Genomic DNA, 143,755 nt, shown 5'->3' on the forward strand with positions numbered 1-143,755 from the left:
TAAGCCACTTCTATCAGTAGTTTTGTCACAGTGGCGAGAAGGTAATACAAAGAGACTCCTCTAATCTGCTGCCACCAGCCTGCCTGACATGTCTGCTCCGGAGACTGGTAAACATATCTGCTGATTTAAGACTTTGTCCTGTTCGGATAGCCCCTTCTACGGTGACTCAGAGTGACTTCCATGTGTATTCCTGGGCCATCATCCCTCATATTTGGCTTAGAATAAACTGTCTTCTTATTTTTCTGAAGTAGGATCTTCATTAGAGTGCTGGGGATTGAACATGGGGCTTTGCGCATGCTTAGGCAAACACTGTACCCCCGAGCTACACCCCAGTCAGTACCTGAGTTCTTAATTTAGGTCAACAGTAGTCACAACCTTCAGTGCTCTGATGAACTGCTTTACCTGCTGTTAGAGGGGGGCCATATGAAGAGCAGCTGTGAATAGCAGTTAAACCGTCAGGAAAGGGGGGCAGCCATGCTCATGCTCATCCTGCACACCTGCATGGCAGCTTTGATTAGTCACACAGAGAGGATGACAAAAAGGGCAGCTGGTCCCTTGTTCTTCGGGGATCTGAAGGAAGAAGGAACATGTCCCGTGGATTGCAGGGTCACTGTGGTACTGAAGTGCCATGTTTCCAGAGCTGACTAGACTGAGCTCTGAAGGTGGTCTAGGACAATGAAGGTCACACTCGTCCATCCCCTAGGTCGGAATTCTTCAGGCTATTGTGTGCTGTAGGAGAACAGGATCAACGTAGGTCTTCCAGAGAACTACTGACACCTGAGAGACAGACATGAAGTATCTCTGTTCACTCATTGTTCAGTCACGAACCAATCAGATAATGTTCACTCTGCAAGTACTAAGAGCCAAACAGAGTCTGGATACAAGGCCTAGGTGAGACCTTCAGTGTTTTAACAGTCTGGATAGATTAGAGACATACAGCCATGTGTGAAAAGCAAGAGAAAGCCCTCTGGGCTGGCAAACCTGAGGCAGGGGAAGCCAGCCAGAGCTCCTGGAAAAGGTGCCATCAAGGCTGACCCCTGCAAGCTAGTAAGTGTGAAACCTGGTGAGGGGTGAGCAGCCAGAGAGCTGAGCTCTCCGGACAGAGGAAGCAGATAGATGAAGACTGACAAGAGAGTGAGGACTTGGTGGCCTAGTTCTCCCCACTGACTGAATGCCAGTATCAGCCCATGTCACAGAAAGTTTTGTGAACTTTGTCTAGACACGGGGACTTAGGGGCAAGGTGGAACCATTGAAGGGCTTCCAGAGCAGGAACAGCAAAGCCAGACTTTGGACTTAGCCACTGTGGCTGGGATGTGGAAGGTTGTTAGGAGGTAGACCCATTAGAGGTTTCCAAGAAAGAAATGACATTGCTTTGCCAAACCCAAAACCCAGGGGGAAAACCTTTAGGCGTTGTTTGAAACCAAGACTTCCTTTAGCACTTTCCGTGGATCATGGTACAACCTAGAAGTTCCACTCTGGCCAGGATTCTAAAGCACAAGAGCTCAGCAGGGTCTGGTACCACACACTTCTAATCCCAGCATTTGGGAGGCTGAGACAGGAAGATTGGGAGTTCAAGCCTAGTCTGAGATACATGGGAAGATCCTGACTTAAAAATCAGAACAGTAATGGAAAAACTAAACTAAAAACAGACAGTTCATAACCCGAGGACGTGCTACAAGAGACCAGACATTCTATCAGGTGTTGAAGAGTCAAGAAGTTGTCTTTGGGGAAGATCCTGGGAGCTTAGCAGCATGTCCAGTCTGGCAGGAAGTGCGGGTGAGTCCAGGCTAAGACCATCAGCCAGAGCCGGAAGTGAAGGAAGTCAGAGACACAGACCCAAGACACAGTGATTTCATGGCTCTCATCTCTACTGCTTTGTCAGTTCTTGTGATTTTGTAATAACTTTAGATTTGTCATTTTAAACCCCCCTGCATCTGTTTTCCGTGGAGATTAGCAATATGACCTTTTAAAATGGAAAGGACGGTTGTTTGTTTTGGTGAGGTTGATATGAGGGAAGTTGGGGGTGACATCTACGTCTTGCTTGGTATGAGGAAGTTTATGAAGGAGTGGTCAGACAGAGGTGATTCATCTGGAGAAAATAAAATAAATCAATATGTTCACTGCTTCTTCCTTTTTTTTAGGCAGACTCCGTGTAGCTGGCCTGGAACTCACTACATAGACCAGGCTGGCTTGGGACTCACAGAGATCCACCATATTCTCCCAGTGCTAGGGTTGAAGTGATGAATTGCCACATCTTTTAGACTTTCAAACTTCACGACTTCTTTTAGACTACTCCTTTCAAAAGGTATCATGTAATATTTGTCCCCTCAAGCATAGGCTAGGTCGAGCAGTGCGTCTCTCGTGATCTTCTAGAATATGGTGAGACTGGCAGCGTGCAAGCCCCAAGGAGAGGCTGAGTTACATTCCTCTCACACTCCCCTCAGATGATTTGCTCAGGGAAGCCGGCTGCTCAGCTAGCTCGGAGGAGACAGACACAGGGAGTAACCCACTTCCCACAAGCATGGGAGAAGGTGTATCTCCCAGTTAAGCCTTCAGGGGCCACCAGGTCCTGGCTTTCAGGTTTTCTAATTGACGCCCTGGGGATTTGTCTAAAATTATGACATAGGGAACTTGTCTTAAGTTTGTCAGCCATAGGGTGATTAGTTCCATAATAAAAGAGAACTAATCCAGAGATGGAGTTGTATCTGTCTTAAGATTAAGTTAACTAGAAGTAGAATTGAGGTGAGGACCTTTTATTCCTTAATAGAGGACCTTCACACATAAGAGCTTCAGCCACTTATTCACCCATCCACCCATCTATCCATCTACCCATCAATTGACACACCCATCCATCCATCCATCCATGCATTCATCCATCCATCCATCCATCTGTCTGCCCATCCATCTGTCTGTCCATCCATCCATCCATCCATCCATCCATCCATCCATCCTGCCCATCCGTCTGTCCATCCATCCATCCATCCATCCATCCATCCATCCATCCATCCATCCATCCATCCATCCATCCATCCATCAACACGTTCTATATAAGTTCTGTGAGAGCAAGAACTGTGCTGTCTTCCTCTTCCCCCTCCTCCTCCATTCTTGTCTTCTCAGTTTTTTTGAGTCAAGGCTTTGCCCGCAGCTGAGGCTGGCTCCTAACTGCCTGCTGAGTGTCAGGATCACAGACACATCTCTCCATACCCGATCTGACTTTTTTGTTTTTATGTCTCCAACACCAAACACACAAACAGCTCCCGATATGTAACTGTTAAATAGATCATTAATTAAGTTTTCCTTTCTGGAAGTTCTCAGAATCAGGGCATTAGACCAGGACATCAGCAACTCAAAGGCTGCTATAGTAGAGATAGACTCCACAGAGGACAAGTTATTCAGGGTGGTGGAGTCAGAAACGATCTCTTGTCTGAGGTGAGGGTGTTTTAAAACTTAAGGCAGGATCTTACTATGCAATCCACGCTGAGTTCAAACTCATAAAGATCCTTTTCTCTCAGCCTCCCAGGTGCCACCACACCTCACTTTGAGCATTTGAAGGGTAGACAGTTGTGTAGGAAGTCCAGGCAGGGAACTCACCATGGGCACATATGTCATATATGGAGTCTGGCTCAGTTCTGGGTGTCTGAAACCCTAACTTAGAATCTTCCCTGTGGAGGGGGTAGGACTACTGAGAAAGACACACAGTGCTGTGTCTGGCCTCAGGAGCAGTCGGCACAACCCTGTCAGCTCCAGGTCTTCCTTATGGGGATGCAGTCTGTCATTAGTGGAGTGGGTCTCACTCCATCTGCCAGCCATTTTTCTCCAGCTTGTCTTTTTTCTCACTGTCTTGCTTTGCTCACCCTTCGGTCATTTTCTTTGGTCTGGATAACACAGGTTACTCCTTACTACTCAGCAGAAGAATCAGCTCTTTTATGATCTGTGCCTCTGATCAGCCTTCCTGCTGGCCCACTTTACCCTGGTCCCATCTTTCCTTTTCATCCTGCCATGTTTGATGCCTCCTATGGATAAACTCATTCTCTTGGTCTTTCTCAGTTCATGTTTCCCAGAGAGAGAACCTGATCCCTCAGTTCTCTCAGAGAACTGAGCTTGACTAATTGTAAGTGGTTAGCCAGCAACTGTTACGGGCCACAGAGGTCCTTGTGCCCACGGATAAGCACCAAAGGAACCTGGAATGTTAAACACACAGACTTGTTTCTTCAAAGGAAGGGATACATAATTTGTTATCCATCCAGACGGCAGGGAATGGATGTGGTTAATACCCTGGAGACACTTCTTCTATCAGTACAGCCAAGACCACTCTATATCCTTCCCTAAACCTTTATCGTGAGTTTGTCAATCTATAGAACCTATCTTTATGGAAGACGTCAACATGTATATTACAAAGAGTTTTGATGTTCACACTGTATTGTGCACACAGAATAGAGTTAAGTATCATCAGAATAGTTTCCACTAAATTATGTTGTGTTTAAATATACCTAAAATAAACTACTCGGGGACATATTCTCAAACTTTGAACCAACACCAGCTACTCAGTTGTGTTGAACTGAGGTACCTTCTTGCTTTGCTCTTGTAGCTACCCTGCTAACTGTGGTGGTTGCAGAGACCCCCACAAGCAATGAAAAAGTTTGGGAGTTCTAGGAACTGCTTGATCCAAGCAATTGTGGCACAGGGAGGTAGACGGGGGTATGAGTTCCTCATGGAACTGCCTCTTCAATGCAGCTCAAAGGCAGGGCAAAGTCCCTGAGGGTCGGGGAGACATATGTCATATATGGAGTCTGGCTGAGTTCTGGGTGTCTGAAACCCTAACTTAGAATCTTCCTAACTTAGTTCACTTTGTGCAGCTCTGGCAGAGTACTATAGACAAGGTGATTTGGAAACAGTAGACGCCTATTCGGATCTCGGATCAAGGCTTAGGGGCTGCATTTGATAAAGACCTTTATGTTGTGCCATAACATAGCAGAAAGAAACAAATGTGTGTGTGTGTGTGTGTGTGTGTGTGTGTGTGTGTGTGTGTGTGTGTGAGAGAGAGAGAGAGAGAGAGAGAGAGAGAGAGAGAGAGAGAGAGAGAGAGGGAACTCTATGTGTTAGTGGATTCACTCCTGGGATAACTAACTCGCTCCTGTGACAATGGCATTAGTCCATTCATGTGCCATCAAGAGCTAATCACCGCATAACAATATGGCACTGTTGTATATTAGAGATTAGCTTTTTGCATACAAACTTTGGGGGAAATGTTCAAATTGTATCAGACAAATGGCAGCTCAAAGTTTTGGGGTTTTGTAGCAGGCAGCTTTGGGTGACCACATCACATCTTGTCTACCTCTGATGCCAGCTGCGGCCATGTTAGAAGGTTCTGATGACGCTCAGGGTCAGCAACCCTGGAGGTCCCACGAGAAACACACCCTGCCTGCTGCCTTTTCGTATCTCAGGGATGCTCGTTTTGGGGAGAGGAGGTCGATCAATACACTCCAGGGTAAGCCAGCTCATTCAGGGAGAGACGGAAGCTGGTAGATAAGTGTTCAGCAACCTGCCTTTTAGGTGGGAAGTTTGAGAAGTGACTCACAAGTTTCTCACGGACTCAGTCCCTCCACCATCTCCGCTTCATGGCCGAGGCTCTCTTGGTCTCTTCTTGCCGCCCGCTCCTCCATTCTGGATAACCTCATGAACAGTGTGGCCTTAGAGACCCAATCTTAGCCTGTTCGCAGGGAAAGCCAGCTGAGGTTTATCCTGGAGGCAATGAGGAGGACTCGCAGTCTGTTCCCTTTCTCTGATAGTCTCCCACGATATGCTCTTCTGAGCAGAGAGGACAGAGCATAGCAGGTCACAGTCCTCCAACTTAAGGAGCTTACTGCCTCCCCCTCTCTGGTAAGCGTTCCTGGTGTTTGTATTTCTGTTATCTCCTTTGGCCCTCTCAGCAACCTTTGCAGAGAACCAGTGCAAACATCATTATCCTCATCTTACAGGAAAAGCAAGAGCAGACAGAGGCGGTCAACCCGGTCTGCAAGGTCACGCAGTTAGCCAGTGGCCTTCTAAGCAATTAAAATGTTTAGCCAAGTATATGAATTATCTTAGTTACTCTGAGAAAGTAATGTTAAAAGCAACACATTTGCAATAATTTAATTATCCGCTTGCCTTCATTATTTTTTTTTTCTTTGCGTTCTCTGTTTCTCCTTAACTTCCCAAATATTGTACTGGCTTTTAATCAGTGCTATATAATTTCTTCTGAGAAACTAGGTCAATGTACAACGTGTTAACACAGCTTTTCTTTTGCAGTTTAAACAAAATTTTAGTAAAAATTTCATCTCCCAAGGAGGAAAGGAAAAAAAAAAACTGTGAGTGTTATTGGGTAATTTGAAGCAGAATGCTGTGATTAAATGTGCATTTTAGATGACCAGGACGGTGGAGGGCTGTGTGGAGCGAGCCTGGAAGGGCAGGGATCCGCCTTCTCTCTGTAGGTGGTTCTAACCCTTTCCTTGGCTTTAAATAACATCTTTCTGGTGGTGACTCACACATTTCCATCTCTAAGCCCGACTTCTCTGCTGAACTCCTGACTGGCATATTCAGCCTGTAATTGACATCTACAGAACGTCTCCCGGACTTCACATTTTCCACCACTGCTCCCCCTGCCTCAAACATTTTCCCCAGTTTCCCCCTCTTAGTGAGTGGCACACCACAGCAAGCTGTTCACACCATGACATAAACTCTTAAGCTGTCCTTGCTGCCTTCTCTCTCACCACGTTTCCATCCCTTTACCAAGTCTGAGAGCTTGTGTCTCAAATCTGCCTCCAACCCACAATCCTGGCCACCTCACCAGCGAAGCCACTACCAGCTCTTGTCTGGGCTTCAGTTGTCACCTCCTCTCTTCCTCCTTTTCCCCTCGATTCCTGTTGTGTGGAGGGAAATTTTTCTTCCGTTGTCTTGAGTATTGTTATTAAAGGTTATTAAAGTATCTGGTCTTTTGTCTCAGTTTAGACGCTAAAGTATTTAGGAAGAATAATCCACACTACACCAGTGTTTTAAGAGCAAGAGAACCTGTCCTTGTCCTCAGGTAGCCTACTTAGCCTCTCTGCCTCTCTGATAAAACCTTGACTAAAAGCAACTTGGGGGAAGGAAAGGGTTTATTTGGTTTACAGGTAACAGTCCACCATGGAGGGAAGCCAGGGCAGAAGCCCAAGGCAGGAACCTGGAGACAGGAACTAAAGCAGAGACTACAGAGGAACACTGCTTGCTGGTTTGTTCTCTGTGGCTTGCTTGGCTTGCTTTCTTATGGGATCTGAGACCACTTGCCTAGGGGTGACACCCCCTATAGTGGGCTGGGCCCTCCCAGACTAATCACAAACCAAGAAAATCCCCCCAGGAATTTGCCTACATCCCAATCTAATGAAGGCACCTCCTTAACTTGGTTCTTCTTCTTCTTCTTCTTCTTGTTCTTGTTCTTCTTCTTCTTCTTCTTCTTCTTCTTCTTCTTCTTCTTCTTTTTAAAGATTTATTCATTTATTATATATAAGTACACTGTAGCTGTCTTCAGATACACCAGAAGAGGGCACCGGATCTCCTTACAGATGGTTGTGAGCCACCATGTAGTTGCTGGGAATTGAACTCATGACCTCTGGAAGAGCAGTTGGGTGCTTGTAACCGCTGAGCCATCTCTCCAGCCCTGGTTCCTTCTTCTTAAGTGACTCTAGTTTGTGTCAAGTTGTCAAAAACTAACCAGTCAAGAACTAACCATTCCTCAGATGAATGGCTGGGCCACTCAGGAAATTTGTATTTGGTAAATTTTGATTGGGTCCTAGAATCTATGCTGGCGGTGGTGGTGAAGATAGTGGTGGTAGTGGAGGTGTTGTTGTTGGTGGTGGTGGTGGAGGTAATGGTGGTGTGTGTGTGTGTGTGCGTGTGTTGGCTGTGTGTGTGTGTGTGTGGGTGTGTGTGTGTGTGTGTGTGTGGGTGTGTGTGTGTGTGTGTGTGTGTGTGGGTGTGTGGGTGTGTGTGTGGGTGTGTGTGTGTGTGTGTGTGTGTGTGTGTGTGTGTGTGTGTGTGTGTGTGTGTGTGTGTGTGTGTGTGTGTGTGGGTGTGTGTGGGTGTGTGTGTGTGGGTGTGTGTGTGTGTGTGTGTGTGTATGGGTGTGTGTGTGTGGGGTGTGTGTGTGTGTGTGTGTGTGGGTGTGTGTGGTGTGTGGGGTGTGGTGTGTGTGTGTGGGTGGTGTGTGTGGGGGGGTGTGTGTGTGTGTAGGTGTGTTTAGTGAGAGAGGACAACTTAAGAGTCAGTTCTTTCTACCTGTGGGATGGAACTCACGTCACTAGGCCTGACAGCGCGCATCTTCACCTGTTGGGCCATCTCTCAGACTCTAAAACATCCCCCTTAAGCTCATGTATTTGAACACTTGGTCACTAGGTGGTGGTGCTGTTTTGGGAGGCAGGGGAATCTTCTGGAAGTGAGGCCTGGCAGGCAGACATAGGCTTCAGGGGTGAGGCTAAAGGGTCTCTGCTTTCCCACTGCTTGCTAAATGTAACTAGCTGCTCTGTTGATGCCACAGCCACAAGCCACTATGCTGCTGTGTCTTCTTTGGCATGATAGACTGTCACCCCTGAAGAGTGAGTCAGAATAATCCCTCTTCCCTGGAGTTGCTTCTGTTTGCTATTCCGTCTTAAGGAGAAAGATAACGAACAGTCACCACCATAGGATGGGTCAGACCAATAGGTCTTTCCTTGATGGTGCTGTCTACTTGACTAGATCGGTAAAATGGGCAACCCAGAAGCCAGCAGAGATTGAGGGAGGTGACATGGAAAGTGGGGGAGAGAGGACCAGGCTGGCAGTTGAGCTCACACATTGTCCAGTTTAACCTGGAAGTCAGAAAAAGAGGTGTCTAATGCGAGCTTAGCAAGAGTGAGAACCTTTGAGAAACTTGGAATTGAGGCTGACAGAGAAATAAATGAATAAAACCACTTTTTGGTTGGGGCCGGTGGTATGGCTCAGTTGGTAGCGTGCTTGCCCAGCATGCAGGGAGCTTTGGGCATGCTCCCCGGTGCTGTGTCAACCAGATGTGCACAACTGTAATCGCACAACTTTAGAGGTGGAGACAGACAGACAGACCAGGAGTTCCTGGTCATTCTTGTCTACATAGCAAGTTTCCAGAGTCAAAACCCGTTTGGGACTCGTAAGACCTTGTTTCAAAAACAAACAAAACAACAACAAAACCCTTCAGTGTTTGTGCTTACCTGTGGGAATAATAGGGGATTTTCCATTATGCAATATTCACAAATTTGGAAGCACCCAAAATCTTATCAAAGACGGATAAAAATGCGATGGTAAATCAAGGTATAATGTAGGCACTATGGCTGCTTAGGGAGAACGGGTGAGCCTGAAAAGGATTAGTCCAGCCTAGTCTGGATGAAAGGTCTCAAGTTCAGGCTTCACAGAAACACTGAGGCAGATTGTGCTTTGGAGTAAGAGACATATTAGAAGAGTTTTAACTCCACAGACAGACAGACAGACAGACAGACAGACAGCGTGATGGAAGCTATGAGGAGAGATCAGGTCCCTGTGACAGGGTCCCTTTGCAGAGGAAGGGGAAAGATTCCTTAGCTGCATTGTTAATAAGGAGCCACAGCACGTGCTAAGCTCTGTCTGAGTCAGTTATGAGGGTGGGCAGGTGAAAAACTAGAAAAGTAAGTTACTTTAGTCCTGAAAACCAAATTTCTGCAGTTTCAGAAATTGTTCCAGTTCAACTGAAAATGGAGGAGCCTCACAAAAATGGTGTGGCCCTGGCTAACACCGAATAGAGGCGCCATTCCTTTGTGGTTTCTGCACACAGCAGAAGGCCTCACATTCCTCTGCACCCATGTACCCCACTTGCTCCCTGCTCTCTTTGCAGACTCCTCCCACTCCTTGCTCCTTCCTCACTCCTGTATCACATACAGTCGGCACAGGGGGTACACGAGCCAGCGGCAGCCACTTGTCATTATTATCAAGGGCACTGGGCTGTATGTAACTGTCTGTGCCACACTTGCATACGACCAACAGCACAGCAGGTGAGTTTATGCCACAGATGCACCAATAATGAGTTGAACTTTGCCACCATAGTGAAAGGTCAGACAGTCAGTCAGTCAGTCAGACAGACTGACAGAAAATAGCATGGCAGGGGTTCTGAAGGTGAGCTCTGGTCCTAGCACCAGAGAAAGATAACGTGTTAGGTACTCTCAAGACAGGAATTGGGGTGTAGGGGTAGCCTGTGTGCCAAAAGTAGGGTCTCTTCTAACAGCTAAGGGGTGTGTGTGTGCATATTTCACAACAGGACCTGGGCCAGGTTTTCTAATTCCCAGACAGGAGGCAGGGAAGAGGGTAGAGAGCAGAGTATGTGGCCACCAATATTCCTCTTGATGCAATCTCACTTTTCCAGGTGAGGAATACAGAAAGATTCACAGACATTGCCCTCAGTAGGTGCCTGTCTTGTGTCTGAGAGGGAAGGGCCGCAGCAAGTGTGGCCTGGGTACTAGTCTGACCTGGAGTCTAACACTCAGTGTGTATTAGTCAGGGTTTTCTAGAGGAAACAAACGGATGGAATAAATGCACTTTAAAAGAGGAGTATTGATATTGACTGGAGACATATTGAAAGAGGAGTTATTGACTGGCTTACATGATGTGGTCTGCATAGTTTAGTACTGGTTGTTTTCACCCAAACCTGGTAGCTGCTTAGCCAATAAGGCTGATGCTTCAGTAGTCCCAACCTGGTGCTGAAGGCCTGGAGGAGTCACTGGTCTTCAGTCCATGTTGGAATCCCAAAGTGGATACTGTTGTGAGCAAAGGAGGGTAGGAACGCAGCAGCAGCAGCAGCAGCAGCAGACTTAATAAACCAGCAGCAAGATACAAAGGCAAGCAGGCAAAAGCATTGCTTTCCCCCGGGCCTCCTGCTGTCCTTGCTGCCACACTTAGAATGGGTCTTCCTGCTTCAGGTATTGTGACCAAGAAATGTCTGTGCCCTGCAGCCTGTCTTTTAGTTGCCTCCAGATCCAATCGAGTTGACAACTGAGATCAGTGATCACTCTAGGCAATGAGAATGAGAATTCGTCAGCTCCATTATAACCCAGTGGGTGCATCATCATGTATATATTCCTCATTGACTACAGCATCGTCATTAGCTGACTAATGAGGTGTCTGCAAGAAGGAGAGTCAGGGCAGATCTTCATGATCAGGGATTGGTGAGTCCTCCTTTGAGAACAGAGGCCTTGGATTTCTCATCGTGACCCACCGAAGAACAACACAAGCCTTGAAACCTTTCAATCACCCCAAAATTTCAGAGGTGGAAAATTTTTTCATGCTACTTGAATTATCACCATCCAATTGTAAAGAGGGAGATATATACGTTTGTGGGGCAGGCAGATCCTTATTTGAAACATAGTGGTTTCAAACTCTAGTCATTAACAAATTATCGGCCCAAAAGATCATGATGCAAAACAACTATAACAAATTAAACTGAAAATTATAAAGGTAAATAAACACAAAGCCAAATTCATAGAGATTTATAGTGAATGCAAATTTTAATTGAAGGCCAATGCCATTAACCTACCGAAGCTCACAGCTGATTCAAAAAACACTGTCTGAAGCACTGACAATAATACGCCATTACCCCAAACTGTAGGAGTTCCAGCTATCTGTGAGCCTGCACACAGGGAGGGAGTCCCTCCTCGCCAGCTGTGGCACTTAGCAGAACACCAAATTAGAGTTCTTAGGGGACTCTTACAATAATCATTTTCCTTTCAGTATTCTAACTTAGTAACCCTAGTGATGATTTAGCCAGTTACATGAAAATAGTTTTTGTTGCATCTAAAGTGCATGGCACAGATGCAAAGTTCATTGCATACAAAACGCTCACATGCACACTTGCATTTAGGGAGGTGGGAGACAGCAGGGAGCTGTGATCCCCACTGTGGGAATCTTTGCTCTGGAAAAGGCTCGCGAATGTGTGTTAGAATCGAATAGCTCATCTTTCTTGCCTCTAATTTTCAGATGTTCGGATGGCTTTGAGCCACATGTCCACTCTGAGAATCTATTGGGCTAAAGGGGGCCTCTGTTTGTCGGATGGCTCTGTGGGTGGGGAGGGCGATTCCTGGAAACAGGATTGTATCCACTGAAATAACAGCACAAGCTGTATCAAGGTCATAAACAAATGCCTTGGAAATCTACAGAGAATTGGGATCTAGTTTTTCTCTAGCCTTGGGGTAGCTGGCGGCAAAATCTAGATTCAGTTCACAACAAGACAACAAGCTAGGCAACACCTGTAGGATACAGTCAACCTTGCTGTGTAGAAATGTTTGCTCTCCCAGCCTTCTGAGCTTGCCCCTCACTCATGCCGACCTGTCCACTTCTCCTGAATCATGAGCCAGAGCCCTGGGTTTCCCGAGTCTCTGGCCTCCATCTTGGGTCACTAGTCCTGGTCATCACATGCATTTCTGAAGTTGGCAGCTAGAGGGACTTGTGATCTGGTCTCGCTCAGCTTGGCAGGGCCCCTACAGTATCCCCTGACTGACTTCAGGCTGGCTGACTGGGTGGGAGGTGGGGGTGAATTTTCATCTGGTTCCTGTGTCCTGCCTATTCTGTGGTCTTCTCCTTTGCTGCAGCTCAAGGAAGGATCTGGGACTGAGAGGAGTATAAGAAAACCGAGTAGACCCTCCTGCTGGGCAGGCTGTGCCGTTCTCCTCTCCAAGCTTTGCCACATGAAGACTCAACAGCCGTAGGGCTTTCCATATTCTGGTTATTTCAGAAGCTTAGTCCTATAGTATGTGGGATGCTGTGTGTGTGTGTGTGTGTGTGTGTGTGTGTGTGTGTGTGTGTGTGTTATGTCATTTGATGTCTGGTACATGCCTGTGTATATGTGGTATATGTAGCATGTGGTATGTACGTAGTATGTATATCATGCTGATATGTGTGCAGGGCATGCACATGTGCAGTTTATGACATGTTTGTTTGGTATAGTATGTACATGAGTGGTGTATGGTATGTATGTGGCATGTGTGATATATGGTATCTGAGATATATGGTGCATGTGCTATGTGTATTTGGTGTATGTATGTTAGGTTGTGGTATATGGGCTGCATTTACTATATTATATATGGTATGTGTTATTTATGTGTATTATTGTGTGTATGGTATACCGTGTGGTATATGCTTTCTGTGTGTGATGTGTATGATGGGTGTTTTCCTGCCTCTCTCTGTCTCACTTCATTTTTCTACAGCCCCTCAGGACCAGAAGGAAAGATTACCCTCACATCTCCTTAGTGTTGTTATATTTCTTGCTGCTGTGACTGACAGAAGTCACTTAAGGAAGAGAGAGAGCTTCTTCTGGTTCGAGTCTCAAGGTCATGGTGAGGAAATCCCAGCAGTGGTCACACTGCCCTGGAGACTGATGTCTGCTTGTGCTCAGTTCACCTTTCCCACCTCAGGGACGGGCGCCACACTCCCAGCTCCCGGGCCTCCCTACATCTAACCTAATCAATATTCCAGCTCTTGTCAACATGGAGCTCAATTGTCATAGCATCTACTGTAGACTTAGCTTTCTCACTGTAGAGTACTTGGAGAGCCACTGCTTGAGACATTAAGGGGCCGGGGAAAGGAATTCTGGAAAGGGTGGTCTGTGTTTACGGAATGTTTATTATGTTCTTAACGCTTTTCTAAATGTCACAGCGCTGGCATCTAAAGAAAGTAAGCAAGTGTCTGTTGATCACACACTTTATACGGGGTAGCTGTTTTTTGTTTTTTAAACAACCCTCTGGGCTAGGTACTCCTGTTTCTCCCATCTCATAGATGAGGAGACTGAGTCTTAGAGAAAGAAACCCGGTAACTTGCCTAAAGTCACTCACCGGCAGGTAACAGACCACCGACTGGACCGGATTCCGTGCCTCTCACTCTGTTCTTTTAGACAATCTCAATTCTCTGTCTCTCAGGGTAATAGACTGGATTCAAAGATTAGTGCCTTGCAGAGAAACCTCATTTTAAATGTCAATAGCAGAATATTAACTTCTTATTTCTTTTTGAATCATTCTGTAACAATTTAATCTTTCCCCAGACAGATGGATACTTGGAACCAAGCATGGAAGAAAGGTCAGATCCACTGGAAGCAAGAGAGAAAACCACGTTAATCTTTTTTCCAAATATTGCTCTTGTTATAATAATAATAACAATAAAAACAAAAGAATTGCACAGAAACATAAAAATTGGAGCGTGACAGGGGAAAACACATATGATGCCTCACTAAATACTGTCCCTTTTTCTTTCTGTTTTATAGTGTTTGAACTCAGGCCTTTACACGTGCTAGATAAACGCTCTACCGCTGGGCCACACAGCAGCGTCCACTTTTGAAAAGGGAGCCAAGTCACTTGCCATTGAACTGTCCCCAGCTTCTGGTAAGAGGCCCCAAACTACTCTGCACAGAGAGGGGTTAAGATGCTGAGAGGCCTCTAGAACCGCTGTTGGGGGAGGGGGGGTCTCTGCTCACTGAAGAACTTTTCTGGCTTCATGCAATCACTCAAGCTTCTTATTCTGGGTAGGTGGACCTACCTAACAGTTATATTTTCTGTGGTATCTAAACAGACCAGCATCCTCTGGCTAATAGGAGCCATCTCCAAGGGATTACCAAGTCGAAATCTCAAGGGGTCTTCAAGTAAGAAACAGGTCTCACTTGGTTCTGAACTGTTATATGCTGAATTGACAGAGCTGGGAGGAGTGGCGAATGGAGACGCTCTCCCGTGGGACACGTCTGGGAGGCCTGAATCTGGCTTTCCTGGTCAGAAGAAGTTTGGAGAAAGACTTTGCTGAGGATCTGATTGATGAGTGGGAATTATAAATCACAAGCCAGAGCCAGAGAGGGTGAATATGGAAAAATCCATAAGACAGAGTTGCTTCCTGGGTACTTGTTTGCGTGATGTGAGAAACGGTGGATCCTGGAACTGTAGCCAGAAGAAACACAAAAGGCACTCGTTAACCCCCACCCTTCCTTGGCCAGGGTTTGCCCTCCCATAGTTAACCTTCCTGGTTCTAGGTTTCCCCTGGTAAGGGTGGGGAGTCTTAGATGCAAAGCAGTGCAGAGGTGATGGTGATCAGAGGTGTGTGTGTGTGTGTGTGTGTGTGTGTGTGTGTCTGTGTGTGTGTGTGTGTCTGTGTGTGTGTGTGTGTGTGTGTGTGTGTGTGTGTGTGTGTGTGTGTGTGTGTGTGTGTCTGTGTGTGTGTGTGTGTGTGTGTGTGTGTGTGTGTGTGTGTGTGTGTGTGTGTGTGTGTCTGTGTGTGTGTGTGTGTGTGTGTGTGTGTGTGTGTGTGTGTGTGTGTGTAAAGACAGTCTGGACCAAGAAAGGAGTGTCTATTGCTGAGGGCAGGGTAAGGCCAAGAGGGTCTGAAGACACAGAAGAGGTGGGTATAGGCACTGGCTAGTTTTATGTGAACTTGACACGAGCTAGAAAAGGAAACCCGATTGAAAAAATACCTCCATAGAAACTGGATGTAAGTCATTTTATCAATTAGTAATCAATGAGGGAGGACCCAGCTTACTGTGGGTGGTGCCATCCCTAGGCTGGTGGCTCTGGGCTCTGTAAGAAAGCAGGCTGAGCAAGCCATGGGGCACAAGCCAGTAAGCAGCCTCCTTCATGAACTCTGCATCAGCTCCTGCCCCCAGGTTGCTGCCCTGCCTGAGTTCCTGTGCTGACCTCCTTTGATAACGACCAGTGATATGAGACTGTGATCCAAACAAGCCCTTTCCTCCCCAGCGTGCGTTGACCATGGTGTTCACCACAGCAATGGTGATGCTAACTAAGACAGTACATAATGCCTGCTTTCTTCATACCGTAAGACAACAGCAGCCCTCAGGCCACTGACTTCCTCTTTGGAAACAGAGGTCTGCTGAGATAGGGCAGCAAACTTGGTCCTTGGTCTCCAGATGCCTCTTGGTTCCCATATTCGGCATAGAAAACAATTTTCAGGTGTGAAGGAAGAGGAAGAATGAGTGAGACTGCTGACTGGTAGGAGGGGCTTCCCAGGGGAGCTGTGGTTTGAGAGTCAGTGACGAAGGTTTGGGTGGAATTGAGATGTGGGGAGCCTTCAGGACACCAGGAAAACTAGGTTTGAATTAAGAATAAAAGGAGGTGTCTGGGGATTGAGTGGCAGGGTTAGCAACTGGTTTGTGAAAATCTTGAATAGGTGTGATACAAAGGCTGATGAGACAGTGGGCTCTGACCCCAGCTCTGCACCTGGTGACAGGACAGTGGGCTCTGACCCCAGCTCTGCACCTGGTGACAGGGCAGTGGGCTCTGACCCCAGCTCTGCACCTGGTGACAGGACAGTGGGCTCTCACCCCAGCTCTGCACCTGGCGACAGGACAGTGGGCTCTGACCCCAGCTCTGCACCTGGTGACAGGACAGTGGGCTCTGACCTCAGCTCTGCAACTGGACCAAGCTATGTGACCTTGGACTGGTCATCAGGCAGCAAAACATAATGGAAGAAACAGGGCTTTTAGAGGCAGAGATGTTCACTCCCACCAGGATGAATAAAAGCAAAGAGTCTTAGCACATGGAATCTGTGCTTGGCTATGGGACCAGCCATGACAGTGGACACAATCTTCTTTCTTTGCAGAGCAAGCATATACGTCCTTCCTGATGTAGCAGGTGGCTGTTTGGTCCTAAGACTTTTGGTGAATTGCCAGGGATTTTATAGACAGTAGAACTTTTCGGGAGAGCTACACTAAGTAACAACTGGCTCCAGAGAGATGAGTCTGCACTTAGCTGAGGTCCATGGCCTGGGTTCAATTCTACTTGGAGAATAACATTAATTTTTTTTATTTTTAAGTTATGTGTATATGTCTATGTCTGGGTATGGTTTGTACACATGAGAATAGATGACGACTGCAGAGGCCAGAACAGGACATTGAATCACCTGGGACTGGAGTCACAGGCAACCGTGAAACACCTGATGTGAGTGCTATGACTCCAACAAGGGTCCTCTGTAAGAGCGCTTAACCACCAACTGCCTCTCCAGTCCTCCTAGGTGGCCACTGTGGTGGATGCTAATTGACTACCAAGTGCTCTGTTTCCATAGTTAGAAGTACTGTGGGAAACAAACTAGCCAGACACCAACTCCAAGTTCTCTCCAGCTAGGTACAAAAGACTTGATCTGGCTAAAAACATAAAAGAAGGCCTGGGGGCTGTGTCATTTCTCAGCTGGAGATGAATCTCAGCTGTGCCTTCCTCTCCAGCAACTTTGGAAACCACATGATACCTATGAGGACACTGTGGTGACATAGAAGGAACCTGGACCCTGAGCCACTGCTGGAAGAGAACAGCTCAGGAACGTTATTTTAAATCTTTCACGTACAAGAAATACAGTTTTGTGTCAACCCTATCAAACTGTGTGGTGCTGTCACAACAATGTATCTAAGAACCTTGGATGGACCTCAAAGCACAAGTTCTGATATTGGAAGGTCATCCCTGGGAATCGAGTGACAGGTCCATTGATCAATCTTTATGGGACGCTAGACCTTCATTTTAGCTTTCCTGATACAATGTTGCGGCGGCAGAGTCTTGTGAGGTTCCCGTGCTAAACAAGTTGTGCTAAGTACTTTGCTGTGTAACTTCAGAACAGAGCTTGCTTTCGGTTTCTATTGAGAGTTTAACGTCTGCTCAGGGTAGGGATTTGTTCCTGCTGGGGAAGTGTGGGCCCCAGACCATGGTTGTCCTGCCCATTGTAGATGATGGACAACTCTTTGGACACTTTAAATCGGTGAAAGAGCCTAAGTTTAAAAACTGAAATGAGGGACTGGAGAGATGGCTCATCAGATGAGAATGCTTACTGTTCTTCCCAAAACCCAGAGCTTGGGTTCCAGCGTCTCCAGTGGCCAACAACTGCCTGTAACACCAGCTCCAGGATGCCCTCAACTCTGTGGATACACATACATACATACATACACACACACCAAGAACCCAGAAAAGATCTGTGACCATTTCCTTTTTTAAAAATGGTTGCCTAGCCTTGATATTTCACATCTATCTTTTCAGTATTTCGTGAAGGAACCACTAACATCCCATTACACCAGGAAGCAAATGCATTAAGGAGAATATAATTTCACACAGTAATAAACTCCATGAAGAAATGGGAACAAGGTGATGTGATGGAGGGCAGCCTGGGGGAAGAAGAGCAAATTTATAACATGTCAGCGAAGTCATCTATCTCCCATCCCGCACCTGGGCAGGGAGCTGTTTCCACAGGAACAGAGAGGATGAAGCATTCTGGGGAGTTGGAAAGGGAAGAACAGAATTCTGGGTAAAAACAGCTTAGGATGAACTGGACTGAATCAGCGCTAAGAGGCTGTTGAGAGGTGGCCTTGCAGTGATCAATCAATCAGGTGGGGCTGGGGGTGTGGCTAGACTTTGGTCTGTTATCCTATTTGCAAGGCGAGTCTCTTGTGGGAATGAAGCCCAGACTTACCAGATATGATTTATATATTATTTCTTTCCTCTTTTATATATCAGACAGGTAATGTCCTGACATTTTAACACAGTTTGGGAGAAGCCTATCCCTCACAGTGACATGAGAACTCAATCATCACATTTATGAATCACAAAAAGTATCTCAGTTTATATTTCAAAGGGAACAATGACATGAAAGCATGGGAAGAGAGATGTCACAGAATAAAGGATGCCGAGGGACAGAACCGAGCACGACGGCCCATCTCATTACATCCTTATAAAACCTCTTTAGAACAAACTCAGGAAATCCGAATAGAGGTCAGTATTCAGTATTATTATTTATTTTGTTAGGTGCAACGATACCACAAGTTTTAGGTTAAAACCTGTAGAAGCTGGAGATACAAAATGCAGGAATTTTTATGTGATGTATTATGATGTCTGAGATTTTCTTTGGCGTATTCCACAAAACAAACAAACAACAAACAAACAAACACAAGTAATTGGGGTTTCAGATTCTCCCTAATAGTTGAGGCTCTTTTTCTTTTTTCAGTTTTATTTCTTTTTAAATATATGGGTGTGGATGTGGTTGGGGGTGTGGGGGTGTGGGGGTGTGCCCATGGGGGCAGAGCCCACAAAGTCAAGAATAAAGTGTGAGATCCCTTGGATCTGGATTTACAGGCAGTTGTGAGCTGCCAGAAGTTGGTGCTGAGAACTGAACTCATGTCCTCCGCAAGAACAGAACAAGCTCTTAATTGAACCACCTTTCCAGAGCCCTTCCCGCTAAACACAGCCGAGAATACCTTACGATAAGACTCCGCTGTGTGGGGATAATGAACTGCAGCATCTGATATGATAAGGAAAGCAAACCTCAAACCCTGTTTCACCTATGGCCTGCTCTCAGTACAGACCCTCGTGCAGGGCTCTCCTTTCACTGGCCAGCAGCGATCACTCCTGGGGTGCGGCTAACGGGAAGTCCTCTAAGTTAGTTCAGTTCCAATGCTATCAGCTTGGCCATAGCAGCAGATCTCACAGCCTACAGGGCTCGTGCCTCAGGAGTGTCTCTAGCTGAGATGCCAGGTGCAAGCCTGTCCTTTGGGTTTAGTAGAGATGTCTTTGGATACGTGGAACTGAAACATGGATGCCAATGTGGGAAGGTGATTGGACACCATAGGACCTCATGCTAACAAACAATAGGGATGGGATGTGTGTCCAGAACCTCTCAGCTTCTCTATGCAACGTTCCTTCCTCCAGGGCTTAGGACAGGGCCCCTTCTGAAATAAACATGCACAGCTGCTACAGAATTCCTATATGGCCAGTTCTGAGGCAGAAAGGCCTATGATCCTCTTTGGTGAAGGGAAATTCTAACTTTAATGGCTTGCCTTGCATAGGAAAAGGAGTGGGTTAGAGGGAAAAGGAATGCTCTCTGGGTCACTTGCAGGGTTCCAAACTACTTTCTGTGCTGTAAAAGAAAGACCTCCTCCCACCCCCGCTTTTATTGCCCTGAAATCTCTTCAGCCAGTAAGGATGAGATGCCAATTATTATGCTTCAACAAAACCACATGGTCAGTGTGCTAGTCCTTCAGGAACATAACATGGGTTATTACAGGAGCTGCGAGGCAGGATCTGTGGTAGGAAAACAAAATGTATATATCATACTATTGCAAGGGGACGAGAGAGTAGGCTGGCTAACCGGCCTTTGCAGTGATCTCCAGAGGAGAGGAAATGGTGGAGAGTGGCAGGAGTGAGCAGGAGACAGCATGGAGACAGGTGACAGTGACAGTCAGAGCTGAGAGAGCTTGCAGCTCCGTGTGAGGAATGTGGTAACAGTCCTGGAGAGGCCGATGGGAAAGTGGCTTTGAGCACAACGCTGAGAGACACAGCCTTAAGGAAGCGTTAATTCAGCTCTCAGCATTGGACCCAGCAGAGGAACTTCAGCCTGCTGGCTATCTACCTATGGGCAAACCTGTCTGTTGGTAAACCGTTTGTCTTGGTGTTGCCTTTCTTCTCCTATCTGGACAACTGCTAATACAAACGGAGGGCTTGCCTCTGTCACCACGCACTGTCACCACGCACCTGCCAGGGCTTGCGTTTCCTGGACATAACCTAATTTAATGAATGTCTTTTCCCTGAGGCTGTCTACCCCTGCATGTGAAGCATTTTTGTTACTGACTGCTCTGATTTCCTAGCACTATAATAGTAATAAAAACAACAATAGCAGGGGGGGTGTCTTATTGATTAGGTGGGGAGGCTCTGAGAGGCGCTGATGGAATACAGATGGTGGGAATCGTGCTGTGAGACCAACGAACCTCACCCTTCTCGGGCAGCTGCTGTTTAATCCATTCTGCATTTATTCTGTCAGCCACCCTGACCCTCGATTTCCTCCCTCTGCTTGGCCTACCTTGTCATGCTGTTCTCAAGAAAATCAGGTCACCCTGTACCTAACTTTTCCCTGGCCAATGATTTTTGAGCTACTTACTGAGCCCGCTGTGTTGTACCTAATCCCCACTCAGCCCTAGCCACGCTGCCATTAGGAACATTATAAATCACCACTTAAGGACTATAATACCTACAGTAATGGTAGGAACAAAGTTACCCCTTTGCTTGTGTCCAAGTGGCAGTTGTAAGGTCCTGGAATAGGCTCTCTTCCTAACATCTTCAACATTTTCTGAGTTAGGGTCTCAGATTTCACCCCTCACAGCAATCTTTCTCTAGAGCACAGTGCTTCTTGTCCTTTCTCTGCTACCAGAGATGGGGACCTGCTTACCAACTATGGCGTTCCCCCCAAAAGAACCAAGCACAGCCACTTGCTAACAGATAAGACACTTAATAGATTTAAAGCACATTTAAGTAAATAAGAGTGTTGTTTCTTCCTTACTTTTTTCTTAACATTGTGTCAGGGCTGAAATACTTTGGGGATGACCCAAAAACATACTATTTGAATCTTTCACAGAAAAAAAGAAGGCCCCACACAGACAGGAGCAGTCACCGTATGATGAAGAAGTACCTATATGGGTAGGTTATACATATGTGTGTGTGCACATAAATGCTTTCTTTTACAATATTAATGGCGTATGTGTCAAGTATAACAATAAAGGGGTTCTTAGTATTACTATGTATTTATTATCTTCCTCTCATTTTTTGGGGGGGGAGAAGACAAGGTTTGATGTTGCCCAGAATGGTCTCGAACTTGGTATGATGATCTTGAATTCTTGATTCTTCTTGCCTCTTCTTCCCATGTGCTGAAGATAGGTCAGGGAGGAACTCCTGGTCAGGTGTGGGCATGGTGTATCTAAAGAGGTAGTGGTATTCTGGGAGCTGAAAAACTCTTCAGAAAGGGTCTTTCTAAGAGTGAAGCCAAACAAGAAGGCTAGAAAAGTAGGCAGAAGTCACATCATAGAGGGGCTGGAACACCACTGGAGTGCTATAGGAAGGTTTTAAGCAGGAGTTCGCATAATCGGGTTTGTCTGGATGCCGTATAGGAAATGCATGGAAGGAGAAAGACGAGCGAAGGGAGATCAGTTAAAAGGCTGCTAGGATAAACTAGTCAAGAGTATAATTGCCTGATCCAAGATAGTGCTGGAGGGTTGCACAGAATGAGATGGACTCAGGAGATATTTGGGAGGCAAAAATCAATAAGACTTGATGTTTATTTAGATATAAGGCATGGAGTAAAAGAAATAGCAAAGGGCAAAGCACTCATTATATTTGGATAATCACAGGGTTGATGGTGCCACCTACTGAAATCAGTCATGGTCAGAGAAGGAGGGCTGGGATGTGGAGAGATGATCATTTCAAATTGGAATATAAAAGGTTTGCTTGACATTAGATTCCATGAGATGAAATAAATATATACATGTGCCCAGAAAGATACTGAGGCACTCTGCTATTTATATTTTGTGGTGAATTCTTAGATGCTCATAATTACAGAAACAGGACAGAATTACAGACTACACGGTTCTCACATGAGTGCCAGTGCTGACTAGACATGGGACAACTGTCAGAAACAACAGCACCCAGTATGCTGGCTAACCGGCAGTTTATGCGGTCGGGTTCTAATAAGTGGATGTCAACCAGAGTCTGTCTTTGGTGAGTTTCAGCCAAGCAAGCTTCCCAGGACGTCCAGCCACATCTGGACCACGGTATGAGGCTGTCTTTTAGGTGGCTGCATTAGCTTTCAGGTACCACAGGTAGACAGGTAAATTGCTGAGAAAGCAGCAAGATGCCACCCCTACTGTCCTCCTAAAAGACTTGAAAAGAAGAAGATTGGAAACCAAATCACTACCCCGAGTCTCTGAAAGAGACATAGACAGGCTGGGCCAGGGAAAGGAGATGCCTGGCTTTGTTCTGCCTTTCAGTATCTGATTCCTTAAACATCAACACACACACACACACACACACACACACACACACACACACACACACACACACACACCTGGACTTAACTAAAACCCAGGAGGCTGGCTATACTTCTGTGGACTTTTTCTTAATTAAATGATTTTAAGTGGGAAGACCCACCTTTAATCCAGATCATTTGCGGTGGGAAGATCCACCCTAAATCTGGGTCACATGTTCTGTTGGCAGCCTGTATAAAGGACATAGAAGAAAGAAGCTCTTGCTCTTTGCCTGCTTGCCCTCACCCTTGCTGGCAAGTTCATTTCTTCATTGGCATTAGATCCTACTTCTTCAGGATTTGGCATATACTGAAGACCAGCTGAGACATCCAGCTTTAGGGAGTGAGCTACTAGATTCATATATATATATATATGTGTGTGTGTGTGTGTGTGTGTGTGTGTGTATTTCAAAGGTTATTCCCCTTCCTGGTTTCCTGTCCATAAGCTCTCATTCCTTCCCCTCCCCCTCCCCCATACAGGTATTTCCCCTATACATCCCCCTTATTGCCCTCCCCCATATTCCCCTGCACTGGGGGTCCAAACTTGGCAGGACCAAGGGCTTCCCCTTCCACTGGTGCCCCCACAAGGCTATTCTTTGCTACATATGCAGTTGGAGCCCTGGGTCAGTCTTTCGGTAGTGGTTTGTCCCTGGAAGCTCTGGTTGGTTGGCATTGTTGTTTTTATGGGGTTGCAAGCTCCTTCAACTCTTTCAATCCTACCTCTAATTCCCACCAAGGAGGTCCTGTTCTCAGTTTGGTGGTTTGCTGCTAGCATTGACCTCTGTATTTGACATGCTCTGGATGTGTCTCTCAGGAGAAATCTATATCCAGTCCCTTTCCGCATGCATTTTTTAGCTTCATCAATCTTATCTAGTTTTGGTGGCTGTATATATATGGACCACATGTGGGGCAGGCTCTGAATGGCTATTCCTTGAATCGCTGCTCTAAACTTTGCTTCCATATCCCCTCCTATGAATATTTTTCCCCCTTTTAAGAAGGAGTGGGAGCATCTGCATTTTGGTCATCCTTCTTCTTGAGCTTCCTGTGGTCTGTGGATTGCATCCTGGGTAATTCGAGCTTTGGGGCTAATATCCACTTATCAATGAATGCATATCATGTGTGTTTTCCTGTGATTGAGTAACCTCACTCAGGATGATATTTTCTAGTTCATTCCATTTGCCTATGAATTTCATGAAGTCATTGTTTTGATAGCTGAGTAATATTCCATTGTGTAAATGTACCACACTTTTTGAATCCATTCCTCTGTTGAAGGGCATCTGGTTCTTTCCAGATTCTGGCTATTATAAATAAGGCTGCTATGAACATAGTGGAGCATGTGTCTTTATTATATGTTGGAGCATCTTTTGGGTATATGCCCAAGAGAGGTATAGCTGGGTCCTCAGATAGTACAATGTCCAATTTTCTGAGGAACCTCCAGACTGATTTTCAGAGTGGTTGTACCAGTTTGCTATTCCACCAACAATGGAGGAGTGTTCCTCTTTCTCCACATCCTCGCCAGCATATGCTGTCACCTGAGTTTTTTATCTTAGCCATTCTGACTGGTGTGAGGTTTCTCAGGATTGTTTTGATTTGCATTTCCCTGATGACTAAGGATGTTAAACATTTCTTTAGGTGCTTCTCAGCCATTCGATATTCCTCAGCTGTGAATTCTTTGTTTAGTTCTGTACCCCATTTTTTAATAAGGTTATTTGGCTCTCTGGAGTCTAACTTCTTGAGTTCTTTGTATATTTTGGATATTAGCCCTCTATCAGATGTAGGATTGGTAAAGATCTTTTCCCAATCTGTTGGTTGCCATTTTGTCCTAATGACAGTGTCTTTTGCTTTACAAAGCTTTGCAGTTTTGTAAGGTCCCATTTGTCAATTCTTGATCTTAGAGCATAAGCTATTGGTGTTTTGTAAGGAAATTTTCCCCAGTGCCCATATGTTTGAGACTCTTCCCTACTTTTTCTTCTATTAGTTTGAGTGTATCTGGTTTGATGTGGAGGTCCTTGATCTACTTGGACTTAGCTTTGTACATGGTGATAAAAATGGATTGATTTGCATTCTTCTACATGCTGACCTCCAGTTGAACCAGCACCATTTGTTGAAAATGCTATCTTTCTTCCATTGGATGGTTTTAGCTCCTTTGTCAAAGATCAAGTGTCTATAGGTGTGTGGGTTCATTTCTAGGTCTTCAATTCTGTTTCACTGATTTACCTGTCTGTCTCTGTACCAATACCATACAGTTTTTATGAGCTACTGGATTCTTGATTCTTTGGATTTCCATTAGTAGATAGGCATTGTTGGACTAACTAGACCATAGCCTAGAGCCACTCTACAAATCATATATATATATATATATCACTCTAATAAATTCCACATATATTTATTATATATGCATCCATTCTATCAGTTATGCTACTTAAAGAACCCTATTACAAATCCATAGTTGTTTTTTTACTTTAGATCTTTTGAATATATGACCAGAGTTCTCATTAGAACAGAAATTGGTACCAGAAGTGGGGCTTCAAGTGAAAAAAACCCTTAAAATCTAAAGCTAACCTATGGTATCACTGGAATTATATATAATAAAAGCATACTACATGACAGGAAGTTTGCAGACTGTAATTTTTGGTGATGACACAAATAATACACACACACACACAAACACAAATTATATATATATATATATATATATATATATATATATATATATATATGCCCTGGAAACACAGGTCATTTGCATAGGGAATCCAATGGGAAGCTGGTGACTGATTTAACAGAGAATGCAGAAGACTATTTGTTCCTTATGACTTTAGCTAAATGCTACAGAAGAGAAGCAGGGTTCTATCTGGAAGGCCTGTCTATCAGAAAATAAGAAGGGCATGGTGATTATATAATTTTGGTGCAAAGAGCTCATTCTGTCTGGAGCTGAAGCTATCTGATTACTGAGAACCACGTTCAGAAACTAATGGTCCTTGCTAAACTGTGGTCTAGTCCTAATTTTCTGTCTCATTGAGTTTCTAGTGCCAATACTAAATCCCTGATTGACAGAGATAGATATTTGGGCCATTGGGAAAGGACTGTTGGGGAGGAGAAATTATTGGAACTCGGTACTCTCAAAGGCTCCTCTCAGGTACTTCTTATTCTGCTTTTCCATAAAACAATTAGGCCCCTTTCCACTAAGTAGCTAAGGTTATACTGTGGATGAGAGGCAGATTGGAAGGGACATACCCTGTGTCTGTCAGCTACATCTCATATATAATGTGGCATCACCATTTGAGAGAAGGAAAGTCAGGTTGAGGAAGCTAATCCCACATTCTAAACAGCAGGAAATTTATGGGCAAGGAACTCAAAATTTATTTTGACTCTTAAGAGCAGACAGTATCCCAAGGACGCTGTCCTTGCGGAGCCAGCCAAGGCTCTTTGCAGCGGTAGTATTTAATGTATACTGGAGTCGAAACACTATGCTGCTGCTGTTTGTTCCTGAAGAGCTCTTCCTTTCTCCTTTGTTTTTTTCCTACACAGATGCAGACAACTTTTAAATTCTGCCTCCCTGCTTTTGCAACTTTGCTGGATGCTGGGGGTACAGCCAAGGTTAAACTTAACATTTGCCTCACAAACTGAAGACAAAAAGTTGCAGAATCTCATAGAATAAAAGAGGAATGGACCTAATTTGAATATTGTGACGACTTCTTGACACCCACCGCCTCTAGACGGAGAGAAGACTATACCTTCAAGTTGCCCTCTGTGGGGAGAAGGGGTGTGGCTTGAAGTTATAAATGTGATCCAGCTAGACAAAAGCATCCCTGAACGTAGTTACAGAGAAAAGGTTCTATGTGCCAGGCAAGCGAGTAGCAGGGCAAAGCTAGCAGGCTTGTAGTGTTTGCCCTGTCCAGGGGTGTTGGGAAGGCTAACTCTGGGTAGCACATAAGCATCTCACTCTGCAATGCCATAGCTACGGGATTTGGGATGGAGGCCTTCTGCTGGTGAGCCAGACCTGTGAATGAGGAGTCTCATCTGAACACTCTGAAAATCCGAGTTCAGAGGTGTGGAGCCTGGAACGGGCTCTGGAGATGGGTTCTAAAGCCTGGTGAGTGAGTGAGAAAGTTGAGGAAGGTGGTGGGGTATGGGATGAGAACAAAGCAAATCCTTGGAGCTGAAGACTCCTGAGAGGAAGAGACAGGGCTTCTGCCTTGTGCCTGGCCAGTTGTTGGGGTATCCAGGTCTTCTGAGGTCCTTGAAGTTCATTGGCTTTCTGCTTTCTTATGCTCCAGTGTAAGTATAAGCACAAACTGCAAGTTCAAGAAGAAGATCTAGGTGAACATACATTTTTCAGACCCTTCCCCATTTTATCTAAGCCCCTGAGAGTGTGTGAAATCACATAATAAAAATGTAGACAAAAGGAACGCTTTCTTATCTTGGTCATTATAAAGGCCGTGCATTACGAAGCACAGGCAGGAACCTGAGCACGTGGCTTTGGTATCCCGATGAGCCTTCTAAGCTGCTCTGTGAGGGAGCTGCTGCTGCTGCTGCTGCTGCTGCTGCTGCTGCTCTGATTTTACAAATGAGCAAAGTGATGGGGAAGCACGAAGTTACTTTGCCTGGGTCACACAGCCTACAGGAGTAACTGTGAAAGCCTGGGGACGAGTCCATCATTCAGTTCCTTAGCAACCGAAAGGACTCAAAATTCACAGGGCAGTGCTTTACGCCCTGGGCCAGAATCTGTGGGAGCAGTTCCTCTCTTAAAGTGAGCACTGCTTTGCAGTTAGTCACCAGGACTGGTATCACGACATTTGCAGAGATGTTGGAGGAGAGGAAGTGACTGGAGGGATGTCTACCCCCAGAGTTTCTCATTTCCCTGAGCAGCGGGGTCCTCTTCTCCCCCTTCTATCCCTCATCACTAGCCTCACTGCTCTCTAGAATCTCTGGAGAAAGCCCACTAATTGGAATTGGGCGGTGGGTAAGGATGTTAGTTAGTAAATAGGATTTTGCGGGAAAGTTTTTACATAGTCAAATCTTTGGGAAACACTGAACTGAGCCAAAGGAGATGTCTGTCCTTAATGCATTGATACGCATCTCCTAGACGAGGGCATGCCAAGAATGTCCCAAATGTACTTGACCATGAACAGCTTTCCAACGGGGCAGCATTTTAAGCAGTAATGGAGAAGGCGAGAAAGACACTGTGGAGGTGGAAGGTGGGAGGTGGGAGGCATACAGGAACATCTTAAATCCACCTCAAGGGTTTGCAACAACCCACTCTCTATTCACACTCAGCTGACCTTGGCTGGAGATCTCCACAGGTGGGTGGAGATTTGTTTGTGTGGATCGAATGTGTGGTACAAGCAACTGTGTTTGTGCAGCCAGGCACCCACACACAGGAGCACAATTGCTGGCAATCAGTTCAGAGGCATGAACCAGGTTGGGTTTTATTACTTGGCGTTTGAGGTTTCCTATTGCCTAATATTGCTCAGGTCTCTTTGGAGATGCTCTAATAAACAAGGCTGAGCCTGCCTCATGGTGGCTGTAGCTTGTTGCCGCAGACGGTGGGAGCTCCTTACCATTCTTAAAAGTCTAAGGTCAGTAGAAAGGATGTGTGTTCTGACTGTGTTCTCCGCCTCACCCCTTTCCTGCACTACCTACTGAAGACATGCTCGAGGAGCCTTTGCCTTGAACTTCTTTCAACTTGACACCCTCTGTTTATTTCTGCACCCCTAATTACCCTTTCAACTTGCCCTGCTTTATTTTTAGAGGGTTCCCATCCACCTCATTAACAGCTTGCGAAAGCTCCTGTCTCATATTTCTACCATTTATACCCTTCATTAAACACAGTGGCCTTTGTTATCTCAGAACAGGCGCCTGACTCGTTAGGGTTTAGGTAGGGTGACTGGAAGCTCTTGCCTAACTGATTTTCAGACTTGCCTTTCCATTCCTCCGATCCTTTTGTTTGCCTGGAAGTCTAGAGCCTGTCTCCCCAGGGTTCTCTCTGTTCTCTTTTGGTTGTTCTTTTTAGTAATCAAAGGCTGAGCGCGTAGAAGAGGCTCTGCTTCTGTCTGCTCTGTTTTTGTCTTGTTGACTTGGGGGTGGGGGTGTGCAGGCAGTCTTCCTTCCTCTGTTCCCACCAGGGGTTACAAGGAAAGAGGTTGGCTGGGATCCCCCCTCCCTCCACACTCCCTTAAGCCTTGGCAGCTAATGTGTGAACCGAATGGTGATACTTAATTAAATGCACATCAGGACCCAGGTCTCTGAGCTTACACCTGCTGATCCCTCCACCTCATCAGGAGAGACCTGCCTAATTACCCTTTCCCACTGGCCCAGTTTATATTCAAACCCTCTTAGGACTGGCCAGAATACTGAAAGCATCCTTCATCAGAGGCACCATGTCCCGGGTACCATCCTGCGGAGGGAGGGAGGGAGGCTGTATGAACCAGAAGCTGTAACGGTATAGTGACACTCAGTGGCCAGAGCCAGGTTTTCTGGGAGGGGTTAGTCTGCTGAGGAAACCTGTAGTTTGACCAGAGCAAGGAAAGGGTGGCTAGTGATCTGTCCTTTCTGCAGGGGCCCCATCTCTTTTGTGAGACTTCTGGTATCCCTGGCGAGAGATGAGCCTACCATCTGTGCTACTGGCTCAGAACTGATGGGTGTGGAGAGGAGGGGCCCGGGTTTGGGGAGGCAGAATAGAGTGGTTAGGATCTGACTCCTCTGAGGTGGAATCTTAGCTTCTTCTATGGCCTAGAAAGTTCCTTACTTCCCTGGCTTCCTCATATATGTGATAGGATGAGACTGAAGGAAATACTCACAGGTGACAGCAGAAGTGACTGTAGTAATGTATGGAAAATGCTGGGCAAGGTGCCTGGCACAATCACTCACCAGATGGCAGCTGGCATGATTAGCGTTACTGGTAGATACTGGCCACCCTAGATCTAAGAGGCTTCTGAAGACCGTAAGAGCAGCGCCAACAATTAGAGGATTGGAAGTGACCCCCGTGCTCCATGCTCTGTGCTCTGCGAGTGGGGCAGGATGATTTGGACTTACTTTGCTGCTAATTCGACCTGTAGAAGTCCTCTACTCATTCTTTCCTAGTTCTCTTTAGACAAACATTTGTCAAGCACCTATTCCATGCCAGGAACTTATGCACGGCAGCTCGGAGACTTCAGCTCTCAAGCCGTTCTGATGGGAGAGACCCTAACTAGGTTATACTCTAGCAAGAAGACATAGCGTGAAACTCAGAGAGGAACACGAAGGAGCTATTAGTTTTGATCTGAAAAATACAGAACTCTGGGAAGAAAGGTATAGGAAGGATGTTTGAGCAAGAACATTCTCTTTGCTCATTTTCCCATTGCTATACCAAATACTTAAAACTTAATAATTTATTATGAAAGTAAATTTATTCAGCTCGTGATTCTGGGGGCTGGATGTCTTAAGACTGGGCAGCTGTGGCTGGTGAGGACCTTTTTGGGGGGATGGGTCATGAGCCCACTGTCTTGAGAATGAGCTCACTTCTGTGAGAAAGACAGTCTCTCCTTATGATTGAATCTCTCAAAGGATCCACTTAACCACATGACCACAACAACCACCAAACTTCACTAAATATGACGATCAAAGAGGACAGACCATGTTCAACCACAGCAAATTAAGAAAGGGTTTTGATGGGCAAAGGCATGGAAGAACATTCTAGACTGAGGGAACTCCTAGAGTTTTAGTGAATTCCTAGAGAAGTTGAAATGTGTGGGTGTTTGGCAAATATAGGGGTGCTGTGTGTAAAGGCTGTAGGGAAAGCCTAAGAAAGCTAGCACTCGGCGTTTCTCCCAGAGAGATCACCAATTAGGACTGTGTGAACCTGGATGGACAGAGTCCTGACAGGGAAACCCTGTCAGCGTGTCCCCCCCCCCCCATAGACCTGACAGCTTAATTCCAAACACAGCAGTTCTCAACCCATGGGTCATGAAGTAACAATGAGTAATTTTATGGTTTGGGGTCACCACAACATGAGGAGGAGCTATCTCAGCATTGAGAAGGCTGAGAGGGCTAAGAAGGGAATTAAGAGAATAGTAAATGGACCAGCTGAGATCTGCAGACCCCTTAACAAACTGCCCAAGGCCTAAATGAAGAGACCTGAACTAAGGCATGCTGAGGTATCCAGATGATGAGGACAAGTCTAGAACATTCTTTGAATAGAATGATTAGGGCTGAGGGGGGCAGTCAGAGGTGCTGGGCCTGGGGTTGAGAATATTCATGGTGTCAGAAGCAAGAGAGGAGACACAAAGAGATTGGTAGTCTGTTAGGGTGGGTTCTCTGTGTAAACTTTCAGCAGAATCTGTGTGGTGTTCTCCAGGAGAAAACTGCAAGCTCAAGAAAGAGGTTGCTGCTTTGGGGCAACTCAAAATAGTTTCTCCTGGGCTGAGAGGCGGCGGCTCAGCTCAACTCCCATTCTTGGACTCAGTGTCTTCCCAGGCCCTGCTGCCCAGGCCCTTGCTTTTGTTTTTGCCTTTTATGCCTGTCAGTCCCTTATTGTCTAGCATCTGCTTTATGAAACCCTCGAGGATCTGTCCCTTGGAGCCTGTGCAATGCTTGTTGGCTGTGGGAAGGTGAGGATTGATTGGAGGAGATGGGAAGCTTGGAGAGCAGCCAACGGAGCCAGGTCCAGGCCAGGGCAGCTCGCCCTGACTTCCTCTTGTTCCTGTTTGTCTCCAGCCGGGGTTATAAACAGATGTTCTCAATCATGACCAACTGTCTGAATCTGGAGACAGAAGTGGGGATGTGGTCGTGGGAAGCAGATGGCTCACCCTGCTGTCATAGAGGCTGAAGTGTAGACCACTGATGAGAGCAGGAAGTGACCTTCAGGGACCAGGTCAGAGCTTCTGGAGTGGGCATTGTGGCTATCAAGATCTTCTTTTGTTCGTGCTGTGAACAAGGACAGTCAGACAGAGGCCAGGTGGAGAAAGTAATCATACCCCAACATTGGGGTAGACTCTCTCTCCTGTGACTACCCTGCTGGGAGGAGTTCAGAGCCCATCACCATGGAAGCCAGGGCCAGGTAATGACCTTCTCAAGAGTGACCATTCACACCCAAGTCCACTTTCTAATTCTGAGACCAGATGTTCCTAGACACATGGACCTTATTGATCCTGCATCTGAACCAGCAGCCAGGAGCTGAGATGCAGGTTGCTAGGCTCCAACATAGAACTGTGCATTGCAATCTCTGTGAGCAATGAGTTCCGTCTCTACCAAGCTTTCTGGTGGTTAGGTACATATAACGTTTAAGCACTGTAGCCAGAACGGTTTCTGTTAAGATTAGTACTTGTCCTTCTGTCCCTTTTTGGTAACAGATTCTTCTCTTAGCAAACTCCGCATGACTCAGCTATGCCCAGCAGCAGGTAGGGGCCAGATGATAAGATGGCTCTGAATGAATCCCTGGTAGAGGACAGGTTTGGTGAGAAAGAGATGGAATGGGTGTATGGATTCTGTGTGGGCTTCCGCTATAGACAGAGGAACAGTCCCCTCTGGGCTTCTCAGAGAGGCTGGAGTTAGGCCCCAAACTCTGAGTAGGGCTGGATTTCTTGGATAGCAAAAGGTAAGCTCAGTTATAGAGGGGTCACAGGCTTGAAAACAAACACAGAGACCTGTGACACGCTTCGAATGGAAGTTGAATGGACGTCAGCTTCACCGAAGGCAAAGTCCTTGCTAATTTTTAAAGCTCACTGCAAACATTAATTATCCCGTTCTCTTCCTGTGGGTAAAAGGGAGTCGGTAAAGTTTCTTGGTTAATGGAGGGGTCTATGCTAAAGTCTTAAGATGGCTGAGGTACCACATAAGTGCAGACAGGGCTTGGACGTACCGTCATTATCTGGGGGCCAAACATGGCTGGTTTGCTCAGTGACTCTTAAAAAAAATAATTTGGCTGCCTTGAGGTAGAGCCTTTACTCTCTAGTTTGCACTGCCTGTCACCCTCTCTTGGTTTTACGGCCTTACACATCCATGCCACCTGCTCACTCCCCGAAGGTACTAGAGTTCTCTGCTCCTGGAGTGGCACAGAGGAAGGTGAGCAGTTGAAATTGCAAGAATAACCCAGAAGGGATTTCAGGAGACAGATTGGTACGGTGAGGGAAGAATGAAGGGGGCAAGAAGACTAAATAATCATGGCACATGAGACTGAGGGAGGGCAGTCAAGAGTTAATCCATGGGAACAATGCCCTAGGAATCTACAGAGGGGAAGCCTGTCTGGCTAGGCTGGGATCAGGCTGCTCCAGGACATCTTAGGGCCTTGCTTAAGAGGACTTGGGTAGCTGGTGATGTGAAAGGGTCCAGTGAGAGGCTGAGGACTGGAACATGGGTTCTTTATGTAGGAGTGTGGGTGAGCTGGGTTGATAGCAATGGGTCCCATGAATGAGATCAGAGTCCCTTAGGGAGAGAGCTCAAGGGGGACAGGTTGGGGCCGCTTCCTCTAGTGATAAAGCACTGTTTGGCAGGCTGGAGAGAAGGCACTGAGGCCCAACTCCCTGAGTGTGTTTAGGAAGGGGGTGCTTCGGTGTATTTGGCTTTATTTGTGGGACTGGCGTAGGCTCCATGAACACCTGGATATAAGCTGATCCATGGAAGGGTGTGGCTGGTTCTCTACATGTCACGGTGTACTCCCTGAGCATCAGTGCTTGCCTAACTAAGTCTGAGCTGCTAAGTGGCCTGGAACACCATACCCCTTTGCTTCTTAACTAGAGAAGCTGCCTTCTGGTATGGGCACTGGGGCTGCTGAAGCTTCTATTTCCTGTCCACTCCAATCTGCAGATTGGCCAAACACCAGCCAGCTTTCTCTTTGGCTTCAGCTGTTTCTTCCCCCTTACCTCAAGAAGCCTGTGAGGTCAGAGAGACTGGCTCTCAGCTGGGGCCCACAGTGAGAAGCTCACTTTTGGGGATAGGAGGTATGGGGTGTCTGGGATGAAAATATTTGGGTACCATGTGTCTTCACATCTCCCTAAAGTGAAAATCCAGCTGCTGTGCTCCCCACTTGGTCTCTGAAACAGAATCTGCTATATACAGAGACCAAACCAAGGGCCAGTCAGCTCCTAATGGGAATTCCTGAGTCCAGAGTTCTCTGGAGCAGTTGCTGCCTGGCTTTCTCCCACAGGAGTTCAGCTAAGGTTTTCCCTGGAAAAATGCAAAGCTCTGGGGAGAGAGAGAGAGAGAGAGAGAGAGAGAGAGAGAGAGAGAGAGAGAGAGAGAGAGAGAGAGAGAGAGAGAGACAGAGAGACAGAGAGACAGAGACAGAGACAGAGACAGAGAGACAGAGAGACAGAGACAGAGAGACAGAGAGATGAGACACAGAGACAGAAAGACAGAAATATGTTTATGTGTTTGCTGGCACCAAATGCGCTCATGCTTATGCACACAGAGGTCAGAGAAGAGTGTTGGGCGTCTTCCTCTAACACTCATCTCTATTCCTTTGAGGCAGTATCTTCCTCTAAACCAGCAACCCTCTTGTCTCCACCTCCTCTTCACACTGAGGGTTCAGGCTCAGGGGGGAGCTTGGCTTATTACATAGGCACTAGGATCTAAGCTCAGGTCCTTGTGGTTGCACAGCAAGTGCACTTAGGCACAAAGCTCCACCTTGTCATTTTTGATGCCAGGATGGGTGAAGAGCTCAGAGAACGAATTGGTGAGGACAATGAACAGCTGCTCACAGAGTTCTCCGGGTGTGCTGGGCATGGTCTCTTTCCCTGTAGTTGGCAGGACTTCCTGCTTCTGGAACTGTGTCTAAGAAAATCCACTGTGCAGAAGCCAGGCCTGATGGTTATTATACACACACACACACACACACACACACACACACACACACACACACACACACACACCACACCACACCACACACACACAACTTTCAGGTGCAAGGAAAAAGAACCGTGAGGTGGCTGACATTTGAAAAGACAGCTGGAATGAGTGAGATATCGACTGACAATTCATTAAATGTCACCACTTCTGTTTCTCTTTAATGCTCAGCACTTAAGTTATTCTAAATTAATTACGCAGCCACTTGATTTATTCCTTGCATGCATCCCTCTTCCTGTCCCTCCCACCCTTTCTCAGCACTGTGCCTTCTTCCCTTTGTTCTCAAGTTACCCTGTTGTGAAGTAGAAAGAGGCCTTCAACGACCTAGAAGCTGTGCAGGTGCTAAGGGGCTGTGTGTTCTCAGTATGTCCATCCCCCATCCTTCGTCCTCCTACCCCAGAAGGTCAGCTGAGCAGTGCAGAGCTGCTGTCAGAAACTCTCTTTACAGGGGAAACAGATGAAGCTCAGCGAGGCTAAGGGATCCACTGGAGAAGACTGTCATTTTAGTCCATTTTCTGATGCAATAACAGAATATCACAGACTAGAGAACTTATAAAGAAATGTATTAGGCTCCTAGTCCTGGAAGCCAGGGAGCATAAGCATTTGCCAAGGGCCTTTGCACTGGATTATATTGTGATGGAAGGGCAGGTGACCACTCATGGTGGAACAGAAAATCTAGCAGACCCGTTTTTATCAGGAATCCATTCTCAAGATAGCCAACGCAAGCCCACGACAGCACAGATCTGTTCATCAGGGTGCAACACGCAAGGATCTGATAATTTCTTCCAGAACTCAGCTTTTAATACTATTAAGAGGGCAGCTAAATTCCAACAGGAGGGGTGGGAATGTAGCTCAGTGGGACAAGGCTTGCTAAGCATACATAAGGCTGCGACTCCTATCCCCCTCCCGGCCCCTACTCCCCTCCCACCAGGCATTTTAGAGGGGACATTCAAACCATAGCAAGAGCAAAGAAATCCAAGAAGTCAAGAATTAACCCAGATCTTCTGACTTTAGCTCCTGAGTTTACCAAAAACATTAGAATCAAAGAGAAGAAGCCATCCCTACCAGGAAGATCTGGAAGGAAGCAACATCGCATAACAGGCAGCCATTGGGATTCAATAAGCGGGAGAATTCAATTATACCCTTGTTTCATTGGTAGGAGAGTGAGGAGCAAAAGCAGGAGGGCGGCTGTGGGCACGTGGGCTTCTCTGTGGAGAGAGTTGGGCATGTTTGCATTGTGTGAAAGAGAAAGTTATTGATAATTTAAGGAAGGCAGTATCTGAAGTTTGTGTGGCTCTTTGATTTCACGATCTATTTTAACTGCTGTGTGTCATTGTCAGTAATTTCTCCAGGGAGATGAAAGGCCAGCGTACAAAATGGCTCTGTCCCTTTCAACGATGATTTAGCAAGTCCCCTGTCATCTCAGTGACTCCATTTCCAGAAACTCTTAGAATTTCTAGCCACAAGTTTTCATTCCTCATTGCCCCAGTCTGAAGGGGTCGTGACAAACCTGGCTCTGGCAGATTGCAGGAAGAAGCCACAGAGCAAAGAAATGTTATGTGTCTCAGGAAAGCCTGAGGCACCTGTCTGCGTGGAAGCTCTTTGTGTGCCTGGATAGTCCCTGATGTGTCACCAAACTTTCCCAATCTACAGGAGTTATAAAAGAGCCACTCCAGGGAGCAGAGTCATGCTATGCTTCCAGTGTCTCTCCACAGCTCTCGTCGCCTCAGCTGATGGTCTTCAGCTGAGAGCCCTACAGCAGGAGAATCTGGTACTGTGGGAAAGGAGATGCTCAATGGCTGGGGCCTGAGTGGACCTGGAGAAATGCCTCAGCACAAAGGGTTCCCCCAGATCCCCCCAACCCGACCATCTTTCCGACCATTCAGCTGTCTCTTCTTCAAGTCTTGTTTGGAGTCACATATTGTACAGCAGTAGTGAGCAGGCCTGCTTTCTTGAACTCCATGCTGCTTTCCAGTGCAGCTGCCAGGGTGAGCCAAGGCTTTACCTTCCCAGAGTCATCTTCCAGAGAGCATGTATGTGGGGTGGTCGCCTACTGTGGCATGCGATGAGGGCGCTCTCCTGACATCTTAGCAGCTCCTGAAGGGAATAACTGGTGTTGGCGACCACAAGGCCATTACAGGGCTGTGGAAAAGATGAGACTAAGGTTCCAGGGTTTTAGTTTTAGATCTCTAAAGGACAGATGCACAGATGTCTGGATTAGGCAGTCTGTAGGGGCTGAAAGCCATGCGACTGGGGGAGCTGTTCTGGAGCAAGAGTAAGGTCCAAACTCCCAAAATCTCATCCTGAGACCAGCAGGAGTAGGGGTCTTTCCTCCTTCCTCTGGACCTGCATGTCCTAGCACCCTTAGCCTTAGGACGCCTCCCTCCCAACTCTCACACACCTCTGCTATCCTTGAGATAATCACATAGCCTGGTGGCCAGGTTTTAGGTTATACTTTCTCTCTCGGTATAAGAACAGGGCCAGCTAGCACCTGGAATTCCTCTTCATGCATATGAAGCATCCCCAGCACCTCAGCAGCAGCCAATCACGTCCATGTGTCCTGTAAACCCTACCCACTCCCCATGGTTTATATAGCCCTTGTTTACCCTCAATAAAGAGAGATGATCCACTGAAAACTGTCTCTTCCAGAGAAGGCTTTTTCCTCCCACACTCATGATAACTGAGATCCTGTCTAACCCATCCAACCCATCTAACCCATCCAACCCATCTAACCCATCTAACCCATCCAGCCACCTAACCCATCTAACCCATCTAACCCATCTACCCATCTAACCCATCTACCCATCTAACCCATCTAACCATCTAACCATCTACCCATCTAACCATCTACCCATCTATCCATCTAACCCATCCACCCATCTACCCATCTAACCCACCTAACCCATCTAACCCATCTACCCATCTACCCATCTACCCATCTACCCATCTATCCATCTAACCCATCCACCCATCTACCCATCTAACCCATCCAACCCATCTAACCCATCTAACCCATCCACCCATCTACCCATCTAACCCATCTAACCATCTAACCCATCTACCCATCTATCCATCTAACCCATCCACCTATCTAACCCATCTAACCCATCTACCCATCTACCCATCTACCCATCTAACCCATCTAACCATCTAACCCATCTACCCATCTATCCATCTAACCCATCTACCCATTTACCCATCTAACCCATCTAACCCGTCTAACCCATCTACCTATCTAGCCCATCTAACCCGTCTAACCCATCTACCTATCTAACCCATCTACCTATCTAACCCATCTACCTATCTAACCCATCTACCTATCTAACCCATCTACCCATCTAACCCATCTACCTATCTAACCCATCTACCTGGATAAGCTTCATGGCTTCTGGCCCAGCCTGGTGCCTAGTGGTGGCTGGATATCCTAAGGAGAAAAGCAGACTCAGGGCGGCAGCAATCCTTGTCAGGGGGGCCTTGTTTCTGTGGTGTATCCCTAGCATCATCCTTACCCTATCACAGAAAATATCCTCAAGAGTTGGGTCCCTGTCAGCATTACCCAAAGCAATCCACGATACATTGCAATCCCTATGTGTATATCCTATCACAATATAAGTGAAGCTTTCTTAAAGAAATGGAAAACCCCATCCAATGTACCTATGTATTCGTGGTACTGAGCACCAAACCCAGAGCCTCGTATATGCTGGGCAGGTACTCTACCATACAGCTATAGCCCTAGGTCTCAAAACAGTTTTAAAAAAAGGATAAAATCTGAGGAATAATACTTTTTGATTTCAAAACATAATACAAAGTGATAGCTGGCACTAGCGTAAGGAGAACTATGTGGGGCATTGAAATAGATTAGAGGGCTCTGAAATAAATGGCTGTAAATGTGGTCAAATGATTTCCAACCAAGACACTTCAATGTAAGAGGGTCAGTCTTTTCAATAAATGATGTTAGGAAGAGTGGGGATTCACACAGGTAGACTCCTACCTTATAGCATACACAAAACATAACTCAAAATGGGTCAAGACCTACATGGAAAAAATGCTTAGAGGAAAAACTGCAAAACCATAGGATTTGGCAATGATTTCTTAGATGTCAAAGGCACAAGCAACAGAAGAGCCTGACAGTCAAACTGGCTTCATCAAAGTTAAAGACGTTTGTTGAAGGACATGGTCAGTGGCATTTAAATAGCAGGGCCTTGAGAGAGGGTTCAGCATTTAACAGCACTTGCTGCAAAATCGTCATGATCATGGAAGTTCAGATCCTGACATAAGTCAGGCATCCACCTGAAATGGCTCAGCTCTGAGGAATCTGGTGCTTTCCTCTGGCCTCTGGGTGCCAGCAGGTGCAAGCGCTACCCACCACCCACACAAAGCAACACCCAGAATGGAAGGTGATTTTGCAAATCATATACCTGACAGAATATTAGTATCCAGAATAAGTAGAGGACCTCCTCAGCTCAACAACAAACAAGCCAATGCAAAATGGGCAAAGAATTTGAACAGATATTTTTCCAAAGACGCTAAATGGCCAATTAGCACATTGATGCTCAGTGCACTGATTACTAGAAAATGCAAATCAAAACCATAATAAGGCTGAGGCTTAGCTGGTAGAGTGCTAACCTAGAACACACAAAGCCCTCAATTCCATTGCCAGCACCATAGAAAACAAGGCATTGCGGTGGATGCCTATAAATTTAGCACCCATAACAGAGGCACGAGAACTGTGAGGTCATCTTTGACTATATAGCAAGTCTATTACAGCTTGGGTTACATGTGACCCTGCCTAAATTAGTTAATTAATTCATTAATTATTACCATAATAAAATACAACTTTATACCTAACAACACAACCACTACCGCAACACAACAACCCTGACCAAGATGAGGACAAATAAGACATCTTATGTACCCTGGATGAGGATGTTAAATGGAGCTGTTGCTATGGAAATAAGGATAGTGGTTCAAAAAAAAAGTAGACATAGATTTTTTACAATACTGCAATTAATTCTACTTTTAGGCATATATAAATAAGAATCGAAAGTAGGAAATGAAATACTTTTGTGTGGAGAGAAGTGTTATTCACAATAGCCTAGAGGCAGAAGAAACCACATTTCCACTGACAGATGAACGCCTAAGCAAAATGTCATGCCTACACATAATGAAATATTAGCCTTAAAAAGGAAGCGAGTTCTAACACATACTGCAACATAATGAATCTTGAAGACATGCTAAGTGAAATAAGCCAGCCGTAAAATGGCAAACTCTAGGAGTCCACTCACGTGAGGGGACCCAGCTTTGTCAAATTTATCAAGACAGAAAGTAGAACGGCGCTTGCTAGGCACTGGGGTGGTGAGTGGAAGGTACTAGGCTTCGGTTTTGCGAGACGACACAAGTTCTGCGGATAGATGGCAGTGAGAACAGGTGCAGACCAGTGTGCCCAGTGCAGCGAGGCACCACCTAAAAACTATCAAAGTGTCATGGTTTTGATTATATATATTTTACCAGTTTTTAAAAAGCAAGGGTAGACATAGACGAGAAGGAGAAGGAAAGGCCTTGCGAGCTTGAGTGAAATGGACTCTCGTGTAAGCACCTCGGCCACGCTTGCTGTGAAGAGCCTCCTTGCTGAGCCCTGGATTGATCTGTTTTTGTTCACCAGCATTGTCATTGATCTGTGCTTCACGGCTACCCCTCCATCACTGGCCGCGTTGCTTTTCTTTTCCCTTGATCTCTGAATGCTGATGGTTCCTGAAGGGCCTCTCGTTGAGGCCCTCCCTGCCTTCTGGTACCCACTTAGCACTGGCAGCCTTGTCTTCGCATCTCATTCTGGGTATGCAAGCTTCCAGTAATTAACACTCATGCCTGACCTCTCTGCCAGGCTGCATCTGGAGCTGCAGCTGTCTGCTAGACTCCACTCCAGCATCTCCCATTGTTTGGCCCAAACTGGATTCTGTTTTCCTCATTCTTCTGTCCCCAGCTATAGTGGAAGACACAGACCACTTGAATCTCAAGTGTACAAGACACACGCTAGGAATCCCTTTCCCTTTCCCTTCCAGCTCACCTCAACTGTCAGCCGTTTGTCATCCCCTCTGTGACCGCATATAGCACAGGCATCCTGGTTACTCCATCGACTATTTGTACATGGGGCTCTCCCATATTTTCTGTGAATCAACATTCAGTAGCTGCACCCTCCACACCTTCCCTAAGGCTACTCGGTAAAGATTTCCCATCTTCTTCCCCAGAACGCTTGAAACTCATGTATTTTGGGAGGTCATACAGGTAATACTAGCAATGAGTTGTGAAGGAAAGTGACATGTGTCACTTTGCTAGAGCACATAAGCCAATATGATACCTGTGTTCCTCTCCCTCGGGCATGGTAACTAGCGATGTTTGTGATGTTGGCTGCTTTGTCATCTTATACCTCTGGAGAAATATATGGAGCGAGGCTCCCCTTGCTGACTTGATGGGTGTGGACCGAGAGGGAGAAATATACCTTCACCACGTGCAGCCTCTAAGAGCTGAGAGTTGTTAGTGCAGTGCAACCCAGCCTGTACTGATGAACCCTGACCCTGTTGGTTTGTAAAGCTCGAGTTAGAATCAATGCCCCAGTGGGTTCTGCTTTCTTGACCTGACGGGAAGATGCTAGCAGGCACAGCAGCCTGCTTGGGCACCAGAGCACTGCTCTCCGCAGTTTGGCTCCCTGTCGAGGGCCAGTGATTTAGACGCAGTTGTGCAGAGATGGATATGCCTTCTACTCGCCTCTCTACAGGCCACCTTCTAAATTAATTAGAAGCTGGAGGTGAGCAGAGAGGATGTGTTCTGTTAAGCCAGAGTGTTCCTTTCAGAATCTCAAGTCTGAGATACTATTTTCCCCGAGGCTTTGCCAAGTTGTGCCTCCATGAGAGTTAGCAGTATTGCTCTCCTGGTGGGTGGAAGCATTGTGCTTTCCAGCTAGGAGTGCGACCCATTTCCTCCAGAGGCTTCAGCATCTGGAAAAGCTCCTGTGATGCTGAGTGGCAGAGGGAACAGCCAGGCCCTCTGTCCTGAGGACTCTGTGAGCTGCAGCCTGACAGAAGGTAGGCAGGGTCCAGCCTGTTGCGGTATCCAGGTGTCCCTTGCCTATCTCTGACTAGGGGAGTGGCTGTCTGTGTGAATCGAAGAGGAAAACACAAGCTCCTTGTGTCCTGTGTGTGTACTGCCCTGCCGAATCCCAGCAACATAAAATGACAAGAGAAATGGGCAAGAGACAGAGATTTAATTGAATAAAAACTCCAGGCTGTGACAGGGGTGGGAAGACACAAAGCAGTAATTAACAACATAATTTTTTAAATGATGATACAATTAATTAACATCCTGGGTAAGTGCAAAGGGGGAGGGGGAGCATCTCTCAGCCAAGAAAGACTTCTAAATAAAGGAGAGGAGAACTTGGTGTCTTTAGCAAACCTCTGTGTGCAAATGGCTCTGGTTATCAGAACCAGCAGAGCTTGCCACCCACAAGGGGTTTCTTGTACCAGGGGAAGCCAACAAAAGAGCCAGTTTTGAATCTCAGTTTATTCTGCATTTGTTGTCATTAGTTCTCGTCTGTGAGGGAAGAATCCTGGCTAATAAATGGAGAAGCTTGTTCATGTCATTCATGCTTCAGAATGAGGTTGGACTGGTCTGGCCACCTTTGATGGGGACTTGGGGGAGGGAACCCAGGAGCTAGAAGCCTCTCTGGAGTGAGCTTCCAAGCCTAATGCCTACCGAAGCTGGTGGAGCTAAAGCGGTTGACTCAGATGATGAGAGGGGCGAGGCCATAACCAGGTGCTGTTTCCAGAAACCGTTGGGATGTTCACTTACAGAAAAGAGGCATAGAAGCTGTCTCAGACAGCTCACACCCTTCTCTCTAAAACTTAGACGGGAGCATCCCACCTGCCTAAGGGTTTCGGGGTGGCAGCTGGGCATGCGTTTCGAGCCCACTTCTGGAAGATGCCACACTCACTAGCTTCTGGGTTCCTTACGACCCAGCAAACTTAATCTGCCCCTTCCTAGTTTACACTGCTGTGTGGCTGAGACAGTCCCCTTAGTGGGGTCCATCCAGAGTCAAGAAACACAATGAAGCTACTGGCTTGTCATGACCTTGTGATTTTTCTCCCTCTTGGGTGAACTTCCAAACAGGGCACTGCCTGGCTAGAAAGACTTACCAATTGTAAAATATTTGGAGAGAAAAATCATCTTTACATACCAGTCCCTAGCCAAAGGCTCATACTAGTGGAGTCAGGATTCATCTGCATTTACTAGAAAGCTGGACCGCTTTTCTTGCCACAATAGCCTGTTAGCTCAATCTCCAATCCGGTCATTCCTCTGGTTAACAGACACTACATAAAGTTAGGGCAGCAGAGAAACTTGGGGCTTGACTTAAAATGGTGGTGACTTTATTAGGTAGCTACTCCTAGAGCATGGGGCCTATGTAAAGTGTAAGACACGAGGTATGCAGATAGCTTTTGTGTTCTTGTCCTTCTGTTGTTGAAAGAAGGGATTTTCCAAGCTGACTTGCTTCATGCAAGTCCTACAGTAGCCACAAGTTGGAGTGGAAACTCACGTTCATGTGCTTACAGGGCGTGGTGGGAAGGCCACTGGTCACTCCGTAGAAATGTGCTGTTATAAATACAGTCATTCATTTTTGTTTTCTAGACTGAATTTGGCCTAAGGTAGAGATCTAATGGAAAAACAAACAAGCAAAGATCTTTTCACTATGACTGAAACAAACAACACAGAATACTTATTAATTTATAGAACTAAAGTTTAAAGTAAGTTATTGTCCCAGAGTCTGTGGGGCTGAACTAGTCTCTGGCTAACTGGGTTTCAACTAAGAGAAGACTCTTCATAGACGGCAGACTCAAAAGTGTGGTTTGGATTTCAAAATGCCCCATTCAGAAAAGAACGTGTTGTCTAGATTTTTCTTTGCTCTGTTTAGGCATTTTAAACAGCTGCTTGATACTTTGTGGAATTATAAAGCTATGTATAACACAGGAATCATTCTGGAACGTATGTGCCTCCTTTCTTTACAATGAAGGCTATTTTTGAGAACTAAGATCCTGTTTCCAAACAACACAGTGATCATTAACTGTGGAGTGTCAGAAAACATACGGTGTGACTACTTTCAGTGGATCGTTCCTAAGGAAAGTGACGAAGTTCCCACGAGGAATCAAAATGTTCCCAGTTGGGGAAAGCCAACAAAGAGGGGAATAAGGATTCCCCTACAAACAGAGTCACAAACATGTCAGAGGTCTCATGATTTCAACACGGGACAAGAGGATCACATCTTGTCTTGTGTCACAGCCGTGAAGAGCTTCCACCAAGATAATTCACCTTGGAAAGGTTCCTAAATTGATAGGTTCCATTCTTGGAGGGCACTGAAAATACAGCCACAGCTCCATCCTTCTGGTGCATCTCCAGGGGTCAATGTTTGATGGAGGCACAAAATTTCAGAGATTCAGTCTGTTTTCCCCCACAAGACTGCTATCTTACACTGTATTTCCCAGAACCAATTTCCGGGCTCTCCATTCTTCGTTTTGTATCTCGAATCGTTGTGTTTTTATTTCTTCCTCGACGGTAGACCCAAACAAAGTGAAAAACCACAAAAACGTCACCTTGGGAGACAGAAAAGACTAGGACAGATCTGATCACACAGGACAAGTGTCTGGGCCTTGCCCTGCACGAGAGCAGTGAAGACCATGGGCTGGCAGGCAGTGGCTGCTGCTGCGGCCATCGCCGTGACTGCACAAACACTGTGTTTAGATACTGGAACAAGTGCGGAAATAACATTGCTGAGTCCCCGTTGGCTGGGCTGTGCAGCTCATGGTGTCGGAGGTGGTTTCGGAGATGGGCATGAGCTCTCGCTGTCGAAACTGGCAGCTCGGCCCTGCCACTGTGGGGAGGAGAAAAGCCTGGTTATTAGTTGCCAGCGGAATTGACATCTCAGACTCATTGGCTCATGCACTGTGCTCACCTCACCGGGCCTCGGTAAGCTTTCTAGACTTTTGCTGTCAGCCATGCAAAAACATAAAGAACATAAGTGTTCAGAACGCTTGGCTTTCAGGAAAGATCTACTGCAGCCCTAATTTCAGCTTCTTTTACAATGTGTGTACAAAAGTGTGTACGTGTGTGCGTGTGCTTAATGAGGTGCTATGACTGGACTATTTCTGAGTGCTTCGGCCATTTTTCATACACTGAAAATCAGATTATGTTAGCGGCAAAGAGAGGCAGTGTGTGCCCTTACTGCCAAGAACCTACGATCATGAATTATTAGTAATTTGTCTGGGAGCTGTTAGCACAGGGAAAGAACAGCCCTGTTGCTGCTTTGGTTGGGGCTCTCTTCTTCAGTCTTAAGGCATCCTGTGAGCATTTGCACCAGCGTGTGATGGGGTATAGAATGAGGGGACACAGCCCAGCTCAGCCTATCCTCTCTGCACTCCTCCAATACCCTTCTCCTTCCTTGGCTCCTCCCAGGAACCCCCCGAACCCTGTTGAAGTCGATGATGTAATGAGGCATAATGGAGTGGAGGAGCAGGCACAGGGTGATGGACCTGTGCCTGGATCCATTCAACCCTTCTTCAGATGAAAAGCTAGCCATAGCTAAGTGATGCTTTCTGGGCAGAGACCTGAGTCTGTGGATACTCCTAACCTATCTGGGAGTGCTCTGACTTCAAAGTGAGCCACTGTCCACTGTTCATTCACTGTTTTGTCTGCTGGGTAGAACCATTGTCTGCAAGGTAGGAGAGAGGAGAGAGGGGAGGGGAGGGGGGAGAGGGGAGAGGAGGGAGGAGGGAGGAGAGAGGAGGAGAGGGGAGAGGGGAGAGGGGAGAGGGGAGAGGGAGAGGGGAGAGGGAGAGGGAGAGGAGGGGGAGGGAGAGGGGGGGAGAGGGAGAGAGGGGAGAGAGGGAGAGGGGAGAGGAGAGGAGGGGGGAGGGAGAGGGAAGGGAGAAAGAAGGGAGAGGGGAGAGGAGAGAGGAGAGAGAGAGAGAGATGCTAAGTGGTCAAGATGGCTTTCTGAACTACCAATTCAGCCCCTTTCTGCTTCTCATAAGGTCTAGGGAGCTCTCTTATGGAGGGATGGAGCTGAGGGAGCATATATTCAGATGATTGTACAAGTGAATCCAGGAGGACAAAGTTCCCCTTTCTCAGCAACTTCCAGACGCTGAGCTGTGTGAGAGGCAGAGCATCTGACTTTCAGCACCACCTGCACAGTACATGGCCAGGGAGAGCCCACGAGGGCCACTTCCTCCGTGCAGGCACATTGAAGGCTTCTCCAGCCAACTGAGGGCTGTAGGTGTGGATGACAGACATGGCATGCGCCTGACCTTAGCAATCTCAGCATGTCAGAAACAGGTGAATTTGGGGCATCACCCAGTCTAACCCTCTTGTTCTCCAAGTAAGCAAACAGACACAGTGAAGTCAAGATACAGGCAGTTGGGTCTCCTCACTGCCTACTCACAGTCCTTTCTCTTCCAGCCTACACTGTGTACCACTGGGCTGGCATGTGACCACCCACTAGGGGAGGAAAGAGACACAGAGTGTAACAGGAACCCTAAGCTCTTCAGGCGCACACCAGGTACTTACTCCTAACTCCAGTGGCTGTCTCTCCGCTTGCAGCATCCACGTGAATGAAATCACAACCGGGGGGTTCCCTGGTGAGATATTTTAGACATGTAAATGCCTGGTCCTTGAGCCCCCGTGACTTCTGACTCCAGTGTTTCTTAACCGGAAGGTGATATAAGATGATTCCTTGTTCTTTCATTCAGCAAAACTTCACATTTCTTCCCTACTCCCTTCAGTCAGTGCAAGGTAGACAGCACAACCAGCTTCTCCCCTGAGTAAGCATACTACCTAAACAATCTGATCCACAGGCCGGGTCAGAACAGAAAACATGAAATGGCTACACCAAGGACCCTTGTCCTTTCTATCACAGCCCAGAGAGTAGTCACACAGAACATAACTGTTTATCAGGAACAAACGAGGAGGGCTCCCCTCCTAGCCCCTGACTTTTTCCTGTGATAATAAACAAAGGGAAGAGATGGGATTCATGGACAGTGTGAATGATTCCTGTGGGCTGATCAAGGGGGCTCTGAAATGGCAGAAAACCTGTCCCAGCACACAGCGAGCTTATCGTTTTGGGGCAGCTCTGTCCCACTCGGGTCCTTTGCTGTACTGGGATGGGTAATGCTCCAACCGAGATCTCAAAGACCTACATCAGGTGATCTGAACATGGCCCTTTGTTAATGAAGCACCTTGAATAAGGTCACTAACCGCATCAGCTCTGTGTGTGTGGGTAACAATGACACAGGGCACTCAGAGAGAAGGGCACTTGCTACAGCTTAATGGAATTTTATTCATGAGCGATCCCAGCAGGGAAAAATACCTTTCCAGTTAATTTGTTTCCCTCAACCTTAATTTTGAACCCCAAATAGTAAAAGCGTGTGTGGTGCTCTCTGTTCTGATTAATAAAAAAGAAATGATCGGGGTACTTGAGTGGGGACAAACATGGAGGGCTTCATAGAGATCAGTCCATTTCTCGTCCCCAAATCGGGGACGACTTCTTTATGGGTTACTCAACTACAAGAGCTGAGTTTCAGGCTAAATGGAGCCCCTGTGAAGGCAAGGTGTGGGGGGAGACAGGCAAGAGGAACCCCGGGAACGCAGTGACTAGGTCATGTTAGCCAGGCAAGGCTGTAGACACATTTCAGAAAGGTACTTAAACTGTGGGTGTTAAGGGGGGCAGTGGAAACCACACCGAAGCATCCTGCCTGAAATCCTAAGTTGCCAAGACAAATGTCATTTCAGCTTCTCCTCACAGAGAAGCAATCTGCTGGCAAGCAGAGAATCAGAGGAGAGCGGGTGGGGGAGGGCTGCTCTCCACGCTGCCAGGTCAAGAAAAAAAGTAAACCCAAAGGATATGAATCAATTTAATCTCTTTTTCGTTTTCCATATACAGTTACTTTCCCGTTACTGTCTCATCAAATATTCATTTTCAAGGGCTTCACACCACTCTATCTTTCTTGCCTTTGTCAGCTGGGCTTGCCAGTGGAGTTTCTCAGAGAAAAGGCCCTTGGAATCAATTATTTGGCTTAATTAGACAGTATTCATCGTGATTCCAGGATCAAGGCCCATCGTTTCTGGGGTACTTTGCACGTCATTCGAGCCACCACCGCTCCGGTGATTTCTTTTATTATCAGAGGCAGAGGAAGGACCTGGCAACTGTGGCCCACTGTTCCAGATTCAAGCTCGGAGAAGCTGCCATGGTTCCATTCCTGGGCCCATTTGTCACTGAGGGTCAGCACTGATCAGAAAAGCTGAGGTGAGAATGTCTTATCCTCTCATTGATTAACCAGAAAAACAAGGACCAGAGGAGGGCAGTGAAGTGTCACAGCCCGCCAAAGGCCTCTTAGCTCCCATCCTATGTCAAGCCTCCAAACTGTTTAAATTATTTTTATTTCTCCTATTCCTAAGTGTCTCCACAGTATTCTAGTAGTAGGGGAGATTAAGACATTACTTCCCATCCCTGGGTTGACTCCACATGGACTTTGGTGAGGTGTCAGAGTGGTTTCAGGCTGCCTACTTGTGACTGCAGTAAGAACCTTGCTCACACCATGAAGAGCCTTCTGGCTGAGAGGGCGGGGCTCCACAAAGGGAGGAGATGGCTCGCTGAAAAGCCTCAGCCACAAGAGTAGAAGGAAAGACCTGAACTGACGGGATCTGTGGCCTATTTCTGGGTCCTTGATACTTCCTCAGGGGCTGGGGAGGTAAGCTGACTGACTGACTGACTGACTGACTGACTAGTCTGGCTCCTTGGAAACCAATATCTCCAACAGATTCCAACACATCTAATCCCCTAAACCTTTATTCTTTCTTGGGACAACACTTTAAACCGTGGTCAAAATTGCTGTACCCACCCTGAGAAGGAAAGGGGGTCTGCAGGACCTCAGCTGTGCCATGCCTTTTCTGATTGGAGTGGGGAAAGAAGATGCTCTTAAGGCCGTGTGGCAGAAGAGAGAGCCCTGTACTTTGTGTTGTTTTCTATGTCGCACAGTTGGGACTTAGTGGATGCCTGCTAAGAGGAAGGAATTATCACCCAGATGTCCAGGATGGGCTGAATATGAGATATTGAAAATGAAGCTGAAGGCCTGACTGACAGCCCCAACATCCCAACACACTGAGGCAAAGCAGGCCTGGGGACCACCAAGGTGACAGGTCATCGGCGCTTTCATCTGTGAGGTTTGGCACAAGTGGGATAGACAATACGTATTCCTCAAAGCTGCCACTGAGAGGAGTGATGGGCTCTGGAGAGGCCAAGATCGGAGCCCTGGCTTGGTCAGACCTGGGCCTCCAGCTTTAGTTAGGTGCGACACCTTGACACCATGCTCTCTCCCAGTGAGGGTATGGACCGTGTGCAGCAGAGCCAACCGTGTTCATTGGCTTGTTCATCTAAGAGGTGGAAACTGCCAAGGGGTAGCTGTCTGGAGCCTCAGAGAACTTACTGTTCTAACTGGGCTGGAATTTCCTGCCAATTCTGATCTCACCCTCTGGGGCTTATTCCTGCAGGTCTGGGCAGATTGGGGAGCGTTGCGGAAGCTCTTCAAGACTGGCCCAGTGGACTGCTAGGGAGACTTCTGCAAAGTCCCCACTTTCCAGTAAGAACATAGTACTGCCTTTGAGCTTTGGTCTTTCTTTCTTTCTTTCTCTCTTTCTTTCTTCCTTCCTTCCTTTCTTTCTTTCTTTCTTTCTTTCTTTCTTTCTTTCTTTCTCTCTCTCTCTCTCTCTCTCTCTCTCTTCTCTCTCTTTCTTTCTTTCTTTCTTTCTTTCTTTCAAGACAAGGTCCTGTGTAGCCCACATTGCCCTCAAACCTGCTATGAAGCTGAGAATGACCTTAAACTTTGAATCTTCCTGCCAAGTACTTGGGTTGCAGTGTGTGCTGCCACGCCTAACTTTAGGCAGTGCTGGGGATTGAACTCGGGGTTTCATGCATGCTAGGCCAGGAGTCTACCAACTGAACTATAGCATCCCTGGCCCCATCACCATATATGCTCAAAATATAAAATGCTCAAAATCAAGAACTTTTTGCTAGGCAGCATCCGTGTCCTTCCTCATCACATATACCATGTTATACACTGGATGCTCCCCATGCCCCCTTTTCCATAAAAGGCCAAGGACTCAGAGCAGCCGCCTGCCATTCTGCAGCCCACACCGCCATGCAGTAAGCATGCCGACGGCCAGGCAACCTGACCCACCTCTTTGAAGGATTTCTTTACCTCCGCCAAGCAGTGCCAGTGTGCGATGGGCTTTCGTGGGTAAGCCAGCATCTCATTCCAGTGGTCCCTGCCAAGGCCTTCAGCACTGATCCCCACTCTACAGACTCCTATGATCTCGTTGTGGCCAACTCTGAGGGAAGAAGCAAAGGTCTTAGCAGTGGCTTTTCAAAATGCTCCCAGAAAGAGAAGTCTTTTGGGGGTGGGACTCTGTCTAGGGCATCTAACTCAGAACCATGAGTTCTGAAAACCAGTGCTTATCAGCAGATAGTTACCCTGCCAGGGACCCTGCGGCTTTGCCCAACCTCTCAAGTAAGGTAAGAGACTTACAGAAGTGAGCAAAGGCTACAAATCTATTTGCAATCCCAGGCGACAGTAGCAGGGGGCCTGACTGGGTATTCAGAATGTCTCTTCCCTTATTTGACTTGGGAAGCACGGTACAACCTCTCTGGATATCACAGCCCCTGGAAATAAACTAACCAGCTCTGACTGTCATTTCTCCATACCACCATTGTCTACTCATTATTCACTCAGTAAGAACTCGAATCATCTCTCAAGTATGTTAGTCAAGCACCTACCATGCCTGAGAAGCTGCCTTGAAAACCTAGGATTGGGATGTTATTGTGTGATTTTTATATCCTTCAGCTAAAATGACACTCGAAGAGTCATGGCAGACGGAGTAGCTGAAAATGTTTCTGAGCAAGCCTTAGGAAGGAAGAATCAAAAAAAAAAAAAAAAAAGAGAAGGAAAAGGAGAGGATTTAGTGGGATGGCGACTGGGGGTTCAGATTGTGGGAGGTCTGTGCAATGGGAGCCAGGGGTGGTTCTTCAGGAGGGCAAGACTAGGAGAAGAGCATCCAGGCAGATGCATCCTCAGTCTGGTGGCTGACTTAGGGCGGGGAGTGATGGGGCTTCATAGCTGTCCTGTGGGAGAAGAGATGCTAGAGAGGCATTTTAAGGGGCAGAAGATGGCACTTGGTGGCAAGTAGAAGGAAAGAAGTCACCAGGAGAGAATGCAGGAGGACTGACAGGCAGACTTACCCCTGAGGGGACCAGGCTGAAAAGGAAGCTGTAGTTTTTAAGCAAGGGTGGTTCATTCTCTTTCTCAAATTCCTGCCTTTCTTAAGTGGTGCCATGTTAGAAGCCAACAGGTCCCAAGCCGTGGGTCAAGGTCCCTATGCTGCACTGAAGAGTAACCATATCCCACAGGGCAGGCACCTACCTATCATAGTCCATAACGGAGATGAGCAGGCTCACTTGATCCATGTTTTCTGGGGGGATATCAAAGATGATGGCCTCGTTGTAGACAGGGTTGAGGGTGTTCTTTTTTATGGTTGTTTTCTTCTTTTTCAGTCTCCGCCCATCACATAGTAGGGACACTTTGACGTAGGGATCTGTGTCGATGAGGACAGGGAGAGAGGATAAGAGGTTAAACCGATTTTTGACACCAGTTCTACTCTGTAGCCCAGGCTGGCCTCAAACTCACAACCATGCACCTGTCTCAGCCTTTCCAAGTGCTGAGATGACAGGTGTGAGACATCATTAGACAGATGTTCTGGAATAGCATTTGCCACTGAGAAATGGAATCCCCGAGCCTACTGCTGCTCGTCCGATGGGATGAGTGGCTTAACATAATTAAGTCACCTTGTATTTATGGAGCGCACCTGTCTCTGAGGACGATCCACTCCTAATAAACTCAGTCTTTAGCTACCTTTGTATACTTGGGAGGGTGCCTAATGGTGTTTGCCTAATGGGAAAACTAGCCCCAATTTAGATAAGACTCTTGTCGATGGTTATATAGTTCCCAGCCCTAAATCTCAGCTGCACTCTTTGGCTGGAGAACTCAAAGAGCATCAAAGCTAACAAAAGCTCTGTTTCTTTCACATATACAGAATCGTTTACCCTGGAGTCTTGCCAGCTTTTTAACCAAAGGACAAAGCGGGTAAAAATAGGATGTGGTGATGCCCAGGGAACATGTTAGAAAGACGAAACAGCATCAGTCACAGTCCTGTCCTCCCCGCTAGAAGACATGCTTCTGGGTCCCGCTGTCCCAGTAATCTCATTTCCATTCGAAATCAGGAAGCAGGGAAGTGGCCCCTCCCGCTGCTTCCCTGGAGGCCATTTCCTGGTCACTTCTGAGCAGTGAAACAAGAGAACTGTGGCCAGGAGAGTGATCGAGGTGCCCCGCCCCCCAGACTCAGGGCAGCTGGCTGACATTTTATTTCTCAGTGGGATCTTGGATTCTCTCCATGCTGCAAAGAGATGTCTTTTTATTAAACTTCCATGCACCGTCTAATCTTCTCTCCCCTTTAGCTTTCCGAATGGGTATTTTTCATGGTCATCTTTCTACCCTGAAATTTTCTACTCATCCAAACGAGGGGACACCTATTGTATCTCACAGCACAGGTGTCTCAGTAGCCTCGTAATTAGTATTTATGCCGCGCTGCTCAAGGAAAAGGACAACTTACAGGCAATAATAGCTTTGAGACCCTGATGAGCTCAGACAACTTCTTGTCCGGAAGCCAGGGCTCCTGTCAGGAGAAATGAGCCAAAGCAGCCCCTCTCCTGGCTCTGTAGTTCTGAGGTATGTGGTGGTGCCTCCTGGACCCCTGAGCACCCACCGGGCCTCGTACTGTTTGGCATCATGTTAGGGGAAGGGCAGATGGAGTAGCCTTTACTTAGAGTAAAAACTAGAGAAACTGCACATGAGATGAACCCAACCAAGCTCCCAGCCTGGAGAGCAGTCTTCCAGACATTCCAGTGAGCTGCTGACTCACCAGTGTGACAGTGGCAGCTGTGCCTTAGCCGAGGGGACACTTGGGTTGATGGAGGAACTGGGGAGACCCTGAGGAATTTAATCAACCCCCTGTCTCTGACTATATACTTTCAGGACCCCCCACTCAGGGAGCATTTGGTAAAAAGGAAGGAGTGTTGAGACTGTGTATGCCACAGCTGTCTGGTTTCCACAGGCTCCTTCCCCTAAGGTTACCCCTTAGGACACTGTCCAGGTCACTATGGGGAAAAAGAGCCAGGCCCAAGACTCATCTTTAATATTCAAGTCTTTCCAGTTACACATTGCTTTAGAAAGTGTCTCTCCGTTTCCAGCAATTTCCTCTTCACCACAGGCTATATTTGTATGTTCTCTGTAAATTCATTCATTCACTGCTTGCTCATTCATTCATTAGTTCATATTTAATGGATGCCTAGAGTGTTTCATCCATTGCTCCAGAGACTGATGCAAAGAAGGCCCTTGCATTTACGGAATCGGACTGAGATTTAACATGAGATTCCAGACCCAGGGAGGGGAGAGAGAAAGGTGTGAAGGGAGAGGTTAGAGCTCAACATTAGAAACAATCCTTTCACCCCCCAAACAGCAGCCCCTGTTACTACCCATGGCTTCACTTAGAAACCACACTCTAGCACATCAATGTGATTACAGCAGAGAAGGCAGTCTTGGGGACTAGGACAGCAAAATCCTATTTCCTCAGCCGCCTTGAGAGTCCTTGGTGAATTTCTGTCCTCGTGTGCACTTAGTTTGGTATTAAAATGAAATCTACATTGGCTGTATTTGGTGGAAGCTGGCTTGCTGTTGCCCGAGAGCTTTTTCCCATGTCAGCAGAGGTTCATGATGTTGTGCTGCATCTGTGTGTGATGTGTGTGTGTGTGTGTGTGTGTGTGTGTGTGTGTGTGTGTGTGTGTGTGTTGGGGGAGAGCTTGGGGGCCCTCAGTGAAGGCTTTTGGACTGCAGTGGGCACTGCAGTGACTTGGAGGCAGGAGCAGAGATTTGAAAGGATTTTTAAAACGACTCAGTTTCCTAGCCCCAACCCCTTTCACCATCTTCACAGGCAAACCTGGGGCCCAGAGGTTTTCAGCTGACCACCATCGCCATCTCTCCTCTTTTCTTTTTACTCTCTGCAATGTGGGTACAGAGCCAGGGTTTTACTCATGCTAAACAACCTCTACCAGCATGTGCTATTGTAGGAGGGGCCAACCTCCTGTACCAGGTCAGGCCTGCAGGTGTTTGCAGCTGCCTTCACACAAACGTCTCCCCATGGCTGCGACTGCACTAGATTTCTATTCAGCTGCTGTGGTGCTAAGGCCAGTGCAGAAACACACACACACACAAAGACACACACACACAGACATACACACACACACACAAAGACACACACAGACATACACAGACACACACACACGCACACACACAAGACTACAAAGGTACTTTGCTTTCCAATGCATTCTCTCCTTTGGATTAGCAAACAGACTGTTGCCCTAGGCCTGGGTGAATCTGTTAACACTGACATTCAAACTCCATCTAACTTCTGTAGCAGCTGGGAAGACTACCCTCCCTCCAAGAATGATACTAGTGGGAAATTTATCCAGTGCCTGCAAGTGCATGGCTTGGCACAGATATTCTGAATCTGACCAGTAAATAGTGTTAACATGCTCACTTTTCAGATTGGAAGAAAAAACACACACTACAGTTTAGATCTTGAGTATCTCAAGGATATTGAAGACTTGGTCCCAGCCTTGGTGCCAGTCCAGGTGGAAGTCTAGGCTCCTGGGGACAGGGAGAGTAGGACCTTGGCCCCACTCCTTCTCTTCTTGTTTCGCAGTTGACACAATGGAACAGGCTCCCCTCACAGGGGTCCCTGTCATGACATACTGTGCTAACACAGGCACGCAAGCCAGAGGACCAAGTCACTCTGGGCCGAAACCTCTGAACCTGTAAACCAAATAATCTTTTCCTCCTTCACTCTAGTTTCGCAGATCTATGCCTGCACAGTGGCAGAACACCGGTGCAGAAACCACATCTTTACATAGGACGGGGCGGCAGAGGTGGAAATCAGAGGCAAGCAGTTTGCCTCCTAAGAATAGTGCCAAGTCTTGCCTTTTCTTCCCGAACACTCTTCTAAATCCTACTGTTTGGACGTCAGGGGGGCCAAATGCTAACCCGGGGTAAGAGAGGTACCTGAGTAGCCCGTGATGTCCATTGCTTTGAGATTGCGACACTTGATCACCGTGAGGGTAAGCCTGCCTGCTGTGGGCAGGTAGCAGAGGGAGAACATGATCTCTCCCAAGTCCACACTTTCCTGCAGAAGAAGCAGAAGAAAGAGAAGGTGAGGGGTACTTATTTTCCAAGCAATGGCTGTGGGGAGCTCTGGAGCCCAGAGCGTTTGGAACTGTAGCAGTGAATGAATCAGACCCAAGGGATGGGTGATCACCATGGCGCTCTTCTTCCTGCTCCTCTTTTCCCTCCTCCTGCTCCTCCTGTCCTTGCTCCTGCCCCCTACTCTTCCTCCTCCTCCTCCCCCTCTTCTTATTCTAAATTTTGAGGCTGACCTCAAACTTGCTTTGTAACTAAGGATGAGCTTGAACTTCTAACTCTCCTGCTTCCAGCCTCTGAGCGCTGGCCTGGCTTACAAGCTCGCATCGCCATACCTGGTTTATGAGTTGTTAGGCAAGCTCTCTGCCACCTGAACTCCATACACTCCAGCCCATCCTTCTTGCTTCTGGTCAGATTCAGACCCTATCCTTGATTCTGCTCTGGACACTGGCTTTCTGGGTACATGACCCTTGGTGGTTCATGTGTCCTTGCCCTATCACTGACCCTATCCAGTCATGTGGTCAGAACGCACGGCCCAGTCCTCAGATTTCCCCCTTTCCAGGACATCTGGAACTCTTTTCTGCTCTGTTTCTTGGCTTATTTGTCTTTCACCACCCGGCTGCCTTGGCCTCAGGCTCTACCTTCCTGTCTAGAAGCAGACGTGCAAAGAATGGATATCCTGCTGAGGCCGTGCCGCCAACCAGCCAGATGTACACTGACCATCCCGTGCTTTATGAACCGCCTCACATCCGGTTTCTCATCCTCCCTTAAACGTGATGATCCTTCGGAAATATACACATGCTCTACTGCCCCTCCTACCCCAGAATCATCCTGCCTAGGGATCCCTGGGAGCTTCTGAGCAGAAAACGTCCCTTCCTAGAAAGTCATAGCATCTTTCTAGAGAGACAGCAAGCACGGCCGTCTGCTGTATGACATAGCACCTCGCCAGATTGCTTTCTCTGCCTGCTCCTGGTTAGGGGGGTGCCGACAGCTTAGAATTCAAAGACATGGAGCTGTCTCCAGAGGTAAGTTAGTGGGAGGAGGAGGTAGAGGAAGAGAAGGCCAGAGTTTGAAGTGGTTCTGATTCCAGAGGGGTCCTTCTACCTGATTATTCCATCAAAAAAAAATATCTATTAAGCATCTGATATGTGCTAGGTGTTGATTTATAGGGGAGAACAAAGATACAAAATTTCTACCTTCACAGAGATTACATTTTATGAGGGCCATAGATACTATATATGTAATTTTAAAAGGATAAAGAGTTAATTAAAATTATTAGGAAAAAAAGGTTAGGCACATAAGGGGTTAGAAATGACTGTGGGGAGGTGGTACCTTAGCTAGCTAAGGACTCCCTGACTACACCCAACTGTTCATTGGTTGGTTCACTTGTCCTCCTCTCCCCTCCTCTTCTTCCTCATCTTCCTCTCTTTCTTCCTTCTCCTCTTCTTCTTTCAGACTTATTTTTTTTGTGTGTTTTGCTACATACTTGCACATGCAACATGTGTGTGCCTTGTGCCTGTGAAAGTCAGAAGAGGGTGTCAGACACCACTAGAACTGGAGTTACAAATTATATGAGTCACCACCTTGTGGGTGCTGGGAATCACCCAGGCCCCGTGCAAGAACAAGTGCTCTTAATCGCTAAGCCATCTCTCCACCCTGGGCCAGCCCATTCTTATTTGCCGAATGCTTGCTGGAGACGTGTTTCAGGGTTGAATGGATATAGGCTCCATACCTACAACGTGTGCATAGTATATTAAGACATAACCAGTTCAAACATGGTGGTGGGATTTCCATCTTTCTCAGGTGTGCCTCTTGTTTCTTAGACCCTTTCTCAAGGGAGGGAGACACAGACGTTGCACTATGCCCTGGCACTGTGGGAACATCACTGTCCCCTTCCATGGCCGGGTCGTCCATCTGTGTGGTCAGAGGCACATCTGGATAATATACCATCTCTGATTGAAGCGATGAGGTACAAGCAAAAGTATATCTCTCCTGATTTCCCTAACAGAGCTCTAAGCTTGACCCTGCCCAACATTTCAGAAATTGTTCCAGACTTGCTAAGTAGAATACGGTAAACAACACCGTGTGCTGTTCGCTTGCCCACTAAGTCCTTTGCTGGCCCTCAGTGAGCCTTAGCCTAGCACTACAGTGGGTGCTCCTATTTGCCTGCCTCACACTGGAGGAAGTGAATGTCCCAAAGTTAAGGACTTGCCGGAGGTTGCATGACTAGCAAGTACTTTAGTGCCAGACACTCATATGTCAATGTCCCTGCTTACACACCTTCAGCTCTTCCCTAGTTCAGCATCTGAAACAAGATTCTTTGGGGGCTTTTGGCAGTCGGCTGCTTTCTTATCTCCTTATCTCATTCTCCTCTGTATGCCAATCTCTGCTCCGCATAACTTGTCTAGCTTTAGTTCCTTTGCTAAAATCCTTCCCCCTCTTCCCTTTGCTCAGATGATTCCATAACTGATGAATAGCGCATAGGAATCGCCAAGTCACTCTGGTTCCCATGTAGTAACTAACGAAAGGCCCTTTTCATGCAGGAACCCCGCCTTACAAACCACTGTGCCTTGGAGACAGCAAATAGTACACACAGGTTGCCTCGGATGCCTGCAGGGAAGGATGGCTGCATTTTAGCTGAAAGAATGCTGGCCGGAGGGATTCTCTGCATCCATCTCGTGATCAAGAGAGGGCCTTGGGGAGACTTCTGGGAGCCCCTATGGCTCCTCTACTAGGGAATAAAGAGAAAGGTGCTGCCACCATGTCCCCATCATTGCCATACTGCAGTAGCAGGGTGGCTTTCTCATAAGCTGCCCCTTCAGGGACTTGGAGCTGGTTTGTTGTGTTGGCTTTGGCCACAGGATAAATGGAGTCTCTGTGAACAGCTCTCAAGGATGGCTCCCTCTAGGGGAACACTGGCCCAAGGGATCCCCTCCAGTTGCAGGGCTGTCCCTTCTCAGGAGACTTTGAAGGCGTGTGGGTGTTGGGTATGCAGTGCAGTTTATAATTCCCAGACCCTATACCCAGTGGCAACTTTCATTCTCCACTGATGGCCCAGACAGGAATGGGAACTGGCTCAGAATCCCACCACAATTCAGAAAGGAAATAAGTCTTGGGCCCAAAGCCCAGTTCCAGGGGCTCCTGCTGTGGCAGCCTGAGCCCCTCGTCCCTGGGCCTGCTGGCAAACGGGCTGCTGTGATTCAGTGAGCTAAGGGAAAGAAACACAGGACTGGATTGTTTGCTAAAGCAAAGTAGGTTAATTCTGAGTAAATAGAGAGGCGGAGGTAAACAGCTAGCCAGCCACAGCCAGCCACAGCCAGCCACAGCCAGTCACAGCCAGCCACAGCCAGCCACAGCCAGTCACAGCCAGTCACAGCCAGCCATAGCCAGTCACAGCCAGCCACAGCCAGCCATAGCCAGGGCTGCCCTACCTGGTGGGCCACAGCTCACTCTCTCCCTCTGACCTCTGTCACAGGTTTCTAGCCAATTCTACACATCTTTCCAGCCCTTTATCCTAATTAGGAGTTTTTGAGACTTTGGCCTTTAATAAAAACCAGCGGTGCCAGGGGCTGCAGACCGGCCAGGGCCTTACCCTTTCATCTCCACCTGGTGTCAGAGGCCGCCCTAGGGCAGACTAGTAATGAGCTCACAGTGTGGAAGAGGTCACGACATCCACAAAGTGGCAGAGAGCAGCTCCACCCCTTCTACCAGCCTAGCGGCTGATGGGTCTGGTCTCAACTCGCTAGTGGCTAGCTCCAAGTCTTGGCTGAGGATGGGCGGCGGTGGGCCTGCCGCCATGGAGGGGAAGCAGGAAACTGGCTTCTGGAGAAACCTGTCCTAAGTGCAGCCTGTCTCCCACCCACCAATGTTTCTGCCCATAAGAGCAGCATGCTTCAGGCCTCAGGGTCCAGAGCGCCTGGGTTGCAAGACTCTGAGGGCATATCCATAGCCATGTTACCTTCATAGGCTCCACCCCTTGATGCACTTAACATAAGCCTAGACATAGTAGATGATGAGGATGAGGTTGAGGATGAGGAAGGTGGTGGTGGTGGTGGTGGTGGTGGTGGTGGTGGTGGTGGTGGTGGTGGTGGTGGTAAATCCTACAGTGTGCTGACTGGGACAAATAGTGAACCACAAACCAAGAGACCCAGGCTTTGAGTCCTTCTGCTATGTGTTACCTGTGAGATCTTGAATAAGTCATTTTACATTTCTGAATTCTCACCAGTGAAAAGAAAGTATGGTACTTGATGGTCTATCCTGTAAGCCACAAGACCTAAGAGTTCACACTAGACAATCTAATTTATCAACGATCACCTGCTGAGATGGTCCAAGGATGCTGAACTGTGTCCATTGACCATCTCGAGGATCCTAGCATCCTTGCTTTGCAGTCCAAACGCTCTCTCCTTCAGCCCTCACAGCCCCCAAATGTTCTGCTGTTTTCCAGGGCTCATGACACTGCTTCCTAATCAGGCAAGGAGTGGCGTCAATGCCCTGAGTCTGCCTGGGGAATCCAGGCCAAGCAAAGCAAGAATGATGCTTCCCCATCTCTTACAGATACTTCTACTCTCTTAGTCATTAAGTAGCTTATCTGAATCTCTCATCATCAGCAGAGAAGCATCCGCTACACTTTCAGGAGAGCCACAGGAGACTAAAAGGCTCTTGGAGACACTACCCAGGAAGTGCTGTTAAGTTACTTTGGGCCAAGGGGGCCTGGAAGGGAGTACAGAAGCCAAATTGTCTCTGATGGATAAAGAAACATGCAGTGAATAATCCCTCTGCTCAGGCCTGCAGTTTAGGGCTGAGGCCTGTTCATGAGTCAGATATGGAGGCTGGACCTTCCATACCAGGCTGAGACCCCTGGTATCTGTGCCCTTTTCCTCATAGCATGAGTCACAACTCATAACTTGAACACTAAGTTGGGGATGCTATGATCAATGCTTGTGTTTCCTGCCTCTGTAGCCCTTGGAGAGTAGGGATGCGGTCTGGCTTCCTTACCTGACCTCTCATGTCTAGCCCAGGGCCTGATGGATGGTAGATGAGAATATGGGTTTTGGATCAGGCAGCTCTGGGACCAAGTTCTAGCTCTGATTCATGAGTAACACAACTTATGCAACCCTTCGTAGACTTGGGGCTAATATCCAACCTCCCTCCTAGGGTTATTGAAAAGATTAAATAAGGTGATTCATGCAAAATGCTTGGCTTAGTGTTTAGCACAGAGTAAGTGCTCAGTATGGATTCGCTGTTGTAATTATTACTATTATAGAAACGTCGTGGTCTCCAGACAGAGACGGAAGAGAGGAAGACAGTCGGTGCTGCGTTGTGTAATAATGCAGGCACAATTACAGAGCTGTGGGCCAGATGTGGGAGAGTAGAGAGAGCACTAGACTCAGGTAAAAGTTTCAGGGCAGGCTTCCACAGAGGGGATGACATTTGACAAGATCTAAAGAGGTGAATGAAAGGAATCTGTTGGCAGATGGACGCCAGACCCTCCAGGCATGTGGATCTGCAGAGCATGAAGACACAGTGGAACATGAAACGTTCTGTAAGACCAGAGGGTGTGGCAAGGGAGAGGATGGAGACAGATAGCAGCCTTGATGGTGGGGACAGGAACAGGGCCCATCCCTGAGCCTCCTGGCCCATACATGAGCCTTTGCCCTTGATTCTTCAGGTGATGAGAGACTCTCCACATCTGATCCTTCTGTTCCCAACTCATTCGTTACTGTTGCCTTCTCCCCAGACACCACACTAAAGACCACCCCTATCAGGGTCTCTATTCATCTCAGCTACTGAGTGTGTGTGCAGGTAGGAAGCAAGACCATGAGACAAAACTAAATCATCCACTGTAGGGAACAGAGACAAAGATAGATGATGTCTCCACAGGCACGGGGGAGCCAGTGACGTGATAGGAGGACAGGGAAGAGGGTGGAAGGTGGTAACACACAGAGCAGCTTTGAACAAAGGTCAGGAGCTTATGGTCAGGTGCCTAGAGAGGGGATGTGGGTGGCTTTGTCCTTCATGTATCAAGGAAGGAGAAAGAGGCGGGGAGGGGGCTGTGGAAAGATGGGGGAAGTCTCCAGGCATCATCCTCATGAAAAGCAGGGTCCCTGGAGGGATGGAAGCAGGTAGGGACCTTTACAGCAGGTATGTAAAGAATGGGTGGCCCAGAGAGACGGGAGAGAGTAGCACGATTCCCACGTGGTCTCACTGAAGCCCTGTTGGCTTCCTCCTCTGCTCCCCAGACCCTGAAGTGCACCCCCTTTCCACGGCACTGTCTGTTCTGACCCACACTGTCTCCGGGGTTTCTGCTACCTTGCCACGCCCTCTGCTCATCAGATCCGTCCTTTCTGGAGTGCTGTTCCTCTCTTGGTGAAAAATCTTCAATGACTCCCGTTTCACATGTGTTTTGCATACGTGTGTAACCTCTTCTTCAAGTGAAGCGTTATTCAGAAGCTCAAATACACACAACAGAACACTGGGTCTGACACGGGGTCCAGGGCTTCCACCTTCAGCCTCCAGTGATGCCCTTGGAGCTTCTAGGGGCCAGGGTGAAGACTACTTGTCCACAGAATCAAACGGCACTGAGCTTTCTCCTGAACCAGCCCTTGCTTCCTTGCCAGCCTCCACCATTTTCCTTCCACTATCCTGCCCCCCAGTTGCCCTACACTCAACCACAAAACCAGAATGTTTCTAGAGAACTAACTGCATGCCATTCTATCCTAAATGCATATGCCCATCAAGCTCCGTTGTCACACAAAAGCCTCGTGGGATAGGAACTGTTGATACCCACCCATCTCAGTTATTATCCTGTTGCTATAATGAGGGACCCTGACAAAAGCAACTTAAGGGAGGCAGGACAACTTTGGTTGTAATCCATCCTGGCAGGGGAGTCACGGCATGAGGATCTTGAGGCAGCGGATCACATGGCATCCACGGTCAAGAAACAGAGAGCAATGCGTACGTACCAGTGCTCAGCTCACTTCACATGGCGTCCAGGATCCATGTCCCAGAAGTGGTCCCACTCACAGCTGAGATGTGTGTCTTTCCATATCAATTAACTCAATCAAGACAATCCCTCTCAGGCATTCCCAGAGGCTGAATAATCCTCCCCAGGCACACACACACACACACACACACACACACACACACACACACACACACACACACACACACACACACACACACACACAGGGCTCTTCCTACATGGGTACACTGATGTCAAAGGTGAAACAAGTGACCCCAGGATGTGAAGCACAAGAGCCCACACTCTCCACTGTACCAAACCGCCTCATCTTCCCCCCTCAAACTCTCCCCCAGAACTTCTGCACCTCAATGCCATCACCTTCTTTCCACTGCCTGAAATGAAGCCTCATTGCTTCTGATGATGACACTCGTTTTCTAGGCCAGCTGTGCTGTTACCACCTCCTGGGTCATCTTCCCGGCCTCTTGGCCTGTTTTGAGGTGTGTTCTCATGCTAGGGACAAGTGCCATAATGAAGAGGCAGGATATATGTCAGATAAAAGCAATGGGATATAGTGCTTACTGGATGACGGGTCTGGTGTAGGGGGAAGTGAATGACACCTGGAACGCCCCACACCCGCATGGCTGGCTTGGCTTCCTGCAGAGAGAGAGAGCCAAGGAGGTGGGAACTCTTTCCTAGGGTGCCAACTGGGGACACCTGCTGTGAGCACTAGGCCCCCGGGGGTGGGGAGAGTTTGATTCCCTGCATCCCCTCAAGCCTGGGTTTCCAAGGCTCCAACAAGAAAGCCGAGGGTGGCAGAGGTGGAAAGATGGGCAGTATCTGTTGTGCTGCTGGCTCTAGATGCTTGGTGCTTCCTGCTGGATGTTGGGGCAGGTTCTGTTTGTTCAGAATTCCCTGCTTGCTTTTTCTCACAAGTGCATTTCTGCCCCAAAGCCCTTGCGGTGTTATGAATAAATGATAGTTAGAACAGAGGTGCCTTAAAGGAACTCGATACTCTCACTTCTGCTACAGTGTGGATGCCAAGAGCTTGGGGTGGCTGGGGAGGAGCTAATGAGTCACAGGGAGCAGAGATACAAGAAGCAAGAGTGAGGTCACCCAGACTATGCTTGATCTCAGGGGACCCATAGGGAGACTAAAACACATCAGTAGGGAGCAAATATTTGAGTATCTGGACATCATGAGGGACACCTAGAAAACTCCCTCAGCCTCTCCTTTGAACCTGCCGTTGGCAAGAGGTTCAGAGTTCCAAACACTTTTAGACAAGATGTGGGTCAGAATCACACCCGGGAGGCAGCTCTTTTCCTAATGACTTCAAGAATGTGGGTGGAGATGGGGGAAGGGATATAGCGTATGGGAGGAAGGGGGCTTGAGGAGAGCACAGTTTGGGAGAGTTCTAGGATTGGAGGTAATGCCTGCTAAAGCCAGGGTCTTTAGGACAAGATGCTTTGTCCAAGAGAGGCCAGGGCAGGAGGCTTCCCCTCGGATCTGCTCCCGCTACTGGTATTTCATTAATGGCATATGGGGTTGGTAGGGAGGAGTAAACAGCAAATTAGTGATGCTAATGAGGAGACTCTGTCTTCATTTCTTGCCTGCACCTTGTCCTGACAGGTGGCTGTCAGACAGCCATCACTTTTCCCAGGGAAGAAGGTGGTGTTCCAGTAGTGAGAGATCGCAGCTCTCTGTCCCTTGCTGGGCTGTGATAACAGGGTCTCTCTGCAGGAGAACAGATGTCCAGGTAGATGGTTCCCCTAGGATGGCTTGGCAGTGTTTCTGCAAACAGTTGCCTGGTGGAGGCAGTCAGGGCTCTTGTCTAAGACAAAGGTGTGTGCTTGGCAGCCTCTCTCACTCCAGGGTCTCTTTGGAGAGTCAGGGCTGAGCACCCTGAAGGTGTAGGTTTTTATCAATCTTCTGTTGCTCTCACTTCAGAACCTCTTGGTTTTGCTGAACCTCCTCTGGTCCCTTCCTATTTTATGGGCTACTCCTGCCCAGCTCCTCTATGGCTCCTCCTAGAGACTTTGCCTCTTCTCTCTGGGTTCATCATTACCCAGTCCTGGGAAGTCTTCTCCCCTCAGGCTTGTATGATGCTAATACCCATCACCACTGTCATGGCTCCTGGGTTTATGGGTCCCCCAAACATCACTCCTAGGCTCTGGACCAGCAATTCTCAACCTGTAGATCAAGACCCCCTTGTGGGTTGACCACCCCTCCACAGGGTCATCCAGGACCATCTGCATATTAGGTATTTACATTATGAGTCATAACAGTCATGAAGTAGCAACAAAAATAATTGTATGGTTGAGGGTCACCACAGCACGAGGAACTGTGTTAAAGGGTCACAGCCTTAGGAAGGTTGAGAACCACTGCTCTAGGTTGATAGAAATAGCATGGAATCGACTTCATGGCTATCTCACAGAAACCTTAGAATTCACACATGCTCAAAGCCGGTCTTCCTAGCTTTCATTTACGTTTCCTGTTTTTCTCTTTGGTGGTAAATGGCTGTGCCATCTGCCCCAGTGCTCAAGCCAGAAATGAGAAACTATCTGGAACCCGACTTCTTCTCTTCTTTACACTGAGTTCTTTACCAAGCTGAGCAAACTCTGTCTCCAAATCTCATCTCAAGCTGCTCACCTCTCCCCATGTCCTATGCCACAGGAAGCCAAGGCGCATCCACCCATGCCTACCTGACCACCTTGCTTCCCTTTATTCCCACCTGGGTGCCAGAAGACCCTTCAATATGCAGAGAGGACTGCCTCTGCGCCTGCTTAACCCTCCAATGGCTTCCCTCATGCTGTGATTCGAATCTGAAGTGACCCCCATAGTGACCATAAAGAGTAGTGGCACTCTTGGGAGTATGTGTAACATTTGGGAGGGGGCTGGAGGACGCGCATTGTTAAGGGGCAAGCATCGAGGGTTATATCCATGCCAGGCTCTCTGCTTCCTGGTGGGTGCCATGTAACAAGCAGCTGCTGTATGCTCTCTCCACCATGGAACAGCGTGCTACCAGACTATTTCTAGCTCTGCCCTTGCCTCTGGACTTCCTGCCTCTGGACTTCCTGCCTCTGGACTTCCTGCCTCTGGACTTTGCACACTCTATTCCTTCTGGTGTCTCTCTGTCTAGTGGACAGGGGCTTACCAGGGTAAGAGAGAGGAAAGTGATAAAAATGAAGCTGAATGAGATACTCACTCTTAGTTTCATGCAAGCCCAGAGAATGGCTGTCCCCTAGATGTCTCCCCTCCAGCCGTTTCATTGTCATCATCCTGGTCCTGACCCTATGTTTTTTTTACCACTGTATTCCCAGTATTGAGCCAGCACGATACCTGATATATACCACATGCCACACCAGTGAGCAAGTCCACACTGCAGGGCTCGGGCCTGGCTAAGAAAGTGACAGAGAGAAGAGTTGATAGAAGGCTGGGGATGCAGCTCAGATGTAGAGCACTTGCCTGGCATTAGAAAAACCCTGGATTCAATCTCCAAGCACTGTAAAGTAAAAATCAATAGAGTCAGTGACTGGAAGAGCTATTTGTTTTACCGTGGCCCTCGTCTCCCTGGGAGCACGGGATAAGAGAAAGTCTCGGGGCAGAGCCTTGCAGGTGTTTCTCACCAGTGGCATGATTTCTGCATGAAGGTCACTTCAAGAAGCGGGAACTTAGGGCTGGGAAAATGGGTCAGAGGGTAAAGGCACTTGCTGTATAAACCTGATGATCCAGTAAACTTGGAACCCAAGAAAAGGTGGAAGGCAAGAGAGATAATTCCACAAAGTTGTCCTCTTGTTCTCTGGTCTTCACATACATGCTACGACATGCACATGCCAATAGACATCATACACAAACACATACATATCATACACACACACACACACACACACACACGAAATGGTTTTATTTATTGCTTTGTTGTTGTTGTTATTGTTGTTCTTATTGTTGTATAAGGCATGAGGGGTTGATTCCTAAGGTAGAATCTAAGAACCACTGAATCAGAGTCTCTGAAGGAAGGGTCTAGGTGCACAAACAAATAATGTTATTGATGAACATACCCTCAGTTTATAGGGAAAGAGAGAGACCAGCTTCCGCTGCTGGTTCAGGCCAGATTACTGTTGGGATCACTGTTGTACAGAACATGGTCCAATGCAACCAAAGGCATCAGACACCACGGCAGAGCAGAGTGATGGATGAGCCTCTCCTTGGTTGGGTTTACCAGGAGCACTAATGATTGAAGCCGTGGCTGGCCCTGGCCCACGCGGAGCAGCTTGTTCTGTATTACCCTGGGCCTCTACCTGTGCCCCACAGGGTACCATGGGGAGTTCATTTTTAGCAAGAGAATGGGACGTTTAATTAATGATTTAATTAGTATGATAATTCCCAGGTGTGCTTCTTTGATACAATGTGGGGAGCATTTGGAGCTGATCAGAATCGCCTCCCACCGGAGTCCAGGATTCTGTGTTCCAGCAAGAGCTAGGGAAGTCAGGAACTGACAACTATTGCCACTAGTTAGAGCCATGGTTCTGAACCTTCCCTGTGCTGTGGCCCTCTAACATAGATCATGCTATGGTGACCCCACCATAAAGTTATTTTCATTGTTACTTCATAACTGTGATTTCGCTACTATTATGAATCATAATGTAAATATCTATGTTTTCCAGTGGTCTTAGGCGTTGCCCTGTGATAGGGTTGCTGGACACCCCGTGGGGTTGTGACCCACTGATTTAGAACCACTGAGTTAGAGGCAGCAATTGAGTCAGGACAGTCTGGCCAGTATTTTGAAGTTTCTTCTACTTCCTCTTACCATTTTCTTAAATGATAAAAGTCAAAGTCAAAAAAGAGCATTTACATTTGTGGAGCATCAGCTAGAGACCACGCTGAGAAATGAATATGTATTCAGTCCATTTCTGAGGAGCCCATTCTCACAGGCACCTTGGGACTCGGGAGTGAAATAACTAAGGCCTGAGTGGTACATTTGGATTTGGTCTCAGACATCACCTCTGAAGGCCTTCTGTTCGTCATCCCTGCCAGCCTTTGCTAGGGCCCAGGTTTCAGGTCCCTTTACCCCACCTCTGTCCCGGGTCATTGACAATCATGGATGCTAAGGGCCCAGAGATGTGACATTTTTGGGTGTTCTGGAAGCAAGTAGCCCTAGGCTTTGTCCTCCTCTTCCTGCCTTTGCCTGTCTCTCCTTTGTGAGAGACTAGTGCAATGTCTTCCTGTGTTACAGACTTTGAGAGGGCTCTCCTGTTCCCTTGAGCGGCAGTGTGGCACTCTGGCTTCAGCCTGTCATTTCCCACGAGAAGCATACGGGACATGATCATTTTCTCAGATGCTGAATTGCTCCCGTGGTCACTGCCTCATTTTCAAGGAAGTCGGGAAGAAGCTTCTAGCAGCAGGCAGCACCCCTGAGTCTGAGCTCAGAGTACCAGGTAGCAGCTGCGTGGGAGGCCCTGGAACACTGCACAGGTCTCCCCACCTGAGCTGTTGGGGTGCAGTTACCAGCCTTGTGGCAAGAAACCCATCAGCGAAGAAGCTCTGGGCAAGTCAAGTGTCGCTTCCCTGTCTCCCACAGATCTGGTCTTTGCTTTGTTAGGTCTCGAGGTGGGACAAGGACAGAGTCTGCCATCCCTACTTGGCTTCCTGGGAGAGTTGAAGATGTCAAACTCTTAGAGTTCATTCCCTTAAAGTGAGGTCTCTGTAGTCCTAAACAAGACAACACTAGTCACATCCCTAGGCAGCAAGGGACAAGTAATCAATCAGCTCTTCCAGTCTTAGATCAAATGACACATCCCACTTTCTCAGACACCCTGGAGAACAGAAAGCCATTCCTTGGTACCCTAGCCAGGGTTTCCAAGAATGCTTGTGCTCTTTTCACCGAGGTACCATCTACTGTTTCATTGTAACTGTGCCACTGTGCTTTTAAAAGCCTGTATCTATTTCTTTTCCTTTTGTTTTATAAGGGTCTCATATAGCTCAAAATGCCTTGAATTCACTATGTAGCAGAGGATGACCTTCCGTTCCCGATCCTCCTGTAAGTGCTGGGACTATAGGCATACATCATGGCTCTTGGGTCCTGTATCTGTGTTTACTCATCTAGTTTTTTTCCAAAAGAAACTGTTTCCATGCTTTTAAAATTTTCCAGCATTTGAGTGGCTTTCACTTACACTCACAGTTAGCTGTTAACAATTAGCTTGCGACTTGGGGTTTGCTGAGTAGCCTTTTATTTATTCAAAGGCTAGGGATGCAGAGTAAATTACAAGGGAGGTGGTATAAATTACCTGGTCAGATGCTCATGGGGTTCGAGCTTCTATTTCCCAGTGGTGTAACTTAAAAGTCGCTCCTCTGCAGCTCTCTGACCATGGGCTATGCTTGTCATGCTTGAGGTCTCTCTCTATTGGGCAGGTGTTCCAGGCCCTGGTTCTGAAGTGTAGGAGAGAGCCACAGGGAGGGCCTGACCAGCTGCTCAGGGGCAAACCACCTCTCCTAGGCAGCAAGTGTGTGGTTTGTAAACTTCCTGCTTTCCTGCCATGTTAGTTCAGGTGGCGGCTCTGTACCCCTAGGTAGCTGTCCCATCTGCCTGCCCTGTGGGTTCAGGTGTGTCCTGTGCATGTGCCAGCACACGGGAGAGGAAGGAACAGCTGTTTGGTTGGGGGTGGGGCAGGGCAGGGCAGGGCAGGGGGGTTTCCTAGGTGGAAGATAGGGCGAGACAAGTGGTTGGTGCAGCAGGGGAAGATAAAGACAGAGGGAAAGGGCTTAGAATCCTGAAGGTACCAGAAGGATAGGGCTCCTCACTGAGAACTTGCTCTGAAGCAAGCAAGCCCCAGGCCTCCCTTCCCCCTCCTGTGAGCCTGCCCGAGAGGACATGATGAAATGCCAAATTAGCTCCATTATTGTAACGCCTCCAAAAATTATAGGCCGCGTGTTCTGCCAGAGCCAGTTAATGGTACCCACTGGTGAGCAGGTGACACAAATGGTTATTTCCTTCTTTCCAGGCACTGAATGCAGGGGCAGAGTAGTGAAGGAATGAGGCTCAGGCTGGGAGGAGATTGGGGGTGGAGAAAGGAGCAGCCATGGAGAATTTTCAAGGCTCAGCTTCCCTAGTTCCAGAGTTGCAGGTGGAGACGCCTCAGAGCTATGGCAGGGCAGGGCTGCATGAGTTCCTTGGAAGATTTCAGATCTTTCCTTCTGTCTCTCAGAAGAGGTTCCTCTGCCCGGAAGGGGCATGGAATACTTAGCCCTACCTGGTATCAAGGTAAGACATTCTGCAGGCTACACCCTGGCCTGCAGGCTGGCTATTCCTAGGGTTCTCATTGTTGGGAGGCAGTCTGGTTTTCCCTACAGCTCCTCTCCTAAGTCAAGCCCAGCATTTCCTGGCCTCCCACACAGCCACCAGGATTTCCTCAATCACCTCTTCTTAGCTCCTCCACCAGCATCTGCTTCTCCTCTCACACAGACTCAGCCAGTCTCCTGTCAGTGTCAGCTGAGGCAACTCTTCCTCTAGGAGGCAAGGGCACAAAAGGGGTGGGGTTAACTGGTTCCAAGGAGAGCAGAATCTCTTCCTTCAAAGCCCAGCAATGGGGAAATCACATGTTCTGGAACTGGGGGAAGGGAGGGGTGGTGGTGGTTCCCTATAAATCTATGGCCATGCCCCAGACTCTGCTCTATTCCAGCTCACATTTGTCCTTGAGAAGAAGGCAACAACTGGATCTCACTGACCATCTCTAAAGACTGTGTGGGTGAGCCTGGCATCTCCACAGTGTGTAGATTCAGAGTAAAGACTTATCTGCGGTAGTTGGTGTTGAAGATGACAAAGATTCCTTCTCAGTTTATACCTTAGAAGGAAGCGTTGAAGGTTTGAAAGCCCAGCTCATCTGATGCTAGATGGAGTTCCTGTGTTGGAACCTCTTTGCTTATTTTCTGGTCCTATTATACATTTGTCAATGTGAGGTCAGAGTTCGGGGCTTCAGAGGATATTCAAAGAAGTAAGCCGGATGGGTGGGTGGCAGGGGGAGGTCGAGTGGCCTGGAGCACAGGGTCTGCCTGCCTCAGACACAGAAAGGAGATGGCCCACAAGCTAGGGAAGGTGTCGCTCACAGCCCGTGTTTACCTGAGGCTTGCTCTGGGCAGGCTGTAAGGAACCTGCTGTGGGTTCTTTCCTGCAGCACCCAACACAACTTTACAGAGACTCTCCTTACCCACATCTTTCAGAAGAGCAGACAAACAGATGCTGAGTTAACTGGCCTGCTTAACTCATTTTATCGAGGTGTGGCTCCAATCCAGGCAGCCCAACCCAAGTCCCTTTCTTTAACCCTTATGCCAAACCAGCCTGGTTCTCTGTAAGGTTCACACTGAGGGTTCCTGGTCATTCCACACGCTATCCAAAGCCCATTGCTTCTGGAATCTCAACCATCTCTATAGACTCATAAAAAAATCTCTTTATGATAATCTCATTTGGGGAGTGCATGGTGTCTAGGGACACTTTAATCCCAGCGCTGAGGATGGAGGCTCAAGATGAAGGCCAGCTTGGTCTGGACCAAGTTTCAAAACCTAACTCATTTGAGCTGACAAAATGGCTCAATAGGTAAAGCCCTTGCCACACAAGCCTAACAACCTGTTTGAACTCAGAAACATGTAAAGTTGGAAGAACAGACCCAACCCCACAACATTATCCCTCTGACCTCCATAACTGCCCACAACACATGTAGGTCCACACACATGCTATACATACATATGTAATAATAGTAATTAGTTATGATGACAGTGATATGAAATTTAAACTTTCTTCAAACCCAGCTTATAAGTTTGTTGTGACAAATACATGATTTTTGTTTGTTTGTTTTTGAGCTGGGTCTCTCTGTGCAGTCCTGGCTAGTATGGAACTACTATGTAGATTAGGCTAGCCTTGTCCTAGTCTTGTCCTGGCCTTGTCCTTGCCATCATTCTTTTGCTTTAACCTCCCCATCACTTGGATTACAGATGTGTGCTACCACGTGCCCAACAAACAAAATTCTTTTGTTTTTGTTTGGTTTATTGAAAGGGTTTCACTCTAGCTGGCTTGAAACTTTGCTAATTTGAGGCTATGATTTGGGGCTATGATTACTCCCATTTTACAGATGAAGAAACTGAGTCGTAATGAGATGAATAGTTTCAGAATTCAAAAGCTGAGCTCTGAACTGCCCCATGCTGATGTGTTATTTTTCCCATTGCCTCCTGTTCTAGGACCATTTATTTTCTAGCACCTGGTTTATTTTACTTAATGGATGCTGAATTCCATGCCTGCGTTTCCCTCTCTGCATTAGCTGCCAGATGCTTCAAGTCAAAAGTAAAGCCTCCAGTCAGCAGTGTGTGGAAACAGGGCGTGCCTGGAGTCTGGAGGCTCCAGCAGGATTCCATCTGACATTCTTTTGCTACTGTTGCATGAAGCTTTAAGCACATCTTTAATCTTGCTATTGTCTTGGGCGCTAGCTACAAAGTGACAAGAAAATAAATGAAAGTTCTTATTTCCCTGCATGCTCAGACAACCCAGTCTCTCTCGGCTTAATTGTCTCTATCTGCAGATCTGGGATAATGCCTTGTATAAAAATTTGTTAAGGATTAAGGGAAACAATACAGGTAAAAAGGTATTGTAGATTCGGCAGTGCGCTAGAAACATAAGGTTGTCTTGTTGGCTTGCTGTTACCGAGAGCGAGATGTAATCCCTGTTCCTGGATTATCTACATCACAAATAGTTGGCCCAGCTTGGGAAAGAGAGACAGTGCTGGCTCCTCGGGACTCAGAGCTGTGTCCCTGAGAAGATACTCAAGAGTTGCATGGTACAAAGAAGCCCAAAAGTAGATTCAAGCTACCCACTCCCCAGGCACGGTTCAGCTTGAAGCTATCTGGCTGGAGGTGGTTCCTTGTGAGGTCCTAGGAGACCCTCCAGATAGAATTTGGGAGGGCTTCATCCCTATCATCTGGTGAGGGGAGACCAATGGCCTAACATCTCAGAATTCTGATTACAAGGAACAGTAGCCATGGCCTACATTGGCCACCAGCCTGGCCTCACTGCCCCACTTCTGAGCCTCCCCCCGCCCACCTCCTTTCTTCTGCTTTTCATAATACATCATTACCTTTCTTTCAGCATTCTTAATTGTCCATGTGTGCATGTGTGCATATGCCATGTGTGTGCAGGGGCCTGCAGAGCCCAGGAGAGGGTGTCGGAGTCCCTGGAGCTGGAGTCCCAGGGAGTTATGAGCTGCCCGATATGAGTACTGGGCACTGAACTCCAGTTCTTTGGAACAGCAAATGTCCTCAACTGAAGAAGCACCTTTCCGGGCTTGCCTTCCGAGCATTTTTTCTTTTTTGAGACTTACTTAATTCTGGAGACGTCACAGGTCTGAACATTCTAGAGCATTCATATGACATTTGAACAATGGAGGATTTTGTGAAAAATACTGTCTACCTTTTCCTTTCTCCTCACTTCTTTTCCTCTCTCTTTCCTTCTTTTCTTCTTCCTTCCTTTCTTTCTTTCTTTCTTTCTTTCTTTCTTCCTTTCCAAAATATCTAAAATAGGTATGTAACTGTCTATCTACCTTGAGCAAAGGAAGATACAAATACATTCGAGTTTTATAGCACCTAAGCTATCCAGTCAGGTATGGGACCCATAGCTACCAGCACTGCACTTACGGGGTGGAGGCAAGATGATCGTTGCAAGTTTCATGCCAACCTGAATGATATGGTGAGACCCAGGCTAGCCTGGGCTATTGAGTAAGGCTTTATGACTGAATAAATAAACAAATGAGAAACTGATCTCGGTTTTGCTTCTCTGCTTTAAAGCTCTTTGGCTCCAGGGAATCCCCCCAGCTCGTCTCATCTATAAAATGGATTTCTTTCTGTATTGAGCAGGTGAAATGAGGTAATGCATTTGGAAAGTTCTTTATAAACATATTAGGTATTAATGTGGTTAGATTCAGGAGCAATGAACGGTGACCATAACCTGTGAACGCCCCTCTTTTTCACCGAGGTTTTCTGTTTTCCGTTTTTAGGCCTGTGGAGTGGTCGTTTTCCATACCTGGTTACTGAGGGAATCGAGGATGCTATTTGGTGGAGGCCACACAAGCAAGGACAGCTTCAAGCCCTGCACAGCAGGCTCAGAATCATGGTCACCAAAGGTTCTTGGTGCTGAGTCTACCCCCATACCAAGATCCTTCCCAGACCTCAAAAATCCTGGATATGGCCTCCTGGTTGACTTTGGCCTCCTTAGCACCCTGTGGTTAAGATGGGGGAGGGTAATCTTATCCTCCTTTGAAAGCACCTTTGAGATTCCAACCTCTGTGGATGCAGCGTGAAGCTTAAAACCACACTCTTGGCTATCAAAAAGATGACCAGTTTCCAGGACACAAGGTCCCCTAGATATTCTCTTCTTCCAAATGAACTTCATTACAAGAACAAACCACCCCTCCGTGGGGTGGCTGGGGTCTCCTGGGAGGAGAGAGTGAAATGGGCTAGACTCTCTCACAGTGAGAGACAATGAGGCTCTCTCATTTCCCAATGTGGTACACATGTGAAGGGTGTGTGTGTGTGTGTGTGTGTGCATGCACATGCCTGTGTATGCGTGCATGTGTGTGTTTGCCCTCGTGTTCACTCTTCTTTCCTATTTCATCAAATGGAAACAGAGTTCAGCCAGAGTTTCTCTGATTTAAAAAACAAAACAAAACAAAAACCTTCCAAATCAGGTTGGAATATTTTTCCTTAGGGTATACTAATTACCTGAAGGGAGTTGGGTGTCTGCCCAGCCCTGGGTGGGAGGAGGGGAGGAGGAGGAGGAGGAGGAAGAGGGGAGGAGGAGGAGGAGGAGGAGGAAGAAGAGGAGGAGGAGGAGGAGGAGGAGGAGGAGGAGGAGGAGGAGGAGAGAGGAGAGAGAGAGAGAGAGAGAGAGAGAGAGAGAGAGAGAGAGAGAGAGAGAATCGCCCTGTCAGCAAGACTGAATTATAAAGGCATCCACAGCCTGCTTTCTTGGCATAGAGCAATCCTACCCCAAAGCACTAGAAACAGGAAAAAAGTTTGGTCTTCATAATTTCCCCTTGAAAACCACCCAGCCCCTTAACCTCCGCCTGCATGATGCTAACACAGCCTGTCCTGCCTCAGCTTGCTCGCTGCAGGGAGCTCCCACACCCACAGTGGCCTCTGAGCACTCTGCTGGCTGCTCTGTGTCCTTCCCTACACTTCCCTGCTGCCAGCCACCTCTCAGCAGCAGCTGACTGAATGTGTTGATCCAGGGCAGTCTAGGCAGGGCGCTTTCCAATGCTGCTCTCCTCACAGGGCCCTTGGGAGTGACTCAGCTGGAGACCGCTGCTGATGGTGTGGGGGCGGCATTTCCAAGCCTGTGCCTCGAGTCACAAAGCCAGCCCTGTCCCCAACTTCTCCAGAAGAGAAATGTGCCTCACATTGTCATGACACACCACAGAGCTGTTTTCCTCCTCTGAAGTTGGCAGAGCCCAATGTGTCACTCAGATGACTCAACCATGACTCCAGGAGAGAGATGGAGCCCCTGGCTCTTCTGGTGCAGAGGGGACAAAGATGACTTCTCTCCACACAGGTAGCCTTCACTCGTCCAGTCAGACAGAGGCTTCCAGAGGCACAGACGGAGTTCAAGGAAGCTTGCCAGGGTGCTGGGGTGGCTGGGGGCAGCCATCCGTGTCCACCTCCACTGGCTTCTGAATTGTCCCCTTTAGGTTTCTCTTTGATCCTGGCTACTAACACGCGTTCTGTCTTCGCAACTGCCCAGGTGTAGAGCCCAGCCCTTCTTTGGGTTTTCCCAGTAGCCCTGGGGGTTACCTGGTCCTCTAAGTTAAAAGGAGCTCTGAGGGCCAGGGTGACCACAAGAAAGTAAGCACAGGCCATGAACTAACAAGGCCTGTAAGTGCCAGGCCAAAGGTGAGAGGCTCTTCACAGGCCCCTCCCTTGGTAGGTTCTTTGGTTCTCTCTGGTAAGTCTGCCTATTTCTGGGGGTCAGTACCCCCACTCCATATTTGTGGTTTCCTCATAGCCCTGCTGCTTCCCCAGGAAAGACCTCATTAGGTCTCTTCTTACCCCCCCCACCCCACGCTGAGAAAGAAGAGCTAGCTGACTTCCGGCAGCCACCAGTAACATGGAGGGGCTGAGATGGAGTAGGTCCCCTGCCTGCAGTCTCAGGTACAGTTGAACTCATCTTCCCAACAGGGGCCCCTGCACCACGTGCAGGCAAATGGCTCTGCAAGAGTCCACAGTGCTTAGGTACCAAGAGGAAATTAATGTCACTCGAAAGCACAGACGTCCCCTGGGGAGGATGCATGGAATAGGGTAAGGCACTGGGTAACAACCTCATTTTATACCGTGAGGTTTGGGTTGGATATGGGAAGGTAAGACTAAAACTGAGGGTGGGAAGAGAAAGCTCAGTTACCCTCAGAAGTTTAAAGAGGGGTCTTGTTGGGGATTTAGCTCAGTGGTCGAGCGCTTGCCCAGCAGCACAAAGTCCTGGGTTCGGTCCTCAGCTCAAAAAAAAAAAAAAAAAAAAAGATCGAACAACAAAGAGGGGCCTTGTTTGTTTATGTGTTTGACCATGAAGACTGGAACTGGGGAAGCAAATGGGAAGGGGGGAACAGGATTGTGGGTGTGGCCTTACTGAGAGGCTTGGCAGGCAGTTGGGGCACCACAAGCTTTGGTAGAGTAAATACCGTTCCCATTACTGTACTCCTCAAGGTGACACTGCCGCTCACTTTGTGTGGCAAGGGTGTGTGGAGCTGGGCTGGAACACACTGACTGGGTCACTGAAAAGAGGAAGACCCTTCAGAGGCAGAGAAAATGACATTCCCACCGATGGAACTGGGGGGCTGTAAATACACAGGCTGCCATTCCAGACAGAGGCAAGTATCTTGGGAGATTTTTCTCCTAGCCAGCTTCAGAGAAGCAGATCAAAAGAAGGTCAGCTCACCCGGGAAGACTCCTACCACTCACCCTGTAACCTGATCGGGCTGCTCATTGTACATGGAAACTGAGGATTTTCTAGCAGGTGGTGAGAATTACCTCAAAAGGCTGAGAGCCCCAGGGGTCATCACTAACCCAGCAATTGTGACTCCATACATTCTAGCCATCTAGGTTTGTCCTCTTGCTTCTCCCGAGCTCACCCTCACACCCATCACCTTGAGTCTTGAGTTGACAATATACAATAGATCTTAGAAACCATTCTCAAAGCCGCCCACTGGAGATGTCTAGGCTATGTCAAGTTCAGAGCATCAGTGGAACAAAACTCTAAAACGACAGACGTGGAGTTCTCTGACGTAAGTTAGTATATCTCAGGCCATGAAAACTGATGGAAAGGCTAGTCTGTGTTGACCAGAGAAGGCTAAAGGCTTTAACACGCCTCCAGTTCCAGCCTTCATCCCAAGGCCCAGGGGATCCCATGGAAATCACTCCACTCCGAGTGTCCACACAGCCCCAGGGACACCCTCAAGACCCTAGGGACTTTGTCTAGAAAGGAAAAAAAAAAGAAATATTCATGAAAAATAAGTAGATATCAACTGAAACATGAGAGGAAAGTGTGGGTACAGGAAGCAGCTGATGAAGATGAGAATCAGATGGTCATGGGGTTTGGGGTGGGAGCTGGCTGCTGCTTTTGCGATATGTCAAATACCATAAAAATATGCTAGGAATTGGACCAGCCTGACCGAGACTCCGTGGCTCATATTCCACCTTCTCCCTCACGGTATTAATATTTATGCACGTGGGGAGGTTTTGAGTGGGGGGTTAGCTGGCTCAGCACAACGGCACATTGATGAATGGCTTCTCTTTTCATCGTGCTTTAGCTGCTGATATTGCCTCCTTCTGTGCCCTTTGGCAGCTCACTGTATAGGCAGTGACAAGATGGGGGCCTTGGGACAAAAATGGGGTGTTAGGAAAACAAACAGGGCAAGAGAAGTCGCTCTGAGGAACTAGTCAGGGCAGGTGGCAGGAAGGACACAGAGTGTTCTGTGAGATCTAGGTCTCCTACCCGTTAGCTTCTGCAGTCACCTGGGCAAGTCGTGTGATTCCCACAGTCCTAACGGGCTTGTCTGTGGCAGGAGAAGGCAAGCTGGGCTAGATCATCTTTGAGGACTGTTCCAGCCTTGACCTTTCCCAAGACCAAGAATGAGAACAGAGTCAGAACACTGTGGACCACAAGAAATAAGAAGTCTGCCTCAAAATGGCCCCAACACTTCAAACCTGTTGCTAGTCTGCTCACTCGTTTGCCCCAAGGCCCTGGTCTCTCTGAATTGTTGCTGATTTAGGGGATACAATACAACATTGTGACAGTGTCCAGAGGCCAAAAAATATCCCTCCAGGGAAAAATGTCACTCTGTGTTATCAGGTGACAGAAGAAGCAGACAAACTCATCTGTGCTCTTCAATCAGGTAGAGGTGGTGAAGAGCAAGGGCCTGTGTTGAACGGCAGAGTTTAGACCTGGTGCAGGAGCTGGTTGCCTAATGATTTCCTATTCATTCCTGTGTAAGGCAAAGATTAGCTATTTATACCATCGAGAGATACAGCATACTAATGAGGGGGGTGCAGGGCTGGGTACAGGGCAGTGTGGGTTTACCCACTCGGCTCTGTGCTGCAGCAAGAGGCAAGAGTAGGGGAGGCTGTGCTGTGGTCACCAGTGGGAGCTGGGCTCTGCAGCAGGCAAACCCCAGCAGGCAGCAGGGCTTGTGAATGCTAAGGGACTTGTCACAGGAAGAGTGGAACTGTCTTACTGTTCTGAGCCTCAGGCAGTCGTAAGGCCTTTTCCTCTAAAGCTACAAGGGAGGGCCTATTGCAAAAGGACAACCTCAGAAATAAGAACACCCACGGCCAGCAGAGCGCTTATTGAGCAATTATGCTTAAGGCCAGGTCACAGCCCTGTCTGGACCAATTAGCTTTGTTGTACAGTAGCACATAGGAAACCTCTAACCCCAGGTACCCAAGAAAGGCTGCTGGCCCCAAGCGGTGGGGATGAAGGGTATGGAATGGTTGGTGCACGCCCATTATGTCTGTAGAAGGAACAGCTCACAGACACAGGGTGTGTGGCTCACCTCCTGCACCCACCACTGGGATCCTAGCGAAGACTGTGTATGGGATGGAATCCTATTCTGGGCACTTGGTGGTTGTCGCTAGTCCTCTGCTTGAGGAATCCTGATCCCTCAGGCAGTCTCAGAAAAGTCAAACCCTGTCTGGCTTTAGGACCCAGGACTTGACACTGAGAGGTATTTATACTTTCCATATGGGATGTCTGCCCGACCAGGACAGAAGGAATCCAATGAGGGTGGGCGCTTCCTCCCACTGGTCCAAGGGAGAGGGTTCTCTGGGAGGGAGGGTACCAGGAGAGTGCAGTGCAGCCAGAGACTAATGAGGATAATGGGGCTAAGCCTGAGGGAGCAGCAGGGAAAATGAGCATCTAGTGAAGGCAATCAGACAGCCACAGCTCCCACTGAGCTGCAAGTAAACAGGGAGTCTTGCAGCCCCACTGGTGGCCCTGTGGCTTTTGACTCAGGTGACTGCTAGAAAAGGTGCAGCTAGGGTTCACTGGGGACTGCTCAAACTGCAGGGCAGGGCGGGGTGGGACGGAGCAGGGTGGGGCAGGGCAGGATTGGGCGAGGCGGGGCAGGGCAGGGCTGGTCTTGTGAATTATTCAGGATGTTCTGGGTGTAGGACTTGCTCTAGGAAGCTGGCTTCATGGCTCATGCAGGACCGCTGTCCCCCTTGTGCCATCTAGAACACCGGTGTGCTCATCACTTGCCCTGAAGGCCTCTGGCAGCTCTTCCTCGCTACCTCGATCTGTCCTGCATGCAAAAGTCCCTGGGGATTTAAGGGAGAAATCTAGGCCTTGGTGTGTAGGCCTGAGAGGTGCTGAAAGACTCAGGGTACTCATGCTCTAGACTTCCCCACACCCTGTCTTTCTCCTACGTAGGGCGGTTTTGTGGGCAAAATGCAAAACCAACCTTCCTGGGCCTTTCTCTGTCATGTCCAGGGCCATTCCCTCTAGGAAGTTCTCCTACGGTAGCAGACTCTGTCATATCTCCCATGAATGACCTTCCCTAATCAAGCTCTACCAAGATGGCCCTGTCGTGGTTTTGTGGTTAGTTCTGTGTACTTGCTGACTCCGTATTTATTTTTTCTACCATGGTCTCACTCCAGAACTCTGGACTCTATATCCAATCTCCTAATTAGCATCTCCACACAGATGTCCACAAAGTGTCTCCACTACAAGCATGTCTAAGCCTGTGACCATCCTACCACTAGGATTTCTCCACGAAGAGAATGGTGATTGCTCAGACTGGAGACCTTAGTTCTTCTCTTTCCCCCACATTTTAGACTCTAGCATCCAACGGGCCAGCAGATACTATTGCTTCTCCTTTTAAAACACGTCCAGATGCCAGACACAGTGCAATCTCAATACTCTGGAAGCAGAGGTAGGAGGATCACCCACAAATTCAAGGCCAGCACACGTTATGCCCTGAGTTCCAGGTCAGTCAGGGCTACATAATATGAACTGATCTCAAAGAACAAAACCAACCAAAAAGAGATCAGCTAAGTGTCCAGCAGTTAGCCACGTCTTCCACCCCGCCACGATGCTGCTCCTGAGGTGCTTCTCAGAGCTTGGCCTCGATCCTCCATCCTCTTCCCACTGCTCTCCTCCTTCTAGCTTCATTACCACCTCTCTACCATTTTCCTTGAGTTTGATTTAAGACACGGTGCTTTGGTCACATTTTTGCTTGCCTGAGAGCAAGGGCTACACTTGTCCCTTTAAGGCCCAGGTATTCTGGGACCCAGGTCTGTTTCTGAAGGGATCATGAAGACCCAGTGCTGGACACAGACTCCTGAGGCTTCTCTCTCACTACTCAAACCTGAGAACCTGAGGCCCATCTCAGGCATTCTGAAGGCAACCCTTAGCTGCTGGCCAGCCAGTCCTTGGCAGGCTTCATTTCGGGGTGACTTAATGAGATCAATGTAAGACTTTTGTTCTGTACTTGAGAAACCTTCTGTGACACGTTTAGGTGTCTTGGCTGCAAAGGTGGGCATGTGAAGAGGATGCATTCAGGGTGCTTCTGTTCCTGGAGGCCAGCCTTCCCTAGAGGGGCTGGGCCAGTGAGAACCTGTGAGTTCCCAGGACAACAGAAGGGCCTTCTTGCCTCTTCCATTAGACAGTGAGGGATGTGAGGAAAGGACTGGAGCTGAAAGCATCTTATTCCCAGCCTGAGCCCAGTAGTGCATAGCAATCACACTGCAAGTGGTTATTACACAATGAAAGGGAACCAAAATGTATGTAGAGAGGTTCTCTCTAGCTCTTTCCTCCAATCTGAAGAAGTCAGGTAAACATACTCCCCTACTTCTGATCACCCCGTTTATCTCTTCCTGGTCTTCACTGACATCAGAGCCTGGCCCCAAATTTCCTTTTCTAGAAGTTTTCCAGACCAATCTGAGGTGACTGTTCGCTCTCTCCCTACTGTCTGCAGTAGGGCGTGGTGTTTACAGCTGTGTTGCCAAGCACTCTAAATTAGTCCCTGGCCAAGCGTGCACTCCGTGTACGGTGTACCCTGCATGCTCATCTGCTCCTTTGCACCTGGGCATCCTGAAGGGAGGCTCTTTCTTTGCAATCTTTCCCGTAGTATCCAACAAGCAGTCCACAAAGCTCCACAGCTAACACTTAGTAAACGCACTCGGTAAATGTTTGTTAATTCAGAGAGGAATGACTCTCAAGGCCAGTGTGCATGGGGAGGACACTGGAGAAAAGGTAGGAGAAGGCAAATGCCAGCACACAAATTGTCCCTCATATGTTCTGATTTTGAGACAGATGAAGCTGTCTAACCAGACCACAGGGAAACCACACCACACCTCACAGCGCAACACCTCAGTCCCTTGATGAGTCTCACTATTTCAGGGTCTACTTTCTGTGCCGAGGACTGATGTGAGCACACTGATTCCTTCCACTGAAGACCTCGAGTCAAACTTTGGTTTTTAACAGTTTTGTCCCTGGGTGAAATTGACTGAGTCGGTTATCTTGAACCTTCGTTTGTGTATTCACGTGCAGGGGACAATCACTGGGTCATGGTGAGGTTGAGCGTGAGAGGGAACGTGCTTTTGGCTCCTTAGGAGCTCAGAAAATGTAAGCTGCTTCCTCAGGAAGTGGGGCATCTGCAAGGAGGCAGGTGGGGTAAAGCTGAGGAAGGGCAGAGGAAGCTGTGCCTTTGGGGAGAAAGCTTGGTGCTGTGGTGGGAACCCCTGGCTCTGAGGGAGGACTGATGAAGAGATTTAAGAGCGAAGAAAAACATCTGGAAATTGGGCCCCGCGGCTGATCATCCCAGGTTCTAGGCTTCTTCTGGGGAGATCATGCAGATGAGCGCAATCTTATTCAATGAAAGCAAGAGACCAAGGAATCTTTCTATGGGAAAGGCTGAGAAGCTGAAGAATAAAACCCCAGAGTGTTGGCAAACTCTGGAGCTGCAGCCCAGAGGGCAAGTTGCTCTTTTTTAAGGTCACATAAAAACATACGGCTAAACCAAGAAGTACAAGAATACAATGCCCCCTGCTTATCTGTGGTTTGCCTTTCTGTGGTTTCAGTTACTCACAGTCAACCACAAAACTAAAATATTAAGTAGCACAACAAAATGCTACACCGTTCATCTCCATCCTGTGTTATCTGTTTGTCTAGGGTGACCATTAGTCGCTAGTAATTGCCTTGGTTAATAGAGTAGACCAGGATGGTATGATGCCCTTGAGTCTAACCAACCCTAGTTTTACCTTATAATGGCCTGATACACAGAAATACTGACACTATTTTATTGTGATATATTCTTATTATTGTTATTGATCTGTTAATGTGCATAATGTATAAATTTAACTTTATCACAATGTATAGAGAGTTTGGTACTAAGGGCATGCATACAGAGATAATATGCATGAATATGTTTGTCTTGGATAAGTGTTTGTGGAAGGGTGTGCTCTAGTAACATATAACTACCCCATGGCAGGTGGTCTGCACTGAAGTGGATACTAAGGCCTGGGAATGGGGAAAAAGTGGCCCACAGGCTGAGTCAGTGGGAAAAACACAGAAGAACAGGGTTCAAGCAAGCTGCTTGGGACCAGTGCCACCCTAAGTAGCTCAGGAATTACATTAACATTGTAGACCAGAAAAGACAAATTGTTCCCAGTCTGTTGATAGTAAAACTGAGTCACAATCTAGACACTCCCAAGGTCTTAGAGCAGGTTGGTACAGAACGTAGAATGTAACACAAGTTTGATTGGCACCTGGAGAGAGGAGCCCTTGCTGTACACCCCCACTCCTTACTTCCCCTACACCCCAAACAACCCAAATATCCCCCATCCTCTCTGTCTCTGTCTGTCTCTGTCTCTGTCTCTGTCTCTGTCTCTGTCTCTCTCTCTCTCTCTCTCTCTCTCTCTCTCTCACACACACACACACACACACACACACCTCTGGTAGAGACCTAGGAAAGCAGGAAGACAGCCAAGTCACTTGGCACCACCAAACACCACATATTTATGACTCCAGTTATAGCAGGGTCGGTGACTGACAGAGGTAGTTGCATGCACTGGGCTCTGAAGCCTCTGTGACAGTAACTACAAGACTACAGAGATGTTAGTGAACCCACTGACAGTGGCTCTATTATAATGATAAATCGACAGCTTTATATAGAAATAATGAGACTGGGGGTAGGAGTGGGAGGAGGGAAGGATTGGGTGAGTTTAATCAATAGGAACTCAGGTTGGAGAGACAGCAGCAACCCCCCAGGATTGCCTGAGAGATTAGCAGGGACTCTCCCCATGCCAGCAGGAGTAAAGGCCACAGAACCAGGGAGAGTCATGCCTCTGGCTGAAATGGATGTCATGAACTCCCTTGTTTTCTTTCCCAAGGCTGGTCTTGGAAATTACTGGAAGACTTGAGGGCTCTAACTGCCTTAGCATATCCTGTCTGCCTACTTCTCATCCTCCCAGAGGCCACAGCTGTGTATAGCTGGAGGCCAGGGTGCCCTGGGACTTCAGCTTGTGTAGCTAGAATACCCGGATGTTCACCTCCCTCTCATTACCCTCAAGCTTCATGTTCAGTGGCTGAGAGAAAGTAGGCAATGGTCAGGCTTTGCTACTTCTAACCAGCTCGAGCCAGCCCTGGGACAAGAGACCAGCCTGGTTCTACAGGCAAGGGCTGAATGTGATTCCCAAGGAGCCCAAGGTATAGCATTTGTGGGATGGCATGGTCACAGAGCATCCTAATCCTCCATGCTCACAGGACCTCTCTTTCCACTCAACTTGTGACTCACTGTCCCTCTGTTCCAGTACAGATGGTCTAACCAGTTATTCTCTTCACTTCCCCAGAACAATCTGTACCTGAACTCTGGGCGACTGCATAGTATGTCCCTTCCCACATTTGGATGTACCTACTGTTAAAAAAATGACTGGAAGTTCTCCAGGAAACCTTCCCAGGTTAACCCAACTCAACTCCAGTAGAAAGTCAACTATGGACACAGCTGTTCCTGAATCCTCCTCCATTAGGTTAGGAGGCTTTCAATACTGACTATGATGTGAGATGCACCTTGGGGACATGGAAACACATGGGAGAGGTGACTGCTGTGACACCAGAAGGTGGAAGAGGGCTCCAGGAAGGGTTTAAAGGTGGATTGGTCTGACAGGAATGTAGCAGACAGGTCTGTGTAACAGAGCCTGTGGTAGTTCTTTTTATTTGTTTTTCAAGATTTATTTCTTTATTATGTATACATCATTCTGCCTGCATGTATGTCTAGGCCAGAAAAGGGTACCAGATTTCATTACAGATGGTTGTGAGCCACCATCAGCCACCATGTGGTTGCTGGGAATTGAACTCAGGACCTCTGGAAGAGCAGTCAGTGCTCTTAACCGCTGAGCCATCTCTCCAGGCCCAGTAGTTAGTTCTTGTCAATCTAACATAAAGCCACACAGGAAGGGGAAACCTCAATTAAGAAATTGTCTTCATCAGATTGGCCTGTAGGTGTATCTGTGGAGCATTTTCCTGATTAAAGGTGGATGTGGGAAGACCCAGCCTACAGTGGGTAGTGTTACCACAGGGCAAGGGGTTCTGAGTTGTATTTACTGAACAAACCATGAAAAGCAGGCCGGTAAACAGCACTCCTCTATGGTCTGTACTTCAGTGCCTGCTTCTGGATTCCTGCCTTGGCCTCCCTTGACAGTGGACTGTAAGCTGTGAGCTGAAATAAACCCTTTTCTTCCCGAGTTGCTTTGGTCAGTGTTTTATCAGAGCAATGGGAATCAAAGTAAGACAGAGCCCTTGAAAACCAAGGCAGGACTGTCAGCCATATTGAAGGACCAGCCGGGCTGGAGCAGGAACACTGATGTTCCAAGTTCAGGTCTGAAGTACAGCTCTGAGGACAAAATTGGGCACAAGGGCAAAACAGGACCTGGCTGTTGCCTACATTCATCTGCCAGCCTCCCACACCCCAACACTTCACGAGCTACTGGATTTCATATGCTCCTAGTGCTCAGTCATTCCCTGTGACTGTGACTTTGGTCTCCCTGGTCCCCAAATAATTAAATTTTCACAGCCAACATCACAACACAGGTAAAAACGCCAGCCTGTTTGCAGCAGCTCCCCTTGCCTGGCTTGCGTTCTTATCTGTAGGGTTTGAGCCAGTTCTCCAGGCCCATAGAGACTGGTGAGGCTTTGAACTGCAGAGTCTCCATGGTACTCACCTGAATAGGCTGTCCCGGGAGCCTGGTACGCACGTAGCTCTGCACCCCTGGAAATGCCTAGGCTGGCTTCTCTCTGCTTCTGACCTGGAATACGTCCCACAGCTCCTGTCTTGGGTTGTGTCCATCCTTCCCCACCTAACTCAAGTGCTCTGGTTGGGAGCGCTTCCCTACTGTCTTTCACTGTCATGGCTTTGGAGATTGTGATCAGTAAAGGGTACTTTCTGGCCTGCTATGCAGCTTCTGAGTATAAAGTCTTTTTGGATAGACTTTAAGTTCTTGTGTGTTACAAAGGTTGCCTTCTATCCCAGCCACACCCTCTTCCTGCTCCCCCCTCCCCACTCCATAGTCCTCTTAGGATAAGGCAATAGAAGAAGGCTATATTCACACTGACTAATGAGGACCTGCCTTCTTCTGAAGCTGACAGGGGGGGGAGGGGACAATAGGACCAGGATGGGGACAGCTACATTCCAGGATGTGGAAAGTTACATAGTTACATACAGGCGAGGGGTGTACTTAGGCACAGTCTACTCCAGGATGAGGATATGGAGGCGGTGACTCTGGGCAAGGACAGAGAACAAAATAGACTACAGCCCCCGGTCAGCAGAGCTCCCCACCCTAAGCCACAGCCTTGCTGTGAGAACTGAGTTATCCTCCACATGTGCAGCCACAATAATGAAGCCCTGCTGTAAGAGACCACAGGGAAGGGCTGCGCCAGATGTAAACTTCAGAGTGATTTATGCTGCAGAGCTCGTGGGCCCACTCTGGTATGCTGCTACTGTTTAGCCCAGCCCCAGCCCCAACCCCAGGTTGTCTGCTGACCAGGCTGACTGCCTCTGCTGCTCCTGGGGATGGCATTTCCAGAAAGTAAAGCTGGGAAGGCACTGAAACATTGCTATCTCCAACTATGAGCCTGGCGTGCCCCAGAGAGCCTTCCTAAGGCAAAAGTAAAGTCCATCAACTTTCTCTATGAACATACCGCATTTTAATCAACCACTGTGCGGCTGCTTTCCCCAAAACCTCTTCTCACAAATTCAACACAATGATATCAAGTATGGAGTGTCCAAACATAGGGTTCGTATGCATGTGGTCATCTCTGCTAAGGTATACAATTCAAGAAACATCCAAGGAGACACTCAAGCAGTTAGCACTACAAGCCAATTGGACTTTGGTTAATACCTTTGCAGACTTCGATCCACACAGGTGGGTGCATAGAGGTCCAACCTCACTACATCTGTAGGATGCTTTAATCTCACCATCTCATGCTCTCCATGTGAACAGAGGTTCTGGGTAGGCCTCACTAGGTCCTTCTGCCAAGCTTGTCCTTCTCTTAAAAGCCCAGCTTGAAGGGGACAAAAGAGATGGCTCAGTGGTTAAGAGTGCGCTGCTCTTGCAGTGGACCTAAGGTCAGGTCCTAGCACCCACGCTGGGCAGTTACCATTTTCTTTTACTTCAGCTCCTCTTCAAGTCTCTGCAGGCATTCCATGAGCATGCAAAAAACCTCCCTTCCAACAGTCACATGCATACACGAGATTAGATGTCTAAACCTCAAAAAAAAAAAATTAAGTAAGCAAAATAAAAAATTAAACCTTAATTCTTTGAAACCTTTCCAGACCAATTTCAGGTGATTATGGGCAGGCCAATATCAGCCCTGGTTTGTGGACTTGGGGGCCATTCTTTTAGGCTAGACTCCTGCATCTCCCAGTCTAATGAGAGAACCATGCTCCAAATGAGTGCTGCAGTTCATAAGTAGCTGAGCCCTCCTTCTGGACATAGCAGGACGGCTTTGTCCTGCCTTGTTGACATTGAGAATTGCCATGTGTCTTGTTTCAGCTAATGAAATATGAGTGGAAGTGACATGTCACTTTTGCCTGGAAGCTTTAAAGAATGCTGCATGCCTTGCTGTGGCCTCTACGTGCTGATGTCTAGCTGTAGAAGCACACATTGAAATAAGGTCTCTCTCTGTTGGCTTGAGTCCCTTGGTAACAAGGCCCAGTAGAACCCACAGGCAAGCTGTGAAACATGTGTAACGCCAACAAGAAATAAGCTTTGGTTGTCTTAAGCCAGAAATTCCCAGTGTTGTGTGTTACTTCAGCATGACCTTGTTCATACTGACTAACACAGTCTGGTCTTGATCACCAATTCCAAGCTTCGAAAATACAGCAGCGACTACTAGACTCTACTGACTAGTTCAGCATAGACTTCCCTTCAATTAAAAAGAATATATAACATGATAGATGTATAGATAACCAACTTAAGGTTTAGCAAGCAGAGAGAAAGACCCATATCCTACAATCAAAATCAGAAGACACAAATTCCCTTCCTTCCTTCCTTATCCCATCTAGGCTGAGTTCAAGAACTTCCTCATAGTAAACTGGGTCACTAGGACGTTTCCATAGTTCCCTGTGTATCTCTAGAGGGTCAGAGTGCTAAGAAGACATCTTACTCAACCCAGAACTCAATGCTCAGGAAGCCAAGGGAATAGGACTGTACTCACACTAGTAGCGTACTGGATGTCCTTCCAGATGGAGGTCTCCCGGGACAGGTCAGAGGCCTCAAAGAGATTGTCCAGGATGACCTCGCCAATCATGTCATGGCGGGAGAAGCGGTCAAAGTCAAAGACACTGAGATGCAGCTTGCGGTCAGCCAGCTCCTCATAGGGCACGGGGAAGTGGAAGTTCTCATCAAAGGTGGGGTTCAGCGTCTTGCGGTGCACCCGGGTCTGCAGCTTGCACTTGCGGTCAGGCAAGAGGTAGATCTTAACGTAAGGGTCAGAACTTCCACAAAAGTCCTTGGCAGGGAGGTCAAAGGCCTTCAGGATGCGTACAATCAGGGTCTCACTCTCATAGTCATAGCGGAGGCTGAAGTTGATCTTCCCACAGCTCTTGGCGGCCTCAGACTTGGCCTCATCCCCATCCACTGACTTCTGCTTGTAGAGCTCAGGCTTGATACGGCCAATACTGGTGGGCTGTTCAGCGGCGGCTGGCGGTAGCTCATTGCCGTAGTCTACACTGGAGACATGCATCTGCCGTGGCAGGTGGCGCTTGAAGGACGTGTGTCTAGTAGAGGACAGGAGGCACAAGCAACATGCATCAGGACTCCGGGGAATAGTAGGATAAAGGCAGACCTGTTGGCTCCTCATCCCTCTTGTGGGGCTCCTTCCTTCCCTCTCATTGACCCCACTTCTCCTCTTTATACAGTTTGTGCATGAAGTCGTTGGAAGCCCTGTGTGTCTTAATATATGTAAAGTAGTTGGAATGGTGCCTGCTGTACGGCAAGCTCAATAAATGTTAGCCATTGTTTTAATCATTGTTCCTGCTTTCCTGACATCTGCTTTCTAGGTTTCTTTCCTGGTAAGCATGATTACTTCCCCCATTAAAGCATTAGCCTCAGTAAGAGGAGATCCATCGTTCCCACTGCCTTCACCACCACCATCATCGTGGTCGTTGTCACCATCGCCATCACCACCACTGCTGCTGCTGCCACTGCTGTCATCCAGCAGACAGTCAAGCAGTTAAATGCATTGGCTTAGGAGATAGACTACATAGGTTAATTTTGATCCTGCTACTTTGAGCAAGTGATTAAGCTCTCTGCACTATAACAATAAAGACGATAAAAGTAACAACTGCAGAGGATTGTGTGAAGGTAAAATAGATACAAAGTCTTTAAAACAGAGCCAGGTGTACAATAAGAAACTTGTGTTTGTGTGTTCGCTTTCAGCATCCTCACGTGGATTCTTTGGTAGTTCCTCATCACAGCCTTAGCAGAGTCATTTGCCCTGCTGTATAGTTTAGGAAAGTGAGAAATAGCTCACTTTAAGCTATTCGCCCAAAGCCATACGGCAAAGTCAGCCTGCGGCACCTTAGCACCCTCAGCCCTGCTTTCTGCTCTGAACACTACACATCTTTTCCCTTTGATCGGTGCCTATGAGCCTGAAGGAACGCACTGCAGGGACCCAGGCATGTACAAGGTTCTCAAATTCAGAGGAAACACATCTCTCCGTGTCTTTTAAAGCTGTTTTTGGAGTTAGAGTAAGCAGGCAGCCATTGTGCCTGTTGTTGGTATGCTTTTGAATTAGATGATGCCATGTTATGTAACTACTGCCTTGTAGGGAACTCAAAAGGGCTTTGAAGAAATCCTTGTTCTCGATAGCCTGGACTCTCTGGCTTTACCTCTAGTGCATGACACAGCCACGAGGCTTTACTCTCACCTACCCCTTAATGCATCGTGAATTTTCATGCCTCTAGGCCTTTGCATATACTCTTCTCCCGTGTCTGAAATTTTACTTTTTCTCAGCTCTCTCAAGCCAGCTTCTAGTCTGGTCTGTGTTCTCATATTCACTCTCACATACTAAGCACATGCACAGCATCTCACCTTGAAGGTTCCCCTTTCCCCACACCTATCCTGATGCAGCCTCCCCTTCTTGATTGGCAGCTCGGATGACACCTCAAAGGACATACACTATTAGCTCTGGGCCTTGATCCTTAGGGGCTGGAACCCATTTGATACACTGTATCAGGAAGTATGGCTGTACCTGGGTTAGGGGCTGGAACCCATTTGATACACTGTATCAGGAAGTATGGCTGCACCGGGGTTAGGAAGTAAGGAGCACACCATTCACCTGGTAGACGAGGCTGGTTCTGTGGTCTGTCGCTGCAGCTTTGTGTGGCGCATGATGTGCTCTTTGACCGACATCTGCACCTCGGCTGGGATATCTGGGGAAGTATGGCTGATCTTTACAGCTGCCTCCAGGAAGCCCAGGGCACTGGGGTCCTTCAGCTTATCCGCCATGTTGCCTCTGGAGCTGGGGCTCTGGAGGATCTCTGAAGCAGGGTTAGCAGAAGAAGGGCTGGAGGCCTCCTTGTTCCTCCAGGGCATCCAGCACAGCTTCCAAAAGAGAAAGAAAAAAACTGCCACCAGGGCCACACCACACACAATAACTACCACGGCGAGGAGGCTGACAGAGGTGCCTGCCCTCAGCGTGAGGCAGGCAGGGCAGGACAGAGACACACAGAGGTGGGGATAAGCAGGGGAGGCATTGGAAGGAGGCACACCATGGAAGGGACAAAGACGAAAGAAGAGAGAAGAACGGTTATGAGCAAAGCTGCCAAGACACGGGAAGAAGAGTCGGCTTGGACCGTTGATGGTCCATTTTGTCAACTGTCTGCAGCCTGGCGTTCACCTCGGTCTGGTTGCTTTAGTATCACCCTGCCCCCACCTTTTACCATAGTGAGGAGCACTGGCAGCTTGCCCTACTGCTCCTGGCTTGTGCCCAGGGATGGGACAGTGATTTAAATGGGATTCTAAACAAACGTGCAGATTCCTGAAGTATTCATATTTGTATGCTGTTTGAATTTCTATTAGAGCGCTTACTGTGGCCAGATCTCTAGCAGGGTCTCACTTTTCCTTTCAACCCAGAGCCTTGCCCTGGTTAGGTGATCTCTCACTGAACTTTATCTCCAGCCCCCAACAGTGATCTTTGCACACAGCCCCACACAGCCTCTGAGGTAGGGGCAGGTGCTGGCAAACCCATGCTCCTTTTCTGAGGGAGCATGGAGTCTCATTCCAGGCTCCATCCTTGTTCATTCCTGGGACTTAGCAGGAATTCAATAAACACCCTGATTTCCTCCAGAGAGAGGAGTGCAGCCTCCCTTCCCTAAAAGCAGGCTGCTGACTTCTGTTTTCCTAGAGTTTTTTGCATGCTGTAGGCTCAGTGGTTTCTTGTATTAAGTTGGAATCTGATTACCAGGGTCTATATAGGTCAAAGTTAAGTACAAAATACAAATGATTCCCATCACTGTCTTCCATTCGGTGGCTCTTTGGAAGCCTTGCTGTAAATCTAGTATTTGTGAGCCATGTGCCCGGGTTGGAAGCAGGCACTTAAAGCCTTAACCCGCCCCTGCCCAGACCCAGGGGTGTCCATCATCTCAAGAGAGCTGTGTAGAATGTCTCCCTGTGTACAGAACTGGTAAGAAGACTCTTGTCCCACTTCCTCCTCTCAAAGGATATGAGTCTTTGAGCCTAAGGGAGAGGTGGAGAGGCTCTGAGCCAGAGGTTTGCTGGGCAGGGTTGTCACATGATCACTTGTGGAGGAGCCAGCCGAGGAACTTGGTTTGGCTAACATGGTGAATGAGAAGCTATGGAAGTCCCTAACTGTCACTTCCCTAGATGTCTGACTTTTGTGGAAGAGGCCAAGACTTGCTAGCTGGCCCTGGGCAGATGGGTGACTCCCTCGGCAGGGAGGTATCCTATCAGCTCAACCTCTCATTCTAGTATCTGCTAGTCCTGCAGACCTGGAGGCTGGAGCCTCTGGCCCAGCTGCCAATTGCTTTATGGATCTTAGGACTTGTAGAATTACCTAAGTACAAAGGTAAGGTTGTCCTTTGAGAGATGGCAACAGTAGCCTAGAGGCCACAGGTTAGTCAGGGCCCAGGAGTCCACCATCCTATTCTTTCTACTGCTGTGACCTGTTTGTCCCAGGTTAAACTCTAGACACCTATAGGTTCCGGTGGCCTTATGCTTTCATTCATGAACCTGCACATAAGCCATGAACCAGCACATAAGCAGGCACACATGAATGAATTACAATTCTTCCTTATGTAAGTTCAACCACGCCAGATTCCATTCAGAGCTAGGCTTGGCAAAATGCCTGGCTCCCACTAGGTACTTTTATTGTATCCAGATCTCGGGTAAAGCCAGCCCTACATCCTGAGGTTAAGAACCCCAGTCAACCTTTCAAGGAGCCACCACTACCTCTGGCTCCCTGTCCAGTCCTTGCCAGGATCAACAGCCAGGGGCCTCTCTGAAAAGGGGTGAAAAGGAAATTGTTTTCAAGTACCTTCCCACCACCTCTGCCCCTATTCAGCCCAACACAGAGACTTCAGAGCCGTTCTGTGGCTGAGAGTATTAGCTGTTAGCACTAAGTCTTCCCCAAGAGTAGTGGTTCTCAACCTGTGGGTAGCAACCCCTTCAGAACAGAGGCCACACATCAGATATCCCAAATATCAGGTATTTACATTACAATGCACAACAGTAGCAAAATTATAGTTATGAACTAACAATGAAAATCATTTATGGCTGGGGGTCACCACAGCACAAGGAACTGTACTAAAGGATCTTAGCATTAGGAAGGTTGAGAATTACTGCTCTGGAGAGTACCAACCAGATCTCCAGTGAGGAATGCATGTGCCCCAGGAGAAAAAAATTTGCAAGATATTATAATATTTATCATGTTATATAAATAGTCAAGACTTCATATACAGGTTGATAGTAATAAATGTTTTATTATTAGATTTAGTCAATTTATTCAACGTCATTATGTTCAATAGCAAAGTGTTTTTTATGTATTCAATCATGTAACCCTCTCTAATGAGACAGGTATTGACCTAGAGAATTAATAGATTGCCCAGGTCACACAGGGAGTGAGGTGGGCCCATCCTCATCCACACAGCTCAGCAATATCACTTTGGTAGAACATGTATATAACCTGGAGACAGATAAACGCACACTGGAAGTACTTAAATTCAGGATTTTTTCTGTTGTACAGTTATGGTCTAAATGTCCTGGAGGCTGTTTCTCCAAGCCCCTAACCTTTTCTGGGTGCATCAGAAAAGCTACAGCAGACATGAATGTCGGTATTCTAAGTGCCTGACCATTTCCGAACCCTTTGTATCTGTCCTTTGTTACCGCTGCTCTGGGCCCATTTCTGCACTGAGTCACTTTAAAACAAAAGGTATTTCTAGGGCCATGCTTCCCTTTGATCATACATTTTACTTGCTCTGGTAATAATTAGAATGTTAATGAGAAGGGAGGAGGTGAGGGGTTTTCAGAGAGTGCAGAGTGCATTTAAATGTTCAGCTTGAAAAAAAATGAATTCATAAATGAAATAAAGGCAGGGAAGGGACCAGGGGATTCATTTTTTTTTTCTTCATGTGCTTGCTATTCAATTGCTTCTCCATGTGACCTCCAGCTGCTGTTCCCTTGACACTATGCTTAGAGAAGGCAGAAGGCATGGATTATTGGGAACCAGGCCCTAGCACTCAATACTGGTTATGCAAGAACAGCAGGGCCATTCCATGCCTGGAGAATCTTCTCCCAGGACTAGGAGAGCCTGGTTTGTCACCTCGCAGGCAGACAATGCAAAGAGAATTAGATTCTGGACATCAAGAGTTCATCCATATGGACAGGAGGCATAAAGTGGTAAGGAAAAAAGCAAGAGAGGAATCAGAAAAGAGGAAGCAATAATCATAGAGGAATAATTAAAAATAACTCGGGGAGGGCTTGACCTCAGCCAGCCTTCACCACCATGTCGGTCATCTCTCTGTGGCTATGTCCCCCTGAGGTAACCGGCTCATGAAGATAAAATTGATTTTTGGCTCACAGTTTCAGACCCTTCCCTCTGTGCTCTCTCAGTCCCACTGTTTGGCTCATGGTCACACATCAGGAGATGTGGGGAAAACAAACCTTTTACGTCATAACCAGGAAGGAAGAGAGAGGAAGAGAAGGGCCAAGGGACTGGGGTCCTGATACCCCTATACGGACAAGATGCAAGACTTGTCAGTAGTCGTCATCTCTGGGAAGTTCCGCCCCCTCCCACTTTAGGAAACAAACTTGCAACGTGTGGGCCTTTGGGCAGACACTACAGATCCAAACTGAACTCTAGTGCCTGCTTGTAGGAGTCCGATTTGGGAAGCAGTAGCTGTCAAGCCACCTCTGAGAGAGGAACAATGTGGCTTCGGGAGATTACGAACTCAAGGGCATGGCCTGGAACAATGGCTTTAATCCTCACTGGGGAGCTGGACCTCACAAGGTATGAAGAAACACAGGCGGTATCTCGGGTGGGCACCAGGGTAGATGTCTGCAGAATACATGCCATCTATACTGCTTTCTAATGGCGCTTGCTACCTCACGGGATCACTATAAAAACCAGATAGGCTAGGACTAAACACAGTCCTGATGTGCAGAGAACGTCCCTCAAACATAAGCTGCTACTATCTCCCAGGGTTTGGGTTTTTTTGTGGTTTTGGTTTTGTTGTTGTTTTGTTTTTCTGTGATTAAGTATAGCTGTTTGCTGTGTACAACTAGGCCTCTGGGGTACAGAAGGGAGACCCTGGATCAGAGAGCGTGGCAGATCAAGTGGCAGAGTGGCCTCAGGCCCCTCTTCCCTCCTGGGACGTGAAGACCCCGCCCCCCAGAGATCATCAGGGTAGGCCTGCTTGGTCACCTTAAATAAGACTGTTTGGTAGGGTGATAGCCTGTGGCCCTCCTTTCTTATTCAGAAATGCTAAGTTATTAATTAGCACCCCAGGGCCTGCTTATCTTCCATGGTGACACTTCATTCTCTAGAGGCAGACTGGGCCCCCTCCTCCTCCCGGCATCCGTGGGGTTAGGATTCATCAGCAGCTCTGATCACTTGCTATTGTTCCGTTTTTTTCTAATGGGTTCCGATGTCAGGGAAATCCATTTTGTAACCATCACAGGCATTCTTGCTAACAGACTATAATTGAAAAGACAAACTGGAGAGAGGGTTAGCAAAGAAAGGACCAGCTCCCAGCTCACTCCAGTATCAGAGAAGCCTGGCCCAGGGCCTGGAGTTGCTGCTAGCCCCTCCAAACCACAGGTACCCATCGGGCTGTGTGCGTCCCTCACACCCTTTATTATGGAGACACAAATAAACCACAGCTCAGAAACCAGACAATAAGGGATGTAGAGGTCCAAAACCATGGAAGGAACAGCAGTTAGTCCAGAGAGGGAAGAGACTCCAGGCAGAACCATTCATATTAATATTAATGGTCGTATTTGCTGTTCATTTCTATGCGGCAAGCATTGTGCCTTTCTTTATATTATCTCATTTAATCTTTACAGCCTCCTGAAGAAATCCATTTCACTTCTCACAGATAAACAGTGTAGAGATGATAACTAAGTCACTTGTTCAAGGGTGCAGTGTGTTAAGCAGAAGAGCTGGGAGTTGAATGTGGGGCTCGCGGATACCAAAATCCCAGCTTTTAAACCAGGCATCTGCGGGAACTGGAGACGGGGCTGAGGCTCTGCAGACTCAGAGCTGCACCGGTGGAGTCAGGGAAATATTTCTTTCCTGGAATCTCAAGAAGGTGAGGGAGTTCTTCACTCTTTGATCTGATCTTTTAAACTTGGGCAGATCCCTGCAATTGGATTGTACCTAACCTCCACTCTGACTTTTCTTCTTCAAGTAGCAGTTGCTCCTGAAAAGTCCCGTCCAGTGATATCCCTGAGGAATACCTGTGTGTGTGTGTGTGTGTGTGTGAGAGAGAGAGAGAGAGAGAGAGAGAGAGAGAGAGAGAGAGAGAGAGAGCTTGTATTGGGAGAACAGTAGCTGGTCCTTACTGAGGCTAACAGACATGGTCCATTAATAATAAGCCGTGCTGTGGCTTGTAAATTTATTAGGAGAAGTGGGTGTAATTAAATTCAGAGTTGGGGGAGGGAGAGCAGAGGGCCATTGCTTCCTTTTCTTCTTTAGAGAGCCTAGCCGAGCTACCTACTGATGGGGATAATTAGCAGAGTCCAAACAGAGAAGGAATTAATGCTCCTGAAAAAAAAAATAAACCTATGATGAGGAGAGACAATGCTGGGCTAATTATGGCCTCACAAAGCTGTTTGACTGGGTGCCTGCTTCATTAGAGCAGTCAGACATAAAGCAGAAGCTAATGTAGAATACTATGGTGGACGGAGGTTAGGCACTAATTCAGCTGTCGTCATCATCATCATCATCATCATCATCATCATTGCAGATGGTCACCTTACCTTTCTACCCATGGTCCCCTCGAATGGGGAATTAAGGCTGGAGTGGTGAAGGGGAGACCCAGTCAGCCAGTCTCTCCCCAGTTTATAACTGCAACTCCTGAGGGGAGAGAGCTGTATGGGATTCCATGGGGGAGAAAGAGTTCAGTGCCCCAAAGAGAGAGCTGAGGGATGGGGTGTCATTTAAATCTGCGGTGTCTGGACTGGACGCCCAGCTGGCTCAGCTCTGACTCCGTGTCCTAAGAAGCTCAAAATTAGAGGCCGAACCCGCAGAGGTGATGCTGAGCTCAATCAGGTCTTCTTACCATGCTCAACCCAAGCCAAGGCCACCCGCAAAGAAGCCTGGCCTGATCCTGAGCCTTCAAGTCAGCCCTGATCATATCTCAGCCCCAGCTCGGTGGGCCAGGAAGACAGAGAAATGCTTGAGCATTAAGAACAGAAAACACAGTGTTTGCGCAGAGCTCGAAGGAAATGAAGCCCTCTAGAACAAGCCGCCCCGCCTGGTCCTCTCAGAGCCAGCAGGAGAGAACTTCCAGAGATATCTAGAATGGTCTTCAACTGCTAGGTGTTGGACTTTAAGACACTTGAAGTGCATTCTACATGCTTATTTGTACTTTGATACAAGAGAATTCTTATGAGTTTGAGGTCAGCCTGGGCTAGATGGCTGGATCCTGTCTCAAAAAAAAAAAATCAAGAAAGAATAAAAGTTAAGGCATGGAGAACCATCCCGCCTTAGGGTAGCTAGCACGTTTCTTCCATGAATGTAAACATAATGTCTATTCCTTCCATCTAGAAGGAGCCAGAGAGCATCTGATTCTACAGATGAAGAAATGGGACTTTGCTTTTAGAGAAGTGTACGCTTCATTTCCCATCACACACAGGAAGAAAAAAAGAAGAAGAAAAGAAAGAAACATTCTCTGGGGTGCAAAAGGCCAGCTTCAAAGCCAGGCGGTTGGATCACAGACCATCTCTGGCGTCATTAGTAAAGCTAACAAGCACCACATGCATGTTGAGCCATAGGCAGGCTGGGAGCCACCACTCCGGGCTGTGCACCAGGCACAGGTCAGCTTGGGTTCGCTTTCAGGCTCCTGCACATTCTAGAACACGATTAGATTTCTACTGCAACTTGGACTGCACAGAGAGTTCATTCACCTCCACAAGAAAAATGGCAGGAGAGGCCTGCTGGTGACCGTTTGCATGTATGGGCCTCTGGGGAGTAGTACATCAGGAAGAAAGCAGGCGTTTTATCCTTGGGGTTTTCAGAGAAGGGGGTGTGCTTTTAGTTGGGAGGTTTTAGCACAGATGTTTCCAAGTCAGAGTCCGATTCATGGAGATTTCTGATGCAGTTCCTTGCCCAGACCTGACCCGTGGGCAGGTTAATGCAAACGGTAGTGGAATCTGAGTTGGAGTTCGGGGTATCACTGGGAATCCCAGGAGCTAGAGGCGTAAGAGCCGCAGAAGGCGAGGAGAGGAGACGTGATGGGAAAGGAGCTGATCATACTCTCCCCGCGTGCATTACCTTTCTCATACAAGTACAGATGAAAAGATCTAACGTGGCTTTGCTTGGAGGATCGATCCTAGATGGAGTCTCTGGGGTGCAAGGAGCAGGCTGGGAGGTGGGAGGTCTGGCACCCTGGTTTGAACACCACATTCCTCTAGACATAGAGCTCACCTAAATCCCCAAAGTTCCAGAGCCATTTTCTTGTGGTGTGATCCAGTTCTCTGTCTACCTGCATCTCTCGTTCTACCTTGGCCCTAGGATTTCTTGGGGGTTGTGACGGATGCAGTAACCATGTGAAGGCTCCCCTGAGCCAGGATGGGTATACGACTCAATCACACTCTGAAGGCATCTGGTCGCCTGCCTCACTCTCCCCAGCCGGGCTGCTCAGGTTAAAGGAATCCTTCTGGAATCAGACTACCAGCATCTCCTGCCGACATGTACTCACAGCACACACACCCCACCCTAAACCACATTTCTTGCCTTGGACAGATAGTAGGGCAGAACTCCAAAGATGTGTGCTGGCCCTCCGTATTCTGAGCTGTCAGGCCCAGGGAGGAAGACTCCACTGCAGATGGAGCATTTGAGGAAGGGAGCTCAGGAATGGGGGAAGGTAGGGAGTGACTGTTTGACTTGAGGGAATTGCTGTCTTGGAAGCATCATGGTGTAGAAAGAGATACACCAGAGGACCCGCGTCTAATGTCAGTCTAATCTGCTCTGAGATTCCCGAAGAGGCAGAGCCAACTTTTATCACTGTCCCACTCTCAAAAGTTCTTTATGTCTAATCTTGGTCTCTTCTACTGCAGTCGTCAATTCATTGATTAAACAGTGTCAGAGACTGCCAGAGAGAGAGCAGCATCCCTAATGACTCCTACAGAAGAGGTGGGCTCCACTCACAGAAGGCTGGGTACAGCCTCCCCTACCCTCTCTATCTCCTCCCTCACAGCCTCTATTCCTAACCCAGAATCTCCCTCTATCGTTGACCTTTAACCTCAAATGGAAAAGGCGCTCTGGAATCTGAGGCCACTGGGAGCTCACCCGACCTGCACCTGCTACCGGGTACCACTCCTCTGGTCTCTGGCAACTTGTCCCTGGAGAGGTGCGGGAAGACCACGTATCTGACCTTAACGGCCCCCACCTCTCTCTCCCTCCCCAGCCATATGGAACCACGAAGCGACTCCCATTTAAGCTTAGGCCAAGAGCCACTAGGGTCCCGGTCGGGGTCTCGGTCGAGGACAAGGTGTGGTGAGTCTGCGGAGCCCCAAAGAACTCCAACGCCTGGGTCTCTGCAGGATCTCCCCACCCCCAACGCCGCATTCGCTCCGGGCCGCGGGCTGACCCTGGGCCCTTCCTTCCGAGGGGACACGACCCATACTTGCTCTGTCCCGTACCCTCCTAATTGCGGGACAAAGGATCCCGCTGCAGCAGGAGAGCTTGGCGGCAAAGACTGGTGCAGCAGGTACATACCCGGCCGGTCGGCTGCCACGCCGCGGACACTCCCGCGGCTCCCGCCGCCAGGGCGCGACACGCCACCCCTGTTGTCGCGACTCCCGCGAGACGTCGCGGCTGCACGCAGGACCCGGTCCCCGAGGGGCTCGGGCTCAGGACTCACCGGCTCCGGTGAGCTCGACTCGGCTCGGGCTGCCGCCTAGACTTGGCGGCCGCCGGGGCTGCGGCCGGCGCAGGGTCCGTGCGGCCGGGGCAGGAGGTTCCCGCCTGGCAAAGTCGGTGAGAGGCACCGGCTCAGTTGAACACCCGCCCGGAGTCCGAGTGAGTCAGAGAGAGACCGAGGAAGCGAGTTATAGGGGTGCCTGGGGGTGGGGGGTACGCCACGACACTCTTCCCACCCCGCCCCCCGCCCCCCGGCGAGACGCAGACAGCCACTCGCTGCTGAGAGACCTGGACACAAAGACCGCGTGCCAGCTGCAGACGCAAGTTTTTCCCATGCCCAGTGGTTCGACCAGCCGTCACCCAGTCACTGATGGTCCCTAGACCCTGGGCCGCCCCCACCCCCACCCCGGGAACACAGGCTTTCCTCCGTGCCCAGGACGTCTCCACTTCTCCCCGACCCTGGCCAATCGCTCCAGGGATGAGCCTAGAGACACAAGGGAAACTGAGGCCCCAAGGATGCCGCATCTCGGGGCTCTCGTAATTAGTGACCCGGGAGGAGAAGGGTTCTCGCCTCCCGGGTCCTCTTGGGATCTCTCCCTGCGGGCGGTAAGCCAGGGGACTGGCCCAGACTGGAACTCTGAGCTAGACTTCAAGGTTCTGGGGTGCTTGGGCTGGTGTCTTGGTCAGGGGAGGCCACCGAGATGAAAACCCAGGAGTGGAGGGGCCCTGGGTCTCCCGGTACCTGAGTCGGCCGCGCTTGGACTCTGCTCCGGGGGCTGCAGCTCGAAGCTCTGACAAGTCTCCACGTCCAGCCCGAGAGGGGGCGGCCGGGCCCGGCACAGAGAGGCCAGGACCGCGAGCGCCGCCTGGCACCGAGGCCCTCCGGCCCCCCAAACCCCGCTCATGCCCCGGATCCTCAGGCCTGCGGAGCAGTGACTCGAACTCTAGCCGCGGCCGGACCGGGGCGGGGCAAGGAGGCCCCCAAAAGACCCTCCCCGCGGCGGCCCCCTGAGGCTCGGCTCTGCTTTTAATCACTTCCCCGCAGGGTCCCCGCCCCTCACGTGGCATCCCGCGGCAGCTGGCAAGTCTGGCGCCTCACGGCCGCCCCCTCCACACTCAGGGACTTGCCTAAGTCCGGGCAGGTTCCAACCCCGCTGTCCCACACCTTGCAGTATCAATGCCAGTGGTGCCATCGCTGCGGGTGTGACCTTGGGCCTTTCTGGGGCTCAGTTTTCCTTTTTGTAAAGGAGGTGTAATGATTACTGGTGCTCTGTGAGCTTCCTGGGAATACATAGGTAGTGCTTGTGAAAACGTTGGGGAAACTGCCACATGCCACCCAAGTGGGCATCACAATAACAACATAAAAAGGGGCGGCCCGAATGTACGGCGGGAGGACCTTGTAAAGAGAGTTGACTGGAGAAGTTAGCCAGACTTTCCGGATCTCGGCTTCGGAGATATAAGACCCCAAGACCGCGGAGCGAGGGGAACTGTAAAGAAGACTTTCAGAGCCCCACAATCTTGCGGTCCGAGGCACCCTCACGTTGCTATGGTGACTGGAGGCAGCGGCCGTCTCTCTCCATGGCAACTGGAGGAGAAAGTTTCTGGCGAATAGGAGTGGGGAGCATTTCAGAAAGGGGTTCGGTTCCCACCAAACCCACCTCCATGCATCAGACCAAACCCAGAATAATTTATTTTTCTATGAGGCATATATAACAAGAGTCAAAAAGAAGGAAAACTAAATAGGAGGCTAGACTGTAAAAGGAGCTTCCCTCAATAACTGTGAAGTGAGACTCGGAAGCAGGGTGACTGTTAGTTTCGGGATGCTTCAACCAGGCCTGGAAATCTAGGAGCCATTGCTAATTGCCAGGAGAGTGAGCCCTGTCCTATCACAGGAAACTCCCACCCTCCACCTATCATCATTGTGTCGCCTTCCCGAAGTAGGATCTGGGAAAGAAACTTCAGCCTGAGCCCCTTCATCTGCAGCTACCGAGCTGGAGTGTGCAAGTGAAAGTGGTCTGGGAGAAGGGTCTTTCCTCCCAATACACGCTAATCGGAGGTACCCTCAGATGTGACTCAAGTTCCGAAGGGAGGAGATTCGGAGCGGCAGCTCCAGGCGATCACCATTCGCACCATCTGTACCAGCCTAATCCACTGGCCCTTATTGTTGCAAGCCCGAGACAGCCAGTGACCACAGTAGTAAGGGAAAGGCCTCAACCTGAGGGACCTCTGGCCTGGGCCCGGAGGCTTTCGGGCTCCCGATCAGCGCGTGTCCCTGTCCGCGGTGCTGAAGGTTCGGTTGGTACAATCAGCTCGTGCGCACTGTGTTAGGGGATAATGGGGACGGGCTATTAAAGCCGGTTCACAGCTTCCACCCGGGTCCCTAGAGCCTGCCATAGGGAAGTGTGGGATCTCGAGCGGGAAGGATTGAAGAAGGCTTGATCCACTACCCTTTTATAATCTGGACCACCTTCCAGCCAGTGGTGCTGGGTTGCTATTCCAACAACAGGTAAGCTTCTGCCTCTCCACTTGCCTTCCACCCACCTGAGGAACCCAGACGCCCGAAATCCTCCCCTCTATCGCCAATGTAGATCTCAGCCGGAGGAGAGATCGGAGTTCCGAGGCCCCAGGCAACACTCTCATTAGCAGCTTCCCAAGCGGGGGTTTTGTGTTTATGTAAAACACAAATGAGGAGCTGCTCTCTGCTGGTGTTTATGGCAACTCTCACTCCGCAGCGGTTTCTCCCTCCCCCTCTCGAGTTCCTGGGGACATTCGCAGAACAAAGCGCCTTGTTTTGCCCTTGCAGAGAATGAAAAAACACGGGACCACCTTTCCAAGGGCCCAGACCTGCGATGCAGGGAAATCAATATTTTGCTTACACCGAGTGGGGGAATTTACCTCTCCACGGAAGGCAAAGGAGCCGATTCGGAGCAGAGCAGGTGGCGGGAGCTGAGAATTAACAGATAATTTCTCATTGTTCCCGGATCCAACCTCCACACTCGGCAGGCAGCTCTGCGTCTCTGGCATTTCTCAACCTAACAGAGCGAAAGAGGTTCTGCCCTGACAGGGCTGCAGGAAGAAGCCTGAGCTCCAGACTCCTAGAACATTCGGAGTGCCAGAGAGTAACTGCGGGAAAGAGACAGAGACAATGACGAGAGACAGAAGAGACAGGCGCAAAGACTGTGGGTGTAGGAGACACAGAGAAACCAAGTCAGATACCTATAAAGGCACACATTCAGAAAGTGACATTAAGAAATTTTTTTTTCTTACACTAAACCAAGCTTCATCCTAGCTGTTCTCTTCCTGCCTTGCCATCAGCTGCTGATAATACTGTGGTGAGTTGCCAGTATCAAAAACAGAGGAAAACTCTCTTGTGTGTTTCAAAGACTCCTTGACCCACAAGTCCAACCCCCAAACACATCTAAAAGTATTCCCATATGAAGAAACCAGATTTAGTCTCCCAGGACACCACTCAAATGCCTGACCATTCAACTCTGGGGAGAAAGACCATTCTGGGTGCAGCTTTAGTCTTGGGGATGAGAGGAAGAGGAGCACAGAAAATATGGCCAAACGCCAAACAGGGATGTGGGTAATAGAAGGCCTGAGACAGTCACGGCCTCTCTGGACTTCAGCGTCCTTGCGAAAAGGAGCTCATCAAGGCTAGAAGCAGAGGATGGTTTTCCACACGCCCAACTCAAATCTACCTACCACTCTCCCACTGTGAGGTCCCCAGACCAGGCTGTTCCGAAGTACAGACTGGGACTAGAAAAGAGGCCTGAAGCAGAATGAGAGATCTGAAGCAGAAACCAAAGGTCTCCCACTCCTACGCCCTTGCCATGCTCACCCCACATAACTAAAGTGCACATTCCCCACCCCCACCCTCATGCTCTGCCCTGGGGCAGGCACCCACCCTACTCTGAACAGCAGTGTCTAGTTGAATTACTGGACAAGTAAAATAAATGAGGACCACTTAATTTTTTTTTAATTTGAATCTTGATAGGAAATTGCTAATGCTGTAGGCGGAAGAGTGAACTCTTTTGACGTGAACCGATGTGTCATATCATCTTCCCATCTCGGTGCAATTTCTAAATAGGGAGCCCTCTCCCCAGCCTCCCCCCCAACCCCCAGCCCTTCCAGAGAGGTAAAGGCGGCCTCTGACGCTCAGAGCTGGGTAGTCTGTTATGCAGGGAGAGGTAACTGGGAACAAGACACAAGAGAGCTCAGTGCTTTGTCAAGTACCTCAGAGCCACAGGGGATCTAACCCAGCTTTGAGGGTCCCCTCTGTTCTCTCTACCTCCCTTATGCCCTGCTTTCTGAGGTATCTCCCAGATCAGAGAGGGGTATCCAGGAGGTATGATGTCTAGAGGCTAACGTGTACTTGTTGGCCAGGCTAGTCCATGAAATCAGTCAAGGAAGAATTTAACTCATTCAACCCTCACAGTAGGGAGGACTGGTGGGCTCTAATAGTCCGTCTGGAAGGTGAGACCCATGCCCTCCAAGCACACCGTAGTGTTTCTCCCTTCTCCATGTTGAGAGAAGGAGGACTGTGAGGTTTCATATGTCCCTTTGAAAGGTCGTGATATCTTAAAACAGATTTTCTTACGTGTAAAGGGTATTTAGAAATTAATTATACAGAGGAATGGAAAGATTTAGCTTCAAGGGTCTTTGCACAGATCTGGGCTCTCTGAACTTAACCATTGCAGTTGCCTCCAGGACCCAGGTGCTGGCCTAGAGGAAAGTCAGTGTCAGTAAAAAATAACAGAGTTGGAATCTAGACTGGTCACCTTCTCCTCAAAACTTGCTTGACTGTTTCACTTCTAGTAGAACTGGAACTTTCCAGAGGCCCTCTTAGAGAGTCTCCGCTACACCTGGGATGTGTCTGTGCTCAGAGCCCAGCTTCTAGGAAAGAACCTAGATCAGATTTTTCTAAGATCACAACCTCAGTGTTGGGAATTCTCCCCAAGGAGACAGGAGAGAGTTTGTAATCTCAAGACTCTGGCTGTTCTACTAATGAAAGAAAACCAAATAAAGTGTCAAAAGTAATTAAAGTGACATGTTCGAAAAGGCCTGCCAAAGGACGTCTTAATCCTTGATTTTGATAGAGTTCAGACAGCAAGGTAAGGGCTCAAAGTCTCCCTTGGTGTAAAGGGGCCAGAGGCCCTGGAAAGAATAAAGCTGTTTACCAAATTTTAGCTTCCCTCTACACTGTGGGATAGCATTCATTTTTTTCTATCCAAGACTTCAGGACACATTTATGTTTCTGCTTTTTGCTGGAGTATAGTAACTGGCTGAGAAGTCACCTCTTTCCCTTACTAATACTTCATTTGTAAAATGAGAGGTGTTTAATACAACACTGTCACACAGCAGCCCTAAGAGTAAGGTCATCCACCAGAGAGCCCTGGGAGGGGGGGGGAGGGAGGGGGGGGGGAGAGAGAGAGAGGAGAGAGAGAGAGAGAGAGAGAGAGAGAGAGAGAGAGACACCCTGGATTTACAGTCAAGTAGTGACAGGACCAGACCCCACGCCCATGTCTTTAACATTATTTATCTGTGCCCTCTTGGGACTTACCAAGGTCCTCACTAACACCCAGTGTGCAGAAACCGAGACACAGTCCCGGGCTGTTCCCTGCACATGGCAACCTTCAAACACACCACGCTGTATGCAGATCCCTGAGCTCTGCTCCAGGTTGCTATCCTGAGGGAGTGCACCAGATTGCTATGGAGAGAGGTCACAGGTGAAATTGATTTAAAATGAGTTCTTTGACCTTTGAGCTGCACAAATGCCTATGCCTACATTGACCAGGAGACTTCTATGACATGATTCTTTGTAAACTTCCCTGCTCAGTTCTCCACTCTCAACCCTTCCATTTTGTCCAAGGTTCAGCTCTCTTCCTTGTTTCTCTGTGCCCTTCTACAGAACTTCAAATGGTAAGCAATATGGTTTTGTTTGTTAAGCCTTGGCTAACCTTCAACTGGATATGTAGCTGAAGATCATCTTCAACTCCTGATCCTCCTGCCTCCACTTCCCAAGGCTGAACTTACAGGCATATACCATGCCCAGTAGCAATACTATTACCAATAGTAGTACTGTGGGCTGGTGAGATGGCTCAGCCGGTAGATTCTTACTGAGAAGCCTAAAACATGAGCTTGATCCCTAAAACATGTGTGGTGGATCTCACATGTAAGAATGAACCTCCTGTAAGTTGTCCCCTGACCTCTACATGACCACTGTAGCACACTTGAACCATACACATACACATGAAATAAGTAAAATATAATGTAACATATATTTTACATATCACGTTAGTGTTATATACAGCACCAAATATTCACTGAGCCCCTAAGCAAGTCTAGACTGTATGTCCCTTGCTTTATATCAAAACAGCCCTATTAGCCAAAGCTTATAGATGTCAAGAAACAAGAGTGGAACCCAGTCTTGGTTGGAACACCTCACTCCAGAGCCCATACCCAAGGACCTCTCATTCTGTGTCTCTGACTTCCTCTCCTTGCTTCTACATGGGCATTTTAAACTCCCAGGGTTGAACACTCAGTGGCTCCCTAGTGTTTCCACCCCCCTTGCACACTCAGCCAGTCACTGGACCTTCTCAATCTCCCTTGGAAACCTTGCCTTTTCTGATTCTGCTAAGCGTCCTCACTACCTAGTCTAGGCACCTGGCACTTTTCCTCGGGCTCATGACAGATGCCACGAGATATCACAAGATCATGTCAACCTCTCTCAAAATTCCTCAAACTCCCGTGGTCCTTTGTGATAACCCCGGCTCTCTCACCAAGCCCCTCTAGACCTAGCCTACTTCCTTCTCTCCCTCCGTGCAGCTGCTCCTCTATACAATCTGGTGTCCTCCACAGGCTTCCTGGGCTGTGGTCTCAGAGGACCTATCCCTGTGTCTCCTCCCCCTGCCCTGCCCCACCTTGCATGCGTCTACGCTTCTTCAGCTGCTCTAGGCTCTGAACTTTGTAACCAATGAATGATACAATATTGGTGCAACCATGGGCAAGATACTAAGTCTCCCGATGCCACTGTTGTTTCATGAATGGGATGGAGAGGGTGGAGGTTGCTCCTCTTTCCTCAGTACTGAGAGGTTTCCATGAGTTGACATACAGGCCACGGGCTTCAGGAGCAAACTCAAGTGTCCACCTTTGTCTCCCCACTACACACACTGTGCTCCTTTGGTACGTCACTTAACAAGTCGTGCTGTTGACACCCCTAACCCTTAAATCAAGATTTCTCCGTCTCACAGTCTTCATAGCCTGAGTGGCGCACATCTGGTCCACATCCTTCAATTGCAGAGTGAGGGCGTGAGTGTAGGAAGACTACCAAAGCAGTTTCACAGGCCAAAACCAGGGCAGGCTTATTGGAAGGGAATTATTTTGTGCACTCTAAGTTGCCTTTTCTTGCCTTGTTTTGCAGGTGATTTGAGCTAGAAAGAATGAGGGAAACATTTTGGGCTTAAAGGTTTCAAGCCAAAACAAATGCTTTCTGGGAAAGAGGAAGCAACAGACTTCCTTGCCAAGACCCCAGACCCCGAGATATTTGATGCCCAGGCTCCCTCTGCTGCGGGGGAGGGCCCAACCTAGCCCTCCACTTCAGAGTAGTCCCCCAAAGGAAGCTGGAGGCACCTGTTTGGAACCTCTCAGCACACACTGAAGAATGCAGGGCTCAAACTTCTTTCCTTTCTGAGATAAAACTGCTCATTCTCTCGAGTGTCAAGCCATCGCTGTGAGGCAAGTACATGTCTGCTGGGGCAGCTGACTGTTTGCCAGGATAAATTTCTGATAATAACGCAAAGTCATTACTGTGCAATTAACGCTGCTAATGAGGAATGCAAAATTTCCTTCCCACTCCCCCAGCGCTCCCCCCCTTTTACCTCTCTGATCTTTTCCCTTTCTTCACACACATTCTTCTCAACCTCTTCCTTCCCAGACCTGGGGCTGAAGCGGGGAGAGAAAGCAGGAGGAGGGGCATACACAGGAGAGAGCTGTCATCCACTACATTTGACTCTCAGTCTTCCCACAGTAGCAAAGCGTCTGTGGGCCTGGGAGAGAGGCAGAGAACAGAGGCATGGGTGAAGGGAGCGTGTGGCCTTAGACACGAGCAATGGTGGTATTTTAAGGGGTCTCAGCAGTGATCCACCACCCAAGAGATCCTGTCTAGTGTAGTAACTGGGATTCCACCTCATCATGGAGGAGACAGCCAGACTCAAGGCCAAGTAGCTGTGCTGTGGGAAACTGATGCTGTGTTTGTTCTTAAGAACAGCCTCTGAGCTTGCCGGGAATATATTTTGTTTCTTTCTGAGTATTTACTTCACACACACACACACACACACACACACACACACACACACACACACACACACACACACAATTTTTCAGTCACATTCCTGAACATACTTGACAGATACCCTGAAGCTCTCCCTAGGGGTGGCTGGCTATCCAGCTTTCGGGGAAAGTGGAATCCCCAAGAGAGTGAAATGGGGCAAGATTAAAAATTCTGAGGCCATCACAGAGGTCTGTGTCTCTAAGGGGGCTATCTCAGGGTCAGCTGCTCTGGCAAGCAGGAAGCCAGGTGGTGGGTGGAGTCTACCAGAGTTCAGGGCAAGAAAGAAAGGAATGGCTCTCAGGGGAGATGTTTGGGAACTAGGCCCAGGATTCCAAGAACCCTTTGGGGGTGGAGAGGAGAGGAGAGAGAGAGGAGAGAGAGAGAGAGAGAGAGCGCAGCAGCAGGCATGGGGCTGGCTGCAGGCCACGGTGCAGAGCCCAGGGAGGCCACAGAGTCAGAGGGCCTGTCACCACACAGCAGGAGGTGGATTGGATGACCTGTTTGCCTCTGTCTAATTCTTTATATTCTTGGACACGAAAATTGCCAAAGCCCAATTGTTTCCTCACAGCTGTGCTCACCTGAGGCGGAGAGGGAGAATGGCAGGAGCCCTTCATTGTTCATCCGACTAAGATGCTAGAGCCAAACAGTGCCACAGAGGAAAGGGTCTGTTTCCACCAGACGCCATTCTAATTGCAACTGAGTTGAAGAGGGAGATGCTGGCCTGGGAAGCTCAGAGCTCCTGCACACAGCACTCTGCATCTGAATTGTGAGTGATTCTAGGGCAGTGCTTTTCTCGGGCTCCCTCAAACCCTGTCAGGGCCATTCCTTAGCCCAGATGATATTTCCACATGACCCTTCAGTCTAATGCCCTCTTCTTCCTCTTTTGACATCTTCTTTCCTCGTTTGGGTAACCTCCCCTAGAGTATGTTGTTTCTAATGTTGCAACTGTCCAGTACAAGGACCCGCAAAGGTGGCTGGGCACCAGTGCCTGTTACCTGGTAGGTACTCAGCCAGTTTCTTCCAGGTAGGTCAGCCAGGATAGGATTTCAAAGTGTGGTGTGGTGGCTTAGAGTCTAACTAACTCTTCCTTGCAGAGGCCACCAAGTATCTAAAGTCATGCACTGGCCTATTGTGCAGCAGTGCGGGGCATGGGGGTGGGGGCTGGGGTTGAGTCTGTGTGTGGGATATGGGGTGGGGACTGGGTGGGGGGACTGGGGTGAGGTGTGTGTGGGGCTGGGGTGGGGTCTGGGGGGGTCTAGGGTGGAGGCTAAGGTGGGGAGGCTGGGGTGGGGGGCTGGGGTGGGGGGGCTGGAGCAGGGGCTGGTATGGGGCTGGGGTGGGGGATTGGGGTGGGGGCTGGGGTGGGGGCTAGGGTGGGGACTGGAGTAGGGGCTGGTATAGGGGCTAGGGTGGGGATTGGGGTCGGGGGCTGTCTTTCTCTTTTATCTGGGATTCCTACTGTTGGTCATTTGAAGACCCTGGGCATATCTTGGAGCTTTTCCTCCAGAGCTCAGTTCCCCAGCTGGGCAGACACCCCCTGCCCATCTATATCTCCTTTCTGTGGCATCCTGGGTCTGGCCCTAGGGGCCTCCAGAGCACTTCCATGGTGTTGCTGCTCAGTGGACTCCATGTCTGGGAAGCATCTTCCCTGAACCAGAGGCTTCGGTTGCTTCCACTTGAGCCACTTTGGGGGTCCTGCAGCCACCTCCATGTTCTTCCCAGGGCAGCTGTTCTATTTCTCAGTTCCCCTACCCATGTGAAGACCAAAATCCTCTTCCTTGATTTTCCTCAGCATTGCATAGCAACTTGGCATTAGGCAAAGGATCTCCAGAACTGTAAGGAAGGTACTACCATTGCCGTAATTTCTGTCCAGAAAGACCAGGCTCCATGACTTCAGACCCCCCCTGGGTCCAGCCCCCAGTGAAGATGAGCCAATAGGGAGGCACTGGAGCTGAGTCCTCACCGTATCAACTGGACCACAGGAGAGGGCTCCTGGAGTTTGCTACAAGCTCTCCAGCCACAGCCAAGTGGTGCCCATGCTTACAAGGAAGACAAATGCTAAAGGCTCCTGGGGACCAGGCACAGCACTCAGTGCTCCAGGTACAGACCCAGAAAGTGAGGTACATACAAGTAGAGTCAGGTTCAACATAAAGCAAGCCAGGTCCCAGGAGACAATTGCCACAGACCCTGTGAGGGTGCAGAACTTGCCTTCAGGGGTGCTGGTGGGGCACTGTGTTGTGTGGCCACAGCTTGAATGACAGCAGAGGGTTCCAAACAAGGCTCATCACTTCCAGCTTCCTCCAAGTTTCAGAAGAGTTGAGCAAGCCACTCTTGACTTCTCCAACAAGACAATTCTAGTTGGCGAAGCATCCAGGGGTTAAGCATGTGGGTCTTGGAGCTGTTCAGAGACAGATCCAAATCCTGTCTGTTTGATTTATTCAATGTCTATAACCCATCTGAACCTCCATTTCCTGAACTGTAAGAAGAAGATTATATGAACACTTACTAGAACTGGGCTAATTCCTGGACAAGGTCTGGCATACATTAAGAGCTCAGTAAATGGTAGCAGTGTGATTATCACTTGGATTTGATTATGGTCTATTGAATGACCCCAAATTTAAGAGTGTGCCCTTGATAAAGTCTTCCGTTGTGGGGAACACCTTGCCTGCATTTGAATAGCAAAGACTGACAGCAGAAACTGCCCCATCTGTTCTAGGGGGAGGATCCAGCCTTCAGGTGGTGGCCCCTTTCCCTCTACACTGAGGTGGACACTAGTGGAGAATTGGAGAGGCGGCTGATGATTAAATTGAGCCTTTTAGACATGAATTATGGATCTATGACCTTTCCTGGCTTAATTGCTCCCACTGCTATGTGGCCTGGGCTCTGGCGTGAGGTCCCGGAGGGGGGCAAATTCTGCTCACAGCCAGCGAAGCCCAGAGCCTCAAGCTCCTGCTTTTATCTACTGTGGTTCGCACGGCTATTTCTGTGGTGGGCAAATTCTCTCACTGTGATGAAGGCCGTGCCCTAGTCTAGGAGCAGACCCCTTCTTGACTCTCATAATCCCTTTGGCCTTTACAGAGTCATCTTCTTAAGTTTACTGACATGGGCATCAGTTCAGTTTTTAAGGTTGAATCTGAGGGTTCTTAATGAAGCTGTCATACTAATAGATCTGTGGGTTCCCACTGAGCTGGTACATCGAGCACAGGGCACTGGGTGGAGGGTGACCCTCACAGCTTCATGAGGGGAAAGAACAAGTAGTTGGGTTTTGTTTGATAAATGTTTTCAGACATGCAAAAGCAAAGGACAAGAATAATAAAAGGAAACCCCCAGACCTATCGCCTACATTAAAATATATTGATATTCTAGTTTTGTTCGCCTCATACCCTTTATTTAAGTCTCTTCATTTTTAAAAGTCTTAAGGCAAATTCCAGACATTACATCAGCTTACCAGTCAATTCTTCTGCATATACTTCTGATATATGCATACGTATGTGCACATACACATATATATTTTGCATATATATGCAATCATCACCCCCAACAAAAACAACAAAATAATTCTCTAATTTTCAGTATATGATCAAGTTATGCTTGTGTCTTGTAAGTGTGTCTTGTAATAGTTGACATATTTTGATCCATAGTACAATGTGTGTGCATGCACGAGTATGTGCAGACACATGTGCGTGAGCATGTGAGCATGTAGATGTGGGTGTCCCTGCCTGTGCATGGAAAGGTCTGAGCAGGACATAAGCACCTTTCTCCACTGTTCTTTGCCCTATTGCTTTGACAGAGGGCCTCTCACTGAAAAGGCTAGGCTACTTTTGGCTAGGCTACTTTACCAGTGGACTCCTGAGAATTCTTCTGTCTCCGCCCTACAGTGCTGGAGTTACTGACACACACAGCCATGCCCAGCCATTTACACGAGTGTTGGGGACTTGAACTCTGGCCTTCATACTTGCAGAACAAGCGTTATTACCCACTGAGCTATCATCTCCATTTTAAGTAGTAGTGCTGACTTACTCCATCCGAAGCTGATGGTCCCCAATAGCATTACCTAGATAGCTGAATATTGCCAGTCAACCAGCCAGTGGAGGGGTAAAGATGGGTGCAGGCAGAACACCGGCCTTTAGGCTGGGTCTTATTATCCTTATAAAACTTGGCTTTGGACTCTGCCCAAATATAAATGCTGCCCCGTCTCACAAGTTGTAGCCATCTGTTCCTTGAGTGGACTTGAGTCCCTCTTCTGAGCTGAAAGTTGAAGGAACAGATAAGGAAAAGCTGGAGGCTATAGGAACTTGCTGTCTGATACTGTGACCATCTGGTGTCTTGAGGCCATCGTCAAATGTGTACTAAGAAGAGTAGGCTAGAGAAGGGAGCTAGTGTCCACAGAACTCGGGGAAGGCTTTAGGAATGGTGACATGTTGAGGCTGGAGAGATGACTTCAAGAGCAGGAGTGTTTACTCTGCAAGCTTAAGGACCTGCATTTGAATTCATAGCACCCACATACAACCGCATTCATGACTGTGTTCCTGTAACCCCAGCATTGAAGTAGGGGTGAGGGAGGTGGTGGAGCTGCGTGGATACCTAGAATTCATTGGCCAGCCAGATGAAAACGGTGACTTTCTGGTTCACTGAGAGGCTTTGTCTAAAAGTAATAAGATAGAGAGCAACAGAGCAAGATGACATTGGGCATCTTGTTCTGACCTCGGCAGGCATATGGCACCTGTACATGCACATGCACAGATTGTGTGCATGTGTACACACACACACACACACACACACACACACACACACACACAAAGAGGGCACAAAGGCACAAAGAGGGAGAGGGGGGGGATTTTTGGAAAAAAGGAAAAAGTTGCTGGACTCTGTATGTGTCGAGGTCCCTGAGAGAGTCATATTTCCATATTCTAAGGATCCAACACGGAGACCAAAGTGAGATCAAATATCTGTTTTATTATGGGTGAAGCTGGAAAGGAGAACGCAGCTTAGATCCAAGGCCCACAGGGACTCCAAGCTCCTCATCATGGAAGCCTGTAATTAACTGAGACAGGACACAGAGCGGATGTGGACAAGAACCATGAGACAAAACCACACAGTTAGGACATTGCTGTCAACAGGCCACCGCGTACTAGAGAGGGCTCTGGGGAGGGATTCTGAGAAGTCTGACGTAGATCAGATGGCCTGCTGTGAGCAGTTGCAGTTGGCTTCAGGAAACCTTACATCTGGAGGAGAGGATGCTTCCTGTCTGTCCATGGCCTCCATGGCCTCCCGCAAGGCCCAGCTACATCATCCCCACATGGCTGTTCGTCTGGAAGTCTTCCCTTCCTTCTCCTTCTCAGTATTGACCTCTGTAGCTCACACGCACACCTGATTCTGCTTCTCACCCCCACCCGCTCAAACGCCTGCCACCAGTCCTTAGGCCTTTGCATAGCCTCCCCCCCATCACAGACATTCCCAACACTGGTATTAAGTCAATGCTTGAGTTCCTGAACGTCTGTCTGTCTCTTTTCAACACAACAGCACTGCTTACGTGCTTATTCTTGGCAAAGGCCTGTTTCTCCAATGAACACATTCAGCTAATGACTGAATCCCAACTCAACATGGGATACATACTAGTGAGTGAACCCAGACGCCCGGGCCCCAGAGGCATAAGGTAATAGACCAGAAGGAGGATGAGCCGGTGTCAGGCAATCACAAATGTCAGGGTGAAAAACTGAGCTTGAGAACAAAGATGGAGAAGCCTTTGAGGGCACAATGTTCAGAAAACATTTATGAAGAGATGACGTTTGACCGGAACAAAATTAGGGAGTGAGAGGCATTTTATAACCAGGACAAGGAATTCCAGACAGTGAGAAAAAAACCAAGTACATTGGGCACAGTGTACTTAAATATTCAAGGAGCATCAAGAAGGTCAGTGGGCCTGGAGCCCAATGAAAGAAAGAAAAAAGGGGCCATGAGATGGCTCAGTGGGTAAAGGTGCTTGCCACCAAGCCTGACGGCCTGAGTTAGATCCCTGGAACCTGTGTGTTGGAAAAAGAGAGCCAACTACCAAGAGTTGTTCTCTGACCTCCATGCACGTGCTCTTGTGGTACATACACGGTCTTGCACGTGCACACACACATACAAACACACATATACACTAAATAATGGGAAAAGGGAGAGGAGGCAAGGTTGGAAGGATTGGGAATACATCCCATAGGGGAGTATTTGTCCCGTGAAAGGGTGCGCGCTCAGTGTCTGTTACTGCAAAAGTTCATGAGCACCTGCGTGGATGAATGAACAGGAGGCAAAATCAGGGAGGGAGGCCATTCTGTTCAATATAACTAGACACATGTTGCTATTTAAATTTTAACTAATTAGAATGGACCGAATTTTAACATCTCAGGTGGCTTAGCTCTGAAGAGCACTGGGTTCGGTTCTCACCATTCACACGGTGTGGCTCACAACCACCTGTAACTCCAGAACGGATTTAATACCTTCTTCTGGTCCTTCTTCTGAACATACAGACGGTTAGGCACAAGCACATACAGAAAATAAAATACAAAAGCCTTTTTAAAATGGGGCGGGGGTGGGGAGATGACTCAGTAGGTCAAGGTGTCCAGCGCCAAGCTGGTGGGAAGAGAGAGAACTAGTTCTTGCGAGTTGTCCTCTCACCTTCACGTACCAAGGCACGGGTGTGTGTTCGCACACTCACAGAAGGCAAATATACAAATCTGTTTTAATTCGAATTCAGTTTCTTAGTTGCTGTAGCCTTACCGGAAGTGTTAATAGCCGCCTGTGGTGCCACATTGGCCAACACAGAGGGAGACTTCCACCCAGGCTGAAAGCAGAAAGCCCTAATCAGACAGAGCTGAAATGGAGCTTTGCCGACCACAGTGGGAACCCATTAAGCTGAGTGATGGAAAGACCTAGATTTAGACAAGAATGCTCACGACCTGTTTTACATTTTCAACATGGTGGCAGAAGTCTTTAATCCCGGCCTCGTGGTGCTTTGGAGGGCCAAGGAGTGGCGCTATTAGGAGGTGTGGCCTTGTTGAAGTAGGTGTGGCCTGTTGAAGTGGTTGTGGCCTTGTTGAAGTAGGTGTGGCTTCGTTGAAGTGGGTGTGGCCTTGTTGAAGGAAGTGTGTCACTGTGGAGGTGGACTTTGAGACCTTCCTCCTAGCTTCCTGGAAGTCAGTCTTCTCCTATCTGGCTTTGAATGAAGGTGTAGCACTTTCAGCTCCTCCAGCCCCACATCTGCCTAAATGCTGCCATACTCCCAACCTTGATGATAATGGACTGAACCTCTGAACCTGTAAGCCAGCCCCAATTATATGTTGTCCTTATAAGCCCTTGGCCATAGTGTCTGTTCACGGCAGTAAAATCCTAACTAAAACACAGCACTTGAGAAGTAGAGCTGGAAAGACCACGAGTTCAGGGCCAACCTCGGCTGCATAGTAAATTGAGACCAACCTCAACTATGTAGGACCCTGGCTCTGTTGCATACGGTACAGGACAGGTGTGGCAGCCATAACATTGCTGAGAAGGGTACTACAGAGCCAGAGAGCCTGGATAGAACGGTAGAGGTGGTAGTATGTAGTCGAGCTCTGTTTATACACATCGTTATGCTCATGCATTAAAACCTTTACCCTAATTATCAGGGTATTAATCTAGTGATGGACTTGTAATTAGGTGACTGAATTTGGAGGTGGCATTTGAGGAAGTAGGTCACTAGGGGGCACACATTAGAGAGTATATCCTCTCCCTCCCTCTCCCTCTCCTCTTTTCCCCCTCTCCTTCTCTTCCACCTTCCTTCTCTTCCTCCCTTCCTTCCATTCCCTCCCCACTCTGAGTCTTGGCTGCCACCATATGATTTACTTTCCTCTACACAAACTTTCTATACCAAAATGTTCTCTTTACAGGTATGGCACGGAAATAACGGGTGGCACCCTTTTATTTTCTGTATTATAAAGACACACCCACTCCTGCGGCATAAAGGAATATGCAAGTGCATGTTGTTACTATGGTAGCATGCACATACTAACTGTTTGTTGCTCTGAGTTAACTCTAGCCAGCCAAACCAGTTACTCCAAGGTGGATACTGGATCTAGAGTCAGCTCTGGAAGAAGTACCTGAGCCCAGACATCCTCGGGACCAGGCAGAGTGCAAAGAAAAGCTCAGACATCACATGTCTCAGAAATGTGGATGACCACCTGAGCAGGGGGCAAGACTGAGCTCTCAAAGGATCAGCTGCCTCTGGTCTACCCCCTGCTCCCCAGTAATCTGCTTGCTGGAGCTGAGACGCATGTTTAAGATATTAATCTGCTGTCTTAGGTCGCCAGCCTGGCACTGTTCAATGGCCAATGTGGTCGCAGGCAGCACAAGCTTGGTAAACTCTGGCAGCTCTTCAGGAAAAGCCTCAAGACTACCAAAACCACCAAAAGTCACTGAGTCCATGAAACACCATCATCAATACTTGGACTTGGGAGCCCATCGTCCTGAGTAGCCAATAAGTGACTCCACTTGGAGCTTCCTCTTTCCCAGGTCCCTGATATCTAGATCCATGTCACAAGTTGGATCATTGTGCTTTCCGGTTCTGTGCTTGGGGTAAGGCTTCCTTGGCCTTTGGTTTCAAAGCATATTTTAAAGCATATTCCGTACTGTTTTCCTTCCCAGGTTATGACCTACGAGAGCACCTGTTCTGTTCTGTTCTGTTCATTCTGTTCTCTTCTGTTTCGTTGCCCAGTTTGTCTCAGAGTTCTAACTTTTGAATGCCAACACAGCCTCCCTTCTGGCAGCAGCCTCTTTGGGCATCTATGATAAATTGGTCTGACTATGTTTGTGCCTTCATTTTTTAAAAATGTGGCCCTTTGTATAACCCCCAAGTCATCAGGGGAGCAAATGTCTGTTATATCCCAAACCGTAATCACAGAGTTAACATAGGAAGAATTCCTATCTATTTTCTCTTCCCTTGGCTTGTTTTCTTACACAGGGTAGCTTCCTGTGCAGTCCATCACCTGGGCCAGCTCTTGCTGGAATTAAATATTCTTTCTCTCTCAGACTTTTGTCTGAGAGAAAAAATGTAAAAGAGTTTAAAAAAAAATCAGTGGTAATAAAATCTGCCTAGAGTTTTGCAACAAATAAGAAAAGTATAGTTTAACAATGTATGGACAGATTATGTTAATTTGATATATTACCTCAAAAATGTAATTTGGATTCAACTCTCTTTAAATAAAAGGCGGTGAATCTGTTATGTTGCTTTCCTGATATTATAAAAAGAAATACAGTATAGAGAAAGCAGTGGGAATAAAATGTATACAGAAAATGCTCTAAGTGTGAGAATCTAACTTCTGGTAAGGAAAACTAAAAAGGAAAGAGAATTTTCTGATAAGAATGGATTTTGTATGGTATGTTTTCTCTTTAGATAAAATGACTACACTTTTCCAAAATGGAAAAGGAAAAATGTGGACACTCTGGGAAGGCTTGAGCACGTTGCAAGACGTCTGAGCAAATCACCCAAGGCTTGTGAAGGACGGAATAGAAAAATGGTATGTGTATACAGCTTAAAGGCTATTAAAATTCCTAAAGTCAAAATTCAGTACATGGATATAAAACTGAAATATATTCCTCTGTTTAAAACAATGAATCAAAACAAAATCATGCTGGAGGCTTGGAAGTCTCCAGAAAACAGAGAGGTCATAAGTTCAAGACCAGCCTGGGCTTTGTACTGAGACCAAGTCTCAAAGTCAAGAGCAAAAAACTGGAGTTCATTTATTTCAGTCCTTGCAAAAGTAACCGAAAGTAACAAACCATTATAGAGAAATGAACCTTGGCTCCTACTGATACTCTGTTTACAACATTTGTTTCCAGCACATACCTACCTGAAATAGTTTCACACCAAGTCATAAGAGCTTGTTGCATCTGGAGTTTTCTGACATGTACAAGTTTGTCCTGGAGAGTTTCACTGCAAGCCCACTGAGGAACACATCTTTCATAAGCTGTAGACCTTGCAGATATGGGTCATTAGTGGAGTGGGTGATGATGGGGAGAGGAGGGACAGAGAGGGCAATGTTATGTTCTTGATACTGTGGTAGTTTAAATGAGAATGGCCCCCGTAGGCTCATCGGGAGTAGCTATTAGGAGGGATGACCTTGTCGGGAATGTGGCTTGGTTGGGATAGGTGTGGCTTTGTTGGCTAATGAAATCTGCTGAAGCCAGGCATGTGTCAGGGGATGTCCCTGAATGAAGGCGTGTGTGTGTGTGTGTGTGTGTGTGTGTGTGTGTGTGTGTGTGTGTGTGTGTGTGTGTGTGTGTGTGAAGCTGTGATTCCCTCACAGCTTGCCTGGATTGCCTTGGAGACCCCAAGATGTTGAGATGCCAGAGTTGTGGGATTCCTGCCAAGAAGAGCTTCTAACAGGAAGTGGATCCAGCCCAAGAGAAAGAAGTGTGTTGCAGTCAGCAAAGCTGAAAGGAGTTGGCGATCTGAAGTTTCCCCGGCTGGTTTTCAGTCTTACTTTGGTCCAGTATTTCCTCGTTATAACCCCTTTTCTCCCTTTTGGAATGCTAATGTAGATCCTGTGCCCTTATATGTTGGAAGTATGTGATCTCCTTTTTATTTCGATTTTTATAGGGGTTACAGTTTTTAGATAGATAGATAGATAGATAGATAGATAGATAGATAGATAGATAGATAGATAGATAGATAGAAAAATAGATAGATAGAAAAATAGATAAAAAGATAGAAAGATAGATAGATAGATAGATATAGAGATAGAGATTCCTAAATATAGACATCTCAATCTGTATCATGTCATACACGCACACACAAATGCACATACACACACGCACACATGCACACACACACACACACTCACACACATTCACACACACACACACACACACACACACACACACACTTTCAAGGATGACTATTTGGTATGGAATAACCAATAGCTGTGCTCTTCCTTGGGGCATACTGTTTTCCCTGCTCCCAGCATTCTTTTCTACCCGTTGTTCCTTCTGGAGGGTCGAGGCTTCATGGCCTGTTCCCTGTGTACTTTGACATGTGTGACCCATAAAGTTTCACCAGCATGACTGTCTAAATATGAGATGAACAAGGACCATCTATATTTTAAAGGTGGAATTGGAAAGGGGGCACTAAATTGAATGTGGATTGTAGGTGTGAGGGGTCAAAAATGACTCAGCGTTTTGCTCTGAGAAAAGGAGGCACTGTAATACCAAACAGAGCTGGGGGCTCCCGGGGAAAGTAGTTTTGGTGGAGTGAGGGTGGTGTGGGAACCGTGCCCTCAGTTTGCAAGTGTGACCTTTGAAGTTCCTATTAGCCATGCAGATATATCAGGAAAGGGCTGGGTATTTAATTTACATGTGGGGTACAGAACAGAGGTCAAGGCTGGTGACAATCTGACAAATGACCTTTGGAAGGGAAGGGTTGTTTTGTTTTTATTTTATGAGATAGGGTTTTGCTATGTAGCTCAGACTGGACTTGAACTCACCATTCACTTGTCATTCCAGAGTGTTGGGAATACAGGAGTTTGCTACTCCATCTGACCCGGAGATGATCTTTAAAGCTATGGGACTGAGTAAGTCCATCCAAGGTGTCAGTCTGTGTGTGTGTATTCTCCCAAAATTTATATCCTGGAATTCTAAACTGGAAGGCAATGGCTTAGTGAGTGGTATTTGGGGTAAATGAGGAATTCATGAGGATTGCACTCCCACAAATGAATTTAAAGCACAAAAGAGAATCCAGCAAGCAGCCAGTCCCCTCACCAGGAACTAACCTAGTTGGGAAACAGCCTATGAGAACCTGATTCTTCCCAGTGACTTAGCCTGTGGTGCCACTCTCTTGGACTGGCCACATTTCAGAACCATGACATGAGGTACGTTGTTTATAGGCTACCAGTCAATGTGTTTTCCACAGGAAAACAGTGAGGGCAAGGAGAGCTGGTCCAAGACTGAGCTGTGGTTCTGCAGTTATGCTGGAGAGGAGAACTCACGAGGATATTTGGGAAGTAGCAGCCGGTGAGGTAGAAGAACAGGAGAGTGAAACACCTTGGGAGCAGATCGGAATAATCATTGAAAGGATGAGCCAAGGGAATAGGAAAGCCCCGAACAGGAACCCTGAGTGCGGGACGTGGCGAGGGGGACCTTGGCAATGTTTCCACCCATAGATGAAGGAGCATATGACTAAAGAGAGAGAGAGAGAGAGAGAGAGAGAGAGAGAGAGAGAGAGAGAGAGAGAGGGAGAGAGAAGGGGAGGCAGTGAAGATAGCAACAGTAATTACACTTTCAAAGGAGCTTTGTTGTAGAGGCGCAGATCCGTTGATGGGGTGGATGGTGAGGGTCAAGCGATGATTTTATTTTTAAGATGGGAGATATTGTGGTGTGTTTTCCATGCTGATAAGCATGGTCCAGTAAAGAGCAGAAAGTGCCATAGCAGTGGAAAAGAGGGGTCAGTGCAGAAGCAATGACTTTGGGTAGGGGAGGGAGAGATGTGCTTCAAGCACAGAATTTGGCCTTTGACAGAGGCATGGACTCTTCACTTCTTGTAATAGGAGGTCAGGGCACTGCGCAGACTCGGTGTACAGGCGGAGTGGGAAGTTCCCTTGACTCAGTGCAACAATACACAAGGTCATCAGCTGAAAGCAGGGAGAGGATGCCAGAAAAGGAGGCAGAGGAGAGAGGGGAAGGGATCAACCGTGCTGGAGAGCTAGTGGGAGAGCCAATTATGTAGGTGAGAAGAGGCGCCCTCCCCCTCAGCACAAAGGACTCCCCTGGGGCTCATGACCATGAATTTAAATGAAACAAATCAATATGGGTGTGTATTTTTCCCAGTCATGATTGCAGGTGAGGAGGAGACAGTGAGCTGGGTTTAATCAGGACCAGAATTTTGCCAGGCAAACATGAAGGATGAGGCAGGCCCAGGCAGTTGATTGTAATGACGCAAAGAGCAATTATATGGATGGGTGTGGGCGCTAAACGGGGGTGGGGGGGTGGGAGCACAGGGGTGGGAGCACAGGGGTGGGAGCTGGATTATGTGGTGGCCTTGGTTCAATAAGCAGTGACGTCACAGGTCATGGAGGATGGGGCTAGAGGAAGAGGAAATGCCAAAGAGAGGATTAGAGCAATGAGGAGGTCAACAAGCTGAAAGGATACAGTGTTTCTACAACAGCAAAAATCATTAATTCAATATTGTAACAAGCAGGTGATGGGTAACATGGATGGGGACGGATGTTGAGGAAGACAGGAGATAATGTTACAAGGGTTAGTGTAACATGATTCCTGTGCCTCAAAAGCATCCAGGAATTCCAACAGTGGGGAGGGGCACTGAAAGAGGCAAAGGGCCCGGAAGGCCCCCGCAGGACAGGTGAGCTGTGGGTTTTGTGCTGGGTATGATATAGGAATAGCAGACAAGAATCTGATTTTGTGGGTGTCAGTCCAACCAAGGAAGCCACAGAATGCACAGACACCACTGGGTAATGAGAAGTGCTACAGAAGGGAGCGCAAAACGAGTGTTATCCTGTGTCTGACTGTGGGGGTGAGGGCGGGGCTGCCTTAGGTCAGGCAGTCTGGGTGAGATGGCCTTGGGGGTAGAAGGTGTGATGGGGGTGGGCAGAGGGAAGGAAAACCCAAAGGCAAGTTCAAGATCAGGGCAGGGCTGGAGAAGTGGCTCAGCAGCAGGGGAAGGTGCTTGCTGTGAAGCCCAACTACCTGAGTTCAATCCCTGGGCCCCACACGATGGGAGGCAAGAACTGACTCCTGCAAGTGGGAGATGAGCTCTGATATGCTGCATGCTATAGCATGTGTGTTCATGCTTGAACACACAGGCACACACATGTGCATGTGTGTAAACACAAACACACACAAAAGGAAGAAGGAAGGAAACACACACACACACACACACACACACACACATGAAAGGAAGGAAGAAGGGAGGAAAACATACAGAAAACAAACAACAAAAAACCCCACCAAGACAAAACCATGTCAAGGAAGACTTATGGGATTGGCATCCAAGCCAGAAAGGCAAACTGTGCAAACCCCAGATAAATAAGACTCTGAACCAAGCCCACCCTGTCACACCTTCTACTCCCAAGGCCTCTCCTGCAGACTTCCTGACCTAAGGCAGCGCCTCCCCCTCCACACCCCCACAGCCCACGAACCGCTCCTAAGGACAGATAAGCACAGGAGAGAGTGTTCTAGTGCGTCTTTTGTGTGTCCAGAAAAGTTACAGCACTTCCAACACGTGCTTTCTATAAAACTGCAAGTTTTTCTTTTGCCCTTAACCGAATCCTTCTTCCTTTGTCTGAAATCGAAGAACATTTTAATTCTGTTTGTGTTGTTGGAGGAACATTAAAATTGCATCATTGGTTTTCTTCCTCACTTGTCCTCATTTTTTATTTTATTGTTATTTGCTGCAAAACAAAAAGCTGTGATCAGATGAAGACAATAGGGAATGGGTAGAGGAAGTCTGTGGAAATAACCCCCCCTCCCCCTTGAGTTTCGCCTCTGCTCGTGCCTAAGACTTTCATATGCATGAAAAAGGCCAGAAATCTATCACAAATGGCAGAAAATTGCACTGCATTAATTTCAGAGCCTTTGACTCTGACAGCGCAATCTTCGAGAGTGGTGCTTCTGGGATGTTCAAGGAAGGGAATAAAAGCTATTTTGCTTATCCGTTTCATATTTTAGAAGAATATATTCCACCGCATTATCCAAGGAGATTTTGCTCAGAACCTCATCCGTTTGTTTAGAACTCGCTTGCGCAAGCTCTTGACTTCAACTTGAGGGCGAAAGCTCAGGAAGGGTGGGTGAAACTGCCGAAGCCGATCCTTGTAGGAGCCAAATCGAAGGAGATGAAACGCCTTTCAAAGGGAACCGAGCTGCTTGAGAATCAGACTCTGAGAAGAAAACCCAGGTTCTTAAAATCCTCACCGTCCTGCTTGCTGGTGGCCTGCTCTCTCAGTCTGGATCTGACAGCAACAGGGAAACCGGCCTCCTCTATCAGATCATTTCAGTGGCATAGGGCAAAAGGTCCCTCCTCCTTGGCAAGAGCAGAGATTGACTCCTGAACCTATTGATCTGGGCACAGCCTCCCACTCACAACAACTCTTTTGCCTTGGGTACAACATCTCCAATCGCTTCTCTGTGGAATGGCTGCCTGAGGGGTTCCCTTCTGCAGGCCACTGCCTTCCAAGTCCAAAACAGCTAGTAAGGCTCCCGCCTTGGGACTCACATCCAGATATACTTCTGGTCGGTCACATTGTCCTGGGGAAAATGAGCAGGGTTGGCACAACAGAGGCAGGGGCGTGGGAGCAGCTATCTATCTACCACTCTGCTCTGGTAGACACTGTCGATAACCTCAAAGCCAGAGCTGGCCCCATCCCTGCTTCTCCACAAGAACTCAGACCAGACATCACACCGATGCCGAGGAGTGTGTGTGTGGTTTAAACATACATTTCAATTACATTTATTTATTTACTTGTGTATGCATGCGTGTATCAGAGGACAACCTGAGAGAGTTAGTCCTCTCCTTCCATCAGTAGGTCCCAAGGATCAAGCTCAGGTCATCATTGCCATCGAGGACCTTTAACCCACTGAGCCATCTTGCTAGCCCTGTGAGTCTGTCTGTAAAGGTGACCAAAGCTATGGATCTCATAAAATTCATATGTCTGATTAAGAATTCTACATTAAACCTGTAACAAGGGTGCACCAACTTCATTTTAAAACCCCTCCTTCAAGGAAAGCTCTCTAGACCTGCGCTGAGACTCACTGGACATTTCAGACAGTCTTTAATAGAAGACCTGGACCGAAGCCACCCGTTCATCCATCCCCCCTTTTAACCAAGCTAAGCATGTGCCGTGTGTTTCACAGGCCTGGGCCATGGCTCTGGACAAGTCATGCTCTCATTCTCAGGGAGGTCACGGTCGCGTGGGAAGGGACAGGTAAGCAATTACACTCATGTAATTGCACCATCGTACAACACCATTGCCACAGGAGGACACGGCACGCACGGGGCTGTGGATCTCACCCAGCCTTGGGGACTCAGAAGTCTCCATTGAGGAAGCTGCTGAGTAAAGAAAAAGTTTTGCATTAGATTAGAAAAAGAGTCGTCTTTTAATCCCAGCTTTGATACTAATTTATCAAGCAAACTGGCCACATTCCTGGTGCAATGTAATATTTCAGATTCCCTTGTTCTCGGTGCTGCGGGCTGCCACCCCATAGCCTTCCGCCCAGTAGACACTCGAGAACCCACTTCTCTTCACCAGTCAGGCTCTCCCCCCTGGGCACACTGCAGTGGTTTCTTGCAGCTGTTGCTCCTTGGGGAAAAAAAAAATCACCAGCCCCTAGGCAGGCAAAATTGGGACACTACTTGGTTCTCTAACGAGATGATGCTCCTCTAATGAAAACAGGACTGAATGCTGGGAGCCCACCGTGGATGTATAATTACATCCTAATTAAACATCACCTTTTTCACCACATATGTACTCAGGATTAAATGTGAACCAAGCTGGCTTCACGTAAGATGCGGCTCTCACTATTTCTATGGAGTCACTGGGAAGGCATTTCTCCCAGTGATTATTAGAGCACTGGTGATTTAAAACAAAATGAAACAAAAAACAAAGACTGCCAAGGCCTGGAGAGATGGCCAGGAGGTTAAGAACACCTGCTGTCCTCCCCGAGGACCAGAGTTCAGTTTCTGACACCCATGTCAGGCAGCCCACAACTACCTGTAACTCCAGTTCTAGGGGATCTGGTGCCCCCTGCTGGCCACTGTGGGCATCTGCATGCATGTGTACCTACCAACACACACACATGTAATTAAAAATAAAATACATTTTTAAAAACATTTTAATGGAAAATATTCCCTGTAGCTCTGGGTTTTCTTCAGACTGATGATCTGCTCTGGAATTAAAAAGAAAAAAAAAGGTAGTGCCACACACCTTTAATCCCAGCACCTAGGAGGCAGAGGCAGGTGAAGCTCCATGAGTTCGAGGCCAGCCTGGTCTACAGAGTGAGTTCCAGGACATCCAAGGTCACACAGTGAAAGCCTATCTTAAAAAACAGGCAAGCAAACAAAAAGGTTTATTATTTATTTGTTTATTTATGTATTTATTATGTGTGTGTGCTGGTGTGCTGCTGTGCTGCTGTGCTGCTGTGCTGGTGTGTGTGCTGGTGTGCTGCTGTGCTGCTGTGCTGCTGTGTTGCTGTGTTGCTGTGTTGCTGTGTTGGTGTGTTGCTGTGTTTTTGTGTTGGTTGCTGTGCTGCTGTGCTGCTGTGCTGCTTGTGCTGCTGTGCTGCTGTGGTGCTGTGCTGCTGTGCTGCTGTGCTGCTGTGCTGCTGTGCTGGTGTGTGTGCTGGTGTGCTGCTGTGCTGCTGTGCTGCTGTGCTGCTGTGCTGCTGTGTGTGCTGGTGTGCTGCTGTGCTGCTGTGTGCTGGTGTGCTGGTGTGCTGGTGTGTGTGCTGGTGTGCTGCTGTGCTGGTGTGCTGGTGTGCTGGTGTGCTGGTGTGTGTGCTGGTGTGCTGTGTGTGCTGGTGTGCTGCTGTGCTGCTGTGCTGGTGTGTGTGCTGGTGTGCTGGTGTGTGTGCTGGTGTGCTGCTGTGCTGCTGTGCTGCTGTGTGTGCTGGTGTGCTGCTGTGCTGCTGTGCTGTGTGCTGTGCTGTGTGCTGTGCTGCTGTGCTGCTGTGCTGCTGTGCTGCTGTGCTGCTGTGCTGCTGTGCTGCTGTGCTGCTGTGCTGCTGTGCTGCTGTGCTGCTGTGCTGGTGTACCTGCGTGGGGGAAGGATCGAATGTACTCTGGATGTGGATGGAGACTAAATGACAGCACTGGGTGTCCTCTCAATTCTATTTCTTTGAGGCAGAGACTCCCTAAACCTGGGAATATTTTCACTGTTCTTGTGGGGCCAGCAAGCCCCAGTAACCCTCCTGTCTCTGGGACGCCCCGACTCCTTGAAGCTGGGGTTGCAGGTATATGCTGGGCACCCGGTTATAACATGGGTGCTGAGACACAAACTCTGGTCCCTAGAATTGTAGTTGTAGTTCCAACATGGACGATTATGATGGGTAGACCTGCTCAACTCCTCCTCAGGGCTCCTCCTTCATTTACTGCAAATACGTATTACAACAATTAATTCATGTACCACAAGGTCCTTAAGGTGACATTTATCCTTAATAAAAGTAAAGAGGAACTCACATTTCAAAAAGTGTTTCCGATATTTTTTTTTTCTTTTTGCCAGCGTCCTGTCAACTCTGACTAGAAAGTCACCGTTACTGTCTAAGTAGCAGATGTGTCCCTTAGAGCAAAGGTAGGGATATCCGTTCTTCGTTTTTATGATTGCTCATTCAGACTTGTATTAACTTCAAACTGCAGAGATCCCTTTAAGCCATTTGTCATAGATTTAAAGCCTAATCTCTAGCAATAAAATGTAAAAATTATAGGGGTATAAAAAGTAGTCCACTGCTAAGAAAGGGCAGCTCACCACCCCTTGTGTGCGCTGGACTCCTGATGTTACCTCTCTCTGGGTCAGGCAGAGTCAGGACCAGCTAAGAAGTAACCACGTCAGGGGCCCGAAGGGCTCATGCCAATCCATATCATAAATATTGGTAAACATAACTTTCTGTGATTTTTAATTACAAACTGCAAATCATATATTTTACTGCATCAAACACATCCATTTTCACATATACAGTTTGCATATATTTTAATATCTCTAAGATTAAGATGCATCTCATCTAGTGTTTTGTTTTGCTTTGATGGAAAATTCTTCCTAATGCATACAAAATGTAGTCAGTGTCATATTTGGTTAAACAAGATTTGGTGAGCACATCCCCTAACCACTTGCCTCAGGTCTTGATCACAATGTGTTATTTCACCATCACTGTTAGACACTGGTGTGCTAGAGGCTTGCTTCTCCAAGTGTGGTTTGGAAGGAGCATCACGGGAGTTTCTGAGCAGGCTCTCAGACTCTATCCCATGATCAACTCTGGGTTTTAATTGGAAATCCACCCCCAGCTCCTTGCCTGGAACCCGGTAAGAAAGTGCACGGGAGTATTTGAGAATTGCAATTCCAGACCTGCCCAGAGGAAGCTTACACTGTGTTTAGTGAGAACAGACAGCCTTCACGGAGAATGCACCCCCTCACTGGTAGCCCCTCCTTCAAGATAGCTCGACGGGCACCTTGGCAGTGGTGTGCCAGGAAGTGGGTAACTTTGACTTTCTGGGAAAGCTAAAAGTAAAACAGCAAACCCCGCCAAGCTAATTTATCACATTTTCCAATTACGCAGCATGTGTCTGTGCGTGTGCATGTGAGTGTGTGCGTGTGCATGCACACTCTGGCCTCCAGAACTGGAAGAGGGTGAATCTGAGGGGTTTTGAATAACTGAGTGATAATTTGTCACTTTATCCCTAGAGAACAATCATAACTCCTCTCTGCAGATCAGTGACGCTTTATCCTGGGTCCACACTGGAAGCCTTAGGAACAGATACAAGTTACAGATGCCAAGGTCCCCAGGGGACCGACTCTCATTCATCATAACCTTGGCATGGACACTTTATTTAAAACTTTTGAAATGTATATTTTATTACACTTTATTTATTTATTTATTTATTTATTTATTTATTTATTTATTTATTGGGGGGGCTGCATACTCCACAGTGTGTGGAGAGGTCAGAGAACAGCTTGTGAGAGCCACCACCTTCCAGCATGTGGGTTCTGAGAATAGAATCAAGTTTGCCCACTGAGCCATCTCAAAGGCCAACTTGGAGGTTTTAAAAAGCATGGTCAGAGGGGTCTGATTCCATTTTAGAACCAACTCTGTCAATCCATGTATGCTGTCAGAGATGCAGCGTTTAGGCACAGACTCTATCTACATAATCAAAATCTGCATTTTTCCCTGGGTGGGTGGGATAGGTACTGAGTTCAAGGAGTGTCCCTAAGCACCTGGAGGACAGAGCTGGGTCTCCTCCCTGGTACCCCAGTAGCAGCAGCACCTGCCCGAGAGTGGGGACCAGAGATACAAAGGGGGCAAATGGCTGCTTTCTTAGCCTCCCTGGACAGCTAGGTGCTGGAGAGATGTGAGAATAAACGGACAGCACCACAAAGGCCCAGGAAGGGGGTTTTAAACTTTGAGTAAAACAGCTGTGTCTTTTAACATGTTTTATTTGAATATATAAGAAAGATAAGATGACCCCCAACAGTGTCCCCCAACCCATGAGTGTATCCCCAAATTCAGAGGACAGACAGGCAGTTCTTGTCAGAGGAGAGCATGGGAAGGACCAGGGAAGCATGAACAGGTGGGCGAGCGGCACACTGCAGAATGGTTGCTTATCTGGTACAGAACAGCTGTCCAGATAAGAAATGTCAAAAATGTGCTGGAGTCCAAGGTGTCAGGCTAATCAGACCACACAGTCCCAGGGTCAAACAAGCTGAGGTCAAGGGTCAGACCGGGCAAATGGACGGCCGGAGGAAGCAAGACTCAGTCTAGGCATCCAGACTGCGCTTAGACAGGCAGAGAGGAGCAGGCCCGCCTGCACATCTTCCATTTATCTGACACTGAAGGCCAAGTAGACTCCGATTGGCCTAACTTGGGGTCCATGCCCTGGGGAACAGCCTACCTGCATGTACGGTCTTATTAAAGCTGTATCTAGCGGTAAGGAAACAGTTTCCCCCTAAAGGAAATCAAAATGTGGGAGGACCATTATGTCAAATTTTCAAATTAGAAATTGACATTCTGGTTGGAGAACTAGTGCCATGTTTGCATAGATTAGAGCCCAGGCCCTGGTGTTTGAACCCAGGGTGGTTGGATGCAGAGGCTGGTGTTCTGTAGGACAGCATGTCATCCTGGGGAGCCCTTGTGCCTGGGACGGAGTCCTAACAATGCAAAAGCTGCACCAGAGCCATTGATGAGGTCATCTTGGGAGACACTGCGCTCCCTCTTGTCAGGACAGGATGGAGTGGAGCCTATGGATGGGGCTTGAGATGAAGCTGTGAAAAAGAGGCAGAGAAACCAGCAGAAGATGCAGAGGGCAGCCCTTATCCCTAGGTCACCACGCTGCTCCTAAGCGGGCTGCTGCCAATGCCCAGGGTATGATGCTCAGTTGCTAGGGCTAGGGCAACAGAATTTCACACAGACTGGCGGCAGAGAAGACCAACAATGAGCATATTGTTCTGGAGGTTAGATGTCCCAAAGCAAGATGCTGGGGGCTGTGAGTCCTTCTGGAGGCTTTGGGAAAAGGGTCTATTCCTGGCTGAAAGGCATCTCCTATGCAAGCCTCTTCACCCCCCCTCTGCGTGTGCCTATCTCTGTCAGACTTTTCCTTTTTTGATAGACCACATTGGTTTGGGATCCATCTTTATTACCTCACTTCTAGAAAACCTCTATAAAGACAGCCTCTTCAAATAGCACCATATTCTAAGGTACTGCGAGTTCAGAGTCCAACATAGGACTTTGAAAGGGGTTACAACTCAACCCATAACAATGCCCGTCTTGGTATAAAGAGAAATTAATTGGCTAGTAAGCCCTTTTCCCTGACTCAAAATAGAACTCACCTGATACTTCTAACAAATGACTTGGCACTGAATCCCTACCCTCACAGAACTCGTGCCTGGTGAGGGAGAGAGACAGAATGGAGTGGACACGATTAGTCCATTTGGGATCATAGTAAATACAGTTAGCATTGAGGTAAGAGTTAGAATCTCTGGCCATAGCTGGGTGTGAATGACAAGCTATGAGATCTCAGAGGTTATCCAGCCTCTCCAATGTGCTAGTGAGCTCCTTTGCTGGTGGGTGAGAGCCGCAGCGTCACTTCACAAGAGAGCGAGCCTGGAAACAGATTAAAAGAGAGGGAACTAGGAAATAAAAGCTATTTAAAGGATGTCTCTGTAGCTCATAATCAGACACCAAAGCTAGGAACTCACACAAAACAAGCCACTCTTCATCCTCATTTTCCCATTTCCCATTTAAACGGCAGGATAATTCACCTTCACTAAATCAGTTGTTATGAGGCTCAGTGAGTAGATATTTATAAACGTGTACTGTGAGTACTTGTTAAATAAAACCATTCAAAGTAACCAGAGGATTGCCAAGGAAGCAGGAGTCTTGTCTAACTCAGTGTCTTAGTCAGTGTTCCATTGCTGTGAAGAGACACCATGACCACAGCAACTCTTATAAGGAAAACATTTAACTGGGGCAGGCTTACAGTTTTAGTGGTTCAGTCCATCATCATCATGGTGGGAATCATGGCCCCATCCAGGCAGACGTGGTGCTGGAGGAGCTGAGAGTTCTACATCCAGACTTGCAGGCAGCTGCAAGAGAGTCTGAACTCTGAAATCCCGAAGCCCACCCGTAATGGCACATTTCTTCCAACAATGCTGCCCATCTTAACGCTACCACTCCCTGGTGACCAAGCACTCAAATCTATGAGCCTATGGGAGCCATTCTTTTTTTTTAACATTTTTTATTGGATTTTTTAACTTACAATTTAAATGTTATCCCCTTTCCCTGTTCCCCTCCAGAAACCCGATATCCTATTCCCCCTCACCCACTCACCCACTCTCTCCCATCTCCTCACCCTGACATTCCCCTATACTGGGGCTTTGAGCCTTGACAGAACCAAGGGTCTCTCCTCCCATTGATGCCCAACAATGCCATCCTCTGCTACATATGTGGCTGGGCCAGTCTTATTCAAGCTACCACACTCAGGGAAGCTTCTTGGGGTCAGAGTACTTTTAACCCAATGGAAGCCGCCTTCCAATAAGTCCACATTATTAAAGGTGTGGGGGTGTTTTAGTTACTGATGTGAACAGACACCATGACCAAGGCAACTCTTATAAGGACAACATTTAATTGGCGCTGGCTTACAGATTCAGAGGTTCAGTCCACTATCATCAAGGTGGGAGCACGGCAGCATCCAGACAGGCATGGTTCAGAAGGAGCTGAGAGTTCTACATCTTTATCTGAAGGCTGCTAGCAGAATATTGGCTTCCAGGCAGCGAGGATGAGGGCCTTATAGTCCACACCCACAGTGGCACACCTACTCCAACAAGGTCACATTCTCTAATAGGGCCACTCGTTGGGCCGAGCATATACAAAACATCACAAGGGATGAGGGGATTTTGGTTTCTCTTCTCTGGAATGCACTGTTTACCTTTCCGGACACATTGGGGTCAGGCTGGGCCAGATCAGCTCAGATCCATGTAGCTGGATATTGGAAGAGAGAACGTGACAGAAAAGTACATTCTAGGGGCTGGGGAACTGGCTCAATTCTGGATATGACAGGACCACTGCATTCATCAACTCATAGAAGCTCTGGTCACCTGCACAAGACCTGCGTAAAATCAAGCAAGTAGACATTCCGGTGTGGAGGAGAGAGTGACTCACCAGCCTCCACCCTCACTAAGGAGCTATTGACAGTTGGTGGCTTCTGGGGAAGGAAGAGTCAGTTTTCTTTAAGAATATGGTTCCTCATAGGTTGACCCCGCTCGGTGCATGGTCCTATCCTGTGGGTAAATGGGCAGCACAATTGGAGTCAATGGGACGGAGATGTTTATATACATGGGCATGAGGATGAAGTTAGAAGGGGGTGAGGAGGTAGGGGATGGATCAGGGAGGAACTGGGGTGAAGTGGGGGTATACATGATCAACTACATTGCATGACATCTCAAAGAACTAATAAAATATATATCATATAATATACAAATGTTATAAATGTCTGTATTTATTTAAAGCCATGTATGGTGGCACATTTTTTTACTTCCATTGCTGGGGGACAGAGATGCACAGATCTGTAGGGGTCACTGGTCAGCTAGCCTAGTCTACTTGGTGAGTTCCAGGTCAGAGAGAGGCCCTTTGCTAGGAAGATGTTGAATGGCTGACACCTGAGGAAGGACACCCTGGGTTGTCCTCCAATCTACATAGAACAGCACCCCTATCCCTGACATCGGAGAGAGAGAGAGAGAGAGAGAGAGAGAGAGAGAGAGAGAGAGAGAGAGAAGAAGAAGAAGAAGAAGAAGAAGAAGAAGAAGAAGAAGAAGAAGAAGAAGAAGAAGAAGAAGAAGAAGAAGAAGAAGAAGAAGGAGGATGGAGGAAGAAAGAAGGAAGGAAGAAAGGAAGGAAGAAATGAAAGGAAACACATCCTAGCCAAACCTCAGGTGGAACTTTTTTACTACTAAGGGAAGGTTGGCCTCCGTGGCTTGCCCAAAGTCAGCTACAAGGCTGGCATACAGTACTCTGAGTACATCTGAGTTACCCCTCCTCATGTGTCTGCCACTATCCACGATATTAAACAACAGATTTGTCAAGACAGATGAACAACCTGACACTCAGTAAGTCTACCCCATGCTACTCCTACTACCAAAATAGTTTTAATCATCCCACAGGCTTCCTACAGCCATCCACTCATTCCAGATAAACCGCAACTTTAAAAATGTCTGTGTCCAAAGGACTTCACCGTCAGGAGGAATGGATCATTAAAGACAACCTGATGCCTACAAATGACAAGAGCTGCCCTTGATGTGAGCCTCCAATGTGCTAATGAGCTCCTCAGCTGGTGGGGGAGCCACAGCATTCCTTCACAGGGCTAGGGAACAAATGCTCTGTAAGAGCTGGCTCTCTGTAATGTGCAGTCAGAACCAAAGCTGGAGACTCACATAGACCAAGCCACTCTTCAGCTTCTTGGTCCACCACAGGGTCAGCGTCGGCTCTCTGCCCCAGTGTTCTGAGGAATATCGATCTGATATTGAGAACCCTCATTATTTCTGTTTCTTGGCTTGTTTAGAATCTGGTTCTTTATTGTGCAGTGATGTAAGGGGGTAGATTAACAAGGACTGTAGCTTTCCCCTGGGCCTCCACCATTATTTGTGAGGAATTGACATACTAGAAAAGTCCCTCAGCCTGGAGGTTTTCGCCTCCCGAGATGTCATGTATACTTCAGCACTTAATGAGGCTGGTGTGCAACAAATAAGAAAATTAGTTTCTTGTGAGTGTGAACATTTGCCTATCAGTACACTGAAATGGCAGAGCTGCCCATTGAATGGCTGAGACAGGCAGGTTGAGCGGGATAGGACAGGGAAGGGGGAAGAATTTGTATGAGAATCAAATTTGCCAGCCCGCTGGGTTCCCAACAAGTCACTTGAGTTGCTAGCTTCTTGCTCTCCATCCCAGAAAAGAAAGCAGTGCAGTAGGGAGGGAGGGAGGACTGCGAAGCAGTGATTCCTGGCTTCTCTCCTCTCCTTAACCGCAGAGGCTCAGGGCTAACGCTGTGGCTCCTGTTCTGTCATCCCAGGCTCTCCCCTGCCAGGCTCTCACTGAGGTCATCCTAGAGCTAGGTAGAAACTTTTGTAACGGACTAGGGAAAAGGAAAAGATGACCCCAGCCTCAGCCATAAGTCACCTCTGAGGGAAGGCAGAGGCAGCAAAGGAGCCACCGTGGTGATTTGAATACGCTTATCCGAGGAAGTGGCACTGTCATAAGGGGTGGCCCTGTTGGAGTAGGTGTCATTCTGGGCATGGGCTTTAAGACCCTTGTCTTAGCTGCCTAGAAGCCAGTCTTCTCCTCTTTGATTTTAGAAAAAGAGGTGGAACTCCCAGCACCACGTCTGCCTGGAAGCTGCCATGTTCCTGCCTTGATGACAATGGACTGAACCTCTGAACGTGTAAGCCAGCCCCAATTAAATGCTGTCCTTTATAAGAGTTGCCTTGGTTGTGTTCACGGCAATAAAGCCCAAACTAAGACAGCCACTGTGGCTGGGAATGATGTGCTATTTCTGGTACCTCCATTCTGAGCCTCACGCATGGCGAAATGGTCCTTCCTTTCCAACACAAAGAGCAGCAAGGTCCAAGTGCCCTGTGGCCGTCTCTGGGAGCCCTGCCCATGCCCAGCCGAGCTCCTGTACACACTTCTGAGTGATCTAATCTCCATAGCAACCACATGGAAACTTTGCATTCCCCATTTTCTCTTGAAGTAGTAAAACTGAGAGGAATCAAGAGTAAACCTTGAGTAGTGCAGCATGGACCAATCCCATCTTTGCCTGTCTCCCAAGATGGCAGGCTTAAGGGCTCTTCCTAGGTGCCCTCTGAGGAAAGCCCTATAGACAAGGGACAGGTCACTGTTAAAGCACTTCTTAGAATGCATAAAGAAATGTCAGGGGCCTGGGGAGGTGACTTACCTGTTAGGACACCCGAGTTTGGTTCCCAGCACCAGCATCAGGCAGTTCACAGCCACCAGTAACAGCTCCAAGAAAGTCTGGTGCCCTCCTCTGGCCTCTGCAGGCACCCATACACATGTGGCATACACATACCATAGCAAATGCATATTCACATAGATAACAGTAAACATAAAACCTGAAAAATAAACAAAACCAACTGAGACCCACCGTGAATGGTGGCTCAGACTTGGAATCCCAGGATTCAGGAAGCAACAGCAAGAGGGTTTGAGGTTAGCCTGTGCTACATGAGACCTTGTCTCCAAAACCAGAACTAAAAGCAAAAACACAAGCACTTGGGCTGTTTCCAGAACTAAACTCAAAAACACAAGCTCTGGTGCTCCGGCTATTTCCAAAGGCCAGTGGGAACTCTTTCTGGTCTGATGAGGGAGCTGATTGTTATGCAAATGTGTGAGCTAGGCTATTGTAGCTGCTCTATTCAAGAAGTAAATAATCCTTTCAATCCAGCGCTGTATTATTAGTAACAAATTATATGCAACACTCACATACAACTGGTGGTGACATGGCCCCAGGGGTTAGCAAAGGCAGTGGTGTGTAGGAAGCTGGTTCAGGGGTGCCCTCCTGACCCAGATGACACAGACCATCTGAACTTTACACCTGAATTCTAAGCTGTCTTCCAGAAATGCTAAAGCCTGTAGTTCACAGGCCCCTCAATGTCTAGGTCACCCACCACCTCTTTGGAGGTCAAATAACCCTTTATAAGGCGTTGAATATCAGATATCCTGTATATCAGATATTTACACTACGATTCATAACACTAGTAAAATTACAGTAATGGAATAGCAAAGAAGATAATTTTATGATTTTGGAGAGGTCGCCAAATCATGAGGAACTGTATATTAAAGGGTCACAGCATAAGAAAGGTTGAGAGCCACTGCTCTAGGAGGAATTCTGGGCAGAGTATTCTGACTCTTCATCAGATGGTGAGCTAGGAAAGAAAAGAGAAGGGTCCTGGGTTCAAATCTCAGACCAGTGGCTCCCAGATATATGGTCTCAGGCTTGTCTCTAGGCTTCAGTTTCCCTAGCGCCCTGGATTAAATGATCACTGGTACACCCTCCAGCTCTAAGAGTGAATGGTTGGAGGCAGGGCGTCTCTGGAAGGCAAAGGAAGAGAGGGCTGGCGGAGCTGCTGAAGAAGGAGGAAGCTCCAGGGTGTCCTGAGTGTCTCGGGTTTGTTTGTTTGTTTGTTTCAACATGACATAAGGGGAAATTGTCTGAGAAAAGAGAACCACAGTGGAGAAACTGCCTCCATTAGATTGGCCTCTAGGCAAGTATGTCGGCTCTTCCTGATGGACAATTGATGCGGGAGGCCCCAGAGCACTGTGGGGGCTTCCACTCCTTGGCTGGTGGTCCTGGGGCGTATAGGAAAGCAAAATGCAAACGCCTCGGAGAGAAAGCCAGTAAGCAGCGTTCCCCCAAGGCTTCTGCTTCAGTTCCTGCCTCTAGGTTCCTGCCTCTAGGTTCCTGTCTCTAGGTTCCTGCCTGGAGTTTCTGCCCTCACTCCCTTACATGATGGACTATGATCGGGGTGTGTAAGTCCTCCCACCACCCCAAAACCTTTCCTCCTCAAGTTACTCTTGGTCATGAAGTTTAAATAAAAGACAAACTAAAACAACAGGCTGTGTAGATTCATTGCTCTGAGACAAGGACAAGATGATTCACTGGACGTGACCTTCCCGTCTCCAACATAGTTTCTTACAGGCCCAATGTAGCCCAAGCCCGGAAAGGGCCCCTGGGTTCTATCCACTCCTTCTGTACAGACTTCAGAGATGCAGTCTAGGGCACAGCTCAGTGATGAGAGGGATTCTAGGATAGGGAAAACACTGGGGTGGGAGTCTGAAGCCGAGGCCGACACTGAGGCCGAAGTCCGCCAGGCTCCAACGCTGATTACGCTGTTCCTCCCCACCTTTGGATTGCAGGGCCATTCCTCAAACAGGCTTGGACCCTATGCCTATGATGGGATGATTCTGAGACCCCGTGCACTGCAGTACCCTTTGACCAGCAGAGCCTGTCTCGGTTACCAAGCTGCTAGAAGTAGCCTCACAGGGTGCCACCTAGCAGAGATGAATGAAGACGAAGGAAAGGAGAAGCTATTGTAGCCTCAATTCTGTACGAGGCGTCTTAGCTCCAAATTGCCACTTGTACCTCTGCACGTGCTTAAAGTTAATGTGCCGTTACTACTTCACAGCCTGTTTCTAATACCGCAGCCAAACTCAGTCTGCTCCGGAAGCAGCGTGGAGGAGGGGCAGCGCCAGCTGTGCTCTGGGAAAGGGCTTTGTGTTGAAAGGGATCCTCTTCTGGTTGCTGTTGGTCTAAGCCACAAAGAAACCAAGGGTACCGGGACACTTTGCCCCTTATCACTTTGCAGGCTCCTTAACCAGCTTCGGGGGTGATGGGGACAATGGCGACTGTGTTGTACTAACTGTCCCCGTTCTGTTTTAGCCCGTATCTTTGTCACCACATCCCAGGTCTCTCTGTCCCTCCATGCGCAGACCGGTAGTTTCACAGACCGGTCCACGCACAGAGGTAAAGACCACAGCTGGAGTCATTAACAGCCCTGCTCTAAGGCAGAACCTCTCAGGGATTTTAGATGCCGGGTGGAAAAGGGTCCTGTCAGAAGCACACAGAGGTTCTATTTTTTGCCTGTCTCCTGGGGTTTTATAATGCAGAACTTCTCTGAAAGGTGTCTCGTTTCTCCTTGAATGACAGTGCACTTTATTGAGCACTGTTTTGTGACTTGTTCTCACTGTAGGTCTCACTATCCCCAGCCCCCCCCCTTTTTTTCTGGAGAAAGTACCTAGCCTTAGTGGCCTCTTGACAGAATGAAGATTTCTTTTGTACGATCAACATCACTTTTTGCCATTGGCTAGGAGAAATTTTGTCATTGCTAACATAAAGGAAGGAAAAAAGTAAGTGTTTTTGCCTGGTAGGAAGAGCTAGAGGGTCAGACAGGAAGCTGTTAAGACTCCAAGTTGAAAGTGGTCAGAGACTGGGGCATCTGGGAGACACTTGTATCAGACAGGGCCCCTGGGGAACCACCAGGACTCAACAAGGAAAACAAGGAAGCTGGACTCCCAGAACTGAGAGTCTAGCCCCAGCCAAGCTTTCTAAAGCTGAGCTTGCCCAGTTAGGCATGATCCACTTGCCTTCACATGGCCAGGAGGGCCTGGTGCAATGGTTCATTGCTAGGCCCTGAGGGTTCCACTCTGGCCATACCTCAGAACACTGCAAGAGCTCTAGAGAGCCAGGAGAGACGAAGGCAGGATCAGGAGGGTGGACTTCCCGCTGGCCCAGTGCAGTAGAGGTTCAAGCTCTGAGTCAGTTGGCACTTAGGGACAGCAAGGTGACGTGACAGCTGCTGCACGTCCAACTTTGAGTTTGAAGTCTTATTGGTGGAGTTTGATAACTGATAGTTTGTTCACAGAACTCAAACGCAACAAAGATATTAACAACCGTTGGGATTGCTGAACTTAGACCACAGCTTGGGCAGTTCCGACTTTAGATTATGGCTTCCCTGTGTGGAACTTAACCTCCCAAGAAGGATGCAGCCAATTGGCCTGGTCAGAAGGACTACAGAGAGCAGAACAGAGCAAGGGAGTAAACAGAGTAGATAAGAGACAACTGAGAAGGGGCCCGAAAGAGTGGAGCACGGCAAGCTGGGAGGACTCCGCCATATTGCTCAGGACAGGCACCCCTCTGCTTGTACAAAGGGTGAGGCTGACTGGAGCCTGTCTCCTGAGCAACCTTTCCTTGGGGTCCTTTCTTAGAAGCTCCTCCACCCCTCTGCTAGGGCCTTCAGAGAAGCGGTCTAGTAAGCATATTCTCTCCAGTGTCTCAACTGTTTAGGTTTCCCAGAGCATGAGGAGGGAAGGGCTTTAACTGTGGAATTCTTATCAGGGACTCTAGGCAAATGGCTTAGCAAGGAAAGGGATTAAATCCTTTGTCCAAATTCTCTTGGGTATTTTCTGAGAATGTAATTAATCACTAAGGTAAAAATCCGAGTTCTGACTGCTGAGCTGAGTGGCCCAGTAAGCTGAGCACCGGGAGAATGCCACAGACCTGCCTGGGCCGGCCGGGTGCAGCCCCTGGAACAGGTCCTTAATCCAAGGTTCCTTCTCTCCATGAGGAGGTGGCGCTGAAGGACTCAATGTAGATGGCTCCTCTCCATCCACTGTATCAGCCAGCGTTCTCCACAGGAACAGAGCACATAGAATATGCCACAAAGGGGTTTTATCGGATTGTGTAGTCCAACAATGGCTGTCAGGACCCTGGAAATGCTGAGAACCCAGTCCATGAAGCTCGATGCCTCAGAAATCCCAAGCAGGTACTGAAGGCCTGGAGAAATCCATTTGTCTTCTATCTTAGGGTTTCTGTTGCTACAGTAAAACATTGACCAAATGCACCTTAGAGACAAAAAGGTTTGTTTTGTCTTATAGCCCATCACTGAGGGAAGTCACGGCAGGAACCTGGAGGCAGGAACTGAAGAGGAGACCGTCAAAGAGTGCTGCTTACTGATTCACTCCTCATAGCGTCCTCGCTCTGCTTCCTTGTAACCCAGGACACCTGCTCAGGGATGGCATTGCCCACGGTGTTCTGAACGCACACACACCAACCACTAATCAAGAAAATGCCCCACAGACTTGCCTACAAGGAATCTGAGGGAGGTATTTTCCCAGTTGACGTTTCTTTTCCCAAATAACTCTAGCCTGTGTCAAATTGACAAACAAACAAACGAGGACGTGATCAGCTCCTGTTGGAAGGCCAGAGAAGCTGGATTCTGAAGAAGATGAACCTATCATCAAAGAAAGACAAGCAGGCAGAGGTGGTACTGCTTTCCCCTCAGCTCTCTTCACATCTGGACCCCAGGAGGGGACAGCTCACTGTAGGGAAGGGTCCCTCTCCTCAGCTAATCCTTCCAAAAAGTACCCTCTGGGAAGATGCTAAGCCACAGTGCACTGACCTGCTTTACAGCCATCATTTCCACAGCGGTGATGGGGACACGGCCAGGACTTTGGGTGCTGGATGTCACTTAAAACAAGACACAGGAAATATACAGAAAAACTAGGTACATAGAGCTCTCCTCCTCCTCCTCCTCCTCCTCCTCCTCCTCCTCCTCCCTCCTCCTCCTCCTCCTCCTCCTCCTCCTCTTCCTCTTTTTCTCTCTTCCCTTCCCCCTCTTTCCCTCTGTCCCTTTTCATTCTCTACCATTTTTAGCCCTTTGTTATTTCTATGTGGCACCATTTTTTTGTGATCATTCACACTTATTTTTTATGTGTGTGTGTGTGTGTGTGTGTGTGTGTGTCTGTGTGTGTGTGTATGTGTGTCTGTGTGTGGATGTGTGTGTGTGTGTGTGTGTGTGCGTGTGTGTGTGTGTTTGTGTGTGTGTGTCTGGTGTGTGTGTGTGTCTGGTGTGTGTGTGTCTGTGTGTGTGTGTCTGTGTGTGTGTGTGTCTGTGTGTGTGTGTGTGTCTGGTGTGTGTGTGTCTGGTGTGTGTGTGTGTCTGTGTGTGTGTGTGTGTCTGTGTGTGTGTGTGTGTCTGTGTGTGTGTGTGTGTGTGTGTGTGTGTGTGTGTGTGTGTGTGTGTGTGTGTGTGTGTGTGTGTGTCTGTGTGTGTGTGTGTGTGTGTGTCTGGTGTGTGGTGTGTGTGTGTGTGTGTGTGTGTGTGTGTGTGTGTGTGTGTGTGTGTGCTGTAGAGGTAAGGTCAGCCCTGGTGTGGGTCTTCACTTTCCACCTTGTTTTGGAATAGGCTGTCTTTGTTGTTTGCTGTTGAGCATCCAGGCTAACAGACATGAGCTTCCAGGGATTTTCCTGTCTCTCCTTCCATATCACGGCAGGAATACTGGGTTAAAGACAAGAACTGCTGCATCTGGCTTTCTGTGGGTTCTGGGGATCCAAACTTGGGTCTTCATACTTTTGTAGCAAGTGAATGACTCACTGAACCACCGCCCAGCCCGTGGCTCTAGCCTCTCATTCAGCCATTTCCTGTATGGTAGGCTCACCACTCAGTCAGAGTGCCCACGCCACTGTGGGCCACCATTTGTGAGATGTGTTATAAGTAATTTGTTTTATTAATAGCTAAAATGTGGATATTCACAAATGTCTTTTTCTTTTTCAGACAAAAAGAGAAAGCAAAGGAAAAAAATCTAAGTTTACCTCAGTAACAACATCCACTGTTGTTTGCTTAATGGTTTTATGCAAGTTTTGAGACAGAGGGGGTAGGGGCGAGCCATTGGAACATATCTCACTTGTGTGCCCATAGGAAAAGGAATCGCTGGCTTGAGAAAGGCCGCCCCGCATATCCACCCATTCTTATATCTATTTCCCATCCCACGAGGTGAAGATATGTTAGTGCTCAAATCTGAAGCTACGTAAGGAGAGTATTCAGTAATCCCTCATATGTTCATATTAGTGTGACTTTTTAGGATACCCTTGTTCAAGAACAGAACATTCTGGAGAGCGCTCAGATGAATGGGGACATTTCTGAATTTTGATAATAAAAACTTCTAACGGCCTAGAAGAAGAAGGAGGAGGAGGAGGAGGAGGAGGAGGAGAAGAAGAAGAAGAGGAAGAGGAAGAGGAAGAAGAAGAAGAAGAAGAAGAAGAAGAAGAAGAAGAAGAAGAAGAAGAAGAAGAAGAAGAAGAAGAAGAAGAAGAAGAAGAACTTTAAAGTGAAGCTTTAAATAGAGTTGAGAGCTTGGAGCTAATAGCTAATTGTATGCAAAACAACTTTCACACCAGCGAGCTGCTTCCAAATGAGCAGCCATGGAGGCAGCTGGGGTTCTTTTCCCCTATTGTGGCAAAGTGGAGCTTTATTCTCTCAGCACTTTCCGCCTTCTGGACGTGTTTAATGTAGTGGAGTATAAGAGAGAGTGAAAGCCAGAGTTCATTATGCACCATAGCCAAGGGGAGAAGACCCAAATGTCCACTGATGGAAGGGGACAGCCAGAGTGCTTTGGCCGCACTTACTTTGCTTACTGACCTCTGGCTAAGACTGAGTGTGTGCTGTGTAGGATGGACGCACTAAGTGACATAATCCAGGTACACAAAGACAATAGTTGGTTTTTTTTTCTAGTCAGGGTCACAAGCCAGGGTCATCTAGGAAGCAGAACCCCAATTGAGAAAATGCCTCCATCAGATTGTCTGTGGAAGGGGAGGGCAGTACTTAGTCTCAGAACTGAGTTCTAGGACCATCTAAGAGTCAAAAACGACCAGGAACCCCCTTGTGTAATAAAGAAGAGAGGCAAGTCGACATGGGTTTTATTGAGATATTACAAAAAGAGACACCCGGAAGCCACAGTTAAAAACACAGGTGTGTCAGGGGGCAGAACCAACCTTTACGTCTCTTCTGTGTTCGTCCCACCCCAGTGGCAGTTCCATGGTGCGTTGAGGAACCAGAAAAGAACCTGCTGTTGTATCTGGAAAAAAAAAGCCCACAGATTTCAACAGTGCACGCAGCAACGATTCAGGGGCATCAGAGGGAACGTCGTAAAAAATAGGCAGCAACCACATGTCAGCATGGCGAAGTGAGGGCCTGGAGAGGGAGGGAGACAAGGAATGAATTTAAGACTCAACTCTTCTGAAGAGGAAGGCTCTTGGTGATGCTGAGATGGAGAGGGAGCTGGGCGTGGTGGGACAGCCCTAGAATCTCAGCCCTCGAGAGGCAGAGGCAGGAAGACCAAGAGTTCCAGGAACCCTGTTTTAACAAACCAAACCAAACTCCAACAAAACACCCCAATTAAACAAATAAATAATTTTTTTTAAAGGAAAAAAAAATCTGAGAGGCCAGAACAAATCTTACCAGTAGAAGTAACTGAAAATCTCTTTGGCTTCCTCTTGGCCAAAATCAAAATAGCTTTACCTAAATTTTGTGAGACCTTGCCTTTCCGCACCCTAACTGCTGCATGCATAGCGTGGCAATGGGACTAAGACAAAATGTGCATAGTGTGTTGGCCAGGAGACAAGGACAGAGCTCCTGGGCATGGGCCAGCCATCTGCTCTATGCACACAGGAGTGTGTACACTGATCATGGGACCAGGTGTCGTCCTGAAGGCCACTGGTGGAAACCATCACCCAGATGACTACAAGAAACCACCCTGGCCAGCCACCTCTAGAACTCCTTGAATTGTCGCCCTGTAGCACTGGGAGAGGCCAGGAGAGGCCAGGCAGAGTCCTTGGCCCTGCCCACTTTGAACTGGGCCCTGCAGCAGTCCTTAGATGGCTCCTCCCTGCTCAGATTCCGCTGTGAAAATGCTGGGATGTTCTTTAATTTACATATCTGAAGATAAGGCAGAGGTTAATTGAGAATGGCTGGGTCTTATATTATGTAACGAGAATTGCCTAAGATTTATTGTAGGCTCCAGGCAGCAGCTGCAGCTGGATTCTCTTGCTGAGCTCCATGTCCTTCTGACTGATGGGTGTGTTGCTTGTCCATCCCCACGACTGGCTTGCTGCAGCTCCCACCTCCTTCTCTGCTCATCCTGATGTGGGTTCAGATAATTTCTTCTTTTATCCCAGTTCTTGTGGTTAATTGTGCAAAATGCCCTGTCTCTACATCTGTAATTTCTCAAAGTTCAGACTTTGAATAAGAAAGGCCATACCAACTGCTCTCTAGGGAGATCGGCCCCTCCGATGTGTTCTGAGAAATTTTTATTGCCAGTTATTTATACCCCCAAATGGCTCCTTTTTCTATTTGTAACACGAAGTCTGTTCCACCCTTAGTCCCGCTTTCCTCTACTCAGTCAGCTCCTCGGTGGGCTGGGCTGGGAACTCTCTTTCCTATGGCAAGAATTTACTTTCACACCGAAAACCAACTGCTTTGGAAGGAAATTCAGGTGGGAGCGACTTCCCAGACGGCATTCCACTTAGCATCCCTCTCTGGCTTCGGCCAGCCTTCGGACTTTCTTCACCAGATGCTTCATGCATGTGGACGAGGGCGAGAAAGACGCTGTGCTGTACTGAACGGGTGAGTTTAGACACTATTCACAAACGCCAGCCAAGGAGGCAAGTGGGGCTGAGCTCCAGTCTCAGCGATTAGAGACTTGGTCCTGGCCCACGGGCAACCCGCCTTCTACCACACCAGGTACTGAGAAAGCTCCGCCCACCAGAAAGGGTCTCTTTCAACTCTGTAGGCTGCCAGGCACAGCTCTGAAACAGATGCTGTGGGTTGGGGAAAGCTGAGCTTTGAACGAGCCTGAAGGAAAGTTCACAGGATTATTTATGGGGGAATAAAAGCACCTTTCCCCAAGATGGAAGCCAGTGATGATCTGTCAAAAACCAAAGAACGAGAGCTATGCAGGTAGGTGCGTGGATGACGATGCTTGCCACCAAGCCTGTGACCTTAAGTCCATGTGACAAAGGAGAGAGATAACTCCACACAGCTGTCCTCTGACCCCTACGTGAATGCCATGGTACTCCCCTTCTCCCCTGACATAGCACCTATGCGTGTGTGTGTGTGCAGTCACATGTGAGCACACGCACACGCCCACGCACATGCACACGTACACGCACACATACAATTTGAAAAAATAAACAAACAGACAAGAACTAGGGATATGAGTAAATGGGTAAAGTGCTTGCTACCCAAGAATTGAATTTGGATTTCCAGCACCCACATGGAAAGCTGGGAGCAGTGGCGTTTTCTTACACCCTCAACACTGGAGGTGAGGGGTCTGGTGTCTATACACCTGAACATCTCTCTCTCTCTCTCTCTCTCTCTCTCTCTCTCTCTCTCTCTCTCTCTCTCTCTCTCTCTCTCTCCAACACACACACACACAGAGAGAGAGAGAGAGAGAGTCTAATCTCTGCTTCCTGCTGATTCTCCACTGGGAAATACTCCACTTTGCCAACCTCATTCCTTTCTCCCTTCCTGACACTTCATTTCTAAGATGTAAAAGCTGCTTGTTCTGTGTGGAAGTTGGAGGAAGAGGCTGAGCTAATGCCACAAACATCACAGGGCACAGAAGCCAAGTCAGATATCCACGAGATGCCATCAGCCATCACCTCTTCATCCAGTGGAATAACACTTAGGACTGATCCCAACCAGTCACAGGGAAGGTGGCAGGAGCCATCGTGTCAGACCAACATATGCCACAGGGGCGGCTTCTGCCTGCCTCTCTTTCTTTCTCTCATTCCATGCACACTCTCTCTTTCTGCTGGGGCTCTATGTTCTGAAATTCTCAGTGCCTCCCAGTCACAGAGGCTTTGATGGGTGTTCTCTGTTCTCTGTAAGCACAGTAATGCTGAACAGAACAACACAGCCTTCAGCTTACTCTGCTCTCTCCCTCTGTTCCCACCTCCCCTAATCAGGCTCCGCAGGAAATGTGGAAATCATCGTCTTTGAGCATCTACTATTAATACAGTGTGTGATTCTAGTACTGAAGATACAGTGGTGACCAAAATAGAAATCACAGGGCTGGAGAGATGGTTCTGCAGTTGAAAGTATTGGCTGCCCTTCCAGGGGACCCCAGTTCAATTCCTAGCACCAGCAGGGAGGTTCACAACCATCTGTAAATCCAGTTCTGGATGATCCAATACCTTCTTCTGGATCCCAGAAGGGACACATTGGTGCACA

At 48.0% G+C, this 143,755-nt stretch overlaps 1 protein-coding gene and 1 non-coding gene across 2 annotated transcripts; both read right to left on the bottom strand.

Annotated features, from left to right (window-relative positions):
- Positions 1–18,512: 18,512 nt before the first annotated feature.
- LOC116897632 lies at positions 18,513–18,617 on the bottom strand. The gene has a single exon (XR_004387611.1). It is a non-coding gene; the product is annotated as a small nucleolar RNA U13 (small nucleolar RNA).
- A 24,164-nt stretch (positions 18,618–42,781) lies between these two features.
- Syt6 (synaptotagmin 6) lies at positions 42,782–99,579 on the bottom strand. Its single transcript, XM_032897599.1, has 7 exons — positions 99,375–99,579; positions 89,369–89,717; positions 87,245–87,806; positions 54,924–55,044; positions 51,174–51,345; positions 49,935–50,085; positions 42,782–44,578 (listed from the first exon to the last, which is right to left on the bottom strand). Exons 1-7 carry the CDS (start codon positions 99,535–99,537, stop codon positions 44,507–44,509), a joined length of 1,590 nt encoding a protein of 529 aa, XP_032753490.1. The 5' UTR covers positions 99,538–99,579; the 3' UTR covers positions 42,782–44,506.
- Positions 99,580–143,755: the final 44,176 nt, after the last annotated feature.

The sequence above is a fragment of the Rattus rattus genome, chromosome 3 (genome assembly GCF_011064425.1).
Source record: "Rattus rattus isolate New Zealand chromosome 3, Rrattus_CSIRO_v1, whole genome shotgun sequence".
In the NCBI taxonomy this organism is placed as follows: Eukaryota; Metazoa; Chordata; class Mammalia; order Rodentia; family Muridae; genus Rattus; species Rattus rattus.

What these genes read in the sequence shown, in the direction of transcription:
- Syt6 (XM_032897599.1), bottom strand. Translation starts at nt 99,537, where the DNA reads ATGAGCGGGGTTTGGGGGGCCGGAGGGCCTCGGTGCCAGGCGGCGCTC. An exon ending in TCCGTTATGGACTATGATAG is followed by an intron (nt 50,086 to 51,173) that starts GTAGGTGCCTGC and finishes TTCTTCCCTCAG; the next exon opens with AGTTGGCCACAACGAGATCA. An exon ending in TAAAGAAATCCTTCAAAGAG is followed by an intron (nt 44,579 to 49,934) that starts GTGGGTCAGGTT and finishes TCCTCCCCACAG; the next exon opens with TGGCAGGGCCGAGCTGCCAG.